This window comes from Fomitopsis serialis (assembly GCF_022376445.1).
Source record: "Fomitopsis serialis strain Sig1Antser10 chromosome Unknown B0H18scaffold_135, whole genome shotgun sequence".
Lineage (NCBI taxonomy): Eukaryota > Fungi > Basidiomycota > Agaricomycetes > Polyporales > Fomitopsidaceae > Fomitopsis > Fomitopsis serialis.
In genome coordinates this window covers 1-115,354 of record NW_025955095.1, presented here as the reverse complement: position 1 = coordinate 115,354, position 115,354 = coordinate 1, and the positions used below count along the sequence as shown (strand labels likewise).

The 115,354-nt window shown below is 56.8% G+C and overlaps 32 protein-coding genes across 32 annotated transcripts; 13 read left to right on the top strand and 19 right to left on the bottom strand.

Annotated features, from left to right (window-relative positions):
• On the top strand, positions 1-374 carry B0H18DRAFT_1041395 (uncharacterized protein; the record flags this gene model as incomplete). The annotated part of the gene is made up of 2 exons (XM_048030583.1): positions 1-132; positions 208-374. Coding segments are annotated over 2 exons (198 nt in total), but the record flags the coding sequence as incomplete, so codon positions are not given.
• Positions 375-3,008: 2,634 nt separating this feature from the next.
• Positions 3,009-3,320, bottom strand: B0H18DRAFT_836382 (uncharacterized protein; the record flags this gene model as incomplete). The annotated part of the gene is made up of 1 exon (XM_048039447.1): positions 3,009-3,320. A coding segment is annotated over one exon (312 nt), but the record flags the coding sequence as incomplete, so codon positions are not given.
• An 859-nt stretch (positions 3,321-4,179) lies between these two features.
• On the bottom strand, positions 4,180-4,971 carry B0H18DRAFT_885841 (uncharacterized protein; the record flags this gene model as incomplete). Its single annotated transcript, XM_048041087.1, has 1 exon — positions 4,180-4,971. A coding segment is annotated over one exon (792 nt), but the record flags the coding sequence as incomplete, so codon positions are not given.
• A 16,782-nt stretch (positions 4,972-21,753) lies between these two features.
• B0H18DRAFT_1041392 (uncharacterized protein) lies at positions 21,754-22,222 on the bottom strand (the record flags this gene model as incomplete). Its single annotated transcript, XM_048030582.1, has 3 exons — positions 21,754-21,879; positions 21,940-22,014; positions 22,124-22,222. 3 exons carry the CDS (start codon positions 22,220-22,222, stop codon positions 21,760-21,762), a joined length of 294 nt encoding a protein of 97 aa, XP_047887205.1. The 3' UTR covers positions 21,754-21,759.
• An 11,923-nt stretch (positions 22,223-34,145) lies between these two features.
• B0H18DRAFT_95566 (uncharacterized protein) lies at positions 34,146-34,743 on the top strand. Its single transcript, XM_048042375.1, has 2 exons — positions 34,146-34,540; positions 34,665-34,743. Exon 1 carries the CDS (start codon positions 34,285-34,287, stop codon positions 34,531-34,533), a length of 249 nt encoding a protein of 82 aa, XP_047887204.1. The 5' UTR covers positions 34,146-34,284; the 3' UTR covers positions 34,534-34,540; positions 34,665-34,743.
• Positions 34,744-36,046: 1,303 nt separating this feature from the next.
• Positions 36,047-37,110, top strand: B0H18DRAFT_95410 (uncharacterized protein). The gene is made up of 3 exons (XM_048042237.1): positions 36,047-36,097; positions 36,144-37,002; positions 37,054-37,110. Exons 2-3 carry the CDS (start codon positions 36,242-36,244, stop codon positions 37,064-37,066), a joined length of 774 nt encoding a protein of 257 aa, XP_047887203.1. The 5' UTR covers positions 36,047-36,097; positions 36,144-36,241; the 3' UTR covers positions 37,067-37,110.
• On the top strand, positions 37,111-37,968 carry B0H18DRAFT_95406 (uncharacterized protein). Its single transcript, XM_048042234.1, has 2 exons — positions 37,111-37,477; positions 37,534-37,968. The coding sequence occupies exons 1-2, from the start codon at positions 37,182-37,184 to the stop codon at positions 37,673-37,675; spliced, it is 438 nt and encodes a 145-aa protein (XP_047887202.1). The 5' UTR covers positions 37,111-37,181; the 3' UTR covers positions 37,676-37,968.
• Positions 37,969-42,889: 4,921 nt separating this feature from the next.
• Positions 42,890-44,735, top strand: B0H18DRAFT_1124863 (uncharacterized protein; the record flags this gene model as incomplete). The annotated part of the gene is made up of 2 exons (XM_048034917.1): positions 42,890-43,243; positions 43,311-44,735. The coding sequence occupies 2 exons, from the start codon at positions 42,890-42,892 to the stop codon at positions 44,733-44,735; spliced, it is 1,779 nt and encodes a 592-aa protein (XP_047887201.1).
• A 5,371-nt stretch (positions 44,736-50,106) lies between these two features.
• Positions 50,107-51,208, top strand: B0H18DRAFT_95230 (uncharacterized protein). The gene is made up of 2 exons (XM_048042088.1): positions 50,107-50,567; positions 50,627-51,208. Exons 1-2 carry the CDS (start codon positions 50,305-50,307, stop codon positions 50,898-50,900), a joined length of 537 nt encoding a protein of 178 aa, XP_047887200.1. The 5' UTR covers positions 50,107-50,304; the 3' UTR covers positions 50,901-51,208.
• Positions 51,209-51,645: 437 nt separating this feature from the next.
• Positions 51,646-53,639, top strand: B0H18DRAFT_1215487 (uncharacterized protein; the record flags this gene model as incomplete). Its single annotated transcript, XM_048036641.1, has 3 exons — positions 51,646-52,162; positions 52,216-52,803; positions 52,863-53,639. Exons 1-3 carry the CDS (start codon positions 51,806-51,808, stop codon positions 53,637-53,639), a joined length of 1,722 nt encoding a protein of 573 aa, XP_047887199.1. The 5' UTR covers positions 51,646-51,805.
• A 1,944-nt stretch (positions 53,640-55,583) lies between these two features.
• Positions 55,584-56,999, bottom strand: B0H18DRAFT_95175 (uncharacterized protein). Its single transcript, XM_048042038.1, has 4 exons — positions 56,993-56,999; positions 56,843-56,930; positions 56,340-56,784; positions 55,584-56,283 (listed from the first exon to the last, which is right to left on the bottom strand). The coding sequence occupies exons 2-4, from the start codon at positions 56,843-56,845 to the stop codon at positions 55,913-55,915; spliced, it is 819 nt and encodes a 272-aa protein (XP_047887198.1). The 5' UTR covers positions 56,846-56,930; positions 56,993-56,999; the 3' UTR covers positions 55,584-55,912.
• A 470-nt stretch (positions 57,000-57,469) lies between these two features.
• On the bottom strand, positions 57,470-59,348 carry B0H18DRAFT_1041330 (NADP-dependent oxidoreductase domain-containing protein). Its single transcript, XM_048030581.1, has 9 exons — positions 59,321-59,348; positions 59,045-59,251; positions 58,898-58,973; positions 58,708-58,823; positions 58,522-58,628; positions 58,378-58,434; positions 58,250-58,323; positions 57,972-58,028; positions 57,470-57,897 (listed from the first exon to the last, which is right to left on the bottom strand). The coding sequence occupies exons 1-9, from the start codon at positions 59,327-59,329 to the stop codon at positions 57,812-57,814; spliced, it is 789 nt and encodes a 262-aa protein (XP_047887197.1). The 5' UTR covers positions 59,330-59,348; the 3' UTR covers positions 57,470-57,811.
• Positions 59,349-60,384: 1,036 nt separating this feature from the next.
• Positions 60,385-62,393, bottom strand: B0H18DRAFT_1124858 (uncharacterized protein; the record flags this gene model as incomplete). The annotated part of the gene is made up of 5 exons (XM_048034916.1): positions 60,385-60,845; positions 60,900-61,095; positions 61,149-61,190; positions 61,246-61,984; positions 62,041-62,393. The coding sequence occupies 5 exons, from the start codon at positions 62,391-62,393 to the stop codon at positions 60,385-60,387; spliced, it is 1,791 nt and encodes a 596-aa protein (XP_047887196.1).
• A 1,007-nt stretch (positions 62,394-63,400) lies between these two features.
• B0H18DRAFT_1124857 (major facilitator superfamily domain-containing protein) lies at positions 63,401-65,563 on the bottom strand (the record flags this gene model as incomplete). Its single annotated transcript, XM_048034915.1, has 13 exons — positions 63,401-63,532; positions 63,585-63,607; positions 63,667-63,717; positions 63,773-63,850; positions 63,909-64,052; positions 64,102-64,217; positions 64,291-64,737; positions 64,799-64,835; positions 64,887-64,918; positions 64,971-65,160; positions 65,224-65,242; positions 65,290-65,405; positions 65,464-65,563. The coding sequence occupies 13 exons, from the start codon at positions 65,561-65,563 to the stop codon at positions 63,401-63,403; spliced, it is 1,485 nt and encodes a 494-aa protein (XP_047887195.1).
• Positions 65,564-67,904: 2,341 nt separating this feature from the next.
• On the top strand, positions 67,905-69,106 carry B0H18DRAFT_885862 (uncharacterized protein; the record flags this gene model as incomplete). Its single annotated transcript, XM_048041088.1, has 5 exons — positions 67,905-67,965; positions 68,022-68,305; positions 68,357-68,432; positions 68,483-68,811; positions 68,870-69,106. 5 exons carry the CDS (start codon positions 67,905-67,907, stop codon positions 69,104-69,106), a joined length of 987 nt encoding a protein of 328 aa, XP_047887194.1.
• Positions 69,053-70,629, bottom strand: B0H18DRAFT_1041295 (uncharacterized protein). The gene is made up of 6 exons (XM_048030580.1): positions 70,588-70,629; positions 70,310-70,567; positions 70,062-70,255; positions 69,401-69,996; positions 69,272-69,351; positions 69,053-69,222 (listed from the first exon to the last, which is right to left on the bottom strand). Exons 3-4 carry the CDS (start codon positions 70,189-70,191, stop codon positions 69,491-69,493), a joined length of 636 nt encoding a protein of 211 aa, XP_047887193.1. The 5' UTR covers positions 70,192-70,255; positions 70,310-70,567; positions 70,588-70,629; the 3' UTR covers positions 69,053-69,222; positions 69,272-69,351; positions 69,401-69,490.
• Positions 70,630-71,029: 400 nt separating this feature from the next.
• Positions 71,030-72,307, top strand: B0H18DRAFT_1041282 (uncharacterized protein). Its single transcript, XM_048030579.1, has 8 exons — positions 71,030-71,252; positions 71,312-71,362; positions 71,421-71,601; positions 71,657-71,735; positions 71,791-71,844; positions 71,905-71,994; positions 72,050-72,100; positions 72,157-72,307. Exons 1-8 carry the CDS (start codon positions 71,198-71,200, stop codon positions 72,265-72,267), a joined length of 672 nt encoding a protein of 223 aa, XP_047887192.1. The 5' UTR covers positions 71,030-71,197; the 3' UTR covers positions 72,268-72,307.
• A 355-nt stretch (positions 72,308-72,662) lies between these two features.
• Positions 72,663-73,688, top strand: B0H18DRAFT_1124853 (uncharacterized protein; the record flags this gene model as incomplete). The annotated part of the gene is made up of 4 exons (XM_048034914.1): positions 72,663-72,750; positions 72,800-73,179; positions 73,230-73,596; positions 73,657-73,688. The coding sequence occupies 4 exons, from the start codon at positions 72,663-72,665 to the stop codon at positions 73,686-73,688; spliced, it is 867 nt and encodes a 288-aa protein (XP_047887191.1).
• A 368-nt stretch (positions 73,689-74,056) lies between these two features.
• On the bottom strand, positions 74,057-74,778 carry B0H18DRAFT_94958 (uncharacterized protein). The gene is made up of 2 exons (XM_048041908.1): positions 74,589-74,778; positions 74,057-74,534 (listed from the first exon to the last, which is right to left on the bottom strand). The coding sequence occupies exons 1-2, from the start codon at positions 74,736-74,738 to the stop codon at positions 74,211-74,213; spliced, it is 474 nt and encodes a 157-aa protein (XP_047887190.1). The 5' UTR covers positions 74,739-74,778; the 3' UTR covers positions 74,057-74,210.
• Positions 74,779-76,630: 1,852 nt separating this feature from the next.
• B0H18DRAFT_1107947 (uncharacterized protein) lies at positions 76,631-78,335 on the bottom strand (the record flags this gene model as incomplete). The annotated part of the gene is made up of 4 exons (XM_048032734.1): positions 76,631-77,511; positions 77,565-77,648; positions 77,702-78,004; positions 78,186-78,335. The coding sequence occupies 4 exons, from the start codon at positions 78,333-78,335 to the stop codon at positions 76,714-76,716; spliced, it is 1,335 nt and encodes a 444-aa protein (XP_047887189.1). The 3' UTR covers positions 76,631-76,713.
• Positions 78,336-79,814: 1,479 nt separating this feature from the next.
• Positions 79,815-80,939, bottom strand: B0H18DRAFT_1041273 (uncharacterized protein; the record flags this gene model as incomplete). The annotated part of the gene is made up of 1 exon (XM_048030578.1): positions 79,815-80,939. A coding segment is annotated over one exon (1,125 nt), but the record flags the coding sequence as incomplete, so codon positions are not given.
• Positions 80,940-82,023: 1,084 nt separating this feature from the next.
• On the bottom strand, positions 82,024-84,097 carry B0H18DRAFT_1215475 (uncharacterized protein; the record flags this gene model as incomplete). Its single annotated transcript, XM_048036640.1, has 3 exons — positions 82,024-82,207; positions 82,272-83,678; positions 83,729-84,097. 2 exons carry the CDS (start codon positions 84,095-84,097, stop codon positions 82,329-82,331), a joined length of 1,719 nt encoding a protein of 572 aa, XP_047887187.1. The 3' UTR covers positions 82,024-82,207; positions 82,272-82,328.
• A 4,021-nt stretch (positions 84,098-88,118) lies between these two features.
• Positions 88,119-90,336, bottom strand: B0H18DRAFT_1215474 (uncharacterized protein). The gene is made up of 2 exons (XM_048036639.1): positions 89,814-90,336; positions 88,119-89,754 (listed from the first exon to the last, which is right to left on the bottom strand). Exons 1-2 carry the CDS (start codon positions 90,183-90,185, stop codon positions 88,333-88,335), a joined length of 1,794 nt encoding a protein of 597 aa, XP_047887186.1. The 5' UTR covers positions 90,186-90,336; the 3' UTR covers positions 88,119-88,332.
• Positions 90,337-92,960: 2,624 nt separating this feature from the next.
• On the bottom strand, positions 92,961-94,605 carry B0H18DRAFT_1215473 (uncharacterized protein; the record flags this gene model as incomplete). The annotated part of the gene is made up of 2 exons (XM_048036638.1): positions 92,961-93,064; positions 93,128-94,605. 2 exons carry the CDS (start codon positions 94,603-94,605, stop codon positions 92,986-92,988), a joined length of 1,557 nt encoding a protein of 518 aa, XP_047887185.1. The 3' UTR covers positions 92,961-92,985.
• Positions 94,606-95,073: 468 nt separating this feature from the next.
• Positions 95,074-96,028, bottom strand: B0H18DRAFT_1215472 (uncharacterized protein; the record flags this gene model as incomplete). Its single annotated transcript, XM_048036637.1, has 3 exons — positions 95,074-95,207; positions 95,259-95,671; positions 95,739-96,028. 2 exons carry the CDS (start codon positions 96,026-96,028, stop codon positions 95,356-95,358), a joined length of 606 nt encoding a protein of 201 aa, XP_047887184.1. The 3' UTR covers positions 95,074-95,207; positions 95,259-95,355.
• B0H18DRAFT_1215471 (uncharacterized protein) lies at positions 96,018-98,032 on the bottom strand. Its single transcript, XM_048036636.1, has 5 exons — positions 97,712-98,032; positions 97,097-97,651; positions 96,704-97,043; positions 96,261-96,638; positions 96,018-96,197 (listed from the first exon to the last, which is right to left on the bottom strand). Exons 1-5 carry the CDS (start codon positions 97,832-97,834, stop codon positions 96,193-96,195), a joined length of 1,401 nt encoding a protein of 466 aa, XP_047887183.1. The 5' UTR covers positions 97,835-98,032; the 3' UTR covers positions 96,018-96,192.
• Positions 98,033-98,248: 216 nt separating this feature from the next.
• B0H18DRAFT_1041253 (uncharacterized protein) lies at positions 98,249-98,736 on the top strand. Its single transcript, XM_048030577.1, has 2 exons — positions 98,249-98,568; positions 98,624-98,736. The coding sequence occupies exon 1, from the start codon at positions 98,265-98,267 to the stop codon at positions 98,439-98,441; it is 177 nt and encodes a 58-aa protein (XP_047887182.1). The 5' UTR covers positions 98,249-98,264; the 3' UTR covers positions 98,442-98,568; positions 98,624-98,736.
• Positions 98,737-99,856: 1,120 nt separating this feature from the next.
• On the bottom strand, positions 99,857-101,817 carry B0H18DRAFT_959281 (uncharacterized protein; the record flags this gene model as incomplete). The annotated part of the gene is made up of 4 exons (XM_048042799.1): positions 99,857-99,933; positions 99,980-101,399; positions 101,468-101,581; positions 101,704-101,817. The coding sequence occupies 4 exons, from the start codon at positions 101,815-101,817 to the stop codon at positions 99,857-99,859; spliced, it is 1,725 nt and encodes a 574-aa protein (XP_047887181.1).
• A 319-nt stretch (positions 101,818-102,136) lies between these two features.
• Positions 102,137-104,432, bottom strand: B0H18DRAFT_94473 (uncharacterized protein). The gene is made up of 3 exons (XM_048041895.1): positions 103,999-104,432; positions 102,507-103,941; positions 102,137-102,452 (listed from the first exon to the last, which is right to left on the bottom strand). Exons 1-2 carry the CDS (start codon positions 104,314-104,316, stop codon positions 102,508-102,510), a joined length of 1,752 nt encoding a protein of 583 aa, XP_047887180.1. The 5' UTR covers positions 104,317-104,432; the 3' UTR covers positions 102,137-102,452; position 102,507.
• Positions 104,433-104,962: 530 nt separating this feature from the next.
• On the bottom strand, positions 104,963-108,763 carry B0H18DRAFT_885825 (Phosphatidylinositolglycan class N-domain-containing protein; the record flags this gene model as incomplete). Its single annotated transcript, XM_048041086.1, has 19 exons — positions 104,963-105,108; positions 105,161-105,199; positions 105,248-105,362; positions 105,418-105,487; positions 105,537-105,551; positions 105,605-105,926; positions 105,977-106,085; positions 106,134-106,222; positions 106,274-106,481; positions 106,531-106,894; positions 106,953-107,142; positions 107,193-107,519; positions 107,585-107,729; positions 107,786-107,952; positions 108,009-108,153; positions 108,212-108,229; positions 108,282-108,316; positions 108,372-108,545; positions 108,595-108,763. 19 exons carry the CDS (start codon positions 108,761-108,763, stop codon positions 104,963-104,965), a joined length of 2,847 nt encoding a protein of 948 aa, XP_047887179.1.
• Positions 108,764-109,856: 1,093 nt separating this feature from the next.
• On the top strand, positions 109,857-112,470 carry B0H18DRAFT_939840 (Six-hairpin glycosidase-like protein). Its single transcript, XM_048041866.1, has 8 exons — positions 109,857-110,143; positions 110,205-110,579; positions 110,634-110,718; positions 110,767-110,833; positions 110,889-111,276; positions 111,319-111,636; positions 111,694-111,830; positions 111,894-112,470. Exons 1-8 carry the CDS (start codon positions 109,910-109,912, stop codon positions 112,282-112,284), a joined length of 1,995 nt encoding a protein of 664 aa, XP_047887178.1. The 5' UTR covers positions 109,857-109,909; the 3' UTR covers positions 112,285-112,470.
• B0H18DRAFT_1041229 (Six-hairpin glycosidase) lies at positions 112,471-115,354 on the top strand. Its single transcript, XM_048030576.1, has 9 exons — positions 112,471-113,036; positions 113,085-113,459; positions 113,511-113,595; positions 113,653-113,719; positions 113,777-113,790; positions 113,841-114,211; positions 114,273-114,590; positions 114,643-114,779; positions 114,837-115,354. Exons 1-9 carry the CDS (start codon positions 112,806-112,808, stop codon positions 115,222-115,224), a joined length of 1,986 nt encoding a protein of 661 aa, XP_047887177.1. The 5' UTR covers positions 112,471-112,805; the 3' UTR covers positions 115,225-115,354.

Here is a 115,354-nt window from a genome sequence, read left to right as displayed (position 1 = left end):
GTTAGGGTTACGTCGGAGACGCCAGCGCAGAAGCCATCACTGGAGGAGGAGAAAGGCAAGGAACGCGACGACAGACCGGGGCAGCAGCGTCATTTGCCGGCAATGAATCGCGGTCGAAAGATGGAGACGAGCCTGTTGTTCGCCGAAGCGAGCAGAAGGCACCGGGTCAGCGAGGGCAGGCAGCGATTCATAACAGCGCATGCTCACGAGTACGACCAAGCACTTACTCTGGGTGCTGCGTCAAGCGATCCCGGAGCTTGGCGCAGAGGTTGATAGAGTGGACGGAAGGACCTGACCGGGTTAGAGCAGGGGCGAGGGCGTTGTGGCGCGCGCGCGATCTCGATGCATGATCGCCGCGACTCTGGTTGGCATCCGTGCGTACAGAGCACACGAGCCACGTAGCTTAGACGACAGGGCATCTCGCCATTAGTGCGTCGCTCGGTCGACGTGAGGAAGGCGCATGCAGCCGTCGTAACAGCACGGCGGGCGAGCGCGCGCCGTAAGCGAGCAACGCGCTGCGCAAACGGGCGACCAACTCAATCTGCGTAGATCTGGACGCCGGGAATTGGCCGGGCGGTGTCTCACCGGTGAGTTGCCGGCGGGTCCTGTGGCGTGCGCCCATTTGCTTTCTATGACACTCTGCTGATGAGCGCGGCCTCGCTGGAGCTGGGCTGCGAATGCACCCGCCGGACCCTCGCTCGCAGTCGAACCTTGTCGTGCGCGTGCGACCCGGACCGGGTGCGCGTGAGGGCGACTGAGAACGGCAAATGAGCAGTCTTTTTTTTTTATTTTTTTTATTTTTTTTTTTATTCTCCATGTTTACCCTCCGTACGCTACGTACATGTGGAGCCATATATAGTCTAAGCCATACTTGTTCACCCGCCCTGTGGCGACGGAGTGAGGTACAGCGGGTTCCGTCGGGCATCGGGTCGGGCGCCAATCGCATTCATGCGATCGCGTGCCGCTCGCCGTTCCAACGTATCTTGTGACGCGTCTAACAACTGACTCGCCGAGTCTGCAACTAGTACAAGCTCGGGGTCTAGCAGCGCATCTAGATCCGGCGTGGGGATGCGTGGCAGGGCACGCATCCCGTGTCGGTCACCGGGAACATCACCGGCAAGGGAGAGCTCAAGCTCTTCCGAATCATCACGCAATAGACCACCCTCAGCGTTGAAGGCCTCCCACGTGTTGAATAACTCAAGCGCAAAACACTCGCATTTGGCATCGATGGTCTCAATGAAGTTTTCAACCTCTTTGTCTGATACGCTGACGTATTGCGGGGGTTTACCCATACGGTTCAGCACTTCTTTCCACTTCCGTTGTTTCCAAACGGTGTGGGCGTTGAGCCTGGCCCAAGCCATTGTGCGCTTGGAGCCGGCAGCGTGATCGTCCTTGCATTTCGCAAGAATTTCGGTCCATTCGAAGGACCCGACCCATGGGTTCAACTTCAAAAAGTCAAGAACATCAGACGGTTTCCAAGTCCGTTGGAACCGTGAGTAATAAGTGTCCTTCTTTGTTTGGTGCCACCCGAAGGGACCAATGAAGGACTATGAGAGTGCTTTTTGACGCGAAGCCAAAGAGGACACTCGAAGAGCATATGGTCACGGGTTTCCTTATGGCCACCCTGACCGCATATGCAATACGCGTTCCCATCTCCGAGGAGATTGAATCGCTCTTTGAACTCCCCGCAAGGGAAATGATTGGTGATAACACGACAGAAGCGAGCAGCATCTGCGTTGTTTCCCCATTCGGACAACCCCTTTTTGAAAATAAAGGTACGGTTGCGAACATTGTGGGCGTCAATTCCTTGTGCCACCAAATTTCTTGCCTAAATAGGCATTGGGTCGCGCAACAATGGATGGGTCTGGAATGCCCGCCACGTTGGCTCGCTGTACATGATCCGGATGCTTGTAAAGCTCCGCCCATGAGTGAAGCATTTCCTTCCGAATTTGTTGGAGTCGGAAGGCAAATGAGATGTGCGAGGATACAGGGATCCTCGCATTCCCCGTGATTTCCGAAGCCATTTGATCGACTTCTTCATTCCACATTATGCCCACATGAGATGGGCTCCACAAGAAGATGATCTTGCGACGCTTGGCCATCGCACATCCGCTTCAATGATAGGTTAGCCTTGATTCCGACCAATTGACTCGGTCCGTCTCCAGGCTTAATGATGCGCCGCAAGTTTGATATACTATCGCTTGCAAGCACAATGGTGTCGTCCTCATCCTTGAGCAAGGTTTCGAGAACTTCTAGCCCTTTTGCCGAGGCTATGACCTCGGCATCAAAGCTCGTTGAACGGCCTGCATTGAATGCACCCCTTCTACCTTCTGATTGGCGTGTGATAACATACGCCGATCCAGTCCGTACTCGGTCAAGATCACCGTCTTCTGTGACTGCAGACCCGTCGGTCCACACCACTACCGTGTTTGGATTGGCCTCAAGGCGATTAACCTTGGGCGTCCAGACATTTTTGACCCAGTCTTTGAAGGCCTGGGAAATTTTTCCGTCTTTGTCCTTTTTCTTTGGACCGACGTCAATGTCATCGCGATGCTTGTCTCTTTTGCCAAGCTGGAAGAACATATGGGTGATGCGATTCTCGTCGTCAATGTCGACAAGCCGATCCCCCGGCCTGGCTAGGTCGCTAAGGAGTGAAAACTCCTCATTCGATGCTAGCCCCATGTTGCCAAGAGCTCTCAATGGGGTCTTGGCAGATTTGCGCTTCCCTTCAGGGAAAGGGTGCTCGACGTTGGTGGTGTTGGTTATCCACTTATTCCAAGGATTGCCCTAGTAGGGTGTCCCTCGTGTAATTTCCTGAACCGGAGCGCGTAGCGTTCCATGTATCGGGTGATATTGACCATCACCGGCACTAGTCCGGCTAGAGTCTCCATTGCACCGATGGGCGTGGTGCGGAAGCATCCCGTGATCCATCGGGCAGCTCTGGACTGAGCGGTCTGCATTTCCTTGCCGATCCACTTAATCCCTTTCCACTTTGGTTTCCACCAAAGTTGGGCGCCGTAGCACATGAGAGGAATCACATGTGCAATGTACAGCTGGCGTTTCTGTGCAGGAGTGAACCCTCGCACAGAGTTGCCCAGCATCGATATCGAAGATACCGTGCTAGCAGCTTTGCTCGCATAAAATTTGACATGCGATCGGAACGACAACTTGGGATCCAACCAGAACCCAAGATACCGCATGTTGCCGGTCGGCACCAGGCTGACCGGCTGATCATTGATATGCACCACGAGGTCTGGACCAAAGGGTCGATCCACACGCCATGGTACACGTTTTTTCCAGAAGTGCATAAACTCCAATTTGTCCGCTTCCACGCCTAGGCCAAGCCTGACGAGATCGCGATGAAGTTGGTGGAACATGTTCCGCAAGTACTCGCAGTTTAGTTCCACCTGGCTCTTGCCCGAAACCGAAGAGTTCTTCGGCACAGCAACCATAAGCGCTCCGTCATCGACGAAGAATTGAATTGTCCCATTGCCCGGCAATAACTCGCCAACGGGATAGTGTTTGTGAAGTAAAGGTGCAATATACACCCCGACTTCACCGGTGAGAGCGCGGATCCCTGTCCCACTCCAAGGGGGTCAAGGTTGGCTCTGTAAGCTTCCCATTGAAGAGATATCGTGTGAATCTCCCGTCAAGGTAATCAGCAAAGAATTCACAAAGATCGTCCGCGAACCCTTGCTTCCTCAGCATCGCAATCATCATTGTGTGATTGATCGAAGGATAGAACTGAGACACATCCAGCAAAAGCAAAGATGGCGTCAGGTCCCTGGCCCAGGCTTCATGCACAAAGTGCGTCACCTGCATTCCCGCATCGACAGTACTGTGTTGTATAGTACCACCAAATTGGCATGGGTGTAAGATGCCGTATTTCTGGCCATCAAACTGCATGCGCTTGGCAAGGATCTTTTCAAAGAGCTTGCCAAAGACGCTGAGGAGGCATATCGGGCGATATGCCTTGGCTTTAGAGTAATCCGGCTTATTAGGCTTCGGGATCACTACAGTAATGGAGCGCTTGAACGCGCTCGGGAATTTGTGCATTTTAATGCACGCATTGTAGTATGCTTTGAAAAAAGCATACACTTTAGGGCCCCAATGAACAACATTAACGACATTGCCATTGCGGTCCCTGACCTCCTCAATCATGTGGAAAATGCGCTTAGCCCATTCCCAATTAACATGATCTTCACCCCCGACAGACGTGTTCGACGTGTCTGCCAAGTTCTCTGATATCTCCTCATTGGAGATATCCGGGAATGAGCGCTTCTCAAAGGACCGAAGTTCCTCCAGGATTGACTCATCAATTGCCTTCGGGACGGAAGGCGTAAATTGTTCACGGAACTCCTCTTGGAGTTCCGCTTGTGAATTGATCGGCGTGCCGTCAGCGCGCTTAATTTGCGCACCGGCGTCTAACCGTCTCGGTTTAGCCCAACTCACAAAATTGGAGATGAGCTGAGGGTGGGCCTTCGACAACACGTTGTCAAAGAAGGTGCGCTTCGCGCGGCGTGACGCCGCTCGAACCCATTTGAGCGTCTGCTTGAGGCGCTGTTGCACATGTTCGTGCCACTCATAATAGAGTCGGAATTGCTGGGATTGGTTCCCGAGCGTGTTCCGTGCATGGTGGACCATTGCACGTGAGATTTTGCACTGTTTGCGCACTTTTCTGACGGCCTTGCTTGCGTTACTGCATTCAAGGTTCCACCAAGATTTGGAGCGTCCGGTGCGATCAGGTTTGGCCGCCCCAGCTTTCCATTCTGCCGTGATGCCATTGAATAGGTCATCACCGGTGCGTTCGATATCATCAGCTGTTTCCCACGAGGTGGGCAGCCGTGATATCAATTTGGCAACATTCGTACAAAAGATGTGCGCCTTAACGCCCGTCCGTTGTATTGTCGCTTCAGGTTCCGGAGGAGAACCGGAAATAACCGCCCATGTGAGCGGCGAATGGTCGCTCATGTGTTTGGCTTGGGTCTGGACCTTGAAGTCCACTACCTCATGATCACCACGGTACCAAAGAAGATCCAAGGTACGCGCTGCGGTCATGACATTGTTGGATTGCCAAGTGGCAGGTCCATCCTCTGAATTGCCCAACAAGAGCTGGAGCTCCGTGGCCAAATCCCATAATTCCGCAACTTCGCGCCCATGCGGTGGGCGTTCGTTGTGGAGACGTGTCCGCTTGTCCCATGAAGGATGGCGGAGATTAAAGTCGCCGACCATCACAGAGACGGCTGGCAAAGCGTGAGTTACATTCAGCAGATGCTTCACCGCCGCATGCTTCTCGCTGTCATTATACACATTCAGGACCGAGAACGGCCCGTCCGGCGTGTTCATTTCTACAAGCAGCGTGTCAGGGTGCGACACGGTGCCTGTGATCATGTGGGGGCTAGCCCCCTTCCACTTCCGGTTAACATATGTTGCCACCCGGGATTTGTTTGACGCGCCGAAGCACGTGAAGTTACGATGTGCAACGGTATTTTCATACTCGTCGCCATCCTTGGACTTGCTAGACGGTACACTTTTAATGTGACCCCAGAAAATTTCTTGAACACAGACCACGTCATGGTCTCTGAACTTTTCTAAAAGCTGATGCGTATTCTCAGCGGACTTCTGTACGTTGGCAGAAACAAATTGTATACGGTATTGTACACGAGGGACTACAGGATCGTCAACGCGACTCATAGCAGCTACAGGGACAGCCAGTTGAGGGTCTGCCACTCGGTCCTCGAGGAACGCATCAAGCACCTCTTGGATATTCTCGATCGGGACGTTGAAGTCGCCGTCAGGGTCTGGGGGAAAAGAGCGAGCTGGCTCCCCCTGGTCAGCACGTGCGTCGGGTGTATTACACATTAGGCAACGTACAAATTTAAGAACGATCAACGGGCATGCCCGTGACCTCTTCAATGCGAGCCTCAAAGGTCTCGCCCGATCCAGAAGCAGCAGTATCAGCGGCAGCTTTCGCCACGCGCTTAGCCTTGGCTCTGAGGGCGCGAATCGCGTTATCGACGCGCTTCTGTTGGTCAACCACCTTTTCGATGCCCTTGACCGTGTTGTCGTACCAGGCCTTCTGCATGTTCCGTTTCCAGAACTTGCAGCGCCGGTCAGACAGACCGTGCCCACTGACTTGACAGTTGGGGCAGTACTTGTGTTCGTCAGGGCAGAGATCGGGGATCCCGCCCGTAGCGATACGGTGTTCGGCGCAACACAACGCAGAAGCATTGTGCTCGTCCTCGTAGTGTGACTCGCCGCAGCGCGGGCAGCAAGCACGGAAGGAGCACTGGGCGGCACCATGGCCCCAGCGCCAACACGTCGAGCACGGGGTTTTGCTGTTAAGCGGCGCCACGATCTCGACATTGTGCTTTGTAAACACGTCCCGTCCGTTTCCGTCGCGCTCAGCGAGAAGAACAGGGTACTTGGTGAGCGCGATAGCGCGTCTCCCACTGTGGGCGTCACGGACGGCACACACAACGTTGCCTCCTCCGTTCCTGCCTTCAAGCCGGGCGTTCGGCGAATTGTGGAACGGTATGCACGCCTCGACAAAGTCGCGGGTGTGCTTATCGCTCTTGGCGGCCTCATTCAACGCGTTCCAGAAGTAGTCTGAACCGCGATTCTGAATCTTGTTCTGGGCGTCCGTGTACCGCCATCTGCAGTTACGGATCGCCACCGACGTGAGCACCGTCTGATACTCGACCTGGATCCCGACGTCATCGTGCGGAATCAACGCGCGGAGCTTGTCAGTGACCGCTGCAGCGATCGCCTCAAACTCGTCATGGTCAGGGCGCGTCGCATAAGCGACGAACACATCCCGGTGGCCGGATTGCTTGATGTTAGCTCCGACGGCTTGGTTGATCTTTCCCTTGGCCTTGAGAGCCTGGGTGGACCAATTGACGAAGTCCTCAGCGCTAATGGGCGTGATGGACTCGGAGAGGGACCGAGTGAGACGAATGATGATCGTCTTCGCTCCGTCCTTGCTGTTGCCCTGGCGGATATGCGCAGGCGGGGGAGGCTTAGGCTTGGGCGCAGTGGCCTGAGCGGGAGCGGCGGGGGGCACGACCTTGGCGACCTGTTTCGAGGACGCTGACGCAGCCGGAACAAGCGCCTGGGAAGCAGCATCGAGCTGCGACAGGGGCTGGAAGGGGTCCGTGGCAGAGCCAGAACCGAAGAAAGACCGGAATCCCGTGCCAAGACGGTGAGCCTGATCGATGGTGAGGTCCGGGGCAAGCATACCCACGGTGGACGCGTTGTGGATGTCAATCCACTGTTCGCGAGTGGTCGGCACTGGGAAGGCGCTCGACACTTTGGGAGACGAGCCGCGCGCCTTCTTGGAAGACGGCTGCTTGATTTCTCCATCCTCGGCACCTGAGTCGGCACCGCTATCTTTAGCCGCCTTTGACGCAGTCCGCTTTCGCGGGTCCTTTGTCGGGGGGGCACGTCGTCGGCCCAGCTGACCTCCTTCTCCTTCCCCTTGCGGCTGGGAGCGGGTCCACTGGTCGTGGAAGCGTTGGACGCTGACGCGACCGAAAAGAACACAAAAGCCACACAAAAACCCAACCGTGAGGTCGAGCAGTGGTATGCGAGGCCTCTGCGTCTATGAGATGTACGGGGGACTGTACAGTGGTCTAGGTAAGAAGGAGGAGGACGGACAAGACTCCGAACGACGTGGGAGAGCTTCGAAGATGTCGAAGACTGTTCGAAGACGAGGGCTAAGCCTCGAAGGTAGGAGGGGGAGTTTCGACAGACGTGTCGAACGAGCGGCGACAAGGAAGGCGAGCGACGGCAGGAGAATAAGTGTAGAGCCTCTCGGGGCAACTACGAGCTGGCGAACGTACTGGCGAACTGACTGACTGACTTCGAACGTACTGACTGACCGGCGAATTTGCTGACTTCGAACGTACTGGCTGACTGACGAACCTCGCCGGTGCGAGGTGAGATTGAGAGGGTAAGGGGGTCTCTGAGATTCGAAGGGAACAAGTCCCAGAGTATATACAGGAAAATACGGTCCGAAGACCAAGAGAGCCAAGAGAAATACAAGAAATGATGAATGAAAGTGATAAGGAAAGTAGCCAATCGGAGAATGTTACAACGCTCGACCCGGACCTACTAACACATGAGAGCATCCAACTCGGCCTTCCGCAGGTTCCGCATAACGGGCGACCGCCCCCGAACGGCGAAGGTCATAACCGGAGCCGGTGACAGTCCTCGAAGATATGAGACAGCGGCAGGAGTTCGCCTGACTTACACGAACATGCCGCACCTCGACCCAACTTCCGAAGCGTATGCTGCCCGCTACTACCGCCTCCTAGAGGTCCTCAAGACCGAGGGACTTGTCGAGCCGCGATACGATGCCAACAGTCCCGGAGAGTGGCTGGCTTGGGCTCACGGAGTCCGTTGGATGATCGTACGTGCCTCCGAACTTAGACTATCGTTCGAACCATCGAACCGACCTTCGAACAGCGATTCTTGTTCGAGTCCCGCAGCCGGGCCATACTGCTGGCGAACGATACGCTTCCTGCTCCTAGGTCGTTCCCCGAGATCGACGAGTTGATGCGTTACCTCGACGAGGTCTTTCACCGCGATGGCAACCAGGGAGACATCCTAGGTTCGCCCTACCCTACGATCGCGTGGTCCGAGACCTTGGTACTGCTCGAACAAGTCAACCAGGCCGAGCGTCGTCCCCTCGCGAACCCGCAGTATCAGCGCGAGTCGTTGATCCTGTCCGACTTTCGCCAGCTGCCCGACAACCTCGAGTCCATGGGTCGAGCGATCCACAACATCGCAGTCGACCAGCGCCGCACGCACGGTACCCTCGTTGGGTTGCTCGAAAGCCTGCTCGAGCGCGTCAACACTGACCGTGGTTCCGACACCGGCCCGTCTGTTCGTAGGGGTAGGGGTGGTGGTCATGGGTGTGGAGGTCGAGGCCATAGATACGAGAGTTGCCGAGGTCGTCACTAGTTAGTTTGACGTAGCCATGTACTTGCCCCGGAGTCCTACCAATGTAGCGACGCTTCTAAACCGCTTGCCTCTGCCACTAAGGGTTCCGAACATTGACGCTTGAGCTTCGAACATTGGACGGTTCCCTCGAACGGACGGACAGTGCGTCGACCATACGGACTTAGTATACTGTCGTACCGACCGTAAATCGCGTTTTCGGTGGTAGGTGAGCTAAGGGCTCATCATCTCCCCCTTACTGAGATCCAGACCGTCCTCGGTCGGCTCGAACACGCCGGCGCTTGATTTGCGTCCGCGATCATCGAGATACTTCCGCGCCAGGCCGTCCGAAGGTCTTGTCCAATGGCGAGCACTTGAGAAGCGATTAGCGAACGGCAGGACGCGCTTCGATCACGTTGATCCGAAGAATTAATCCCATTGGACGGGAGGTGAGCGCTTCCTTCCCGTTTTGGACTGGTTCTGATGGGGATGATCCCCGTTGTTTCAGCGTCTCGAATGCGGTAGGTGGACCCACAAAGCTCGAGCACACATATAGCGGCGGGGTCTCCAGCCGAATTTCGCTTGATCCCCCGCTCCGCTCGCTCTTGACTTCGTCCGTCTCTCCATGTCCGCCTCGCCTGCCTCCGCTCCCGCGCCCGTCCCTGATCTCGCCGGCGCGCCTGCGTCGGACGCCGACTACACCGTGGATCCCAAAACCGGCTTCCCCGTTCCGCACGACCCGAAGAGCCCAATGGCTCCGCTCGCCAATTGGGTCGTGGCGCACCTCGTCCCAGAGAACCCTGAGGCGATCGAAGAGTGGATTGAGGGCGCCTTCGCTGCCATGGTAAGTCGTGTCCGTCTCGTTTAAGTCTTGTTAATTTAAGTGTTCGAAGAATCGGTACACTCGCGTGACTAAGGGCGCGGCCCTCGCTGCCCGTTACGCGAACGCGTTGGGACGGCTGCTCGTCCTCGCCACTCACGCCAATCCGGAGGCCGCGCGCCAATGCGCCGAGAACATGCAGTGGCCACTGCTCGACGCCGCTATCAATCACGCGCGCAAGGAGGCCGAGGACCGCCGTCGCTGGGAAGCGAACCAAGCCCAGCTGCGCAAGGAGGCCGAAGAGCGCGAGAGCCGCGAGCGACAGGAGGCCGCCGAGGCCGAGGAAAGCGCACGACGCGAGGCCGCCAAGGCCGAGGAACTCGAACGCCGCGAGGCCGCCGAGCTCGAGGAGGCCGCCGAGGCGCACAAGCGCGAGGCTGATCGCCAGCGTCGCGAGGAGAAGGCCTTGCCACGACGTGGCCGGTCGGGTGTCCGGGGAAAAGGTAAATTGCGTGCTCCGTCCCCCACCGCCTCCGATGCGTCGACCGTTCGCGCCGAGTCGCCCGAAGTCGAGGTGGTCCCGAGCCCAAAGGCTCGAAGAAGACCAAAAAGCGCAAGGCCCCCGCTGACGGCTCGGCCCCCGACGTTACGGACACCGCCGTCCGCAAGCTCATTGCTCGCGCGACTACAGTCCGTGACCGGACTATGTCGGTATGTGCCCTAACGTTTTTCTTCGTTTGATTCTGCTAACTGTTCGCGACTCAGTGCGATCGCTGCGCCGCCGGCTACGCTACCTCGAAGGAATGCGTCTTCGAGGCCGACGCGGTGGTGTGTAACCAGTGCCTGCACGACCAGCAGGGCTGCTACTGGGGCGCCGCCACTTTGTCTGGTACTCGCAAGGCTCGTCGTGCCGGTAAGTTCGCCTTAGTTCTTCGAAGATTTCGGTGCTGTTCGTAGCTGACATCTCCGTTTCGTAGGTAAGCGGGGCGACTCCGAGGAACCCGCTGCCCCCGCGCCCGCTCCTGTCACGGTCCCTGCCTCGGGCTCGGCAGGCTTCGTACCGTCGCGCACGCCCCTCCACCCCCGTGCCGCCGCGGCCCTGCACGCCGCACAGACGCAGGCCCCGCCGATCGACATATCGGCGATTCTCCAGTCTCAGGGCGCCCCCGTCCGCTCGCTCGCCGAGGCTCGCGCGGCACTCTCGGCGACCAACGAACGCATCGGCAACGTGGAGGCCTCGCTCAACCTCATGGGCCTCGAACTCGCAATGCTCGAAGGGCTGCAAGAGTACTACGGTCGTCGCGTCGACCAACTGTTCGTCGAGTCTACGGCCGTCGCGCGTGGGGCCTTCGATCCTCCTGCTGCCGGCCCATCGGCGGGACCTTCGAAGGGCAAGGGTTCGAAGTAGGTCGTATTCGTAGTACCGTCCGTTGTGTCTGTAGCTCCGTGTTTGCGTTCGGCGTCCCGTAAGCGTTAGTCTTGTATATCTGCTGGTGTAACGTCCCCCTCTCGTGTCTTGTATAATAGATATCTCGTTTCTAACCGCTGCCACGGTGTTCGAAGGATTGAAGTGAAAAAGCACGACGGTGTCCTTAAAGCATAAAGGGTATACTGCGCGAGTCTCTCGACAGACTCATTCTTCGTCTTCTGAACTTGACGATTCATCGTCTAGTTCGCCGGGTAAGCCGGACGCGTCTGGCTCGTCATCGCCCAGTGTGTCTGACTGTTCCATTTCACGCAAGCGTTCGAAGGGTACATCCAGGTGTTCGAGTGAAATCGTGATCGATCTTCGAGCAAGGTAGGGAATGACTCGAAAAGCGGCGATAGGTCTGTCGAGGACCGTGCCATCTAGTTCAGCAATGATGTAGGCACCTCCTCGGTTTCGAGATACGACGACCATAGGTCCTTGGTACCGCGGGCGCATCTTCCGGTTCAAGGCTTTCTCTATCGCTGTGTTTCGCACGAGGACTAAGTCCCCACGCTGGAAGTCAAAGTCTTCGATCGTGTACTGGTGCTCTCGTTCGAAGCGTCGGGCAGCCTCACGTCTCGCTTCATAGACCTTTGAATAGATCTTCGAAAGGTCCTCCGACCGTTTCTGAAGTGCTACGCGCGTCGTGCAATCAAGTCGGTAGTGTCGAGCGCTGTCTCAGGTGGTGGGACAAGGTACGTTGCTTCGATAACGTCGAGAGGCAGTATCGGGTGCGTGCCTGTCGCTGCAAAGTATGGCGAACATCCCATTCTTCGACGAGTTGTTACGCGTTCGGACCATAGTACTGAATGGAAGACCTGTGACCAGCGCGACTGATCTCCGTCTGCTGCCTTAAACAACGCTTGTCTCATGTCGAAGTGCGAACGTTCGACGATACCGTTCGCTCGCGAGTTGTAGCCGCTGATCCTGATATGGTTGATGTGATACTTCTTCGAGAGGTACTCGAGCGCCTTGACCCAGGGTGCGCCGTTGTCGGAGACTAGTTCAACAAGCGTGCCCCAGCGACAGACAATGTCTTGATATAGCCATTCGCCAAGGGTCTGAGCTGTCTCTCTTCGAAGCATTCGGGCTTCGGGTACGTGATCGAAGAACAGCGCGCTTGCGCTATGAGCTTGTAGCCTCCCGAACAGGCATGAACATCGTGTCGCAGAACGCCTTCATGAATAGTCCGGCTGGCATCGCGACCGTCGGTGGGATGAGGATCTGTCGTAACTGACGCTTCTGACATAGGTCGCACGTTCGAACATACCAGCCTACGTCGGACTTGTGATCGGGCCACCAGAAGCGTTCGGAGACTGCTACGATCGTTGCGTGGATTCCGCGGTGTCCGATCCTATCGTGGCTCTCGCGTAATGTTCGAAGCCTTCGCTCGGGTGGTAGGACAACTTATGCGCGCCTTGACCATTTCGTCTCCAGAGTCGATCCCCGGTGACGAAGAACTGCGTCGCGTACTTGTAGAACGCTTCGAACGCTCGTTGCGAAAGTCCGTCTGGCTTCGAAGAGTCATCAGGAAATGCTTGACTTGCTCGACACGTGCGTCTAGCTTTCGAGCTTTGTCCGAGCGTGGTACTATCGCGTAGTCGTCGTCATCCTCCCCTTACTGAAATCTTGACCGTCCTCGGTCAACACGAGCACCGCAACGTTCGAAGGGTGGGAGAGGGTGGGATAAGGCTGTATCATGTGCACGAACGAGTACATGTTGTCGATCCAGTCTTCGAACGCGTCGTCTTCGTCTACTGGGTCGTCGCCTGGTTGCGTCGTTCTTCGGGACAGTCCATCCGGTCCGTGCGAGGTCCCGGGACATGCACGAGAGTGAAGTGAAACGTGAGAATTGAGACAATCCAGCGATTAATGCTCGCGCTCGGTGCGATGTCAGGATTAGCGAGCATCCCTTGATGTAGCGAGCGTCGACTTCCACGATTAGGTTTCGAATCCCGATGACATACATTCGAAGCGCTCGAAGAGCGCGGAACAGTCCATAGATTTCAAGCTTTGGTTGCGAGAATCGACGTTCACGGTCGTTGAGCGTGATTGACCCGAATCGGCTGTAGTACCTGCGCTTGGCGTCTCCTCGTCGCACTGGCATAGGAGGAATCCGACTGCAATGAAGGACGTGTCGACGGCCAGAATAACAGGTGCCGTCGAGTCGTAATTGATCGAACGAAGTGCTGGGCTTTCGAGCAAGGCCTGCTTCAAGTCGTCCTGAGCCTGCTGTTGTGCGGGGCCCCATTCGAAGGGCATATCCTTCCTTGTTAGACGGACGAGCGCGTCGGCCCGGTGCGCGAAGTTCTTGATAAATATCCTGCACACTCCGATCGTGCCGAGAAACGCTCGAACATCGGACAAGGTCTGACAGGCGCCCCAGTTTCGGATGGTCGCAACTCGAGATTCGTCAGGCAGGCGCCCTTGAGGCGTACAACGGTGGCCAATGACCATGATTCTCGAGCTATCAGCACACTCTTACTCCCGAAAACGTTCCACCAGCGTAGCGCATTCGAGTGACGATCCGATTAAGGTTCTGGAATGTTCCCAGACGAACCTTCGAATACCAGGATTCTGCGGGATGACTTCGCCACCTAGTCGCTAGCCGGACCTTTGAGCGGAACGTCGTCGATGTAGGGTACAGTGTGTTCGGGAGTTTCGGGCTGAAGTATATAGGTTACGTCGTCGTGGAAGATGGGTACTGCATTTGTCCACCCCATAGGAAGCGTAGTAAGTCGCATGGCTCCATACGGTGTCTGGAACGTAGTGAGATCTCTCGAACTTTCGGCGATATAGCGTTCGTCGTAGCCGACATAGAGGTCTAGCATCCCTCCGCACGTTCGTCCTCCGAACTGTTCGGCGAGATGTTCGGGAGTCGGCGGGACACCAGAGTGTTGGATCGTGACTGCGTTGAGAGGCTCGAGACTGTGAACAATCCGCAAGGACTTGCCGTCCTTCTTAACAACACAAAACCATCGCGAACGGTACGACGAGTTCGAAGGTTCGTAGACTCCGGAGTCAATCTTGCGACGAATCATCGAGCAGACCTCCTTGTACAGACCAGGAGGGATAGGGATGTTCTTCTGGACCCAGGGCGTGTGCGGGATCACAGGAAAGTCTATGGTGGGAAATATTCGGACTTGAAGTTGCCACGTTCGTTGTCTGACCAAGCGAACGCGTCGTTGTTCGTAGCCATGAAGTGGTGAAGTAGATCGCGTTCGGCGGGTTGTAACAGATCATCGTCGTGCAGCTTATCCGAGACAGCTGCCCTTTCGGCCGTGTAGCGACCTTCGGGCTTGAAAGGAGGTGGGTTGGGGTTGAGTTCACGCATCGTAGAGAGCGGATCTCCCTTGATGTCGCGAACGATACGAAACTGTTCGGGGACGGACCCGAGAACAGGTCTCGTCTTGAGTGCGACCGGCTTGTACTTCTTCTTCGATTTTGCCTGTGCGAATGTGGACACATCAGGAGCATCCTCGGACGAGTCGATACTGTCGTGGGTATGGCCGGTGCGGGTATACGTAGGTAAGTCGGTCGAACGAGAGAATGTGTTCGGAGAAGTGGTCGAAGATGCATGCGTGTTCGAAGGTTTCGAAGCGTATGACGGGGTATGCTGAGTCGATCTCGTAGCCTCGGTGGCTGTCCTGACTTCATCGAAAACAAAACTGGAATAGGTATGTGGACGGAGAGATACGTAGCCGCGAGAACTGGGTCTTCGAGAGATGAATGTTGGCATAGGCAGAAATGGACGGGGTATCGTTTTCGAAGTCGATCACAAGCGCGACTTGCTCGTCATCGTCGGCTTGAACTACGTGTTCAAAAGTCCCGACTGCCTCTTCTGAAAAACCTCTTGGAACTTCGGACGTCCTCGAGGCATCGTAGGTACCGTGATCTGTTCGGACGTGTTCGGGCACAACAGGGTGATGGTCTGATTCTCATCGGCGAAGTTCTTCACCAGGCTCTCAGTGATGACGTCGAATGGTCGACCTAGCAGTACGTCGTACGACGCGCGCTTGATGACGTGGATCTGGAGATACAAGGTGATCGGGCCGACTTGACATGGTACGTTTCGAACAAGGCCGAGCGAGCGGTCGACTCCTCCGTTCGCGGATTGCATGCTGAGGACGATGGTCGGGTCGAACGATAAACCGAGATGATAGCACAGTGCTTCCGACATGCAGATGACCTGAGAACCGGGATCGAGAATGCAGGCTACCTTCTCCTTACGATCGATCGTGAGGTCGATCGTTCGAAGCGAATGGGACTCAGCCGCGACGGTGAGTTCGCTAGGTATCGCGCCTCGAGGCAACACCCTCAGGTATGTCTCGTACGAGTCTGGGATGATGGTGGCGTCTGGGTCGAGCTCGTTGTCGTGGCAGTCTACTAACGCGGGGTCGTGTGTCGGAAGTTCTTCGAACGCAGCCATGTTCGTCGAGGTCGGGTTCGAGTCATGCGTCACTCTTCGGGGCGTCACCGCTTCGCGATAGCGGTTGCGAAGCTCGGGCGAGATGCTCAGCAACTCCTCGATGGTCAGCGGGACCGTTGGCGTGCTCATGGAGCGCTTGAAGACGGACTCGGCCAGCTGGGCCTGAACTACAGGTGCAAGATTCGTATACGAGCCGTCCCGGTTCTTAAACTTCGTAGGCGCTGCTCCGAAGTTTCGGGTCGTCGGTGGTGCATAGGTCGCGTCTCGAACATTTGCGAAGGGATGGATCGGACTCTCCTTGTCGGGAACTGACTGCGCTGGCGGCGCCGAGGCTTGGACGCTCGGCCTAGACTCTGCAGGTGGCGTCGGAGCTCTCGGTGGCGGACCTGCACGCTCTGCACTCTTCGAACGCGTGGTTGGGGTCTCGATCGGTGCTGCTTGCTGGCTCGACACAGGCGGCGAAGCGAAGCGCACGGTACGCTCCTTCGAAGAGCCTCGGGAGTCCGGAGCTCGTGACTTATCGGTGGGCAAGTTCGCAGGACGGGCCGTGGAACGCTGCGGCCTCTTGTCAATCATGACGCCGTCGAACACGTGCTTCTTCCGCTGCTCTTGGGCGTAGACCTCCGTAATATGTGACAACTGGTCTCGCATACGTTCGAGGGTCTCACCAATGTCTAAGGCGTACGTCGCGGTCGGTGGGGTCTCGATCGCTTCGTAAGTAGCTGGGAGGTAGTCGAACCTTGGGTGGCACCGCCCGAACCGTTCGAAGTGTTCGCGTTAAGTCCGACCTTGCCGGTGCGGCGCGCGTACTCATAGATGGCGTCGCGGAGGGTCTCGCCCTCTCTCCTGCTCATGAATCGACCGTCGAACGACACGACCTTGCCGTCTGGGTTCCTCCGGCACAAGCCCTTCTTGGCGTCGTCTTCGAACATTTCGCAGTCGTTGATGCGACAGCCCGAACGCCGCAGTAGAAGCAGTGAGGGCCGTCTCTACCGCCTGGTGGTCCGGGGACCGACTCCTAAACTGCTGAGCCTCGAGAGTCTTGATCAGCGTCTGCAAGACTGGTAGGAGGTCTTCGTTCTTAACGCCGGACGAATTAGATGGTGCGACGTTCGAAGGACCTGAGGGGACGTTCGAAGATTGGACTATGACTTGCTGAAACGTCGAAGCGGGGGTAGGGCCGTCTAGGACCCATTGAGCGGCGATGTAGATCTGCGCGAAGGTCCATGGCTTGCGTCTCGAGTGGTCGGGGTTCTTCATGAACAAGCGTTGTTCGATCGGTCCCCAAAGCGCTGGGGGAAAGCCTTGCTGGAACCTTCGATCTTGTTCGAGCGTCGAGAGGGAACCCTGAGCGATGAGGTACTCGGAGATCATGTAGAAATCACGATAATAAGCGGCGAGGTCGAGCGCGTTGCTCAGGCCAAGCCTCTGACGTTCCTGGACCACCTTGTCGAGGTCGTCCGTCGAATACTTGTGTTGATCTCGGCACCTGGGTAGAGTGTTCGAAGAGCTGTCTTAAACTCGTCGTACGTCTTCGTAGCATCCTTGTACGTCGGCTGCATCGTCCACAGGTCCGAGACCCGTATCGGCGGGTACCGAACGGCCCATGACTTTTGTCCGCATTGGTGGTGATCCCGCATCGCGTGAAGTGGGTCTCGAGGTCCTGGAAGAAGCGGTTGAACGCGAAGGGCTCTGACTCATCAAAGACCGGCGCAGTCGAGTGACCGCGGGCAGGCATGGAAGCCGCCTTCGAAGCTTGTGCTGCTGCTTCGGACATGTTCGTATCGGTGTTCGGAGGGTTCGAAGGATTTGGTGGATCGTTCGAAGGGTTTTGGTTGTCGCTGGTCGAAGTCCTTCGCGGCTCGGACGACTCTGGTCCTGGAGGGGCTAACGACGCTCTGCGACGAGTGGGTAAAGGTAGACGTGAGGTGGTGGCTCCACTACGCGTCGTGATCGGCGTGGCTGAACTGAGGTCCTCTCCTTCGAGAGGTGGCGACGGCGTTAGGGACGGTAGAGGAGAGCCAAAGACTCGAGACTCTAGGTCGTCTGTGAGCGAGAGTCTTCGAGCACGTCCGGGATGGGATGGAGTAGTAGGTACTTGGTCTCGAGCGGAGCGTTCCTGATCGTCGTGATCGGGGACAAGCTCGACGTGTTCGGACGAAGAGGGGATAGTCGAAGGTCCTGGTAGAGGGTTGCTATGCCTGCGAAAGGCGGCGGCGGATCCGGGACCTAGACGACTGTCGATAGCGAGTGCGAGAAGAGGACTTTCGTAGTCTCGGTAGTCTTCAGGGTTGACGTCGAAGTTCCGACGCGGCGGAATCTTGCTCTATATCCCCCTCGCGGTGGGCTCCAAGATGACGCGACCGAAAAGAACACAAAAGCCACACAAAAACCCAACCGTGAGGTCGAGCAGTGGTATGCGAGGCCTCTGCGTCTATGAGATGTACGGGGGACTGTACAGTGGTCTAGGTAAGAAGGAGGAGGACGGACAAGACTCCGAACGACGTGGGAGAGCTTCGAAGATGTCGAAGACTGTTCGAAGACGAGGGCTAAGCCTCGAAGGTAGGAGGGGGAGTTTCGACAGACGTGTCGAACGAACGGTGACAAGGAAGGCGAGCGACGGCAGGAGAAGAAGTGTAGAGCCTCTCGGGGCAACTACGAGCTGGCGAACGTACTGGCGAACTGACTGACTGACTTCGAACGTACTGACTGACTGGCGAACTTGCTGACTTCGAACGTACTGGCTGACTGACGAACCTCGCCGGTGCGAGGTGAGATTGAGAGGGTAAGGGGGTCTCTAAGATTCGAAGGGAACAAGTCCCAGAGTATATACAGGAAAATACGGTCCGAAGACCAAGAGAGCCAAGAGAAATACAAGACATGATGAATGAAAGTGATAAGGAAAGCAGCCAATCGGAGAATGTCACAACACTCGACCCGGACCTACTAACACATGAGAGAATCCAACTCGGCCTTCCGCAGGTTCCGCATAACGGGCGACCGTCCCCGAACGGCGAAGGTCATAACCGGAGCCGGTGACAGTCCTCGTAGATATGAGACAGCTGCAGGAGTTCGCCTGACTTACGCGAACATGCCGCACCTCGACCCAACTTCCGAAGCGTATGCTGCCCGCTACTATCGCCTCCTAGAGGTCCTCAAGACCGAGGGACTTGTCGAGCCGCGATACGATGCCAACAGTCCCGGAGAGTGGCTGGCTTGGGCCCACGGAGTCCGTTGGATGATCGTACGTGCCTCCGAACTTAGACTATCGTTCGAACCATCGAACCAACCTTCGAACAGCGATTCTTGTTCGAGTCCCGCAGCCGGGCCATCCTGCTGGCGAACGATACGCTTCCTGCTCCTAGGTCATTCCCCGAGATCGACGAGTTGATGCGTTACCTCGACGAGGTCTTTCACCGCGATGGCAACCAGGGAGACATCCTAGGTTCGCCCTACCCTACGATCGCGTGGTCCGAGACCTTGGTACTGCTCGAACAAGTCAACCAGGCCGAGCGTCGTCCCCTCGCGAACCCGCAGTATCAGCGCGAGTCGTTGATCCTGTCCGACTTTCGCCAGCTGCCCGACAACCTCGAGTCCATGGGTCGAGCGATTCACAACATCGCAGTCGACCAGCGCCGCACGCACGGCACCCTCGTCGGGTTGCTCGAAAGCCTACTCGAGCGCGTCAACACTGATCGTGGCTCCGACACCGGTCCGTCTGTTCGTAGGGGTAGGGGTGGTGGTCATGGGTGTGGAGGTCGAGGACATAGATACGAGAGTTGCCGAGGCCGTCACTAGTTAGTTTGACGTAGCCATGTACTTGCCCCGGAGTCCTACCAATGTAGCGACACTTCTAAACCGCTTGCCTCTGCCACTAAGGGTTCCGAACATTGACGCTTGAGCTTCGAACATCGGGCGGTTCCCTCGAACGGACGGACAGTGCGTCGACCGTTCTGACTTAGTGTAACGTTGTATCGACCGTAAATGGCGTTTTCGGTGGGTAGGTGAGCTAAGGGCTCATCAGCGGAGCATATTACGTGACCCATATCTGGGCAACAAACATTTGTATTATATCGTACCATGTTCCGCCTCCGTGTATCTTAGGATTACTTAAGCAATACCCGCAATATCCTTGTGCGAAATATCGTCAGGATTCTTTAGCTAATCATCACATGCCCTCACCATATTCCTGCCCAGAACATCGCATTTTGCCCCCAGTGCTGCCTGCCTGCCCGTCTACGTCCACCTACTTACCTGCCTGCTTACGCGCCCGCTCTCGCCCATGCCCGTGGTCCGCCCGTTGGCTGCGTTCGCACGCAGGGCATTAGCCCTGCGTGCTCGCGGTCCACGCACGTATTGTGATGCGCGTCGCCGCGTCCTATGGCCACGGTCAGCGCGCTCGCTCGTACGCAATGGCACTCACCTCGATGCCGGTCCTTCGCTGACACACCAACTGTCCGTTCATGCTCGCTATCGTGGTACGCGCTGCGCTTTAGCGACGTCGGTCACCGACGCGCAGTGGTGGAGGTCGCAAACGACGGGTGGAACCGCTCGCCACTCGCTCGGCTCGTTGCGGGCAGGTTGCGGGCTTCCGGGCTTGGCCGAAACTGACGCCACGCAGCGGGCTGGGCGGCGGCGCAGGGGACCCGAGATCGTACCTGATCTCAGATGTGCTGACCCCGATGTACGTCCATATGGGGTAGCCTCGCATCGAGCGCCAGTGATACCACCCCACCGGGGACGAAGGGACCGGGCTGCCCCGGCGTAGCTGCCGTATCAGGTAACGACCGACGGCGCCTCGTTCATACATAACGGCGCCTCGCTCATACATGAGCGAGTGGCAGCTCATGTATGAAAACAGGGCCAGGTAAGTACAGGCATTTATGTATGATCCCTTTGTGCTAACTACTGGTGATTTATACAAAGATATGCCTATATGGCCTGGTAAACGAGGAGATCAGCGATATTGATGTTCATTCGAACCAGACCTCCACGTGATCTTGCGTTCTGCACGGTGCCGGTGGACGCTCATGTCACTGTCGTACAGGCCGTGCCAGTGGTACGCGGTAAGTTTGAGCCTATCCTACATAAGTACATCAACGCAGGCACTGCATCGAGCTTCAATGCTAATCGGTAGCTCGGCTGATAAATGGCGAATGGAAGGACGTGCGCACCTTTTCCTACGATGCCCCCGCTGAATGACTTGTCGCAGTCAAGGCGCACTCGTTGGCGCCTGCAGAGGCCATCCCAAGTGTCTGCAGAACACGGCTTCGCAGGTAAGGGAAATCCTTGGTCGGTTGATTTGGGTCGACATTCCGCGAGGAAGTTGGCGAGATGGAGTTCTCGCGGGATTGGATGCGTGTCCTTCCCTCGCCGGCTGGCTAAACGGAGCGACCTTGCCAGAGTATCGGTGAATGGAAGGACGTACGCACCGTCTCGTACAAGGCCTCTACCGACTGACCAGAAGCACAGCCCCATCACAACCACTTTTCGAACAAGGCCTACCACACCCACCGTCGGTCTTGCCTACACGAGAGGTGAAGGAGCCTCGCCGGCATTTGCGCGCCCGTCGTCACCGTCCCGCTGCTCGTTGGGTGAGTGCACGCGGGAGCTTCTGGTTCTACGTACCACGACGTCCGAGGCAGCCACACAACATCCACCATACAGGATGATCCACCGAGGACGAACGTTCTCCGACCAGCGCGCACGCACTCCCGAAGAACGGTGCATCTTGCTGCATCACGGTGTTCGCCCATCGGTGTCCGTCCGTGCAGCGTGCGTGCGTGTCCGATCTACCGACAGAGCTGCCATCCTCGTATTCGTGCGAGGTGTTCGAAAAGGCGACGGCGGCTGGTGGCGACTGCCAGCGCGCTGACGAGCACCCCGAGCCGGCGAAGCATGAAAGCAAGGGCTGGGGGGGGGGGGGCGACGAGGCCTCGGTAAGTCGCGCTGTTCATCGCGTCAGATGGTGGAGCACGAACCGCGTGTTGCAGACGGGCTCGGCTGCGACGTGCACAATATCAACGTCTTCGGCGTGAGCAGGTGAGGTTCCGTTCGGCTGACTTTGACCTTGGGATTGCTGATGTCGACTCGGAGGCTTGCTTACCAGGGATCTCCCTGGCCGCCCTGCCTTGCCGGGCTGCGTCGACAGTTGAGGAAAACGAGCGGCCTGCGATGCGGGCGTGGGTGAGAGAGCACACTTGACGCTTGCGTGTGCGGTCGCTGCGGGTGAGTGGAGACGAAGGCGTGGGCGTCGGTGTCGAATGTGTCATGTTAAGCGACCAATGTCCGTGCCAGACCTTGTGGGCGAGTGAGTATAGGCCCCGCAGACGGCCGCAGATGTGGGGCGGGGAGCGTCTGTAAGATCGTACGCGTTCGTCGATAGTCCTCTGCATAACACCGTCTGGCGTGTGTTTTGAAGTGACTTGAGCTCGGCGCACCTGTGTGGATGGGTTCCTATGCGTACTGCGAGGCGTGGAGAGCGCTGACGAGACCTTGCACGTTTGTGAATAGTCTGGTAGCACCGTCTGGCGGGCTGTCCGTCGTGCACTGCCAGTTGGGTCATACGTGGTTGTCTCGTATGCGATGCCGGACGTACTACGAGCCGCGCGGAATGCGGGATGTCTGATAAAACGTCTCAGGGTGAGATTTGAGAGTGCAGCGCAGCATGACGTGCGGAGTTTGGTGCTTCCGGGAGTTGGAATGAGTTGGAGCGAGGAGTGAGGATCACGGGTGCTTGTTTGGCAGCGTCGCTCGCATAGAACGTGACACAGAGCACTGCACTGCGCTAGGCATCGCTCCCAAAAAGTCGGAGAGGCACAGAAAAAATAGCCTGCGCACCGTTCGGTGCCGCTTTGGAAGGGTACGAATAGCAGAATGAGGACGGCGGAGGGCTGAGATGAGTGGGACGTGAGGAGACACGATTTCTTGATAGATGCGCGCGGTGGAAGCAAAAAAAAGGAGAACAGACCTCTGTCAAATAGAAATCTGTAGAAATTCTGGCGATGGGAGGACCGGCAGGCTTGTCTCGGTTGTGCGCATCGACCCATGGGCACAAGGGCAGGACAGGGGTGGACGGAAGCGACAGGAGAGGAGAGAGACAGCGGTCAACAAGGGAGACGCATACAGCAGAGAAAAAACAGCGCAGCAGCGGCCAGATAAGAGCAGGGCGAGGACAGGCAGAAAGAGATCGTCGAGCGTGTCGAGCGTTGGAGTACTAGTTGAGGCAACACGGCAATGAGACGTGTCGGCGACGCTGGATAGAGGTGGCGAAGGCCATTCGCGGGGGTATGTGGTCCGCGAGAAGGTGCAGGTGCGCTGCGAGAGAGCACAAGATACAGGAGTCCATGTATCTCAGAGCAACGCGCGACATGAATATGATCAGGTGACCGTGATTTTTACGGCGCTACGACCTCTCGTCGTGGTCGTCGTGACGGTGGTGTTGGACTTGGCCTCTGTCTCGTCCTTCTTGTCGCGTACGATCACTCTTCAATATCTGCAACCTCACTCAGGCTGCCTAGTGCTGTGTGTGCATTAAACTGGCGCGGTCCTTGGCTGCCAGGCATACACTGTCTCTTCGCCCTCAGCGCTCAGCCCTGACTCCACGGCCTACATCGGTTCAGCGCCGCATGTCCCCCTCTCCATGCAGTATTCCGCTCGAGCTAATGGACGAAATATGCGGACAACTTGCACCACAAATGGATCACCAACATCTCTACGTCAATGATGAACGGAATGGCCCTGCGAGGACTGCTCTGGCAAGGTGTGCACGGGTGTGTCGTGCGTTCCACACGTCGGCTGTGAGGGTTCTTTGGGGACGGCTGGAGCTGAGCACCATTTGCGAAGCTGTCTTACGAGACTTCAGCTCCGGCTTCGTCAAGTGGCCTACGAATGAAGAGGAATTCATGGGAGGACATGAATCAGACGACGAGGCTAACGAGGATATGGCCGTAGGCATTGATTCATATACCTACCGATATAACTACGTGAGTGATGTGCAAGCAGACTGCGACGACATATGTTCTGATCAGTGTCCCAGAAATACGTCTCAGGCCCCATTTCTGTGGAGGAATGGGCACGATTCAAGCACTATGCGCCTTTCGTACGCGTCCTCCGCTACGGAATAGGGGATACCATAGAACCATCCATTTTCCTTTTCCTTCAGCAGCATGCCCATGGTCAGCCGCTCTTCCCAAATCTGCGCGAACTCATATGGGAGCATGCCACACCGGAGATAATATCGATGACTTCCCCATCGATTCGTGTTCTGCGCCTTCCCGAAGACGTGAAAATGAGGGAGAACGGTCATCAGACGTACGAATACGGGTACCACATGCGGCGACATGCTTTCAAGCAAATGCTTCCTGCCGTGCTACAGGCGCTCCCCAACCTCGAAGAGCTCGAGCTCCGAAAATTGGCACACGAAGCATTCTGGTATCCGTTCTGGCAGTCGGTGCCTAACAGCCGTTTCGTCAGCCAAACAATCCGCACCCTCTGCATCTCTGAATCTCGCCGAGCCCTCAGGGCTGCCCTGGCTGCAATCTCGACCATCCATGGGCTCACTACGCTCGAGATCGATATGGACGAATGGGGCGGTGTAACGGGCCTATTCGGATGTCATCAAGACCTACCCGATATGGACTATCTTATCTATATGCTGTTTGCTTATGTTTGTACTCCCCTCATATGGCGCGCCAGCGCACTTCCTGTAGTCTCCAACTACCCTTTAATCACTGCCTAAACGATACACATAGTCTGTAGACTTCTCTTGAATAGAGATTGGATACAGCGTATCTGCGGGTGTGAACTGGGTCGTTACATATTTTTACGCTCCTCTGCTTTCTCAAACAGACTTCTACTCTGGAGAAATCTACTGGCAACAACTCGAAACTTCGAACTCAAACTCGAAATCTATGCATTGCATCACTCTCGTCGACCTGGCAGCCCTACACTATGTCTGAGTCGACAACAACCAACACTACCGAGACTTCGCGCAGCACTCGTGAATCTCGCCGCGAAAAGCGCCAGGCACTTCGCGCGAATGCCAGGCCTCGGTTAACGTTGGCCGAGATACGGGCCAAATACACTGCTCAAGCACTACCTGAAACTTGGGACCGCCGGACTGAGCTCTCCAACCCCGAGAACTCATCCGGAGTACTCGCGGAGCAGGCACTATCCGACCGCGAGGTTGAACAGGCATCGCGTGCTGAGCCGCCCAAGCCCAGCACCGAGACTGTTCCAACCGAGCCAATGCGAAGTAGCCGCGGGTCCAGAAGTGGAACCCGCAGCAAGAGGCTGAGGGCATTGTGCGCGGAAATCTTAGCTAAGCTCGCCGCGAGCCAAGAGCAGCCCATACAAGAATGGGCTGAGGCATCAGGCAAGGGGCTGCACAGCAACGAATGGTACGAAGACCTCGAGGCGCGAGTCGCAGACTGCGAACACGCCGAGAGAGCTGCCCGAAGGGCAGAAAGGGCTTTGTCTAAGAAGACAAAGACCTCGTCTCATCATCAAGAAGCTGCCTCTCGCACCGCGCAGTCCGCCCGGACTGAGTTCTCCGACCCAGAGAACTCAGTCAGAGCACTCGCGGAGCAATTGCCATCCAACCGCGAAGTTGAACCGACATCACGCACTGAGCCGCCCAAGCCCAGTGCCGAGACTGTTCCAACCCGGCCCATCGCACTGGAGGAGTCGCAGCGACTCCCGACATACCTGCCGGGTTCAGTCGACACTGCGTTGACTGAAGCCGGCAGCCGCACTCAATCTTCCAGCGAGAAGACCACTCGGACTGAGCTCTCCATCCCGGAGAACCCAGTCGGAGCCCACACGGAGCAGGCGCCGTCCGACAACGAAGTCGAACGTGCACCGCGCTCTGAGCAGCTCAAGCCCGTCGGCGAGCCAGCTCAGAGCCGCCAGGAGACTCCGTCTCCACCTGCTCCAGCCCAACCGAAAAGGCTCGGCACCACAGTCAAGAGTGGTGCACGCGCTGGGCTCGACGGCCCCGCCGTCGCCGAGCCCGCGCCCGAGCTCAGCGAGCGGAACACCGACCCGACTCGTATCTGCGCCCGGGAAGGGATAGGCACACTACCTATCCCCCGGCTCAGCGAGAACGAGCCGGAACTCGCAAGAAAACGCGTCGCGCGCTCAGAAATGAGCCGCGACACAAAAAATATATTGTCTACGTCGACCGACGCGCTCGACACGGTCACCGACGCGCTTGACGCAGCCGGTGACACGCTCGACGCGGCCGGCGACGCGCCCGACACCAGAGGTGTTGAGCGTCACGAGCCCGCGTCGACGGTGAGCGCTCGGAGCGCTAGCGCCCAGCGCCCAGCTCTCGACCGCCACCACCGTCTCCTCACCGGCCTCCTCACCTCTCACCTCGACTCGGGCACCCACCACGGCCGCCCTACCTCTCGTCAAGGCGCTCGCGCTGTCCCAACGGACAGGCGAGCTGAAGTCAGCGACTCCCTAGCTGAACTACCGCTAGTTCAGCTAGGAGCGCCCGACAACCCCTCTGCGCGCGGTACAAGACCGCCGTCTCCTTCCTCTCCCGGACCTCCAACTCCACCCGCGAGACCTACACTCGACCCTCTCACCTCCTCTCCTGGATCTGACGCCCTCAAACCGGATCTTCGCGGCCCAGGCGACACGCAACACAGCCGCGCGGCCCAGGACTCGCACAACGCTCGTGCAAGTCCAGCGCCCAGACGCAGAGCCGCGCAGAACACTGAGAACGCGACGCGAGGGAAGCAGAAGGGGGAAGAGAGGAAGGGGAGGAAGAGAGAGGAGGGGGAAGGGCGCGGGGCGAGGAGAAAAGACGAGCACGAAGGCTCGACAAGCGCAGGTACGCCCTCGATGGCCGTCCCCGCATCGCCGTCTCCGCTCCCAGTGCCCGCGCTAGCAGGCGTATCGACGAACGAGAAGTCCGTCGTGCGCTCTGCTGGCCACGAAGACGGCACGCCCGCCTCTTGGGACGACTGCTATGTCGTACCCACCGCCTCGGACGATACCACGGCGGACGCACAGAGCCGCGCGTCCGACGTGTCCGTCCCTTCGCATTTGGCCGCACCAGCAGATGTACAGACGAGCACGAAGCCCGCTGTACGCTCTGCTGGCCACAAGAGCGGTCTTTCCGCCTATCGGGACGACCTCCGCGTCGTACCTGCGGTTGCACACGGCAACACGGCGGACGCACAACGCTGCGCGTCTGACGTGTCCGTTCCATCGACACTGCCCGTGCCAGCAGGTGTACCAACGAGCAAGAAGCTCGTGGTGCACTCTGCCGGTCAAGAAGACGGCGCATCCGTCTTCCGGGACGACCTCATGGTCGTACCCGACGTTCTGCAGGGTAGCACGTCGGACGCACATCGATGCACGTCTGACGTGCCCCGCCTTTCTGCGACCCGCCGCACAGAGGGTACGTCGAGCTTATCGCTCGATGTACACGCTGTCGACGAGAGCAACGCCGCGCCTGGTGTACTGGCAAACGTACCCGGCGCGATCGTCGACCCCTCATATGCGAGCGACGGCCCCGAGGTATGCCCTGCAAAGGTGTACCCGGTACGCACGTCACCGGCTCTAGTGCCCGCGCCGGGAAGTTGCACGACGAACCACAAGGTCGTCGTGTACTTCTCTGACGTCGCAGACGGCGCACTGGACCTGAGCAGCAGCACGACGACTGTGTCTGCTGCCCCAAGCTCGCGAGACGGCGCGTCTGGAGAGCCTCCGAGCTCTACCAGGCCGCCTCGTACTATTCTTCCACCGCACGCTGCGGATACGTTGAGCCCCCCGCTTGATGTATCCGCCGTCGCTGTTTCTTCTCTGAACGCGCGCGATGTACGGCCATCCGTACTCGCCGCCATCCCGCACGCCCCTACTTGGTGTAGCGACGTACCCGGAGAACGTGCTAGTTCTACCGGGTCGTCCTCTTCTCTCTCTGTATCACCTCGCGCTATGCGTACGTCGAGCCCTCCGCCCGACGTACACGCAGCCGAGTCCTGGGACGCGCGCGACGCACCCTCAAGCCTGCTAGCCGCGGCCTCTCAAGCTTCCATGTCGACGTTTTCACGTCCGGTGCCCACACCAACGCATGGTACAACGAGTATCGAGCTCGCTGCACCCGGTGTTGGCGACCTCATGGAGCCACCGTATCCGTTCGACGCGCTGGCTAACGAGCTCAGTGCCGTCACAACACACGACGTGTTTGGCGTGCAACTAAGCACGGCCGACGCGTCTTCAATTTCTTATCCTTTCATCGCAACCTCCGCGCGTCACGAAGGGAGTACAACGAACTCGAGGCTCGATGTACCCACTGTCTGTGACCGTCGAACTCCCGTTTCGACGACTATGCGTCTGCTGCCCAAGCCAGTGGATGGTACCACGAGCGTTGAGCTCGCGGCACCATCCATTCGTGACCCTACATGGGTAGCAGTCCCTCGTAACGGCCTGGCTAGCGAACTCAGCGCCGTCACGATGCACGACGTGTCCGGCATGCCGCCAAGCACGACCGGCGCGTCTCATCCTTCAATTGCAACATCCACTCTTCGTGCGACGAGTATGTCGAGCTCCAGGTTCGATGTACTGGTCGCCGTCGAGTGTCGTAACGCGTGCGACGCGCTGGCTAACGAGCTCAGCGGCGTCACGACGCACGACGTGTTCGATGTGCAGACTAGCACGATCGACGCGTCTTCTTCATCTACTACAACGCTCGCTCTTCGCACAGAGAGCACGCCGAGCTCGAGGCTTGACGCGCTCACTGTCGATGAGCTCAGCAAATCGCGCAACGCACGCCCCGACGTGCTCGCCGCGTATCTCAAACCCCATGTACTGGGTACGTCGAGCAACAGCTCGCTTGATGTACACTGTATTATCCTTTTTCTTTTTCCAATTTTGGAGGAGGGGGAAGGGACCGCCCGCGGTTCAGTTCCCGAGCCAGCCATGACACGAGGGTCTCCGATCGACATGCAGAGAAGCATGTCGATCACCTCGTTGACACCAGTGACCTCAGATTCGTCAAGGTGCAAGGCGGACTCGGTCGACCCTACGCCAAGCGACGTGTTCGGTGTGCAATTGGGCACTACCGGCATGTCCTCGTCTACCTACAAGATCGGAGCTAGTGACCAGGTCGTCAACGACGTACTCAGAAGCACGTCGGCGACGTCCCCCTCGTCAACACGCATGTCCATCGCCAATGACATGCTCAGCGACGCAGTCGGTGTATGTTCACGCACAACCGACGCGTCTGCTTCCTCCGTCAAGACCTACGACATTGGCGGCACCTCCATCGACGCGCTCAGAAGCACGTCGATGGGTCCGTCCACGTCGAAGACTGTTGCTGTGTCGGCGACGCGCAAGACTACTAGTAGCTCGTCGACATCAACACATACTACGACGAGGCACAAGTCTGGCTCGGTCGACGCTACGCTAAGCGATGTGATCGGAGTGCGATCAAGCACTACCGGCGCATCCTCACCCATGTCACCGTCTGCTTTCACTATCCCGCAGCCGATGTGCTACACGACGAGCTCGTCGCTCGTCGTGGGTACTTCTCGCAGCAATGGCGACATGTCGGATGTATCCAAGAGCATACCGACCATGTCCATCGTCAACGCTATGCCGGGCTACGCAGCCGGAGTGCGATCAAGGCTCGGCGCGTCCACCTCCACAGCCAAGACGTACTCGTCGAACATGGCGAGCTCATCACTCGTCGTACACGGCGAGCTCAACGGCCGCGATGATGTCGCCATCGACGTACCCCTGAGCACGTCGATCGACTCATCCGCATCGATCTCTGCCACTGCCTCGACAGTGCGAAAGGCAGATTCGCCCACGCAGGCCGTCAAGACAGGTCCATCGAATACGCAGAGCTCGTCACTCAACGCACTCGGTGAGACCAATGGCCACAGCAATGCTTGTGGTGTACACCCTCACACGGTTTGCTCCGCTGTCGGGAAGTTATCGTCTGGTGCACCGAGTGCCTCGCTCGGCGTACCTGGCGAGATCAATACTCGTGACAAGGCCGTCATTGACATGCTCGGAAGCATGTCGACCGCGTTAGGTTCAACAACGCGCGAGGCCGGCGACAAGTCCAACCTCGACGAGCTTATGTCGAGCCTCTCCATGTCGGACACATGCAGCACGCACGAGGAATTGACCTCGCGCGTGCGCATGTCCGTCTCTACCGTTAAGACCAGAGACGACGCCGCGATCGACGCGCCCAAAGGTTCGTCGATCAGCTCGTCAAGACCCCTGCCCGCTACGACCTCAACAATGCGCAAGCCCGACACGGCGAACCAGCGCGAGTCTGCAGGCATGAAGAAGCCCAGTACATCCACTTGGTCGGATGTACTGGCATACTCGCCATCGCCAGCTTCGTCGAGGACTAGGCAGCAGAACAGGTCATCTGGCGCACGGACCCTCAAGGACTCGGCGCCCACTACAGGCCGCCTCGATGTCGAAGACACACGCCCACGCAGGTCCGATCTCGACGCGTCCGCATCGAGTCGCCATGCGTCGCGTACCCGCCGCACGTACGGGAACTCGACCTTGTGCGTGCGCAATACGCCAACCTCCATATTGGAGACCGCGCCCCGCGATGCGATCGGTGTGCACTCAAGCACGACCGGCGCATCCGATCCAATCACGAAGGCACGACCGTCGTCTACGCTGAGCTCCCCGCTCTGCGTACACGACAGGGACGAACCTTGCGACCAGGCCGTCGCCGACGTACTCAGAAGCACGTTGGCCACGCCTAGCTCGTCAAGGCACAAGCTCCTCTCGGTCAACGCCCCGTCAAGCGACGCCATCGGCATGCGATCGCACATGTCCGGCGCGTCCCCCTACGCTGTCAATACACCATCGTCGAGTACAGCGAGCCCTTTGCTCACTGTACACGGCGAGGTCAACACACGCAACGACGACGTGGTCGACGCGCTCAGAAGCACGTCGACCAGTTCATCGACATCACTGCCCGCATCCGCTTCGACAACACGCGAGGATCACGACGGGTCTGACAAGACAGACCAGTGCGATCCTGAAGGCGTGAAGACCTGGCCGCTGGGCTTGTCATATAGCACACGGACCCGCAAGGACTCTACGTCCCTTGCAGGCCGTGTCGATGACGAAGATGTGCGCGAGCACGAAGCACCGTTGATGGTCCCCCCGCCGGACCTTCTAGTACCTGGTGCACGGACCCGCAGGGACCCTACGTCCATTGCAGGCCGTGCCGATGGCGAGGACCTGCCCGAGCATGAAGCCCTGGACATGTTGTCTGACGCATGGACCACCAAGGTCTCGGCGTCCAGTACAAGCCGCTTCGATGGCGAAGAGCTGCGCAAACGCAAGCTTGACCTCAATGCACCTACGTCGAGTCGGTATACGTCGGGTACGTGCCGCACGTACGAGGATACGATCTCGTGCGTGCGCACTCCGTCAACCTCCACGTCGACTGGGCGAGTCGTCGAGCAGCCGACGAGGCACAGTACACCCAAATTACTGGATGTACTGACCTCGTTGTACTCGGCAACCAAGCCTGCGTCGACAACCTACACGTTGGACACCTCTTGTCCATCTCAACATCGCGGTGATATTCATCCCGCAATCAATGCCGACCGCCGTACGCACAGGGACGTGACCGTGCGCGTGCGCAACGTACTTTCGAGTACTGCGGGTGCATTTCAATCATCAAACGAACTCCGAGCATTGGGTACGTCGAGCAGTAGCTGGCTCGACGTGCGCAATGCTACGAAGAATTATACCTCTGCCGGTGTACTCTGGGAAGTACCCGGATTACCTACCTCTGCACCATTGCACGGGGCTATGGCGACCTCCTCGGTTACTATAGACCCTGCTGGTGTTAAAATCAAGATGGAGGAGGGGGAAGGGACCGGTACTGGTACTAGTACCGTTTTCGGGTTCCAAGGCTCGGAAACCCGGGACTCGCCATCGCCTGTGTCGTTGCCACCGCCGCGACTTGTACCGCCGCCGCCTGTCCTCTTGCCGCCGCCGCTACCTCCCTCGTCACCGTCATACAGCATGACGAGCTCGTTGCTCGTCGTCACCGCGGACCGCAGTGACAACTACATGTCGGACGCACCCGAGAGCCTGAGCGCGTCCAACATGTCAGTTGTTATTGCTATGGTCTGCGAGGTGCGGGTTCGCATGGTCAATGGGTATGTTATCACCATGACTATGTTCCTGCGAGTCGCTGCGACGCAGTCGGTGTGCGATCGGGCACGACTGGCGCGTCCATCTCGTCCACCATGGCTCGCTCGTCGAGTACATCGAGCACCTCGCTCAGTGTACACTGCGAGCCCATGTACCGAAGCACGCGCGACGTACGTCATGTCGTACCCGCGGCTTCACCTCTCGCGGCGACCGTGATCAATGCGCATGGATGCACGTTGATCGTGGTGTCTACCAACATGTGCTCGTTGAGTACCTTGAGTTTCGTTCTCGAATCTCAATGTACATGGCGAGACCATTTCCCACCACCCATCGTGTACACGAGGGTTCAACCTTGTGTGTGCGAGAGGATGTTGTGGATGTAGACCCCTCTCGTGGTCGTGCCATGTTCTTCTTTCTTCGAGACTACCTGTATTCCTGAACTTGTTGGATGTTCAGGTGCAGGCAAGTAGTATGCTGGCACGACATAGTATGTTTTCTCTTCTTGTATGTATTCTCATACCTGTTGCAGTATGTTCTACCATCGATGGTTGAACATACTCAACCCCGATGAGATCATGCTGTGTACATCCATTTGGGATGTTCACTACGTGGACTACTCTACTTTAGGTCCGTTTGGGATGTGGTCAATTCACGGAGACCCTGTGGATGCCACATGGATTACTGTGTTCCGAGACCCAGCCCACAGTCTATCCTACCTGGACCTGATGTGAGTACTCTGCTACAAGAAGACAAGCATAGTATGTTATCTTCATTGTCTTTCGCTGGGACTCGTGAGACGAGTCCAGTGGGGGAGAGTGTAACGGGCCTATTCGGATGTCATCAAGACCTACCCGATATGGACTATCTTATCTATATGCTGTTTGCTTATGTTTGTACTCCCCTCATATGGCGCGCCAGCGCACTTCCTGTAGTCTCCAACTACCCTTTAATCACTGCCTAAACGATACACATAGTCTGTAGACTTCTCTTGAATAGAGATTGGATACAGCGTATCTGCGGGTGTGAACTGGGTCGTTACAGGCGGCATGCATGACCCTCAGGCGGACAACAACGTGGACATTCCGCCCATTCGTCCCTTCGACCATCTGAAGCGCCTCTTCGTCAAAGGGAAGACGACCGGGGTGGCGGTGCTTGCCGATGCAATAGTTGCGCCTGGACTGGAGGACATGGAGATATGGTTCAAGTCTGCATGGTCTGCGGAGGAAGGGGGTCCCGATGTAGTGGCAGTCGCGCTCCACGCGATCTTCGACGCGCTGCGTCGCCGGAATGCTGGGTCTCTACGGAGGCTTTGTCTGATTGACCTAGTCTGCTCTCAATCTCTGTTTCCCGGTGGGTACACAGCTGGCACGCCTTTCCACGCGCTGGCTTCTCCACTGCTCGCACTCCAACGTCTCCAGGACGTCGTGATACAGGAGGAATTCCCCGATGATATCGATGTCCCTAGCATGGTGGCAGCATGGCCAGCGGTACGATCGCTCGAGTTGCCAAACCTATTCCTCACCCTCGGCTCGCTGCGTGACATCGCGCGTACATGTCTTCAGCTCGAGTGTCTAACAGTGTGCTCTCTATTAGACGAGGATGGCCCTCTAGATGACCTACGCTCCCAGGCCACCCAACAGCGCACTTCAAGTTCTTCCGACACGGACAGTGCCCCGGGTTCGGAGGCGACTGAGTGCGCGCTTCGAGAGCTACACGTCGACGAACCACTCTACATCGAGCACCGGTCTGACATCAATATCATCGCCCACTTTCTGGACTCGCTTTTCCCTCAACTTGACGTAGGGCGCTCTTCGCAGTTCGTCGTCTTTAATGGGGACGACCCGGAGGATGACGCTGCAATCATGAAGCAAGTGACGAGGTTGCAACTGGCCAGGAAACAGCATCTGTAATAATATCCAGATTCGTCTACGTATACCCTTGATCGAACCCACGAACATCATCTCACAAACTCTTCCTTACATCGCTTCTCCGGCCGTGACGCGAAAACGACACACAGGAAAACTCTGGACACGAACGTTCCTGTCCCACATCCATTGTACGATGGTAGTCAGCCTGAGGGGAGGAGAATCGAACACAAACCGAATTGATGCCGTAGCGGATGGCAGACATGTGAGTTTGTGACTCGTTTAACTGACTCGTTTGACGATGACTCGCGATGGCGTAGCTAGGTGGATCACACGGTTAAGCACGGTTGAAAGCACGCGGGCACTTGACAGGCGTGGTCATGTTTTTCGTCAAAGAGCCGATGCCGACATCTAACTGAATATTTGTGTAGTTCTCAGTGCCAGAATGAATATCACTTCGAAGTTGACACATCCCAGTTGCCTAGCTTACCAACAGCCAGTATTCGACGGCGAACACATTAGGTGACCGCGATATGGGCGGGCGCGTGGATAGTGTATTGAATGTACGTATTGCGGCCATGTTGACACAAACAGCCCTATGCCAGGTGTGCTTGTCTCCCTACGCAAAATCCAGCGCGTTAGCCTTGAACCAGGGCGAAGCGGGAAGAACATCAACGTTCTAGAGGTCCGAGAATTGCCTCCAGCTATAGGTCAGCGCTCAGCGCTCAGCGGTCAACCATCGTCACTGTTATCTTACCACAACATCCATGCTCGTATCTCTTGCGCGAACCAGCCTGTAGCGTTTACAGGGCTACACAGAGTCGCAACTGCTCCATTTCCTTTATAACATCATTGTAAGTCTTCACTCGACCCTCCTCCTCCAACATCTGGAATGGGCACTTTGGTCACCGCGATTTTACTTGTCACGAGACCACACTCGCCGTCTGTGTATGATGCATGCGCTAACTATGATGTCAGGGGGCGGACAAGAGGCTTGGAACCTACGCGTTCCGTTATTTACTATGTACCTTTCCGCATTGTTATCCCGCATCGACGTTCGTATCATGCCCAATGCCCGACCAGGCTATGCCGAATGCGGCGACAGGTCGTTCATGCATGTGCGACAGGTGATGTCGTTCTCATTCGCGTGGGCGGCCTCTGTGTAGAGCGTGTGGACCGACTGACCGAATACACGATAGTGCCGATGAGCGGTGGTCTCATGTTCCACGACTATGTCGGCGCTCGAGGCGATGAAGTAGCGCATGGTGGTGATAGGTATTGAGTAGGTATGCAGTGCACATACAACCCATCATGCAGTCTGGAAGAGGTGTCGTGTCGCGACCGGGTAGCGCAGGCTGAGTCGTAGCTCGTCTTTTGATGTGTAGGCGGCCGAATGAACTGATGCTGTGCATGTTAGACACGCGATACACAAGACCCTTTGCTGGTATTGGATTGAATGGGAACTGTCTCGTGCATTCCCTTCCTCTGTTTACCTTCCTCTATTCAGAACCCTGCGCAGCCTCGATTTCATGTCTGTGGTCTAGGTTCGACACAAACCCCGCACGTGAACGTGGACGGTCTTGCGGCGAGACTAGTCTGGGGTCCACCTAGATTATCAATCAATGTTCATTTAACAAGCTCAACGTTCGCGCAGACCTGCCTCACGCTTGCTCAGCCAATCAGGCGCGCTGCAATCGAGGAGACTCGGACCAGCTCCCTGTGTGCGTTTCTCGAGCACTCGGGGCCGACTGGGTGCAAGTAAATAATGTGAGTATTACTTCATACAAATTCATGTTAGAGGGCTATCCTGCCATTGCGATTGCGAAAGCCTTGACTCCACGGTGTCCACTTAAAGCAGAGAGCCGCTTCTAGGCCTAGCATCGTGTGTTTGTGTCCGACGCTTCTATACGCGCCGATGAGCTAGCGCTCTGTTGTATTGATGCATACTTATATGCATCGCTTATCGTTGCCTTCGCTGTCCCTGCGCTCTCCCTTCGTCTAGCTTCTCGTTTTTGCAGTGCACACCAAGAGTCATTGAAAGTCCTCGCGAGGTAAGTACGACTCCTCAATAACGGATACTCTTACCGATGTTCTGATTTTCTTCCAGTGTCGCGAGCTTCAACGGTCGTAAGCGACTGGCGAGCTGACAACCCGGACGACGGACTTGGCTTGTCTGATATTGACTTTGAACACCACACAAAACAGGTAACTCAATTTCGCATTCTGTTTGCCCTTCGCGAGCCGCCATCTGAGACATGTCGCCAGTAGCGCGTTCTTCGCCATCGAGGGCTCTGCGTGGTCGTCTCACATGTGCAGGAAGCTTTGGGACTTCCATCGGGACGACAACGCTGTCACGCCGCCGTTAAGTAGTGTGTACTCCATCCGGACAGAATGGACAGAGACGAGTTAATGTAAGTGTCTTGGTCAGAACGTGGACAAAATGATTTACACATGTAGGGTACAGTGCAGTTGTAGCGTCCGAGGGCTCCTCTCATGGACCTTCGATTTCACGGCTTCCTGTAGAGCTCTGTGAGCGAATCCTCGACCACCTAGCAATGGAATGGGATCTTCGGTTTGCGGACCCGAAGGGAGAACCCCGTATGACTACCCTCGCATGCTGCTCGCTGGTGTGCAGAACCTGGTACTACCTGACATGGTATCATCTCCGCCAATGCATCCATTTACGAGACCGGAAGGACGTCCTCTTATTGTCCAAGACACTTCGCGAGAGACCGCGTCTCCGTGAGGTCGTTCAACAAATCATCATATATCAGTCGATTCAGCATCTGGGGACGTTTGCGGCCATGCTCGTGGGCAAGATTCCGAACTTGTCGATGATCACCATCAGAGACCTCGAGTGGACCATTGGCTCGGTCCGAATTGAAGACTTCAGCTATCTCGCCGCCTTCTGCTCTGTCACTACTCTACACGTCTACAACATCACCCTGTCGAGCGTCGCTCCGCTAGCCCACCTTATTGCAGCTTTCCCGAGGCTTAGGCAGTTATGGTGCATCAATGTCATCTGCTCGCAGACCCAAGCCTCTCCGGTCTCACTCCCACTCAACTTCGCAAATCTGTTGGTCATCGATGTGCGATGGGTTGCACCGGCGGTTGAAGACCTCTTCGTGCGGATCAGCCAAGCTTCTCGGGCGCGCGCTCTCGTTCTCGGAGTGGCTGACGAGACGCATCCATCCCCTGCAACCAGCAGAAGTCAAACGTTGCTGGATGCAACTTCTGCATCTGTTGAGGTGGCTGTGTTGCATATTGATATCAGCTCTCCCGCGCACGATGTTACAATTGATGCCATAGTGGGGAAGTTTTCTTGGTTCTTTCGACAACCACTTGACTGACAGTTTTATGTCTACAGCACAACACTATAATCTCTTGCGTCACGAAAGTCTGCGGGGGTTGGACATCAGCCTGTACTACCCCTGCACAGCATTGACTTGGATTCCACACATATTATCTCACATTACTTCGAAGAACTTCGAGGTTATGTCAGTTGTGCTGGCGCTTCGGGCGGACCAAACAGCCCAAGACCTGGGCGAGATGCTGACAAAGATGGAGGAGGACGGCGTCTTGACACAGCTGGACAAAATACTGCAGGAGAAGCACTTGTCCGGCACTGTCGCACTGCGCGGCGTCTGTCTAGGCTTTGACGACGATGGCGTTGCTTGGCGCTTTGGCAAAACACCTGTCGGGACGGTTTCAACACTCGGAGAGCAATACGATCGTTGGGATGAACTTGTCAGGCGGAAGATGCCACACTCCAACCGGCGAGGTCTGTTGACGTATGTGATACTATTGATATGGTCAAATTCCGGAGGAAAGCTAACTTCCCTCATAGCACCGTCCATAATGCCCATGAACACATCATCTGGAGACGGAAAATGAAACGATACGATATCAAAGCAGTTGAACAGAAGAATGTTACTGGAGAGGAGGTCCAGGGTCAAGATGACGAGACTCATCAAGGCGGCATGGATTGACGTCCTTGCGACGCTGCATCCTGGCCGATACTATTGCATGCAGTGCCGTACAGAAGCGTCATCATTAACGCTGTTCTGCTCGCTCGCTCTGCGATGATAGTCAACCAGATGCAGGTATGAAGCACGCCCGTGACACGGGTTGAGAAAGTTGAGATATTACTGGCGGGCGGACAGCATTGCACTCACAATTACATGTAACACATGGTCATTGTTAGGAATTAGGGTTCACGAACGACGATTTTGATATGTTGTATCCGAAATCCATTGTTAGAGAGGGAGCCCCCAATTATGCAGAATGTTTTCAAAGTGTGTAATTTACGTGCCGTCGAGCACTGCGTACACATGTCTCGTAAACATCAATTCGCACGATTGTCGTTGACGAGGGTAGCGTTGTCGCAAGCAACCGAAGAGATGACGTACAGTCGAAGGGCGACGTGTGACACATAGGTCCACTATACTATCGTCAGGCTGGGCACTTGTGGATGCAATGCGCGTAGACTCACCTCCTGGTGTCCACTCAGTCAATTTATCAATCCCTGACCTCCTAGCTCAACTACAACGCGCGATCTCTGCTCGTGCGCAGTGTCTTGCTGCCGTCAGGTCGACACCGCCCACGCTTTGAACGTCTGGGCATGCCTGTGGATGGGACACGCATCAAATGGTTGGGCAGGATAATGCGTAAACGGTTGGACGGGACGTCGGCCGTCCTGTGTTGTCCGGACGCAGGCAGTGGTGCAATGGCGAGGATGGTCCGCGATGGCTGGCAGTGAAGACGGTCGCTGTTTTTTGCGAGGCGTATTGAGCAACGAAGACCGGCAATTGCTTGGGGTACATAGCACGCGTCGATTAGCCTCGTTATTGGAAAGTTGTGAGAGACACGCCTTTGGGTGTCCGTCAAATGCAGAACGATGCCGTGTTTGCTCTTGGCCAGGTTTTGTAGCTGGGAAGCTCAGTAGCGCGATCTTGGGCAGAGCCTCTGTCCGACTTGACGTACGGGTGGTGCGACGGGGGAGAGGTGAACGTGAGGCGTTCGCAATGTTTCCCAGAAGCTAACTCATAGCGACGACTTGGGAGCATGTGACACATAGGTGTTGCAAGGCAGGGATAGATAAAACAACGGACAAAAGAAAGTCTGTCTGAACATAGAAATTAGCGTTGTCAATAGAGCAGAAACAGAGATACTCACCTAGCGCGGCGCATCAAATGCAAGGGGTTGCTGCTGGCCTTACCGCCCCCCAGGGAAGACTGGGTGTTGCCCTTGAGCGCTGAGCCAGGAGGAGGCTGAGTGTCCTGGAATGTGTCTTACTCACGAAACCCATCCGGTCTTGCGTCTTGCTGCTCGTCGTGGCTGCGTCCAACGCAGTGGTGAATATTGAATATTGAATATTGAATCCCCGGCTCGACTTGGGCTCGACAGGGCTCGACGCGTCGTGCTCGGCGTCTACGCGATCGATCTGTCCCCGAACTCGATGGCTTCCACAGCCTGAGTGCCCCAAGACCAAGGGCGTGCTCGACCGCCTGTTTGTCTAGGTTCCTCCTCGCTATCTAGTGTTCGATTCAAATTCTCTTCGAAAGAGCTAGGAATGAGAGGAAAGGACCGCGACGAAGAGGGAAGAGAGTATTTGACTGCGCGTGTCAAGATATGTAGCGATCCGGTGTGTACTCGCTGTGCAATCCGACCAACAGTACCTCCCTCGCACGACGTCGTCCTTTACCGCCCCTCACAGCAGTCGCACGGCGCCTTGCGAGCACGTATTCTCATTCCAGGAAGCTCTATCTAAATTCATCTGCACGACTCGCATCACCAAATGCCCGCCGACCGCAGCTGCTCGTGCGAGCGCGTCCCAGCGGATGTACCTCGTAACGGGGAGTGGCAAGGTAGTCGACAGATAAGAAGGGATGCGAAGAGAGAAAGGCGAGGATGAGGCAGACCTGGAGAGGCGAGTATGAAGCAGGCTAGGAGAGACGGGGTGCGAGCGAACAATAGGACAGGCCATGGAGCATGAAGACGAGCGAGGAGAGGCATAGTATGAACTGGGAACAAATCGCCGTACGAGTCGGACATCCACAGTGCTAAGTTTTCAGCTGTGGAAAACCGGTGTACGGGTCGTCTTGGTTCTCGCGCTGCTGCCGCCCATCCTGCTGGCCGTGTGACGTCGAGCTGCTACTGGTGTTTTTGTTCCCATTGACAGCACCGTTCTCCGCAGTGCCGCCCGGTTCTTTCGTCGGTGCGCTTTTCTTTTTTTTATTGCTGGGCCTTGGAGGTCGGCTCATGACGGGCTTTTTGATGGGCGCCATCGGTGGCGGTGATTATCGGGTCAAAGACGGCACGGACTACGACAGTGAGCTCGCAGTGAAATCTGTGCGAGTGGGCGAGATGCGCACGTGAGGAGGAGGAGTTCCAGCCTGAGCTTCACCGTTACTGCGTTGCGACAAGTGGCACGGTGGGCTGTCGTCGCAGTCGAACGATGACGACGATCAGAATCAACTTGAATGTGTACGACGAGTTGCTCGGGACGAGGTACGCACTTTGCTAGATTGCACACTATGGGCTGGGAACAACTGACTGGGGGCCAATTGCCCAGGGACGGACGGACGCGCACGCTCAATTTAAGTACGTCCTGAAGCCGACCGCGCGCTACTGTCCGGCGTGCTTCCCTCCCCTACCAGTGGACGCAGAGTGGACACTGGACGCACCGGCACGCACGGCATCCGATAAGCAAGGTACACATCGCCTGAGTCGCTGGATGCGTTGCGCGACACTCCGCTTCGATGTCCAGCTCAGGCCTACCAGCCTACGAGTAACCAAGACCGGTGCACTTCTGGGCCTACGAGGGTCTGGCGGCGATACGGAGGGGGCTGATACATACACGGTGGTCGACAGCTCGTGCACAGGTTGACGCGTCTGCCGGGAATCGCGGGCCCAGGGCAGGTTCAGGGGGTCTCAGCGCTCAGGCCCAGATGCCGTGCGCAGGAGGAGCGCTGCAGACGATCTCGAATGCTAGTTAGGAGGACGACCCTGCGCAAGGATGTGATGAGAATGCAAAATCGGGGGTCTGGACGTCGGTTCACTTACATGTAGCCAGAGACGCTACGAGCGTACCATGGCACGGTGACAAACCTAGTATGTTATACGACTGTCCTACCCCCGTCGTAAGTATCTGTGGCTTACCTACTGGGTGACTATTAGTGAGTATGCACCTCCAAACCGCACGCGCAAAGACGCCCCCGCGCCTGCGCCTGCTCAGGCTTCCGAGCCTTCCCGATCCCAGAACATGTAATATGATATATACGTGGGATACCCACTCTATGTAGTGTGACATATGACAGTGTCTCAGTTCAGTACTTATCGTGGACGCTACGATTGGGTGATGCAGGACTTCACGAAGCGATGACGTATGCGCTAGAGTCGTCGTCGGTCGGAAAATCGAATTTTACCTATCCAGCCGTACATGCAGTGACATGCATGGTCGTATCAGACCGTCAGGATTCTGGCTGCGTTATGTGCATCGAAAACCCGATAGTATCCGGTACTTATCACCCCATATTCGCCTTACGACGGTCGCCTGCTCGCCTTGACAGGACGGACACTCAAGTACTCAAGGTAAAAGGATACTAGGACGTGTTACATACCTTCCGTGCTGAGGAAGGTTCACCGTTCTGAACGTTCAACGTCAACGTTCAACCATTGAAACGTTGACATGTAAGTAAGTCAATGGTATGTACGGCCCGGGCCTGACAGCAAACGCCATGCCGCGTCCCGACCGCGCGACGCGAATCAAGTGACCGTGATGTTCACGGCGCTACTACGACGTTGTCTCATCCCTCGTCCTCGTATTGTTGGCCTTCATCTTGTTCTCCTTGTCACTCACAATTACTCTTCAATATCCGCGACCTCAGCTTGAACAGACTCAGACTCCTTCCTCAGCCTCACCACACGTGAACCGCTCGGCCCGGGACTTCCGAACAAGGGCTCACGACTTGTGGTGAGGACTGGCACAAATGTACCTTATGTCAGCAAAGAAGCATCAGGCCGCTCGTGTGCCGGGTCCAGAGCGGCGTGTGCCAAGTGATGGCTCTGCCGAATTGAGCAAGCTTCGCGCGCCCCCGTCCCGACGCGACGCGCCCTACCATGTCTCGCTAACGGTGTCGACGTCGCGTACGCAGTCCTGGCGGATACTACCGGGATATTTTTATCTTGTTTTTATCTTGTCCTGCACCCATCTGTGCATGGTCGCACCCAACCGCCACAGTAATAACACGTCTCGGGGCACTTCATAGTCGATCTATTTAATTTGGTGTAGTCCTACAAGTCACTGGAGGTCATATAAAACACGGAAAAGGAGAAAGTGTTGAAGTTGTGGCGTAGCGGTTTAGCGTGGCCAGCCATTTTGGCGGTGCCCAGGTTCGAATCTTTTCCATGCCAATTGCTTTTTCATCGCTAACTGCCCACCGCCCACTGTCCGATGCCTTCCACTTCTGAAGTGCCACATCGCTCTTGCACCCCGTCTCGATGCACACGATGTTCGCGCTGTGTCACCTTCTGTAGAAGTACACGATAATAAATCTACCTGCTTGCGACGGCCGTGTAAAAAGAAATTGACGGAGAAGACTCGAACCCGCGCACCGTAAAAGAACCATTCACGCTAAACCACTATGCCACAACCTCAATATTTTGTACCTCTCCGTGTTTTATATGAGCTCCAATAACTTGTAAGACTACAAGAAATAGAAAAGATCTTCCTTGAAGTGCCCGAGACGTGTAATGGGCCCGGGCGCGGTGGTTGGGTGCGACCATGCACAGATGGGTGCAGGACAAGATAAAAACAAGATAAAAATATCCCGGTAGTATCCGCCAGGACTGCGTACGCGACGTCGACACCGTTAGCGAGACATGGTAGGGCGCGTCGCGTCGGGACGGGGGCGCGCGAAGCTTGCTCAATTCGGCAGAGCCATCACTTGGCACACGCCGCTCTGGACCCGGCACACGAGCGGCCTGATGCTTCTTTGCTGACATAAGGTACATTTGTGCCAGTCCTCACCACAAGTCGTGAGCCCTTGTTCGGAAGTCCCGGGCCGAGCGGTTCACGTGTGGTGAGGCTGAGGAAGGAGTCTGGAACAGACTCAGCGCACTGCTCAGTGCCAGTGTCCTGCTAGCGCAGCCTTTGCCTGCCAGGCGTACAAGGGCATGCGCATACACCGTTCCAGCGCCGGATGTCTCTTTATACCTGCAAGATTCCGCTCGAGCTAGTGGACGAGATATGCGGCCAACTTGCACCACAAACAAATTACTATCTCTACGTCAATGACGAACGGAATCGCCCTGCGAGAACTGCTCTGGCAAGGTGTGCACGGGTGTGTCGTGCGTTCCACACGTCGGCTGTGAGGGTTCTTTGGAGACGGCTGGAGCTGAGCACCATATGCGAGGCTGTCTTACGGAGCTTCAGTCTCGGCTCCGTCAAGTGGCCTACGAATGAAGAAGAATCTATGGGAGGACATGAATCAGATGACGAGGTCAACGAGGACATGGCTGTAGGCATTGATCCGTGTAGCTACGAATTCAACTATGTGAGTGATGTGCCAGCAGACTGCAATGCTATACGATCTTAAGACTCTTCACTGATGGGTGTACCAGAAATACGTCCCAGGCCCCATTTCTCCGGAGGAATGGGCTCGATTCAAGCACTATGCGCCTTTCATTCACGTCCTCCGCTACGGAACAGAGGATACAATAGAACCTTCCATCTTCCTTTTCCTTCAGCAGCACGCACATGGCCGGCCGCTCTTCCCAAATCTGCGCGAACTCATATGGGAGCATGCCACACCCGAAATAATATCGATGACTTCCCCGTCAATTCGTGTCCTGTGCCTTCCCGAAGACGAGGATATGAGGGAGAACGGTGGTCAGACGTACGAATACGCGTACCGCATGCGGCGACATGCTTTCAAGCAAATGCTTCCTGCTGTGCTGCAGGCTCTCCCCAACCTCGAAGAGCTCTACCTCCGAAAATTGGCGCACGAAGCCTTCTGGTACCCGTTATGGCGGTCGGTACCTAGCGGCTGTTTCGTTAGTCAGACAATCCGGACCCTCTGCATCTTCGAATCTCGTCGTGCCCTCACCCGGGCCGCCCTAGCTGCAATCTCCACCATCCATGGCCTCACTGCGCTCGAGATCGATATGGTCGAACGCGGCGGTACGCACGACTTTGAGGCGGACAACGAGGTGGACGTTCCGCCCATTCGTCCCTTTGAAAACCTGAGGCGTCTCCTGCTCAAAGGGAGCACGACGGGGATGGCGGTGCTCGCTCACGCGATAGCTGCGCCCGGACTGGAGGACATGGAGATGTGTTTTAGATGTTCTGACGACGATGATCCCAATGCAGCGGCAGTGGCGGTCGCGCTCCACGCGACCTTCGACGTGCTCGGTCGCCGGAATGCTGAGTCTCTACTGAGGCTTAGTGTGATCGACCCTAGCTTCTCTCAACCTCTATTCATCGGCGGGACGTCAGCTGGTACGCCTTTTCACCCGGTGGCTTGTCCGCTGCTCGCGCTTCAACGTCTCCGGGACGTCGAGATCCAGGAGGTCAACCCCGATGCATCCACATATACCAGTGTCCCTGGCTTGGTAGCGGCATGGCCCACGGTACGATCGATCGACTTGCCAGCTCTTGTTCTTACCATCGACCATCTGCGTGACATCGCGCATACATGTCCTGAGCTCGAGTGTCTGCGACTGTGGTCTCTAGACGACGTGACGGGCCTCGACCTACTCTCCCAGGCCTTCCAACAGCAGACTTCAAGTTACTCCGACACGGACAATGCGCCGGATCCGGAGGCGACAAAGTGTGCGCTTCGAGAGCTGCACGTCGACGAGCCTCTCTGCATCTCGCTCACGTCCGACATCAATATCGTTGCTCGCTTTCTCGACTCGCTATTCCCTCACCTTGACCTTGGGCGCTCTTCGCGGTTCGTTGTCTTTGACGGGGAAGGCTCGGAGGATGGCACCGAGGTCCTGAAGCAAATGACGAGGTTGCAACTCGCGCGACGGAACCATGCGTAGGGCCCGTTTGGCCATGGTGGCCGGTGTGCGCGGGTCGCGAGAGGGCCACGAACTTCATTAAGGGGACAAGTACTCGGTAGCAAGATGTGCACTTAAGTTTGCGCCTACGAAAGCATACTTGACGTACACCGCATCATACCTGTCGGGTAGATCCTTTATCATCGGCCAGTATACTGAGCAGCTTGCGTGTCGGACACTTGTCCAGCCCCTCATCATTTCGGTGCAATCGAACCAAAGATATCGATACTCACAACGATCTCTCCGCCTTGTTCAGCTAAACTCTGGATTGCAACGGTTGGCATTCTCTGATGATGTCATCTACTAGTACGGATTACGGACTACGTATATCCGAAAGCAAACTGCCCATACTTCTGGACATACGACGGGGAAGTCATTGGACTGCGACTTGTTGCGTAAGTCCGATTGTCTTGGTCCTGTTTCCGCCAACCTGCTGAATGTGAAGAGTTATTAGCCTGCGTCCTCCTCCTCTCGGAGGTCTACCATTACCAAGGTCGCAGCCTCTCAGATCATCGCGCGGACGCGTACGAGGTCTGGGACAATGCCATTATATCAGCACATCCGTACGGGCAGCCAGCGCTGTCATATAGGCGTACCGTCTTCATCCATGTTCATGGGGTCTATCAATCAGCTCGAGTCAGCAAACACGACAAGAACTATACGATAAGAATGACGAACCTGCGACTCGCTTCTCCGGGGTGACCACGGCCGCGGCGTGCGACATCGCGACGAGGAGGAGGACAGCAAGCGCAAAGAGGGAGGTGCGGGCCTGCATGGTGACGGCAGTGTACGATGTCGAACTCAGCGGGTGCGTCTGTTCGTACGAGTCCACGCGCGTCGAGGCTTACGCTTCTTATTCCAATTTCCCTCCGGCCGCACTGCGGCACACAACCATTTCGGCGCAGTCATGTGTTGCCGATAACCTCGCAGCATGACTTTCAGCTTCGCAGCGCCCGACGCCTGTCAGACTCGACGTTACCCCGATGCGCCCACACTAGTCCGCACTTCAGTCTTCCGTGCTACTTTAGTGAAGGAAGGAGGGCTTCCGGCATGCGTGCTTCCCTTTACCATGACAGCATCGCTCGCCAGAAGTCGGTTTGCCAGACTGGCGCGCCGCTGGCTCAGCCGAGTTCCCGCTATGGATCTCGGCGCAGTTATCGGTGGTACGACAGGCCTTCCCGGAGTAAACCGTGTTTCAAAAAGCCCGAATTGACACCGCACTGGCTTGTCAGACCTGTTGACTGGTAGGACGGGGCAGCATTGGCTCGTCTACAGCCGCTGCACGGCCGGTACATCCTGCTAGAGCCTACCGAGTTCCATCGAGATGCCGTGCTGCGTACTCGGCCACTCAAACAACACATACTTATGACCCCATCGTACACCTCATTTTGAACTGAAAGGAAGCGATGCCTCATACAAGCTATGTGGTCGTGTTCCTCCCATCCAACCATTGCCTATGGTCCTGCTGATTCCTTTCCACCGCATCATACACCGCACGGAAGTCGCGACACCGATACGTCCCCCTCCGGTCGACGTTCTCGGGGCTCCAAAAGTCCGCAAGGAACGTCTCGAGGTGCATGTCCCCGCGACACAGCACCATCTGGTGGATATAGTTCATGCAGTGCCGCGCACGCTCCATGTCGCGCTCCTCGAGCGGCACGCGGTACTACGCGCGGAGGACGTCGAGGCAGCGCAGCTGGTGGAACATCGAGAGCATGTACGGCTGCGGTTCGTGCCCGTCTGGGTCTGCGACGTAGACGAGGCCGTCATGGGGCACGAGTGCAGCCCACTGGAGCTCCGCGTCCAGCCCGTACCGCTGGTAGTGGTCGAACTGGAAGTGCACGGGCTTTCGCTCGACGTCCCATAGCGCGGACGTGAGTTCTGGGGGTGCTGTCAGGCGGATCTACGCGGCGATGGGGCAGGCAAGGCGTACCTTTGCGTGCGATACCGGGTTCTACGCCGGATGGGATGCGCTCGGCCCATCGCAAGTAGGTCAGTTTTCCGAGGAGGCTCGCGGCGAGCAGGGTGCACGCCGCTCAGATGGTCAGTCCCTCCAGGTTGCGCTTCATCGAGAATATCATGCCTCGCTAGGGCAATAGTATCCAGTATCCAGACAGCCTGTAAAAGGGGATGTCAACCCAGCTTACCACATGCATGACCTTTCAGGCACATTTACCCAAAGTAACAGACAGCGGATTCGTCAGACGAGGAGTGCAGAGGTTCACGGAGGACATTTGTATGATCATTTCGATTGGATGAACAATGGAGCTTTGTACTTAACTTACAAGCTTCTACACGGCTTTAATGCGTGCCTAGTCCCCGACTCCGACCGGAGGGGGCTTTGTCGACCATAAGTCGCTCGCAGCCGGCGATGCCGCTCCCTCCGTGAGAAAAACGTGACTTATAATTCCCATAAGCGGTATCGCAGCAATGCTCGAGTGTCTTACGAGGCAGCTCGAGGCAGTTGGATCCGACCGCGCATCTGGCTGCGTCTGGACGTCTGGATCTTTGACCACCAAATAACTCCTCCCGAAGGCAAGAGGGCCTCTATTATGTTGGGAGCCCTCGCATGCACTGTACTACTGTAGAATTTAATTCAATCCGGCGGTCACACGTCACAAGGCCCCTCGCCGCACCGGAAAACGGCCCTTGTCACAGGTCACGGAGGGCCCCGCCGGTCGTGACAAATGCATATATTCTTCGCCGCCTCCGGCGGCGGTCTCCAGCACGCATTTTGGCAGACTCCTTCCTCAGCCTCACCACACGTGAACCGCTCGGCCCGGGACTTCCGAACAAGGGCTCACGACTTGTGGTGAGGACTGGCACAAATGTACCTTATGTCAGCAAAGAAGCATCAGGCCGCTCGTGTGCCGGGTCCAGAGCGGCGTGTGCCAAGTGATGGCTCTGCCGAATTGAGCAAGCTTCGCGCGCCCCCGTCCCGACGCGACGCGCCCTACCATGTCTCGCTAACGGTGTCGACGTCGCGTACGCAGTCCTGGCGGATACTACCGGGATATTTTTATCTTGTTTTTATCTTGTCCTGCACCCATCTGTGCATGGTCGCACCCAACCACCGCGCCCGGGCCCATTACACGTCTCGGGCACTTCAAGGAAGATCTTTTCTATTTCTTGTAGTCTTACAAGTTATTGGAGCTCATATAAAACACGGAGAGGTACAAAATATTGAGGTTGTGGCATAGTGGTTTAGCGTGAATGGTTCTTTTACGGTGCGCGGGTTCGAGTCTTCTCCGTCAATTTCTTTTTACACGGCCGTCGCAAGCAGGTAGATTTATTATCGTGTACTTCTACAGAAGGTGACACAGCGCGAACATCGTGTGCATCGAGACGGGGTGCAAGAGCGATGTGGCACTTCAGAAGTGGAAGGCATCGGACAGTGGGCGGTGGGCAGTTAGCGATGAAAAAGCAATTGGCATGGAAAAGATTCGAACCTGGGCACCGCCAAAATGGCTGGCCACGCTAAACCGCTACGCCACAACTTCAACACTTTCTCCTTTTCCGTGTTTTATATGACCTCCAGTGACTTGTAGGACTACACCAAATTAAATAGATCGACTATGAAGTGCCCCGAGACGTGTTATTACTGTGGCGGTTGGGTGCGACCATGCACAGATGGGTGCAGGACAAGATAAAAACAAGATAAAAATATCCCGGTAGTATCCGCCAGGACTGCGTACGCGACGTCGACACCGTTAGCGAGACATGGTAGGGCGCGTCGCGTCGGGACGGGGGCGCGCGAAGCTTGCTCAATTCGGCAGAGCCATCACTTGGCACACGCCGCTCTGGACCCGGCACACGAGCGGCCTGATGCTTCTTTGCTGACATAAGGTACATTTGTGCCAGTCCTCACCACAAGTCGTGAGCCCTTGTTCGGAAGTCCCGGGCCGAGCGGTTCACGTGTGGTGAGGCTGAGGAAGGAGTCTGGCATTTTGGTGATGTTTTGAGCGCATTGACGCGCCGCCGCACCGTCTGCGCGCATGCGTCACACGTCACCATCGCCCGCGCCGCGCCGTCTTCAGGCGGCGCGGCCGTCACACGTCACAACCCGCGCCGGATTGAATTAAATTCTACAGTATATCGGGTCACGATCTCGGACAGTCTAGGTAGTCGGTCACTCGAGCCTCATTCAACAATCACCCCTTCTATAGCTATGAAATAAATTGTAGCATGTCTTAATGCATCCTTGTAATGCCTGTACAAAATTTGAGGCCAATACACTGAGATCTGTGTGCAGGAAAAATCACCCTTTGCAATGATACCTATTTCTGGTAAGCAGTGTGGCTCACCCTACTCTCGACCAGAACTTTAGCTACTGAGCTCGACTCAATGATTGTATATTTTTTCTCATATTTTTCTCGTATTTCTGAGGTCTCTTAACATACCTTCTCACAATAATTAAGGTCATTATGGCCCATACAGAGTGAGGAGGGCTTGTCGAATGCTAAGGTGGACGAGATCGTGACCCGATATAGTAGTACTTATGTATTACAGTACTTAAGTGAGTTCGCCGTGTAGCTCAGACTCGTGGAAGCCCGAGACGCCCGGGCGGCGAAGCCGCGGGCGTGAGGGCTTCCAATTATCATTGAGTCTCAATACCATTTCAATGGTACAATATCACAATACATAGTATACACTATGATGCTGCTGTGGCACGCTGAGCAGCTGTGTGCCATGCAGGAGTCGGGGATCGGCGCTTGCGCCGCTACGATAAGTACTAGATTCGGACGCAAAACACGATCACGTGCTGTTGCATTAGAGTAGCCACAACTTGGCCACACCCTTGACACGAGAACATCCGATCGACTGGGAGATACATTCCCGGAACGCGTTCCGGGAACGCGTCTGCGGAACGCCCCTCGGAACACTTGTCACAGTGACATAGGACCAAGTGTCTGTGAAAGCCACTGTGTTGAGAGGTATTCCCGCAACCAGTGGTCATTATAAGTCAACGGTAAATACAAGCTCTACAATGACCATGTAAGTTGTAGTGATGCTCAGTAATCGTTTTACACGAGATTGTATATGCTGATTCTGTCTCACAGCTATGGTAATGGTGGCCTGACGTCGGGGGTGGCACAAAATTGTGACTGCACCATCATAAAATCTCACTATTGATTCACAGAAAAGACAATTTATGCCCATGTGTAAGGGCATGCTTACTGCCACAGACAAACTGCAAGCTAGTACTAGTACTAGGGCTCAACGAGGCTCAACGTCTGCTCGACGTCCATAAGTACCTGTGGGGGCCATCACGTGATCCGATTGTGGCCATGAATTATTGCCTAATTGGGCAGATTTACCGTAAGGGACGTCACAGATTGTCACGGTGCGTGACGTTCCCCGTTCCCCGTTCCCCGTTCCCCGTTCCCCGTTCCCGGAACGTATCTCCCCGTGGATCCGACTTTCTGCTTGACGCGGACGTAGCAGTCTGGATTTGCTGCAGTCAATACCACCGTGACGATGCCACAACACATGATGCCCTCTTATCTTCCACTGGAGCTTGTGGACGAAATCTTCGAACAGCTGTCTATATATGCTCATGCTCAGGATCTCGATTTCGATGCTGTTGCCAGTCTCACCAGTCGCATTGCGCGTGCGGCTCTCGCTAGGTGTGCACCGGCGTCCCGTACCTTCCACGAGCAAGCAATTAGAATTCTCTGGAGGGAACAGCAGATGGGCCATGCTTGCGACGCTGTCCTGTCGAACTTTCATCTCGGCTCTGTCAAGTGGCCTGAGCAGGACACCTGGGGAGGACTCCGAGGACCAGAGTCTGATCTTGGCTGTCGCTTTACCTATGTGAGTGTTGTGTGATGTATCGTGGTACCATTGCTGCTCTGACCGAACGACGTGCAAAGAAATATGTCACAGGGCCCATCGCCACGGAGGAATGGTCGCGCTTCGAGTACTATGCTCAGTTCGTCACGGTCTGATAGCACCGTCTGGCGGGTTGTCCGTCGTGCGCTGCCAATTACCAGTGGGTCGTACGTAGTTGTCTCGCACGCAACGCCTGACGTACTGCGAGCCGCGCAGAACGCGGGATATCCTACAAAGCGCCTCAGGACGAGAAGTGAGCGTGTAGCGCAGCATGATGTGCGGAGGATGGTGCTTCCGAGAGTTGGAATGAGTTGAAGCGAGGAGCGACTCGGATCACGAGCGCTTTGGCAGCATCGCACAGAACGCGACACAGAGCACCGCGCTGCGCTAGGCATCGCTCCCAACAAGTCGAGGAGCACGATAGAATGCATGCGCATCGTTTGATTCCGCTTTGAAAGGGCCCGAACAGCGGAATGAGGATGGCGGCGGGCTGAGAGGAGTTGGCTGTGGGAGTTAGGGAACACGATTTCTCGATAGATGTGCGCGGTTGGACAAATAAAAGGAGAATGGACCTCTGTAAACTAAAAATCCGCAGAAAGCCTGGCGATGGGAGGACCGGCAGCCTTGTCTCGGCTGTGTGCATCGGCCCAGGGGCACGGAGGGCAGGACAGGGGTGGAAGGAAGCGACGGAGAGGGAGAGAGAAGGCGGGAACAAGGGAGGCCGCATACGGCAGAAAGAAGACAGCACAGCAGCGGCAGGATGAGAGCAGGGCGAGGACAGGCAGACAGGTCGTCGAGCGTGTCGAGCGTTGGAGTTGAGGCAACACGGCAGCCAATGAGACGTGTCGGCGACGCTGGATAGAGGTGCCGAAAGTCGCGGGTGTATGTGGTCCACGAGAAGGTGCAGCTGTGCTGCGAGAGACAAGATACAGGAGGCTAGCATATGCCAGTGTGTATCTCAGTGCAATGCGCGACATGAACACGATCAGGTGACCGTGATTTTTACGGCGCTACGACCTCCTCTCGTCATGGTCGTCGTGTTGGACTTGGACTCTGTCTTGTCCTTCTTGTCGCGTGCGATCACTCTTCAATATCTGCAACCTCACCTCAGGCTGCCTAGTGCTTGTGCGTTCAATTGGCGCGGTCCTTGACTGCCAGGCATACACTGTCTCTTCGGGCGCTCAGCCCTGACTCCACGGCCTACATCGTTTCAGCACCGCATGTCCTCCTCTCCATGCAATATTCCGCTCGAGCTAGTGGACGACATATGCGGACAACTTGCACCACAAACGGATCACCAACATCTCTACGTCAATGACGAACGGAATCGCCCTGCGAGGACTGCTCTGGCAAGGTGTGCACGGGTGTGTCGTGCGTTCCACACGTCGGCTGTGAGGGTTCTTTGGAGACGGCTGGAGCTGAGCACCATTTGCGAAGCTGTCTTACGAGACTTCAGTTCCGGCTTCGTCAAGTGGCCTACGAATGAAGAGGAATTCATGGGAGGACATGAATCAGACGACGAGGCTAACGAGGATATGGCAGTAGGCATTGATTCATATACCTACCGATATAACTACGTGAGTGATGTGCAAGCAGACTGCGACGACATATGTTCTGATCAGTGTCCCAGAAATACGTCTCAGGCCCCATTTCTGTGGAGGAATGGGCACGATTCAAGCACTATGCGCCTTTCGTACGCGTCCTCCGCTACGGAATAGGGGATACCATAGAACCATCCATTTTCCTTTTCCTTCAGCAGCATGCCCATGGCCAGCCGCTCTTTCCAAATCTGCGCGAACTTATATGGGAGCATGCCACGCCCGAAATCATATCGGTGACTTCCCCCTCGATTCGTGTCCTGCGCCTTCCCGAAGACTTGAATATGAGGGAGAACGGTCATCAGACGTACGAATACGGGTACCGCATGCGGCGACATGCTTTCAAGCAAATGCTTCCTGCCGTGCTACAGGCGCTCCCCAACCTCGAAGAGCTCGAGCTCCGAAAATTGGCACACGAAGCATTCTGGTTTCCCTTCTGGCAGTCGGTGCCTAGCGGTCGTTTCGTCAGCCAGACAATCCGGACCCTCTGCATCTCTGAATCCCGCCGAGCCCTCACCCGGGCCGCCCTAGCTGCAATCTCGACCATCCCTGGGCTCACTACGCTCGAGATCGATATGGACGAACGCGGCGGCATGCATGACCCTCAAGAGGACAACAACGTGGACATTCCGCCCATTCGTCCCTTCGACCATCTGAAGTGCCTCTTCGTCAAAGGGAGGACGGCGGGGTGGCGGTGCTTGCCGATGCAATAATTGCGCCCGGACTGGAGGACGTGGAAATATGGTTCAAGTCTCAATGGTCTACGGAGGAGGGGGGTCCCGATGTAGTGGCAGTCGCGCTCCACGCGATCTTCGACGCGCTGCGTCGCAGGAATGCTGGGTCTCTACGGAGGCTTTGTCTGATTGACCTAATCTGCTCTCAATCTCTGTTTGCCGGTGGGACAACAGCTGCTACGCCTTTCCACGCGGTGGCTTCTCCACTGCTCGCACTCCAACGTCTCCAGGACGTCGTGATCCAGGAGGAGTCCCCCAACGATATCGATGTCCCCGGCTTGGTGGCAGCATGGCCCACGGTACGATCGCTCGACTTGCCAAACCTATTCCTTACCCTCAACTCGCTGCGCGACATCGCGCGTACATGTCGTCAGCTCGAATGTCTAACAGTGTGGTCTCTGGGAGACGAGTATGGCCTTCAAGTTAACCAACTCTCCCAGGCCACTCAACAGCGCAAATCAAGTTCTTCCGACACGGACAGTGCCCCGGGTTCGGAGGCGACAGGGTGCGCGCTTCGAGAGCTGCACGTCGACGAACCACTCTTCATCGAGCACCGGTCTGACATCAATATCGTCGCTCGCTTTCTGGACTCGCTTTTCCCTCAACTTGACGTTGGGCGCTCTTCGCGGTTCGTCGTCTTCAACGGGGAAGACCCGAAGGATGACGCTGCGATCATGGAGCAAGTGACGAGGCTGCAACTGGCGCGGAAACAGCATGTGTAATCCCAGATTCGTCTACATATACCCTTGATCGAATCCACGAACATCTTCAAACCCTTCTTTCATCGCTTCTCCGGCCGTGACGCGAAAACGACACACAGGAAACCCTAGATACGAATGTTCTTGTACTGCACCCACCGTACGAGGACAATCAGCCTGAGGAGAGGAGAATTGAAACCAAACCGAATCGATGTCATAGCGGATGGCAGACATGTGTGAGTTGTGACCCGTTTGACTGACTCGTTTGACGACGACTCACGATGGTGTGGCTCTAGTGTGGATCACGCGGTCGAGCACGGCTACTGGTACAGTACGTGGGCCCCCGGCGGGCGTGCTCATGTCTCTTGTCGAGGAGCCAATGCCGACCACCAGGCGAATATGTATATGATTCCCATTGTCAGAATGCATGTCAGTTCGAAGCTGCTACATGCCGATTGCGCGTCGAACGTGGAGAAACTGAGTGCCGCACCCAACTCGCCTCGTGCTTGCCAGCAGCCAATAATCGCGATACGGGTGGGCGCGTGAATCGCACACACAATAAATGTACGTCCCGAGTCGTTCTCGGTAACATAGCTGTGTTGACCCCAAAGACTGCAGTCATCCACGTCCGTGCTTATCTTCCTACTCGCCCGTGCTCGCGCATTCTGCATAAATCTACGGCGCCGTTTTGTCCGTGACGGCAATGTCCTCGCCTGGAACTCGAACGCATCCGCGGCCAGCGAGGCGTGAGTACATACATAAGTCGAATCCGAATATCTAATTCTCCTTTACAAACAAACGCGAAGGAACATACATGCCTGTCGGACACTTGATCAAGGCTACGTCTGATTTCTACCACATGTACACCCCAGCACGAGTACTTTGGCCAGGACGCCAATCCCCGCACTATCTCCGAACCCGTCACTCGCCGTCACTCCGTGTATGCATGCGTTACTTACCGTCGAGCTGCCCCCGCGTCTTGGTTCTCGCGCTGCTGTCGCCCATCCTGCTGGCCGTACGACGTCGAGCTCCTATTGGTGGTGCTGTTCTCATTCACAGCACCCTTCCCAGCCTTGTCATGCTTTTCTTTCGCCGGTACGCTTTTCATTGCAATGTTACTGCCACTGCCACCGCCACTGCCACCGCCACCACCGCCCAGAGCGACCGTTGGACGGTCCAAGCGACCTTTTAGTCCGACCCTCATCTTAGGCCGCCCCATCGGCGGCGTCGACTATCGGGTTGAAGACGGCACGGACTACGACAGTGGGCTCGCGTTAAGATCTCTGCGGGTGGGCGTGAGGTGTCGATTCGACGTCCCAATTTCACTGCGGTCCAACAGGTGGCGACGGCGGGCTGCTATCGCAGTCCAACGATGACGACGATCAGAGTCAACTTGGATGTGTACGACGAGGCGCTCGGGACGAGGTACGCACTTTGCTAGATTGCACACTATGGGCTGGGAACAACTGACTGGGGGCCTGTTGACCAGGGACGGACGGACGATGGCATGTGGGTCGACGCACGCTCAATTTAAGTACGTCCTGAAGCCGACCGCGCGCTACTGTCCGGCGTGCTTCCCTCCCCTACCAGTGGACGCAAGAGTGGACACTGGACGCACCGGCACGCACGGCATCCGATAAGCAAGGTACACATCGCCTGAGTCGCTGGATGCGTTGCGCGACACTCCGCTTCGATGTCCAGCTCAGGCCTACCAGCCTCCGAGTAACCAAGACCGGTGCACTAAGCACTTCTGGGCCTACTAGGGTCTGGCGGCGATACGGAGTGGGCTGATGGATACATGGTGGTCAACAGCCAGCTCGCGCACAGGTTAACGCGTCTGCCGGGGACCGCGGGCCCAGGGCAGGGCTTGACTTTCAAGGGGGCTCAGCGCCCACTGGCAGGCCCAGGTTTCGTGCGCAGGAGGAGCGCTGCAGACGATCTCGAATGAGGACGACCCTGCGCAAGGACGTGATGAGAACGCAACACCGGCAGTCTGGACGTCGGTGTACTTATATGTAGCCAGAGACGCTACAAGAGTACCGTGGCACCGCGACCAACCTAATAGTACGTTATACGATTGTCCTCCCCCGTCAAAGAGGTCGGATCTGTGGCCTGCCTACTAGGTGACAATCAGTGCTGTATATGCGCCCGCACACGCGGTATCAGTCAAGCTTCCAAGCCTTCCCGATCCCAGAACATGCAATATGATATATACGTGGGATACCCACTCTAGTATGACACGAACATCGAAAGCACACGGGTGCAAAGTCAGAGGAGCGCGAACGAGCCGCTACAGATTACCTCCTACTTACTGTATATGCTACACTATATACACGCCACGCCGCAGTCCGTCTGTCGCCGAGTCGTCTCAGTCTATGAATATATGCGTGGCTACCACGACTCTCCTCCACTATCGCGTCCGAGCCGCTCGCAACCGAGGTGCAACTGGACCTCACACCCAGCTCCCGTGCACGAGCGCGTCGAACGCGCTCTTGCTCTGCAGCGTGCCGACGAGGCCGACGCGCGTCTTCGCGGAGCCGACCGCCTTGGTTGTGGGCGGCGCGGGGGACGTCGCGGGGGCGGGGACGGTCTCTGCGCGCTGCGAGGCGACGGGGACGGGGACAGGGAGCGGGACGGCTGCGGGCTCGGGGCTCGCGGGGACGGACGACTAGTGGGGCGGATCGTCAGTACCGATGGAAGGGAAGAGAGGAAAGGGGCACGCACGGATGGGGAGGACGAGGACGAGGGTGGGGACGGGACGCGGTGGTCGCGGTGGTGATGCGGGTGGGAGTGGTGGGCGGGCGTGGCGGTGCCGGAGGTGCCGCAGGCGGAGGGGGAGCGTGCGTAGGCGGGGCGTTTCTGCGGGGTCAGGGTCAGTGTGGGTGTCAGGGGACGGACGGGAAAGAAAGGCGGGGAAAGGCGGTGGCGCCACATGCACGGACGGTATGGTGGACAAAAGACGGGCGACGGGAGAACGAAACGAGGGTGCCACGACGACATGGGATGCATGAGGGCGAAGAAAGGAGACAAGATGTGTACCCCACGTGTTGGCAGGCGGCAGGCTTGGGCAGAGGAAGGGAAAGATACGCACGGGAGCGACGATGGAGCCCAGGGCGAGGCGGAGGTTGATGAGGTGAGCGTCGCGGTGCTCGTCGGGGACGGGGGCGGTCTGGGGGTCCAGCCAGTCAGCTCGGCATCGACGAACAAAGACGCTCCGTGAAACGCACCATCGTGTCAAGTCCTGTGTCTGACGGGTGGTCGTCGAGTGTGTGCGCAGCGCAACGTCCAACGGATCCGCTGAGATAGTCGCGGCACCTGGCAGTCGGCAGGCGTGTAGAGTTGGGTGGAGGGAGGAAGGAGGAGAGCAGGGGGCGCACCGGGAGGGCTAGTGCAAATTTAACCCCACGGGGGCTGGAGACGGGGAGAGATTAAGAGACAGATGGGCGACAAAAGAGTGGGCCAGTGGGAGGCGTGCAGATGACCGTGGTACCCATCCGGGCCATCCCTCCCTGGCCTCGCCCCGCCGCGGTGCTCGCAGATGACCGCGCGCGCGGACGACTCGGGAGGAGGACTGCGAGAATGGCCGACGGGGTGGGCGCACGGATAATCGTCGGGCCGTCTTTCCCCGCATCCTCGATCGGCGGTGCGGGGTAATTTTCTCAGGCGCCCACGCCCATTCCCGCACGCACAAACACCAAAAATATCCTGCTAGTTTTCTTCTTCTCCTATTGTGGTTTCCAGCAAACGAGCAATTCTGCGAGGAGCCTAAGTGTGCTTACACGGCTGCGATAATCCAGCGATTCCGTCGACTACGACTGGACCCGCTGCAATTCAAACAGACATTGCGACATTTAGGCCTCTCAGGTCTGTACCAAGCTCGATCGCTAATTCTCTGGTAGTGTAATAATGCAACTCAGCTTCAGGTACCCACCATGTGCGGCTACAAGATCCACCCAGCCTTACTTCAAGATGGACAGCCAGGCTGGAATGAACTCGCCACCCTCGCGCTTCACCCTCACTCTAATACAAGTTCTTTCACAGACGAACAAGCATACTACAATGATAACATGGGTACCGTTGAACCCTACCGACAGCCATTCCCACAATCAGGCACCTTTCTCACCGTACATCCTTCCGCTTCCTTCGCCATGCCCCCCGGCGTTGCGGGCCCCGAATGCGGTGGGAGCCTGAAAACATTAGACGTGCCCGATGATATTCATCGGGCGGTACGGTTCCTCGAGGTACTTGATCTCCTCCTCCGTAAGCTGGAGGTGCACGCCCTCTGCACGCAGAAACACGGGTCAGCACCTGCTCGTACCCGCATCAAGGACGCTATGACGTGGATTCAGATCTCACCTAGGATGTCCTTGAGGTTCGCAAGGCTCGTCGTGCCGACCACCGCTGCCGCGATGACTGCATCCCGACGTCATGTGCATCGTCGCGGCCATTCGATCAACCGCGGTTCACAGAGGTTCGATCGTCGCACAGCGCAGATCCCGGGGGAAAGACGAAGCCGGAGAAACCGCGCATGGCAAGGGTGCCCGTCGACCCGAAAGGCGACCAGGCGGAAGAAGGAGAGTAAAGGGTGTCCACGTCAATCGCCGCAAAACAGCCAGATAGGCAGCAGGACCCACCGTCCTTGGACAACGACCACGCGACCGCGACCTGCGCCATGCTCACGCCCCTCTTCTTCGCGACCTCCTCTACCCTGTCAGCACGCGCTCATCAGCCTCGTCCAAGCCTCGTTTCGTCGCTCACGCACCGATTAATGATCTCCTCGAGCCCCGACCCCGGCTCCTTCGTGTAATTCGCGAGGAACCTACGCATGGAGACGCAGTAAGTGACTGGAAGGCGCCGATCGAACGCAGGGCAGGGTGGGAGCAGGCAGTGGAAGATGCATGCTCACCAATCTCCCTCTCCGCGCTTCGTGCTCTTCGCCAGACTCTCCTTGAACGGCTTGCACAGCAGCCCCCGCGCGAGCGGGCTCCACGGGATCGCGGACACGCCGAGGAGCTACACAGGCACCACGGCGCCGACGTGCAGAACGCGTCAGTACGCAAACGGGCGAGTGAGCACCGGGGGAGGGACGCACCTTGAGCGCGGGGAACATCTCGCGCTCCTCCTCGCGGTAGATCAGGCTGTGGTGGTCCTGCATCGAGATGAAGGGTGTCAGCCCGCGGCTCAGCGCGTAGTTCTGCATCGCCTGGACTGCACGCCCATATCGCGGAAGACAGTCAGCGGGTCAGAGACGCGGCGAGCACAGTGTGTAGGTAATACCGCACATTTCCACGCCCAACACGAGCTGATCCCGATGTACCGCGCGTACCCTGCCTTGACGACGTCGTGGAGCGCCTCCATCTATGTACCAACCACCGCCCCGTCAACACACGCCCACAACCCAAGCCCTACATACCACGCGAGGCACGCACCGTCTCCTCAAACGGCGTCCCGCTCCCGACGCGGTGGATCTGCAGCACGTCGACGTACTCGAGCTGGAGGCGCGCGAGGCTCGCGCGGACCGCCGCGAAGATGTGCTTCCGCGACGCGCCCCACTGGTTCACCGTGCGCTGCTCGCGCTCCGCCTTGAGCGGGTCGAAGACCTTCTCGCCCGGGTCCGCGGTGACGACCCCGGAGAACTGCCGTGCGTGCGTCAGTGCGAGGGCATGCGTCGGTGCGAGGGGTGAGAGACGGGAGGGAGGGCGCACCTTGGTCATGACGACGATCTCCTCGCGGGGAGGCCCAGCTGCTTGATCGCCCTGCCGAGTATGACCTCCGACAGGCCGTTCGAGTACACCTGCATCCGAATCCACATACCCGCGTCAGCCTCCTCTCATCGTCTTCGTCCTGGACACACAGAGGGGAAGGGAGGGGACAAGACGCACGTTGGCCGTGTCGAACGCGTTGATGCCCGCGTCGTACGCGTACTTGATGTGCCGGATCGCCTCCTCCTCGGGGAGCAGCCAGCTCGCCCACTCGGGCGCGCCGTAGGTCATGCAACCCAAGATGACGCGCGAGACTTTGAGCCCGGACTTGCCGAGGCGCACTGCGGGCGCCCACTGAGCTGGTGAGTACATATAAAGTGGGGGACGGTGCTGACCGTAGGGAACGCGCTTCGAAGGGAGCTCGGGGACGTCTGTCGCCGTCACAGCGTTTGACATTGTTGCGCGGGTGAGTCGTTTACGGTATGCTCTGTGAAGGCTTATGGGGAATCAGGACTACTAACTCGGAGGCCTCTGTTGGTGCAGTTCTCCCACCGTGGCTGTCTTTATACCTTCATCACTATGGTCCCTCTCAGCTAGAGTCCGATAGAACCACCCACCTGTAGAGTCATTTATGCGAAGCTGAAGTCGCAAGCCAGCCAGCTCCGCGGCATCTTTCCGGTGATCAACTGCAGCTAGCCAACTTGGGAACCTCCTTGGCGGCGGGTCGGATTCCCCGGAAGCTTGAAGGGCGTCTGTGCGGAGGCAGAGGTGGATACTCGAATGCCTATAAGGATTCCTCGGTCAGGCCTTGGTCAGGCCGGACATTGGGCGAGCTAAGATCTGGATCTCGGGCGGTGTGCTGGACTACTTGAGAGGGTTTGGATCTCGGGCGGTATGAGGCTGTGCTGAACTAGGATTCTTGATGTGGGAGGAGATTGGCCCGCACAGCCTGCGTAGTCTCGACTCTGCATGTTATAGAAGAACGCACACCAGTGAGCTGAAAGTGTCCTGAAAGTAAAATACACATTATAATCGAGCAGTCTACGATGACAGAGCACTCCCCTTCCTCACTCTGCCTGCATCCGCTCTAACCATCCCTTCGCCCACTGCAACTCCTCCAGAACACGCGGGATATCCGTAGTGAACACAGGCGGGTATATCGCCAACGGCAGGAGCCTTGACACTACAGCGTACGAGACATACAACCCGCTGTGACTGATTGCGGCGCTCGTGTCTTCGCCTCGCAGTTCGTACTTCCCCCGATTGGAAAAGAGCTGCTCATCGGATTCGAACGAGCGCGACCGGTGCGTCGTATTGCGGGAGAAATAGTCGACTAGAATCTGGCAGTGCAGGATCCGCTTCTTCAGCGCGAACCGCCTCTCGACGTATTCGCCCGTGCCCCGGATCACCTCCGCCTGCGTGTACGCGAGCCTCCTATAGCGTTCGTAGACGTTGAGGTGCAGCTCCTGATTGAGAGCCATGGTACGCTCCATCAGATCGAAGACTTTGAACACGCCCAGCATGCCCGCTAGACAGAGCTGTAGCGTTAGACGCACACATCCACGACCTAGGAGGCACGTACTTTTGTCTACGCCCACTTCGACCGGAGGTTGTATGCGTCTGATCAAGGCTGGGATGTCCCAGTCTTGAGTATCGCCGGGTTCATCTGTGTGCGATTTACCCCGCTTGACCTCGAGTTGCTGTGGGGCATCTGCGTCGACATCGGCGAGCCTCCATAAGTCAGTGTCGCTCGCGATTGCGTAAGATGCACCGGATTTCTGTGGTATCAATTTCAAGATTGGACCTCAAGCCGGACTCAATTAAGCGGTACCTCGAGGATGTAATCCAGTACTGAATCGACGGGATCATAAGGCTGCAACAATCGTCATTTAGATTGTCGTCAGCAGCAATGCAGAGACGTGACTGACCTTTGTGGCTGGCGGCGTCTCGGTGATTTCAATGTCATCGTCATCGGGTACGTATAATTTGATTGGCTTTGCAGTTCTCGGGGCTCTTTGGTGATTCCAAATACTATGGTAAGGCGGAGGATCTCGTGGGATGAGCAAAGAATCATGCATATCGTCGTCTCGCAGGAGCCTCCGAGCTAGCCCTGACGGGAATGATTTATCGCTTGCATCGCTGTATTTAGGGGGTGATTGAGGCCGCGCTGCTGCTTCTATGATTTCGGGGGCGAGCAGAGGTCTTTTCTTGGATATGAAGTACCTCAGGAGCACGCATTGATCCTTGGGTCTGCCGTGATCCAAGCCTCGAGCCCCCTCGGCATCGCCTCGCTCGGAACCCGGAGGCCCTGAACGGGATTCGCCACCGTGGTCAGTAGCGTCGGAGAACGTCACGTCAAGATACGCAGACCCGACGGGGCCAACGCCACCCTGGATGTGGCAACGTTTGCTCTTCCCTTTTTCCCGAAACGCCGCGAGAGCCCAGTGAGTCGTTTTGACCCAACCCTTGACGAACATGATCCTGTTGTGTTGGAGGTCGACGCCTAGGGTTTGGGCGAATGCGACCCAGCTGTCGATGTTGGTCTTCATGTAGTCTGTCATGGCCTTCGTGTAGATGATTTCCTGGAGCTCCGCCGGTGAGCCGAGGACGAGGACTGCACCTTGACGGTCGGTGCATTCGAAAGACAGTTCAGCGGAGATGCCATGCCTGATGTCTCGCGAAGCTGAGTGAAGCGCTTGCGTTGACTCAAAAACGACACTCACCCTTGTCCGCCTGCCTCGATGTGGACGTCCTTCATGGTTCGACTGAGGAGGCGTCCAGATAAAGCATTAGAGAGGCGGAACAGCGGGTGAGTCAAAACGAGCTTCTCGAAACCGTCCGGAACGTTGGGCATGTTGTCGGGACGTTGATTGACCACATCGTCCGCGCCTCGCATGGCGTTGAAGAGGCGGACGAACGCCCCTCGGTGTAGGTACCCCACGTCACCCAGGTGAACCTTGCCAGCCTCACTTTCCTCCCGTGGCTCTGGATACCAGAGAGGATACCCCTTGCCAAGGGGAAAGAGCTGGCGTGCATAGACGTTTTCGATAGGTGTGAGCGACCTTATGTCGAGCATAGTGAGTCGTCAATTAGACCGTTGACAGCAGGATGCGAAATCGCGGATTCAGGGAACATCGTGGGTGCTCCATGTTATATAGAGCTTCGCGTACGGCACACCTATCTGACGGAACCCCAGATTGGTACAGAAGACAGAAGACAAGGGAAGACAACCAAAGGGTCCAATCAGGACTTGGTGCGCCGCAGTGTGTGGGCATCTGAGGTCTGTGGGATTCAGTAGTGTCTCATCGCACTCAATCGTGATCGATGGTACAGTACCGGGCCCGGGCGCTGGAGCAGCTACCCTAACAATTTGAGGCCGTCCAGATGTCAGTTGGACACACGAGAGGAAAACACGACCGACTGTTTGAAGGGCAACCGCGGAGACTCGGGTACTTAGCTGGCTTTTATGGGGTAGCTTCGCCTGTAACATGTAACTGCCGAGGTATGAATCCTGAAAACGAATTGCGGACTATCAGCCTCGTCATAACGGATGAGACTGCTGATACTCGAACAAGGAGCTACCTGAGTGCATAATCCCAGCTCTTTTCGCCACCACTGGTCATTCGCCAAGGCTGCTGACAGTCTATGCCATCTCAGGGTGCGATTGCATCGATGCTTGGCACAAAGGACGACGTCCAGGATGCAGAAGGAGAATGCGAATGCACGACAATGCGGGTATGCGACTGTAGGGCGTGAACTGAAACTGGTCTATAGCTACATAACCTGATCAAAGGAGCGACAAGTTCTACAACGTATGCACGTCACAGGGGGGCGAGAATAAAACAACAAAATAGGGGCGTCAGTCCGAATCGAAACAACTGGAGTGAAGGGGAATAAGTATACACGAGGCCCGCAAGCCTCAAGGGAAGGAATAATACGCGTAGTGTACGAGAAGGGCGCAATGGGGATAACGGGCGACGGTGGTGCGCTTCAGACACCAAGGCTAGCTTGGGCGGTGAGCGCGCCATTAAGGTTTGAGGGATTCGAGAATGTCCAGACGATGCAGTGAAAGGAGCCTCATGCTCATCTGCGGGCGCGGAGTCGGAGGATCGGCGTCTCGCCGACGAACAGCAGGACGAGGACGAGGGTGAGCGCGAGCACGCCGACGTCGATGTAGCAGAGGGCGTCCCAGCCGTTGCTCAAGTGGCCATAGACCTGCATACTTTGTCAGCGACAGTAAGAACTAGATGGTGCGGTGTGGATTTACCTGTCCGCCGACGACGGAGCCCGCTGCGAGGATACGTCAGTATGTTCTGAGGATGCGGCTCAGAGGCGAGGACGACACTTACCGGCGTTGGCGAGTCCGTAGACGATGTTGAAGGTGCCGTACGTGTGTGCGTCTGCAGATAGGATGCAGTGAGCTAAACAGTAGAGATGTGAGCCCATGAAACTTACAGCCTACACCCTCCATGCTACGCGTAACCGCCGCCAATTCCGTAGTGAGCGGCGAAGACGTCGCAGCGAGGAAGAAGTCTATCAAACCAAAGCCAAAATCAGCGCATATACCCACACGTCACACGCGGGGACGCACTCTCGACGGCGAACGCGACGATAAAAAACGCGAGCGAAAAGTCGAGCGTGAGCAGCCCGAACCACGGGATGCCGCACACGAAGAGGACCGTGGCGACCCACGCGGGGCCGAACTTGTCGCTCAGCTTGCCGGCGAGGGGGGATGCTACGGGCGGGTCAGCACGGGGGCAACCCGGAGAATCCAGAAGACGTACAAATGAGAGTGGGGATGAGCGAGGCGAGGTAGATGAGGCCGACCTTCGTCGAGTCGAGGTTCCAGATCGCCTGCACGCGGAGGGGCAGCGTCACGTCCAGAGCCGCGAACGCGAACCTGCCGCGCGAGAGCGGGGGCAAGGCAAGACCGTCAGCCCATGGATTCTCGCGGACGGCGCGCATTCACTCACGAGCCGGTGAACGTGCTGAAGAGCACGACGAGCGTGCGCGTCGAGGCCAGCAGCTTGTACGTGACCTGCATGAGCGAGAGCGCCTTCTTCTCCTTCGCCGCCCGCGCTTGCGCGGGGGCGGCGGGCATCTCGGACGCGCTGATCGCGACCGCCATCGCCGCCTCCGTGTCGAGCACCTTCCGCACCACATCTACTTTCTCCGCGGACTCGGAGAACATGGAATCCGGCGACATCGGCGACAGGGGCGACGTTACGGCGGGGGGCCCTGGCGCCTTCTCTGAGTCTGGCTGAGAGTGCGTCGTGGCTGTTGCGTCGGCGGGCGGCTTCTCGTGCACGAGCAGACGCGCGGTGAGGTCGAGGACGGTGAAGAGGATCGTGAAGATGAAGGGCGCGCGGTAGCCCCAGCGGGCGTAGAGCGCGCCGCCAACGGGTGGCGCGAGCAGCTGTCTGTTGTTGCGTTGACGACATGTCAGCGACGCCCCTTGCGCTGGGAAAGGAAACAACGCACCCTAAGGGAACGCCGACCATGACGAAACCCAGTTGTTCTACATGTCATGTCAGTTGTTACATCCGGCGCTTATTCATGAGGTACGTACGACCGACGTCCTTCTCCGGAGTAGCGTCGCATCTGCGAGGAATGGATTGGTGGCCAATATCATGGAGCAAACTTCGGTACGCACATGAGAGCAAAGCCCGCAACGATGATAACCGAGGATGCGAATCCCTCCAACAACCGGCCGATGCACATCATCCAGAACGCGGGCGACTCCATCAGCAGGACCTGCGACGCGACCAGGAGGAGCTGGCCGACGACGAGGACCATACGCCTCGATTGCAGGCGCTCAGAGACCATCGCTATCACCGGGGTGGCTGGGCACGGAACACTGTGAGAAGGGCGTTGATGCGTACGTAGGGCTGTCAGGGGAGACTTACCGACGACGAGGCCCGCTGACTACGTCGCATCAGTACAGGCACAGAGGGAGATTTCGGCAGACTCACGTATAAGAAGAGCAGCCATCCGACGAGCCCCGAGACATGGTTGTATTTGAGCTCCTCGAGCCTGAAAGGAAAGACGGTGATGACGATGTTGTAGTTCAGACAGTCCAGCGCAAGACCTGGTGAGTGGGCGGGCGTTAGCCATGCATTTGAGCATGCTGTAACAGAGCAACTTACCCAACGCGACCACTGCAGATGCCGTCGAACGGTGCGCACAGCCAGGCGTGTCAGTGAGACACCCATCAAGACCGCTGAATAGACTTGCCAAAAGTGACATACGCGGGCGAGGACCTCCAGCCCTGGGAGCGTACGAGGAGATCTGAGAAGGAGATCTTCATGCCAGTGGTTCTGCACGGCGCGGACGCCTTCCTGCTCGACGTCGATCGACAAACCTGGGGGCAGAGTTTGTTCTGTCGGCCGCTGGGAGGAAGATATGTGGCTCGAGGGAGCTTCTCTTGATAGAGTTGGGCCCAGTCGGGCGGGGAGGCGCAGCCGGCGCGATGGGCTGCAACAGATGGCCCCCGGCGTGGACCCTCGAGGTTCGCCGCCCTGCGCGAGGGCGATGCTTCGTCACATGCTCACGAGGCGAAGCACGCCAATGTATCAAACTTCCGGCCGTACGATGGAGCGAAGCACGCCGCAATCGCATGCACTGCGGGAAGAAGCACCTGGGGATGTCACCTTTCGCATGGTCGTCTTCTGTCCGGTACCCTGCTCTCAGGCTTACCTCTCCACGCACGGACAGCTCCGGTGCATGGGCAGACTGCTACCAGCGTATGAAGAGTGTCTGGAAAGGAGAAACAAAAACTAGCAACATACATACCAGTGGTATCGCGATACTTACATTACTCAGTAAAGCGGGCCAGCGGATCACAGAAGGAACAGAATGAAACCGTGTTCGGAACTCGGCCGGGTTGTTTAGTCAGTCAGTCCCCCGTAGTCTCACTGTTTGAGCTAGGTAGATGCAACAACCAAGAGTAGCTACAGTCTCTGTGGCTACCGTTCCGCGTACATATGTCCGCTTCAGATTGGTCGAGTAGGTGAAGGGAGAAGGGCAGGACAACAGGGGTGGCTGAGACTGGCCGAGAATCGAGATCCCGGCATAGCACGTGCACGCGTCCTTGTGGCGGCGTCGTGGCGGCGGCGGTATCGGTCGGTTCGGTCTCCTTTCGTTACCGTCACACTCAGGCCACACCATGCTGTGCCCCTGTGAGCCTGTGAGTCTGCTAAAGATCATTCTGAGGCGGCGGTGATTCTGATTTAGTAAGCAACATACGGTACGAAGTTTCTCTCACTCGATCCCATTCGAAGTTCGTTTTCACATCTCATACAACAGGCGGCGACCGCCGGTATGGAACGAACCATGCGCATTGCTCTCGCAGCGCGCCAATCCACGGACCCGTGTTCGAGCCCTAATTGACCGCCTCCACAGTGTGGGTAACTCAGCCACGAGTACTGCGTGCCAGGCTGGTTCCGTACTGGTTCAGGCTAGAAGTGGCACTCCCACAGGCGCAATTGCCGGGGGGTGTAGACATTCCCGCTATGGCACATTTGACATGAACTGACCGATCAGATACGCCGTATCTCCGCTGACAAGAGACCTGACGGGGCACTGACGAGGCCTGCTTACTGACAAGGTTCAAGACAGGTCGGTGCCAATCGCATTGCAATGGCAATTCATACAATGCATTGCCGGTCGGCCTCCCAGCATGGCGCCCAGAAGTCAGGTACATTCTGTCTGAACGACTGAATTGGAAGGCACGTACGATTACGCCGGTCAGTGGTGTGACTTTGCGTGAGCTGTCCGCCGAACTGATCAAGGAGGCCAATAACAGACCTCTTTCAGTTTCTAGGACGCGAAATCTTCCAGACGCGCCAAGCGGCCACCAACATCATGCTGGCTCAATCTTCGAAGTGTCCGTATGTTTTGGAACCAGCCACGCTGTTCGAGACAAGGTAGTGTCGCAGTCAAGCTCCAGCCGTTTCTTGAATGTCTGGCAGGCTTCTGTTGATATCTGGATGTTACGTCTGTCATCATCCCGCGTTGGTACGATCAGCCAAGATTTGACCTGGCCATAAGGTGCCTTGCGACGAACTCAGGACACTGGACAGACTACACCGGCCGTCAATGTATGTTTGTACATGACATGATCGCTGCGAAGATTTCTTCTCGTCTCGATCGCTATTTCGCGTTTTCTCTCCTCAGAGCTGCTCGGTAGCAGCGGGTTCAAGTTCAAGCTTAAATGAGCTATGATATATGACTTACCCACTGGCAGAAGCGCGGTCTGCCCGAGTCACCTCCAAGCCTCAGCATGACGGTGCTGTGTGCGATAACAAACCTGTCCATGTCAATGATCATGCCCTCGCCAGCTTTGATTGATGCGACGGAGATTCCTTGTTAGCGCGTCATCTGGCCTATCAACTTGACGTGGTGTGAGATGATCCCGGGTGAGAGCCGCCGGTGCATCTGCGCGTCTGCAGGCGCCTCGATGCTCCCGGACACGATCAAATAGGCGATCAGCCGCGAACGCGAGTCCCTCACCCCGAGCTCTCCTGCTTCTGCGTCTCTGGGACATCGTGCCGCTGACAGCGAACGCTCTGACTTCTCCTTGCACAAGATGTCTGCAGAGTTCCAGCACGGGTGGTACATTGGCAACATCGGGATCAGTATCCTCTACGGTGAGTCCAGCATCTCCGTGGTATGATCGCCAGCAGGATGATGAACGACGGTGCAGGGATCGAGCTCGTCATCTATGGCGCGTCCATGAAGGTGCTCTTCCGGCGCAAGCAGCAACAGAACAAGACGGACACGTTCTTCATGGTCTTCAGCACGGTCCTCCTACTGTGCTGCACCATCAACCTCGCGGCGAACTGTGTGTTCGGCGAGGAGTGGTGGATCGTCAACCAGAACTACCCGGGTGGATCCGAGCAGTGGTTCGCCGAGAACGCGGCGGTCTGGTACCAGACCTGGGCTTCTGCAGCGAATATACTCGTCCAACTCCTCGCAGACGCTCTCTTGGTAAGGGTCCCGCGCATGTCCAGAGGGCGGTTTCTGAAGTCATGCTGGTAGATTTATCGTTGTTTCGTCCTATGGAGTAACTTCTACATCATTGCTCTCCCCTGCCTCGTCTGGCTCGCCTCGCTCGGTGAGTGCTTCCCCAATACCTCATCCCCACCTCACTCATGCCGCACCCAGGCCTCGGGATCTCCACGCTCTACTACTCCGGTAGCCCGGGCGGGAACGACTACGCGGGGCTCGCGCAGACGACGAGCACGGCGTACCTCTCGTGCACGATGGCGATCAACATCTCGATGTCCGCGCTCATCTGCGGGCGGATCCTCTGGTTCGCGCGCACGACGGAGCGCGTGCTCATGAACGGCAGCACGCGCCAGTACTTCGGCATCGTCACGATCATCGTCGAGTCCGCGCTGCTCTACACCGTCTTCGGCATCATGTACCTCGTCACGTTCGCCGTCGGGAGCGACCTCGGCGCGCTCTTCATGAGCTTCTACGCGATGTTCACGGTGCGTGCGCTCACGTGGCTTTTGGGTCCTGCGGGTTCGCTGACGGTTTGTGGGGCAGGTCATCTCGCCACAGCTCATCATCCTCCGCGTCGTCAAGGGCTCGGCGTGGGGCCGCACGACGCACAATAACATGACGACGATCTCGTTCGCGGACCGCTCCATCAGCGGCAACGCGACCAATGGCAGCCGGACGATGAACAACAGCGACCACATCTCCATGTCTAAGACTTCGCTCCGCGACAACTCCATGCGCGAGTCAAAACTCGATTCACCGTCGGTGTACGAGGCGGTGTGAGCTTGCATCTATTGTGCTGACCCTTTGTGGAATCTTTGCCGGATCTTAAGCTGAAGAGGGACGAGACGCGTGGGGGAGGGTTGGGGGATGTAGTTGTGTACTAGTACCTCTAATTGCTGAAGCATGTCGTCAGCACGCTATTCCCATTTACTCTGATCATTATACCTTCTTTTAACCGTTGGTTCTGGGGGCGAGCTGTTGTAGTGATAGGTGTTGTGGATGTGATGCTGGATACCTGACTCCTGCTGTATGGTTTTGCTATGGAGCACGCCTTGCATATCTAATCTCACTTACCACGACGAGAGACCGGGTCTCATACCACCGACAGGAAGACAAGCGAGAATTCGAGTACACAGTGCAGACGGAGGGAAAACGACACCTTCGCTACTCATACAACGCCAAGCTAGGCATCTCCGCCGCCCTCCCCTCCCTCACCTCCTTCCACTCCACCCAATTCCTCCGCACCTCCGCCCTCACCATCTCCCAATCCACACACCGATGCTCGCCGGCCCACCGCGCCTCCGTCCAGTTCCGCGCGAGCACATCCGCAGGCTCGAGCGTCACGTCCGCGTCGCAGAGCACGTACTGGCGGATGTGGTTCAGGCAGTGCTCCGGGTGCTCTCGATGCTCGCCGTGCGCGGCGTGCGGCGCCTGCAGCGCGTCGAGGAGGTACTGCAGGCAGTGCTGCTGGTGGGTCATGCCGAGCCCGAAGATCCTCTGGCGCGGCCCGAGCCGCGGGTCGCCGTCGCCGACGGTCGAGATCCAGAGCCATTCCTCTGAGGCGTGCGGGCCGAGGAGGTCGTAGTGCGCGCTCTCCTCGACGGACATCCGTACAGCGCGCTTGGCGCCTTTGGCGGGGAAGAGGGGTGGGCGGTCGTCATCGAGGAAAGCTGAGAAAGTGTGATTAAAGAAGGCCTGTAAGAGATGGAGTGGAGTGCGAGGAGAGGCGACCTACAATATGTAGCGAGGGGACGTTCGCGACGTCTTGCTACCCGACGAGCTGCGCGCGAGAGGAGGACGTCGAGGTAGATGTTTGCGAGAGCCAGAACCACCAGGACGGTGAGCGCGAGCTGCTTGGGGGGCATTCCTGCATTCGCCTCTGTTCGGTCGAGCAGGTGCCGATATGAGCGGGGCTAGAGAACTGGCAGTCTTGTGCAATTGAACATCACATGGAACTCTTTCTGTCAGTTTCGGGCAGAATACCTGCTGGTACACTGATCTCCCGGAGGACTCGGAGAGAAACACTGTGCTTCGAACTCCGGATTGTTTCGAGAGCGTAGTGAGACCCAGGATGGCCGTGGTTCGAGAAGCGGAATAAGATTGGGAGCAGGACCCGGTCAGCCCGGATAAGGTTTTAGAACTGGCAATGTCCGCATTCGATTAACGTCCTCCATGCAGACGGGCAGCAGTTACCCCAAAGCTCGCAGTCCTCTGGCAGTGGCAGGAATGCGCATGTCTACCAATGTTATTATCTGAGCTGCTGGCCCCCCGCAAATGAGATGCCTAGTATGGTCGGCGCATTATTACGACACCGTCCGCTTCACGCGTATCGCGTCGAGATCAGGAAGCCGGGAAGTAGCACCGTGCCCATTAGCAATCCGTCATATATTCATAGCAATGGAGTTCTACTGCATACTTACGACAGTATTACGGCAGGTCGAAGCGAGCATCGCAGCGCTGCATTGCGAGCGTCGAAGTCGTCGGTCACCGTGAAGGAGTTAGGCAGGTCAGTCCATATAAGGTTACAATGTCAGGAAGCATCGCGGGACTTCTGGCTAGATCTGGGGGGAGGGATCGTGATCCAATCGGGCGGACCGGGAGAAGGCGCTCGGCGCTCATCTCGGGCGCTCCGGAGGACCGGCCGGTGATCTGTCCCGTGCCCGGGTCGTCTGTGCGGCGGCGCGCCCATATGTGGATGCTAGCTGTCTCCCTATACGATGCTATTCAACGCTTACTCGCTCTTCCACTCTGGTAGCACGTCTACCGTCTGCCGCTTCCCGACAGTCGTTCTTTCTACTACGCAGCTTCCAACGTTGGTCAACTGACGCGTCGTTCCCTGGCAACCCTCGTCACGGTCGAGCAGAAGAGAACATGACGGTGCTACTCCCGTCGAACGTCAAGATCTCGGAGGTCAAAGAACCGACCGGTCGGTGAAACCAGCGCAGCGGACGCGTCGGGGTATTTGCTGACCGACGGTTGTTGCAGAGGAGATGATCGACCAAGCGCTCAAGCTCACGAACGCGCTGCAGGAGGGAGGTGAGAGCGCGTGTGCACTCCGTCATGCGAGATGTTCACCACATGCTGTGAAATGCAGACCCGTCGTGCAAAGCGTGGACGGGCGGGAACCTCGAACTTCTACCGCTGCTCATGCGCGCGATCATCAAGGCGACTTGGCTGGGCGAGGGCGCGGGAGACACGTATGTCGCGACGGACGAGAATGGCACGCTCGTCGGGTACTCGCAGTGGATCCCATCAGGGCGGGACGTCTTCGACTCGTGAGCACCATGCGGCGCCTGTATGGTTGCGACTGCGTCTCATTGCGCGTGGTAGTGAGGACCAACGCCAGTATGGGTTCTACGAATTCATGGAGAAGATATCGGACGAGGGGAAGAAGTACTTCGAAGAGTCGGTGAGCTGTGCCCCCAGGTTCCCGGTGGACCGTCGCATGACGAACATCGCGATAGCTAGGCCGCGACTTTCCAAAATACCTCGAAAAGTCGTTCGGCGTCATCGCGCAGGTAAGCGTGCTCGCTGCCGTTATTGTTGCCTCTTTCCTGACTTCTCGTGACTGTTACTAGGATACTCACTTCTGCAACATGGTGATGGTGCAACCCGAATACCAGGGCAAGGGCATCGCGACGGCCATGTTCAAGATGGCGTACGAGAAGGTACTTTATCCCGCGAGAATCGTCTGATGTGCGGTGCTCATCGGGTTCTGAACAGGCGAAGCAGACGGGGGCAGTCGTAGCCCTCTCGACCGGGAACGAGAAGAATGTACGTCTTGACCGGCTCTCCTCCACCGCCTTCTGTCCGTCTCACGCTGGCCGCAGATCGTCGTGTACGAGCACATAGGAATGAAGTTGAAGGGCCACCAGGTGTTCCAGTCGCCCTGGGGCGAGTGGCCGAGCTGGGCGTTTGCATGGGAGACGAAGGAACAATGAGCTCGGCGGGCTGTGACGTGCATCCTTCGAGATCCGGTGTACGATATGTATACATATGAGACGCCCGTCCGTCCGACGCCCGGCCGGGCATCCCGGGAGAACCCCCTTCGGGAGACGATGCGGTCCGCGACCAGAAGCCAGCGCGGAAGAGCTCGCCGTCAGACTTCTCCCGGCGCCGGAGTGTCCATGCGTCCGAGGTCCTGCCGTGGTCTCCGAGTCCACGGACCACTGCGGGAGAATGAGGCGAGAAGCAATCTACCTCCCTCTTGCCATGATCATATCACAGAATCCGACGCTGGTGCTGAGCTGCCAGCGAAGACGAGCCTCATTCCGAGCTGAGACTGAGTAGCGAAGCGTTCAACGTTCAACGATCCAAGCTTTCGCCCGCTCGGACCATGCTTAAGCACAGTGACCGCGAGGAGCATGACGGGCTGCTCACCTCCAACGGCAGTTCGTTCGAGTTCGAGGACAATGAGTACAAAGGTGCGCGACGTTCATTGCAAGACATTGAGCAGCCTCTAACGATACATAGGTTCGTCCAAGGTGGCTGGGGCCTACAGGAGCTCCTCTAAGTTCGCGAGGCCAGTTTGGCAATACGTCCTCGCCTGCCTCCTCCTCGTCGCGCTCACCGACCTCGCCTTCCTCTCCTACATCGCGCGCATCTTCGCGACCGAGTACTTTGACGACGCCGACCTCCCGCTTGCGAACCCATACATCGGGCTGAAGGAGCTATATGACCTCGGCCGTGTCGAGCCCGACCGCCTCGACCCGCTTCTCAACAAGCCGCGCCTCGCGACGCAGGTGTTCCGCGACGAGCCGGACCGCGCGGGGACGAGGGGTGAGCATGAGGTGTGGAATGCTGCGATGGGGACGCTGTCCCCGTATGATAGACATTTGCTGGTCGACGACACGGTGCGCACAGAACTTTGTCTGTCTCAGACCCCAGGCTCATGGGAACTCAGACGCGCACAGTAGTGCAATTTCGCGCTATGGACTTTGGCATGGAGGAGTGTTCGCTCGTGCTCCGCCTACCCGGCCCCGGGGACCACTACGAGGGCAAGGACCGGCCCACAATCAGCAGCGACGCGCCCCAGCTGCAGATCTGCCCACTCGACGTCCCGCGCCTCCTCGATGTGAAGATCGTTACCTGGGACTCACGTCCCCAGTGCGCGGCGCCGCCGACGATGTTCACCGCAACGGTCGGCGCGGAGCTCGAGGTGCTCCCGCGCTTCCGGTGTGCGTGGGGGACGTATCAGTCGTTCGAGATCGCATGCGCGGACGAGAGCGCGTGCCTAGTGGACGTGTGGTCGAGCCACAACCAGACGTGGGGTACGTGCTCCTTCCGTCCGACGTCGTGCGTGTCGGATCGATGCTGATGCGGATTGACAGGAGTGTACATGTATCAGCACCAGACTATCTAGGGCATGCGAACCCGCACGCCCGGGCAGGAAGAACGGTGTGTGTGTGCGTGTGTGTACTGTACGTATACGCTATCTGTGTGATGCCTGGCAACAGCCCCGCGAGCAGTGGCGGTCACCTTCGGGCGTGCCAAGGCCCAAGCTGTGATGACAATTTTGCGAAGGAGGAAGGACCTGGGGCCGCGTGTGTGCGGTGTTATCGTTTTTGCAAGGGATAGTATACGGCGGGCACCAGGCGGGCACGAGACTCGCCTTCGATGCCTGCGCTCGGGGTGCGAGTGTGCGGTCTGGCTTTTCGAGATCGCGCTCGGGCACTGGACACGTTAACCTTCTCCACCCGGCGCGGCGTGGCACCGAAATGGAAGCTGGAAGACTGGCCGTGCTACCGATTGGCATTGAAGCTCGATGCAGTGCCTGCGTTGATGCATGCGGGATAGGCTCAAACTTACCGCGTACCGCGGCCTGTGCGACAGTGTCATGAGCGTCCACCGGCACCGCGCAGAGCGCAAGATCACATATCCAAGATTAGCCCGTTGGGCGTATCTGACCCGTAGCTGCGATAGCATCCGAGCTTCTCCTGCGCTGCGTTTCCGTACTGAGGTGTCGGCGCCCGTGCTCCTCGAGCCATCGGAAGGCTGCCAATGGAAGAACCTGTCCTATATGGAAGGTCTTCCAGAGACTTCTTGCGTTTGGGGCTCGCCCGAACTCGCTGCTCCGCATGTAAGTTACAGCACGCGTGATCCCGGCGGATACATCCCTGCGGTTTATAGTGGGTCGAAAGGGAGCGCCCAAGTGTGTCGGCTGGCCGCCACGAAGGCTGTCTGCGTCTTGCCACTCGATACTTTGGGTAAATGTGCCTGAAAGCTCGTGGGTGTGGTAAGCTGGGTTGACATCCGCTTTTACAGGCCGTCTGCGCACTATTGCCCTAGCGAGGCATGATGTTCTCGATGAAGCGCAACCTGGAGGCACTGACCATCTGGGCGGCGTGCACCCTGCTCGCCGCGAGCCTCCTCGGAAAACTGACCTACTTGCGCTGGGCGGAACGTATTCCATCCGGCGTAGAACCCGGTATCGCACGCAAAGGTACGCCTTGCCTGCCCCGTCGCCGCATAACCCCGCCTGACGGCATCCCCCAGAACTCACGTCCGCGCTATGGGACGTCGAGCGGAAGCCCGTGCACTTCCAGTTCGACCACTACCAGCGGTACGGGCTGGACGCGGAGCTCCAGTGGGCTGCACTCGTGCCCCATGACGGCCTCCTCTACGTCGCAGACCCAGACGGGCACGAACCGCAGCCGTACATGCTCTCGATGTTCCACCAGCTGCGCTGCCTCGACGTCCTCCGCGCGCAGTACCGCGTGCCGCTCGAGGAGCGCGACATGGAGCGTGCGCGGCACTGCATGAACTATATCCGCCAGATGGTGCTATGTCGCGGGGACATGCACCTCGAGACGTTCCTTGCGGACTTTTGGACCCCCGAGAACGTCGACCGGAGGGGGACGTATCGGTGTCGCGACTTCCGTGCGGTGTATGATGCAGTGGAGAGGAATCAGCAGGACCATAGGCAGCGGTCGGATGGGAGGAACACGACCACGCATCTCGTATGAGGCATCGCTTCCCTTCAGTTCAGATTGGGGTGTACAGTACGGTCATAAGTAGGTGTTGTTTGAGTGACCGACTACGCAGCACGGCATGTCGATGTTGGGCTCCAGCAGTACCGGCCGTGCAGCGATTGTTACAAGACGAGCTCATACAGTCCTATCAGTCAACAGGTCTGACAAGCCAGTGCGGTGCCAATTCGGGCTTTCTGAAACGAGGTGTACTTCGAGAAGGCCTGTCGTACCACCGATATCTGCGCCGAGATCCATAGCGGGAACTCGGCTGAGCCAGCGGCGCGCCAGTCTGGCAAATTAACTTCTGGCGAGCGATGCTGCCATGGTATGTAAAGGGAAGCACACATGCCGGAAGCCCTCCTTCCCTCACTAAAGTAGCACGGAAGTGCGGACTAGTGTGGGCGCACCGGGGTAACAGGCAGGCGTCGGGCGCTGCGAAGCTGAAAGTAGTCATGCTGCGAGGTTATCGGCGGTGCGACACATGACTGCGCCGAGATGGATGTGTGCCGCGGTACGGCCGGAGAGAATAAGAAGCGTAAGCCTCGACGCGCGTGGACCTGCACGAACAGACGCACCCGCCGAGTTCGACATCGTACACCGCCGTCATCATGCAGGCCCGCACCTCGCTCTTTGCGCTTGCTGTCCTCCTCTTCGTTGCACTGTCGCACGCTGCGGCCGTGGTCACCCCAGAGAAGCGAGTTGCAGGTCCGTCAGTCTTGTGCTACAGTTCTTAGTGCGTTCGCTGACTCGGGCTGATCGCTGATAGACCCCATGAACACGGATGAAGACGGTACGCCTGTGTAACAGCGCTGGTTGCCTGTACAGATGTGCTGATATATGTACTGGCATTGTCCCAGATCTCGTACGCGTCCGCGCGATGATCTGAGAGACTGCGACCTTGGTAATGGTAGACCTCCCAGTCGAGAACAGGAAGACGCAGGCTGACAAGCCTTCAGCTTCAGCTTCAGCAGGTTGGCGTAGACAAAGACAATCGGACTTACGCAACAAGCCGTAGTCCAATGGATTTCCCATCGACTGTCAAGAAACATGGGGGTTAGCTTTCGGATATACCTAGTCTGTAAACCGTAGATGTCCTCATCAGAGAATGCCAACCGTTGTAGTTCAGAGCAGAAGAATTTGCTGAACAACCGGAGAAGTCGTTGTGGGTACCTCTCGTCCGAGTGTGTTGAGATGAGGAGGACCTGGACAAGTGTCCGACATGCATGCTAGCGCTGCTAAGTACACTGACCGATGATGTAAGGATCTACCCGACAGGTAGGTCGTCAAATCAGTCATATAATGATTCTACGTCAGGTACTTATGCTTTCATAGACGCAAATGTACGTCTTGGTACAGTGGCGGATCCCCTTGGGCTCGTGCCCATCTCGCGAACCAGCCACCATGGCCAGACGAGCCCTACACTTGGTTCTGTCGTGCGTGTTGCAACCTCGTCACTTCCTTCATGATTGCAGCGCCGTCCTCCGGGTCGTCCCCATCAAAGACGACGGGCTGCGAAGAGCGCCCAACGTCAAGTTGAGGGAAAAGCGAGTCCAGAAAGCGAGCGATGATATTGATGTCAGACCGGTGCTCGATGTAGAGCGATCCGTCGACGTGCAACTCTCGAAGCGCACACCCTGTCGCCTCCGAATCCGGAGCACTGTCCGTGTCGGAACAACTTGAAGTGCGCTGCTGAGCGGCCTGGGAGCGTAGGTCATCTAGAGTGCCCTCCCCGTCCTCTAGAGCCCACACTTTCAGACACTCGAGCTGAGGACATGTACGCGCGATTTCACGCAGCGAGTCGAATGTAAGATATTGACATGGCAAGTCGAGAGACCGCACTGTGGGCCATGCTGCTACCAAGCCAGGGACATTGATATCAAAGGTGTCTTCCTCGATCGCGACGTCTTGGAGATGTTGAAGTGCGAGCAGCGGACCAGCAACCGGGTGGAACAGCGTAGCAGTTGTCGTCCTGCCGGTAAACAGAGGTTGAGAGAACCTGATGTCGACTAGACTAAGCTTCTGTAGAGACCCAGCATTTCGGCGACGCAGCGTGTCGAAGGTCGCGTGGAGCGCGACCGCCAATACATCGTTACCTCCTTCCTCCAGAAACCCTTTATACCATATCTCCACGTCCTCCAGTCCAGGCGCAACTATCGCGTCGGTGACCGCCGCCGCCCCCGTCGTCCACCCTTTGAGGAAGAGACGCTTCAGATTCTCCGAGGAACGAATGGGCGGAACGTCCATGACATTTCCCGCCTGAGGCATACCCAAGGCATACCCCCGCGTTCGACCATATTGATCTCGAGCGTAATTAGCGCCCATGGATGGTCGAGATTGCAGCCAGGGCGGCCCTGAGGACTCGGCGAGATTCAGAGATGCAGAGAGTCCGGATTGTCTGGCTGACGAAACGGCCGCTAGGCACCGACTGCCAGAACGGATACCAGAATGCTTCGTGCGCCAACTTTCGGAGTTCGAGCTCTTCGAGGCTGGGGAGGGCCTGCAGCACAGCAGGAAGCATTTGCTTGAAAGCGTGTCGCCGCACGCGGTACCCGTATTCGTACGTCTGTCGACCGTTCTCCATTCTATGCACGTCTTCGGGAAGGCGCAGGACACGAATTGACGGGGAAGTCACTGATAGTATCTCGGGTGTGGCATGCTCCCATATGAGCTCGTGCACATTTGAGAAGAGCGGTTGGCCATGAGCGTGCTGCTGAAGGAAAAGGAAGATGGAAGGTTCTATTGTGTCGTTTATTCCGTAGCAGAGGACGCGAACGAAAGGCGCATAGTGCTGGAATCGAGTCCATTCCTCCACAGAAATGGGGCCTGGGACGTATTTCTGGGACACTTTCAGACCATATATCATCACAGTCTGCTTCCACATCACTCACGTAGTTATATCTGTAGGTATATGGATCAATGCCTACGGCCATATCCTCGTTAACCTCGTCGTCCGATCCATAGCCTCCCATAGATTCTTCTTCATTCGTAGGCCACTTGACGGAGCCGAGACTGAAGTCTCGTAAGACAGCCTCACACATAGTGTTCAGTTCCTGCCGTCTCCACAGAACCCTCACAGCTGACGTGTGGAACGCGCGACACACCCGTGCGCACCTTGCCAGAGCAGTTCTCGCAGGGCGATCTCGTTCGGGGTAGTAAAGTTGGACTTCCGTTTGTGATGAACTTGAAAGTTGTCCGCATATTTCGTCCACTAGCTCGAGCGGAATCCTGCATGTATAAGGAGACATGCGGCGCTGAAACGGTGTACGCCCTCGTACGCTGGCAGGCAAGGGCTGCGCTACTTGAACGCAAGCAGAACACTGGGCAGTGCACTGAGTCTGTTCTTGAAGCTGAGGTCGCGGATATTGAAGAGGATAAGTATAGCTGCCAGAAAGCCTGGCAAAGCCAACACGATGAGTCTGGTCTCGAGTCTCGACGACGTCGTGGCACCGTGAAAGTTACGGTCACCTGACCGTATTCGTGTCGCGTGGAGGATGTCGTTCACCAGTGTACCATCTTCTTTGCAAGTCACTGCAACGTTCAACCACCCTCTCGGAACGTAACTATCGTTTCTTCTACCTTCAGTGTCCCTCCTGTCAAGCTTTGCGCAACTTAATCAGAGGTATATACTGCGATCGACGACGCTGATTAAGTACTTATGTCGAATGCAGAGCTCATTCTGCGGTCATGGCCGGGGAGGGCTTCATAAGTATATGGATAACGGTGCATCGTCTATCGAGTACATTGAATGTATTGTATTGACAAAAGCTACAGCCTGCGGATGCCAGTGTTCTGGATGACCGTGAAGCGGTCCTCGTACCCCGGGCCAAGCGGTCGTATTTTGAGCTCTGGAAGATACTCGTGCGCGTGAGCACTAATGACTACGGAGAAGTTGTTTGAACACGTGTCGTCGCATGCGGTACCCAAACCGTTCTCCTCTTCGCCATGGCCTTCAAAGCTTCAGGGAGGTGGAGAATGTGGATGGTCGGCGCGATGACGGACACTATACATATGATGACTCGGGCGTGGCGTACTCCCATATGAACTCACGCAGACTCGGGAAGAGCGGCCTTCCACAGGCGTGCTGCTGAAAGAAGAAGAAAACAGATGGGTCGAATATTGTCTCCTCGCCGTATCAGTCGTAAGTTAGGAAAACATGGTCGGTACTAGCAATCGGTACTTAGCGCCGCTGTGCTCGATCGGCCGGAGGACCTCAAGTTATTACTTATCCTCACCTACTCGTGTACTGTGCCCATCCGTCTCCCTACGACAAGTATGCATGGATATGTGGGTCATATGTGTGTAGCAACCTCCGTGAATAAGAACAGGCAGAACGGTACACACTCCATGAACGTGCTATCGACTATCGACTGGGAAGCTGTCGTACAGTACACAGCACCCGTGTCAAAAAACGGAGACGACGTGAATGGTAGACCATTACTATCCTTTTACGAATACGGCACCGTGTCCGCTTTGAGCAAACTACGAAGAGCAGGAGGCACAGATCAAGAATACTAGCATCACGTACGACTTGAAATCCTCACCACCTCCAGCAGAACGGGTATCCAATTTTCCTGATTCCTGAATACGTAGGTGTCCTGAGTCACACACAGCTCGAGGCGAAGTCGAGGGAAGAGCTCGTCCAGGAAGTATGCGATCTTCGTGATGTCCGCAGGATCATCTACTTTGGTGGCGTTGAAGAGGCGTAACTGACGAAGCCCATGTCCTGTAGACTCGGACACTGCGCGACGGGAACCGCCGAGCTGGTCAGACGCCGCCGGCAGCTTCAGGAAGTCATCCGACAGGCACTTGCCAATCAGACACTTCAGCTGAGGGCAAGCGTGCACGACCGCCCGAAGCGCGTCGGGTGTGAAGATGGCCACTTCCACGATGAGGGTCTCCAGCATTGGCCACGCCGCCAACATAGAAGGCAGAGGTACGTCTATGGGACCACGGTGTTCGCCAGGGTAGATGTAGATATTGAGCTCCCGGAGCTGATGAAGCTGGAGCAACGGCTTCGTCAGAGTGAGGAAGATCGGTTCCGTCTCCGGTGGGATTCCCCGATCCGGATACCACTTGGGTACGTAAAAGTATTGCAAGCCGAGGTACACCTTCCGCAGAGACGACGCGTTCCGGTTACACAGAGGCTCCAAGGCTTCCGGGAGCGAAAAGGGGTATTGGCAAGGATCACTCTCGGGATCACGCTTCACTTCGACATCCTTGAGATTGGGTGCGACGATAGCGTCGAGGATGACTGCAGACTGTCCCATGTTCGCCTCAATCTGCAAGCGCCGTAGTCTTGCAAATGTGCGGATACGCGTCTTGTCCCAGCCTTCAAGCGTCCCGTTGTCACCCGAACGGCTCGAGAGCACGACTTCAATCCTCAGCTCGGTAAGTGCCTGAATCGTCGACACAGCCGCAAGGGCACCTTTCATCAAAGCGCTATACGGCTCCGATATATGCAGCACGGAAATATTTTGAGCGACGAACTGGAATTCCGGACCTGGCGCGAATGTATGCCAGAAGCCCTCATGCCCGAGACGCCGTAGCTTCAGTGTATGCAAGTCTGGAAGACTGCGAAGGACGTCAGGGAGCTGCGCCTTGAACTCGGGGTGTTGCGTGCGATAATCAAGCACCTCTTCTCGCTGAGTGTCCTCCTCCTCCGGAAATAAGAGGACGCGAATGGTTGGCGAAATGACAGAGGCAAGGTCAGGGATAGCGTGGCACCATACGACTTTGCGTAGATTAGGAAAGAGCGGCTGGCCGCGCGTGTGCTGGTGGAGATGGAAGGAAGTGCTTGAATAGAGCTTCTCTTCACGCGTGTAATAGATAATGTGGATGAACCGCGCGTAGTACTGGAACCGCGACCACTCCTCTGACGAGATGGGACCTGGTAGATAGTGCTGCGCACGTCGCTCTGTAAGTTGCATCACTACCGTCAAAGGTGACTGCAGACTCACGTAAGTAGAGTTGGAGCCCTGGTTATTGTCCGAGGCAATACCTCCGCGCCGACTATTGTCAGCCTTAGCATCGCCACCACTGCCCATGCTTTCTCCATCCTTGTGGCCCCTGGCCTTGGTAAATCTCAGCAGGAGGCGATACACATCGGTCAGATACTGTTCTTTCCACAGAACCTCCAGCGCTGGCGTCTGAAAAGCACGGCATGCTTGGGCACATCTAGCAAGGGCTGCAGCCCGGGTGATAGCTATGAGCAAGTCCTCGTCGAGGCTGGAGGCTGAAGCAGATTTGTAGGGAGATAGCAGGTGAAATATCTCGGATACAACATCGAGAGGAAGAGTCGGAGCAGCTACGTTTAGTGCCATGTTGTGTCGTCGATAGATGCAAGCTGGGGAGGTGCGCTACTGGTGAAGTTCAAGTTGACCGCTACAATTTGAACGAGCACGTGGTTCAATTTACGTACGAGGCAGACGGTGACCTTGCGAAAACTACTCACAACAAATACACGACTAGCGATAGATCTAAGAAAACCGTTAACAGCATCAATGACTCTGAGTGTGGACCTCGCTAATTGCAGGAGTCCACGGTGCTGAGTATGGCGCGTCTGACTCTTGTGCACCGTCGCACAACACGGTCACCTGATCGCGTTATTGCCGGTGTCGCTGCAATGCTCAAGATGTGCTGCGACAATCGGCCCGGGAGTGTGCCAGCTGCATGCATTATTTTGATTCTGTGCCTCACCTGGCGAGTTGCAAACTGTTCAGCCTTGTACACGGATTCTACTCACATTGCCCGCGGTCTTGACAGCATCGGAAGCACCATACTAAGCAACTGGTGTAGATACGTGCTAGTACTTGGCCGCCCGACAAAGAAGTCACCACAATATCATTTACCGACTGCGTTGACGTACTAGCGCAACGCCTCGGACACTAGCACGCTACACGACCTGTCCATCCTATATGAAAGTGTCCTCTCAGCTGACCTTCGATAATGAACTTGACCGCTTTCGAAGTGCTCACCATGTGCCCAAGTCCACGGTGCCTCGTCCATTCCCATTGCTTGCTTTTCCAAGCAGTTCATCCGCCTCGGCCCGTTGGATCATATTTTACCAAATCTTCAGGCCGTCGAATGACAAGCTGCGGGAACAGCGTGTTCAGGAAGCGGATGATGTTGCCGGGCGTGTCAGGAAACCCGGCCTTAAGGGGTATATCGACGCACAACTCTCGAAGCGCAGGTCTCTCTAAGTCCGAGTGGGAGTCTGCAGTGATGGTGGGTTGAGATGAGTCGTCTACGACCAACCGGGAAGGGTTGTAGTGGAACTCGGGTGATAGGGCCTTCACCTTCAGCTGCTCCAGCCGAGGACATGTCCGTGCGATGGCTCGAAGCGCATTGGGGGAGACGATGACTTCTGGCAAGGCGAGGGCACGCAGCGCAGGCCACGCTGCTGCCAAGGCAGAGGCGCTCACGTTTAAAGCTCCGCGCCTGACACGTTGATCAATACAGACATCCTGGAGACGGCGAAGCTCGAGCAGTGGACGCGCGACGGTGGAGAAGGACGGATCGGTTGACACTTCGCTGGGGAACAGGGGTGCGCAGAGGCACCATATGCTGAGACGCAGTCTCCGCAGAGTTGCCGCATTCCGGAGGGGCAGGGTTTTGAAGATCGTGGACAGCTCAGCCTCCACCATGGAGGGATCACTGTCCTCTGGCCCTGTGAAGATTATAATTTCCACATCCTCCAGGTTCGGTGCAACAATCGCGTCGACGAGGGTTGCCACCCCAGTCGCTTCTCCCCAGATTTCTAGGTGTTTCAGATTCTCGAATGTTCGCACGTCCGAAAGGTCGTCATCCTCGAGATCGTACGTAGGACCCGATTCGACGAGGCGGATCCCGAGCTCGAGGAGTTCCTTCATTGTAGAGATGACAGTAAGGGCGGCTCGCATGACGGCACGACACGACTCGGAGATGTGGAGGACTCGGATGTTTCTATTGAAGAACCAGTCTCCGGGTGCTGGTTGGAGGGGAAACCAGAAGACCTCGTGTCCCATCGTTCGTAGCCGGAGTTCTTCAAGGTTCGGGGCACCTCGTAGAATGGTCGGCAGGAGTGCCTTCAAGGCGTGTCGCCGCGCGCGATACGAGAATTCGCGCATCTCGGCATAGGTGTAGTCGTCGTCGTTGCTTTCTGTAAGGTCCAGTAGGCGAATGGATGGTGAAATTACTGCCAAGACCTCGGGCGTCGCGTTACTCCATACAAGCTCGTGCAAGTTCGGAAATAGCGGCGTCCCCTGCGCATGCTGCTGCAGGAAAAAGAAAAGAGTCGGGTCGATGCTCTCCACAAATGGGGCATAGCGGAGGATGCGGACAAAGGCGGCATAGTGCGTGAATCGTGCCCATTCTTCAGCAGAGATAGGCCCAGGTAAGTATTTCTTGTATATCAGTCAGTCAGAGCATCGCGATCCACTGGTTCAGAGCTCACATAGCTGTACAAATACCTTTCCGGCTCAACGCCCACAGCTACGTCTTCATTATCCTCATCGTCCGAGGCATCTCCCCCTCCCCAGTCGTCCTGGTGCCTCTCAGGCCACTTGACGGCGCCATAATCGAGGCTCCGTAAGACGGCTTCGAGAAAGGCACCCAATTCCAAATCTTTCCAAAGAACCCTTACGGCCGATTCGTGGAACGCGCGACACACGTGTGCACATCTTGCCAGAGCAACACGATTCCAATGAGCTTCGTCTTTGTTAATTTTGTGGTGTTTGAAAAGATGGCGTGTTTGGGGTGGTAGCTTTTGAAATATTTCATCCACCAGCTCGAGGGGAATCCTGCAGGCTTGGGGCTGAGGCATATCGTACTCGTAACGCGTAATCCAGCGGTTTACAGCACCTGAGTATCATTCCAGGAATGTTTCAGAGGAAGCTGAAGCAAATTGATGATTGAAGTACTCACCGTGGTCTCTTCGAGTCGCATTGGAGGTAGCGGTAGTCACGGTGAGCGGACTTCAATGACTCATGAACAGAGTTTGTGGGCTTATTGACATGCGAGAATGCAGAGTTATATATGGACAGTGAGACGTCGCAGGTACTGCCAAGCTGGTCGTTGAAGCTTTGAAGCTAGCTTGAAGACCGCTAGGGCAACGCTGCACGCAGCATCGTGACCATCACATGATCGTGTTTCCGTTACGCGTTCCCCCTCCTCATACGACCGCCCTCCCCACTCAACAAGGTCGTGTTTAGGGTCTGCCTACGGGAGACTACCCCTCCTCGTCCTCGCGCGTTGCTTCGACTACGGTACGTACCTCTATGGATGTTCTCTCAGAGCGTATCTGCGCCTACATATCCCGCGAGTGGCCATTCGCCACCTCTATCGCGTCTCATTGGCTGCCGTGTCGTCTCAATTCCAACACTCGACCGCTCGACGACCTCTGTCTGCCTGTCCTCGCTCTGTTCTCGCCCGGCCGCTGCTATGCTGTCCCTTCCCTGCCGTATGCGTGCCCCTTGTCGTTCGCTGTCTCTCTTCTTCTCCCGTTCCTTCACTGGCAGTCTACCCCCGTCCTGCCCCCCGGTGCCCATGGGCCAATGTGCGCAGCCGAGAAACGTTTACCAGTCCTCCCAACGCCAGGCTTTCTACAGATTCTTTGGTTCACAGAGGTCCGTTTTCCTTTTGTTCCTTCCACCGCGCGCATCTATCGAGAAATCATGTCTCCTAACGTCCCACTCCTCTCAGCCCTCCGCCGTCCTCATTCCGCCATTCGTACCCTTCCAAAGCGGTATCAAATTTTGTCGTGCTCTCTGACTCGTTGGGAGTGATGCCTGGCGCAGCGCGATGCTCTCTGTCGTGTTCTGTGCGATCCTCGCTCCCCGCCTCAAACCCCAGAAGCAACCCCACTCCGCGCGTCATGCTGCGCTGCACGCTCGCCTCTCATCCTGAGACGTTTTTTCAGACATCCGGCGTTCCGCGCGGCTCGCGGTACGTCCGGCATCGCATGCGGGACAACCACGTACGGCCCAATTGACAGCACACAACGGACAGCCCCCCAGACGATGCTACAGACTACCACATACGTCGCAAGCGCTCTCCGTGCCTCGTAGTACACATAGGAACCCATCACCACAGGTGCGCCCAACTTCAGTCACTTGGAAACACACGCCAGATGGTGTTGCGCAGAAGATTCTCGACGAACGCGTACGATCTTACAGACGCTCTCCCAACCTGCAGCTGTCTGCAGGGCCTATACGCACTCGCCTACAACGTCTGGCGCGGACATTGGTCGCTGAACGTGACACATTCGACACCGACGCCCAACCCCATCGTCTCCCCTCACCCGCAGCGACCGCACACGCAAGCGTAAAGTGTGCTCTCCCGCACAAGCCCGCGTCGCAGGCCCAGTCGCTCGTTTCCCTCAACCGTCGACGCAGCCCGGCAAGGCAGGGCGGCCAGGAAGATCCCTGGTAAGCAAGTTTCGACACCAGCAGGCTCCAAGGTCAAAGTCAGCCGAACGGGACCTCGCCTGCTCACGCCGACGATGTTGGTGCACGTCGCACCCGAGCCCGTGTGCAAGACGCGGTAAGTGCTCCACCATCTATGTATGATCTGACGCGATGAAGAGCGCGACTCACCGATGCCTCGTCGCCCCCCCCCCCCCCCCCCCAGCCCTTGCTTTTATGCTTCGCCTGCTCGGTGTGCTCGTCAGCGCGAAGCCAGTCGCCCCCAGTCGCCGTCGCCTTTTCGAGCACCGCGCGCGAATACGAGGATGGCAGCTCTTGTCGGTATTTCAGACACAGACGCACGCACGCTGCACGGACGGACACCGATGGGGCACACACGGTGGCGCAGCAAGATGCATCGTTCTTCAAGTTCGGGAGTGCGTGCACGTTAATTGGAGAAGGTTCGTCTTCGGCGATTCATCCTGTATGGTGGACGTTACGCGGCTACCTCGGACGTCGTGCTACGTGGAACGAGGCTCCCGCGTACGCTCACCGAGCAGGGGGACGGTGACGACGCGCGATTGCCTGGCGAGGCTCCTTCAACTCTCATGTAGGCAAGGTCGACGGCGGATGTGGTACGCCTTGGACGAAAAGTAGTTGTGACGAGCTGTGCTTCTGGTCAGTCGGTAGAGGCCTTGTGCGAGAGGGTGCGTACGTCCTTCCATTCACCGATACTCTGACACGGTCGTCCCGTTTAGCCAACCGGCGAGGGAGGGACACGCATTCAATCACGCGAAAACTCCATCTCACCACCTACTTTGCGGAATGTCGACCCAAGCCAACCGACCCAGGAGTTGCCTTACCGACGAAGCCGTGTTCTGCACTCGGGATGGCCTCTGCAGGCTTCAAAGAGTACGCCTTGACCGTGACAAGTCATTTAATGGAGGCATCGTAAGGAAAAGTGCGCACGTCTTCCATTTGCCAATATTCTCACAAGTTCGTTCTAATAGATCAGCCGGCGAGGGAGGTACTCGCGTCCAATGCGCGCCACTGGCGTCTGCCTTGACAGCCGAGCTCTGGCCACCTTCCCCTGTTGAATGTCGAATCCTCCGGATGACCGCGCACACGGGGCTCCCTTGTCAGCGGAGCGCACTCGAAACGGTCTTCGTACAACGTCCCTGGATTGCGGTCGATGTCCAATGCTCAGGACGAGGACATACTGGGAGGTGAGTGCTCCCGCAACAAGCGTGGTACTGACGTTGCTGTGGATTTGTTCTTCTCGTCGAATGACTGAATGCGTGGCGAGGCTACGCGGGACGGTATAACCAGGACGCGAGCTAGGGCACCGGTAGTCTGGAGCGTGGAGCACCCGAACAGCTCTGCAGATCGGTAGCCTCCGACGGCACGTCGGGAGTTCGTGCTCGGGCGGGCGGGGACGCGGCGACGGTCTAGTCATGCCCCACTGTTTGCGTATCGGCGTGATACTTCTCGCAGCGTAGGCGACTGGTGCCGTGACGGAAGACGAGTGTGCTGCGCGCGTTGGACTGTCCCGTGTAGGTACAAAAACATATACATAACATCTCGAGCAATAGATATGTTCAGTCTTGTTCTACACCTGATATCTACATACGTGGAGTGCGAGGTATCGAAGAGCCCGTCGCAGGCTTCGCCTGCGATGTCTACACACACGCCAGATGGTCAAGTTTGCTATGAAATGGAAGATGAGGACGTGTACGGCCACGTCCAGACGACGCACACATCAACGTTCCAGCGAACCTTGCGAGGTCTTCACTTCAACCGGCCATGACCGCCGCCATCCGACAACGTGCGAACCGCTGGGAACATCATGTACGCCTCCCGTCGAGCTATCGAACCCGTTCGGCCTGAGAGTATCCGCAAATAATCAGTCCACCGGCACTTAACTAGCACGCAACAGCTCGCGTACCATGAGAGATGACGTACCTGCAGCTGCTGAGACTCGGCGACACTCGAGTGACCGCAAACTATGTATTGACGCGACTTTGAACCTCATTGAGCCGCGTTTCAGAAACTACATGGAAGGCTTGGGCATGGCATACATCCACGAGGAAGCCCTATTGTCGCGACAAGGTCAGAGAAGGAACCATGGGTGTTTCGCTCGACAATCGAACTGGGAAATGCGCCGACAAAGATTGGATCATCTCCACGACCGATCGTCGATTTAAACCTATTTAGGATGACATCGCACTGGCTTGGAATTGTCAAGGGTTAGCGGAGGGCGATATTGTACAGCCCAGAGGGAAGGTCTTCTCCAAGTATCGCACCGCCCACTCGCCCCGAACCTTGTACACACGCGTACAATAGTGCCCATGTAACTTGTCTTCGCCGAATGCGGGCCCGAATTATGGAGTGTTCAGTCAGGAGCATTGATGCTCGCCAGCATCGTGACTTGCGTTTTACCAGGAAAACGAAGTCCTGCAGGATATGTACCCCATCAGAGTTAAATCTGCCGTCCATTGAAGCATCTACACTACGGGTTGTCAAGGTAAGCACATATCTATGGTGTAGTATGTAGGAAAAAGAGCTACCTACGAACACTCATGGCGGCACTGAACAGCACTCATGCTGGATCAAAATATCGCGCTTAGCTCGACAGTTTGACAACACGCTAAGCGATCTACACACCATTCCGTCGTGCCAGCTGTAACTTTTCCACTTCATCCATGATGTTGAGCCAGCTTTTCTGACCTTCGAAAAGAGGGGTGTTCTTCCCGGAGCACCGCTCAGGGATGAGCTCGGGATAGAGCAAGTCCAGGAGGCGTGCAATACTGCTGATGGTATCAGGTTCCATGGTCTTCAAGGTCCACGGATGGGAAATGCGTAGCACTTGAAGCGCAGACCTGTTCGCGCCCCGGTTCACAGGACCCAGGTCGGAGGGACTGCTGTCTAGCAGTCCCGCGATGTCGGACGAGTGCCATATGATAGTCTTGACTGTCAGGCTTTCGAGCTTAGGGCACGTACGCGAGACGAGTTGCAGAGATTCGAGGTTGATGAGGACGTTCGGTAAGGCGAGGCTCCGTAACATGGGCCAAGCCGCCACTAAGGCAGGGACATTGACACGCGAGTACCCGACAGTCAGCTCGTACTGGTGTATCTGGAGGTCCTGGAGATGACGGAGCTCGAGCAATGGACTTGCAAGAACATTGAGAGGTGGCGTGTCAGGCGCTGTGTCTCCGAGAAAAAGGGGCTCGTCGAACTGACGCAGGGCAAGGTGGAGCTTTTGCAGGGACGCTGCGTTCCGGCGACGCAGTTGGCCGAAGATCGTGGACAGCGCGTTCTCCACCATGGGGATACGTCCTCTTTCTGGATCCGATTGCCAGCCCCCGCAAGTTAGCTCGATGACCTCTAGTCCAGGCGCGGCGATCGCAGCGAAGACGGCAGCTACTCCTGTCGTCCGCCCCTCGATCTGTAGGTGCTTCAGATTTGCAAACGCACGGACAGGAGGCATGCCCTTGTCATGGTCCGCCGCAGGATCGTGTACACCACCTCTTTCATCCAGGTCAATCTTGAGCTCGGCGAGTCCCTCAATCGTGGACAGCGCTGCGAGAGCCACTCTCATGAGGGCGCGACGCGACTCGCGTATACGGAGAGTGCGGAGCGTTTGAATGACGAAGCGACCATGTGGTGTCGATATGAATGGAAACCAGAAGGCTTCATGACCGAATGCCCGTAATTCGAGCTCTTCCAGTTCTGGAAGACGCTCGAGGATGCTGGGGAGAAGTTGTTTGAACGTGTGTCGTCGCATGCGGTACCCAAACTCGCGCAACTGAGAGCCGTTCTCCTCTTCGCCATGGTCTTCAGGGAGACGAAGGATGCTGATGGTCGGCGTGATGACGGACGCTACCTCAGGCGTGGCGTGTTCCCATACGAGCTCGCGCAGATTGAGGAAAAGCGGCTTGCCACGGGCATGCTGCTGGAGGTAAAAGAAGACAGAGGGGTCGATCGTCTCCTCGTTCAAGTAGCGGAGCACACGGACGAACTGGGCATAGTACTCGAAGCGCGACCATTCCTCCGTGGTGATGGGCCCTGAGACGTATTTCTTTGCACGTCGTTCGGTCAGAAGAGCAATATTACCAAAAGACATAACCCGAGACTCACATAGGTAAATGGATAGTCATAGGGATCGATCCCCACCGCCATATCATCGTTCGCCTCATCATCGGACTCTGGTCCTCCTCCCCAGGTGCCTTCGTCCTGCTCAGGCCACTTGACAGAGCCGAAATCAAAGTTCGACAGGACAGCGTCGCAGGCGTGGCCCATCTGCTGTTCCCTCCAGAGAATCCTGATCGCTTGCTCGTGGAAGCTACGGGACGCCCGTGCACACCTAGCGAGAGCCGTACGCGCAATGCGACTGTCTTCGAGACTGATGTCACCATCTTCCAGATCCTGAGCATGAGCGTGTGTCGCCAGCTGTTCAAGTATCACGCCCAAAAGCTCCAGCGGAAGCCGACTCGGAGCGGACGGTGGCATCGCGCGGTGTAAACAAGTTGTAGTCTGTGCGGTTCGTGGCCGAAGATAGTGAGCGACGAAGTTACAGAGCTGTTACAATGGACGAGACACGCGCTGCAGGGCTATCACTTGGTGTAGTCTCTTGGCAGTGTGCCAAGTATTGCCGTCCGTGTAGACAGCGAGGAGGAGACACGGTCAGTAGCGCCCGTGCCGTCCTCACCTGATTGTGTTTCGCGCGTCTTGCCACACTCAGCGTGCATGCTCTCTTGTGAGTCTTGTCCGACGTCCAGCACCGTCCACCCTCGCCGCCTCTGGCCGCCCTCTGGCCGTCCCTTGTCTCTCCTTGCCTCTACCTGTTCTCGTCCCTTCTGCCTCTCCCCGTCCCTTTAGCCTGCACATCCCGCCCCCGCCGCCTGATGCGCTTCACCGAGGCGAATCGTTCGACACCCCGAACGCCATGTTGTGTGCGGTCTTCCGGCTCAGAGGTCAGTCTTTCCTTTCCTTGTCTGATTGCTCCCATTTGTCTTCCTCACCCAACTCGCCTCCTCGCAGCCTCATTGCGCACGCGCCCTTGATAGCGTGCCTTCACGTCCCATACCGCTGCCAGTCACTGTCTCGCGCGGAACGGTGCGCTGCTTCCCGTTCTGCGTGACACCGCCTGGTGCGTGCTCCCCCTCGCTCTCCTCGCTACCCGCAGCCGTCACGCAGGCTATCCAACGTCTGAGAAGACATTGCCTACGGCATCTCATGCACGTCGCGGTGGACTTGGCCCACAGCCCTCGCTGGACGACGCCGCGCCCGCGCCTCACCCAAACACGGAGCGCGCCCGCAAGTCGACGTGACCACGTCTTCGGATAGTGCGTGTCTCGCGTTCGTACTACCCCGCGTCTGCGCTCACGGCGTAGACCGGATGATGAACCGTCATTTCGGCATCCCTACGTCCGACAATCCCGCCCAGGGGCGCTCCCCGCTCGCTCTCCTCGCTACCCGCAGCTTTCGCGCTGGGCTATGCAACGTCGGAGAAGATGTTGCTTACGACATCTCCCGCACGTCGCGCTGGACTTGGCCCACATCCCTCGCTGAAGGACGCTGCGCTCATGCCTCACTTCCGCCCACCCCGACACAGAGCGCGCCCGCAAGTCGAGGTGACCGCGTCTGCGAATGGTACGTGTCTCGCGTTCGTGCTGCTCCCCGTCGAGGTCAGATGATATTGTGCTGAACCGTTGTCTCGGCAGCACTACGTACGACAATTCACCATGTCTACACACTCCCCTGGCCACATCACTTAGTTACGGTTCGTCACGCCTCGCCCGAAACAAACGAACACAACCGGGGTACATCGCGGGCGGCGCGCTCGAAGATGCGTTCCATGTCATTATCTGTCTACAATTTCCCGCAAACCTCACCTCACGCAGTCTTCCCGCTGAGGTCTCTCGGCCGCGTACGTCCCTCGCAGCGCGCGTCGTCGTACAAACGCGACGCACGGGCGCAGCTGAGTCCATACCTGCTCGCATCGCGGCACCCAACCGAGTCTTCCCCGTGGAACAAGGCACGTCCGTGGAACGGCTCTCGCAGTCGTTCAAGACCTGCGGCGAGACACCCGTCGTCAGCGAGCTCAAGCACCGACATCAATAGGCGCTCACCGTCGCGCGTACCGACTCCACGCCGTGTCCGACCACTCGCGCACACGCCCTGGCCGAACAGAGGCGACGGGACGGCTGCGTCTTCGGCAAGACGGTTAGCACATCCTTGTCCGATGCGGCTCAGAAACGCGACTCACCGATGCCCCTCTACAGCCCCACATCTGTACCCACCCGCCGAGGCACTCGTCAGCGCGTCCAGTCGCCGTCGCTTCCGCGATGTGGTGATCACAGGTCGCGGACGGTTGTGTGTGCTGGCGGAGTTGTGGGGCGGCCCTCGGACGTTCGTTTGGCTCAGCACCTCCCGCTGCTGCGACTCTTCGGAGTAGGGCTCCAGTCGCAGGGGCCCCAGGCTGCACGTCTCACGACGGCCACACTGAGCGACCGACGCGGTACTTACGCACAGCGCGTCCCAGACGTCCCGGGTTGTCAGAAGTGCGATCGGACGGGCTGCAGCATCGTACGAGGTGGCGCAGACGTCCTTCCCCGACTCGTCAGATGCTGCCTGGCGGTACTCACAGGACCACCCCTGACCTGGTGCGCAAGCGAACGCCTTTGTCGCCGCCGTTTCCCTCCTCGCAGCAGACACTGCCATCAGCACTTGCCCCCAGCCCGCTCGTCGACAAGGCCGTCTCCCGCGCGCGTCCACAGCCGTGAGCGTCCCCGGCCGCGGGTGTCCAGTCGTGACGGGGCGGCGAGGTGAGTGCTGTCGCGCTGGTCGCGGTACTACTGTCTCTTTCTCTGGGCAGGGCTGTCGCGAAATCGTTGGGAACGGCGCGGGCAGGACGCGAGGCGGGTGCTGCGATTTGGGACGATGGTGGGGCGTATACACAAGAGGTGTGACCTCATGGGCCCGCATCCTCGCCGTCTGCCGCCGCGTGGGGGCTCCATCGAGCACGGTAGCATGGGCGGGAACGCGGCGCTGTCGGCGGCGGTACCTGCGTGCAGCGACCACGCAGATATGTGTGCCCGACGGCCCCGTGCAATGTAGGTACAGAGAGCATGTACATAGTCGCGATGGATAGATTTATCGGAGGTCTCTACTACACGCGTTTGGAACGCGAGAGAGCCTTCGGGATGCAGATACATCCCTGCCTGCATCCGGGCGTGGTGAGTACACGTCTGTCCGACAAGAACATATCATCTTCGATATTTCAAGCAGGAGTCTATACTACGAAATATTACACGGTACGGGGTACTAGGCTTGCGCGTGCAGAGCGGGGGGGGGGTCGGTAGTAGACTCCGAATCGATTAGCCTTGCTGCGAAACAAAATAGGTCAGCCCGACGGCGAGTCATTGGAGTCATCGGCGAATACAACATACCATTTCGCCGCGTGAGTTGCAGTTCCTTCAATTTCTCCGCTGCGGCATGGATGCCCCTCGTTCCCGACAGGGGGACGGTATACGCAAGCACGGCACCAGAAAGTGTTCAGCCTCGAGCTGGGGAAAGAGCGAATCGAAGAAGCAGGCGAGTCTGCTGATCCTGGTGGTGTCCTTGGCTCGGAGTAGTCTTTGACGTAGAATGCTCGAAGTGCTGGCCTTCCACTACTGGACTCTGCAGTGCCAATACCAGAGGAGGCTTCAGACGTCGACAGAGGGAGGCTTTCAACAAAGTCTCGTGACAATTGCCCCACAGTGAGACTTTCAACCTCGGGGCATGCGCGCGCGATGCATCGCAGTGTCTCAGGAAAGACCACGATTTGAGGCAAGACGAGCATTTGTAGCTCGGGCCACGCATCTATCAAGCCAATGATGTCTGAATTCGAATACTGACTGGCCTCCGGAAGGGCCTGGAGGATCATGACGTCTTGGAGGCGATGAAGGCCGAGTAATGGACTCCCGGGACCAGATACCTGCGCGTCAGTTGTCACTGGGTCTAAGAGGAGGGGCTCATCTGCATCCAAATGGGTGAAGTGAAGTCTCCGTAATGACACCGCGTTGCGGCGACGCAGTAGGTCAAAGATTACATAGAGCACATCCGAGGTCTCTCTTCGCATGTCGTTGCCTAGGGAGTCGGTGTCGTCGTCTAGGTCGATGTCGTTGTCTAGGTCGCCCTCGCATACTAGCTCCACATCCTCGAGTTCGGGGGCAACAATCGCGTTGACAAGGTTCCTCACCCCTATGAGTGGGCCACTGAGACGTAGGAGTCTCAGGTTCGCGAACGGGGGAACGGATGGCATTTCGCAGTTGCTGGCTGACTGAGGATGATAATCGTCCTCGTCAACATTCGGGATGGCGACGGATATCCTGAGCTCGAACAGCCCTTTGATTGTCGAGATGATTGGAAGCGCCGCGCTAGCGAGGGCGCGAGGAGTTTCTGTTATGTCGAGCGTGCGGATACCCTGGCATAGGAAGGAATTACTGGGTCCCGACTTTAGTGCGTTCCAAAAGGCTTCGTGCCCCAGCAATCGTAACTCGAGCTCTTTGAGGTCGGGGAGGTCCTGTAGTATGGTGGGAAGGAGTTGCTTGAGAGCATGTCGCCGCGTACGATACGCGTATTCATGGACTTGATGGCCATTCTCGTCCTCGTGGATGTCTTCAGGTAGGCGCAAGGTGCGAATCGACGGCGAGATTACTGACACCAACTCAGGTGTTGCATGTTCCCATATAAGCTCCCGAACGTTCGGAAAGAGCGGCATGTCTCGCGCGTGCCGCTGAAGGAACAGGAAGACGGTGGGGTCGATTGACCATTGACCTCTCGAGTATTCGAGCACCCGAACAAATGGCGCATAGCGCTCGAAGCGCGACCAATCCTTCGCGCAGATGGGTCCTGATACATATCGCTTTGCAGATTGGGACATGAGAATGATGGTACTTAGCACCATAGTCAGTTAGAAGAGAACTTACATAGGTGAACCGGTGCAGACGTGGATTGTGCACTATAGCCATATCTTCGTTTGTATCGTCATCGTCAAATCCTCCTCCAAGATAGCCGCCGTTGTCTTCGGGCTCCTTGACAGTGCCATGGCCGAGCTGCGTGTCCAACAGGACAGCATCAAGAAATTCGACGAGTTCGTGTTCTCTCCAAAGAACCCTCACCGCCGGCTCGTTGAACGTACGACAAACCCGCGCACATGCAGCAAGGGTACCCCGGTCAAATGCACTGTGAGCGCGGCGGTTTCGAATCAGAGTGTGCGAAGACAAGTACTGGAATACTTTCTCCAGTAACTCTGGTGGAAAGCAACGACTGGAGGATGCCATGTTTAAGTTACACTGGAGTGGAACACACGTGTCAAAGAGATCCTCCATAATCTGAGTGACTCACAAACCCAGGGAGAGCTCGAAATTGTCTCGAAAAACAAAGACTTGGGCAAGGTCGTGTGACGTGTGTAAGGCGAAAGGTGCGTCGTTACTCGTAGACGCGAGTTCTAGCGCCCAGCGGCGAAAACGTCGCAAGCATCACCTGATCGTGTTTAACGATACGCGCTTCAGTTTGTCACTGGCAGTAACTTACCTCGAATTTACCTGTGCAAGGTCGCACCAAGTATATATGTACCTTTGAATCTGAAAGCCGTGGTAGTCCTGTTCCAGATCTCGTTACCTCTGTCTTTCTAGTAACAGGCGAGATCATTGATGTGTTGGGATTCTAACTCGCAGAAGATGACACGAAGTATTCGCATGGAGGTCACATTCCTGCGACGCAGAATGTCGAAGGTTACGCTGAGAGCATCCACCTCTAACCTGACGTCGCCTGGGTCAGGACTACAGGTTAGTTCGATGTCCTCCAGCTCGGGTGCAACGATGGCGTTGACGAGGTTCGCCACGTCCGTCGCCCATCCATCGAGCCCCAAGCGTCTCAGCTTCATAAATGGGCGAATAGACGACATACACCAGTCATTGATCAGCTGAGGATCGTGCAGAGTTTCCCTATCAACGAGTCACATTGAGCTCCATTAGCTCCTCGATTGTCGGAAGGATAGGAAGGGCAGCTCACACGAGGGCGCGATGCGTCTCGGAGATATGCAGAGTGTGGATGTTACAGCTGAGGAAACAGCCGCCAGGCACCGACTTGAGCGGATGCCAAAAGGCCTCGTGTCCCAAGGACCGTAGCTCGAGCTCTTTCAGCTCAGAGAGATCGCACAGGACGGTGGGCAGCAATTGCTTGAAGGCGTGCCGCCGCATGCGATACCCGTACTCCTGCACCTTGTGACCTCCTGAGACGTCTTCACGGAGGCGAAGAATGCGGATAGACGAGAAATAACAGAGATGAGCTCGGTGGAGCATTACATATCTGTGGTGCTCGTGAACGACAACGACAACTGAAGGTGCGACTACTGGCGAGCGAACAGATCATACTGAGTAAATCCATGAGTTTTGTTTGCGAATGAATCCAAATGCTATGCGCGGCGAGTGTAAACACGCCTAGACACGAGCCCATGTCTGTTATCTCATACTGCAAAGCAATATATCATCGCACTGCGCGGCAGCAAAGCAATGAATCAGTAGTTGCTCGTACCATTCCATCGCGCTTGTTGCAACCGCGACACCTCCTTCAGCACGTCAGGAGACTCCGGTGTCGAAAACGTTCCGACTTCAAAACGAGTGCAGTCGGGGAAGCATTTCAGCGAACACTGCCCAGGTTCCAGTTGCGGAAACAGAGCGGCCAGGAAGCGCGCAACTCTGGTGATATCTGCGGCCAATATCGCGCAGGGAAGCGACGTGCGTAGCTGTCGAAGCGCAGACGTGCGCCGTGCGTCAGAGCCCGCACTCTCATCACGAGAGGCAGGTGGGAGGAGGTCGACAAAGTCTTTCAGCAGACGCTTCACCTCCAGACTCTCGAGCTGAGGGCATTCGCGCGCGATGAGCTGAAGGAAGTCGGGGGAGGCTTCGGTGCCTGGCAAGCCGAGTGACCGTAGTGCTGGCCAAGCCGCTACCAAGGCAGGAGGATTCACGTGCCACCCTGGCTGCCCTGGCATACAGTGATTCCATGGAGATGGCGAATCTCGAGCAGCGAGCGAGCGAGCGAGGGAAATGGCATGTCCGCAGCGGTTCCGCAGGGGAACACAGATACATTGAGATCGAGTATCAAGCTGAACACCCGCAGAGATGTTGCATTTCGGCGACGCAGCCGGTCAAAGACCGCAGAGAGCGCAGTCTCTGCCATGGCTCGATACTCGCGATCCGGAAGAAGGGAAACGTCCACGGTCCTCAGTGTTATGTCTTCCAGATCTGGTGCGGCAATTGCTTCGACGAGCGCTGCCCCGTTGCCGTACGACCGTTGAGCGATAGCCGCCTCAGCCTCGCGAAGGGGAAAGTAGATGGCGTGAACGTATAACTTTCCGATTGGTCTACGTAGGAATCATAGACGGCAATGTCAAGTTCACTGAGGTTCAGAATGGTCGAGACGGCGGCAAGGACCGCTTTCATGGTGGTCCGAGATGACTCGACTATATGCAGGATGCGGATGTTCTGGTTGACGAAGCAGCCGTTTGGTGTCGACGTGAACGGGAACCAGAAGAACTCGTGCCCAAGAGCTCGCAGCGAAAGCTCTTCAAGGTTAGGAAGACCCTGAAGTACGGCAGGAATGAGCTGCTTGAAGGCATGCCGCCGCATCCGGTACCCATACTCGCGTTGATGCGAGGCATTCTCCTCTTCAGCGGTATCATCAGGGAGGTGAAGGATGCGGATGGACGGTGATATGACCGACACCAGCTCCGGGGTAGCGTGTTCCCATATGAGTTCACGTAACCGAGGGAACAGCGGGTTGCCATGTGAATGCTGCTGCAGGAAAAGAAATACAGAGGAGTCCACTGTCTCCTCAGTTGGATAGCGGAGGACTTGAATGAACTTCGCGTAGTACACGAAGCGCGACCAATCCTCCGGAGAGATGGGACCTGGTAGATAATGCTGCATGTGCTGGTCAGCACGGCGAGAAACGGCAAACTCGTCAACTCACTAGCCACTCACATAAACATGGGGATACTCATTTAGATCCACGCCTACAGCCATATCTTCGTTTGCATCGTCGTCCGATTCACTACTGGCATCCTCCCAATATACCTCCTCCTCGGGCCACTTGACACAGCCCATAGCAAAGTTCGACAAGACTGCCTTGCAAACGCAGCTGAGATATTGTTCCTTCCAGAGGACAGTCAACGCTATTTTGTGGTAAGCGTGACACGTCCGCGCACATCTAGCAAGGGCCGTCCGCGCGACGCGGAAGTCGTCACTGTACGTGGGGCCGAGCGGAGAGAGTAGTTGGAATATCGCATCTATTAGCTCGAATGGGAGCAGATCCGAGGGGGTGATTCCGGCAAGTGGTGAAGCTTTGAAGACTGATGCTGCAGATTCGTCTGTAGGATTGTAGATTGTGAAGTCTAGCACTGGCAAGAAACGAGAAACGACTTGATATCGGCAACACGCCGCACTGTGCGCATTGGCCCGGAGTCACCTGATCGTGTTGATCCTCCTCGCCACAGTCGCGATCCCGGCTTCAGGTTGCTTCAAGTATCAACTACTAATGCTATGTATGGGCCTCCTCCGAGTTCTCTTCTGCATTGGCGACTCGACGACTGTGTATGTGCTTATGTCTCTCAATCTGCTCGCTCACATGTCAGTGTTCCACTGCATAGGTTTCATCGCCGCTATTGTCAATGGTGCTCGACCTCAAGATGCACTCGAACGCGTTGACCAATGACGACGACCGAATCACCATGATGAGCCTCCATGATCATGGATCACATTGCATCCGACTCTGGACCTTGGTGTGGGTCTGAGGTCTCGTCGCTCCGCCCCGATTACGAAGCTGCTGGAAGGGAAATTCGGTACGTGCGCTACTCACTTCTACACACGACCTCATCGACTTATCATCTCCAGTAGCTGTTGCGGGTGTGAGCCCTACGATCGATTTCTTAGATAGGTCATTCGTAAAAGACATTGCTGTAATGAACCCCTCGGCTGCCTTATGGATCTCTTGGACTTGCTGGTCGGACAGTCGTGGTGAGGGCGTCTGATGTCCATGACTCAGCCCGAGTCAAAAAGGCAAGCGCATGACAACCGTGTAGAAGGTCGTACAAAGCTCCATTGTTGATAACCCAATCACAACGATCATCCAAATGTCCTTCGTGAACCTCTGCACTCCTCGTCCAGCGAATCCGCCGTCTGCTATTGCCGAGACCGACCTGGACACCACGCTATATGGACCCTCTCCTTACGACATCAACTTTGCGTTCCCACTGCCTCCCACATCGCTTGAAGGCACACACATACGCCTCACTCCATTCATTCCTCGCGTACATGGCAGGGCGTACTGGGACACTGTCGAGCCCGTCTCCGGGGAGCTCTTCCGATACTTCGGTGTCGCATTCCCTACCATGGCGGACAACCTCGCGTACCTCGAGAAGTTCTACCGACAGAATCCGGAGTTTATGCTCTTCGCTATCATCGACAAGACTCGATCAGCAGGACGACCTTCAGGAGACATCGACGACGACACAACGAGCAGCGACTCTACGCCGGGCAGTCTTGCCGGTGTGATAGGCCTCCTCCGCGCCTCCCCCGACCAATTAAAAGCAGAAATCGGCTACGCGATCGTCTTCCCTGCATTCCAGCGAACCCACGTCGCCACGCACACTGTGGGTTTGCTTCTCCGATACTGCCTCGATCTTCCGAGTGCGTCGCCTCCTGGGCTCGGTCTGCGGCGCGTGCAATGGTCTTCGCATTCGGAGAACATCGCCTCGATACGACTCGCGGAAAAGATGGGGTTCAAGAGAGAAGGGCTTCTCAGGTGGATGTGGGCTATCAACGGGGAAGGACAGAGGTCCCGGGAAGGCGATCCGAAGGAAGACAAGAGAGGATGTCACACAGTAATTTTGGCGATGTGTTGGGACGATTGGGAGGAAGGCGGACGAGATCACGTACAAGCTAGATTAAGCACATAGCATCGCATCCTTGCTACCTACCATTGCTACCTACCATTACCCCTCGCGTCGCAAATTGGCGACTCAACCTGGCTTGAGTCAAAGAGCTGGACCTAATTAACTCTGTTAGCACTGCATGACTCGAGTCCCACCACACGGAGATACATACCAGTTCATTACGTGGAGGAGCCACTCACTTGACGATCTTCTGAAGACTTCTCGCCTCACCGACAGCCGCCTCCGTGACTCGTAGTTGCACCTGCATGAGCGCTGGTGGTGAGGACATTATAAGTGAAAGGATACGGAGGCGTCGCACCGCAACGCGAGGTCATGACGTACGACTGTGCCCCGAGCTGCAGCTCCGCCTGCAGGTTTGCCACTTCTTTCATTATCTTGATCCAGCACTCGCCGGACGACATACGCTCCCAAGGCCGGTAGGATCGCTCGGGGCAAAGCCGCGGGAACAGGTGGCTCAGGAAATGCGCAATCCTGTTGACGTCCACAGGATCTGGTATCTGGTTTGGGTCGCGGAGGTGTAACTCTTCGAGCCCGTGTTCTGTGATGTTCGAACGCGGTACATCACGAAGACGTGGACCGCCAGACGCGCTCGAGACCACCGGAGGCAGCTTCAAGTTGAGGAATTCCTCCGACAGGTGCAGTGCCTCCAGTGTCTTCAGGCGAGGATGGCTGTGTACCACGGCCTGGAGGGTCTCTGGGGTGAGTATCAGCTGCACCAGGGATAGTTTTTGAAGTGCTGGCCACGCCGCCAGCACAGTAGGTTCCAGAATGCTAGTGTCTGCGATGCCGGACGCGTCGATGCAGAGCTCCTCGAGGTCGTGTAGGAGTAGTAATGGTCTGATGGCATCGTTTAATGGCACGGATATCGCTTGGTCAGGACGGGCCGCGCGGCGTCGTCTTCCAAGATTTTGCACTCTAATCTGGACCGTCCGCAAGGATCCCGTGTTCCGTTTGCCCAATGTGTCCACGATAGAGCCAAATAGCCCCTCGTCCTGCGAAGATTCGGCATAAAATGTGCCACGCAACTTGAGGAGGCTCAGCTTGGGCGCGTTGATCACGTCGACAAGTGTCGTAACAGCACCCATAGGCCCGTCAATTCGTAGGTGACGCAGGCTTTCGAATTCAAGATCGCTCCCCCATATGTGGGGCTCGATTATATCATCCCGGTCGTGATGAGAGTCGATGCTGAGTTCTTGAAGCTGCGAGATCGTAGAGATGATAGGAAGGGCACCGTGAAAGAGGACGGGGAGGGTTTCCGATATGTGAAGGATTTGGATGTTCTGCGCGACGAACTGACCTGTGGATGGCGCCACAAACTGCTCCCAGAAGCCCACATGACGTAGCGACCGAAGCTCGAGTTTCCGTAGCTCTGGCATCCTGCGGAGGATGCCAGGGAGCACCGTCTTGAACGCATGCCGGCGCATGCGGTACCCCAACTCGTTCGGCCTGCAGTTGTTCTCCTCGGCTTCGTCGTTGTCCGAAAGCCGAAGAGTCCGTATGCTCGGCGATATGACTGAGACGAGTTCCGACACGGCATGGTCCCACTCGACCTTGAGAAGGTTTGGGAAGAGTGGCTGGCCTTGTGTGTGCTGATGAAGATAGAAGAAAACAGATGGGTCTAGTTTCTCGTCTATGGTGTACTGAAGGACGCGAATGAACTGCGCGTAGTACTTGAAGCGAGACCACTCCTCTGACGAAATCGGTCCGGGTAGATAGTTCTGCAGGGTAGGACAACGACGAATGCATTAGCGCAGCTCATAAATCGCGTGCTACTGGTTATACGCACGTAGGTGTATTTCCAGTCATCCGGGTCAAAATCCTCAGGAGGCCAATCTTGGTTACCATCCTCGTCATCCTCGTCATCCTCGTCGCCATCCCCTTCGTCTTCATCCCTAGGGCCCTTGACACAGGCGTAGGTGAACTCCCGTAGGATTGCACCACAGGCATTCGTTATGTTTTGCTTTCTCCAAAGGACCTCAGTGCAGGAGCCTGGAAGGCACGACACGCGCATGCGCATCGGACCAGGGTGGCCTCCTTGACGGCCCTGCCGCCGCCAAGGGGCACAAATGCCAGAGCTAAGTGTTGGAAGACCTCGTCGACCACGTCGAGTGGAAGGGAAGGGGCCGATGACAGCATGGTAAGTCAACTTGTGTGGACGACGCTGAGCAAAGGTCAACCAGAGGCGCCTACCTTCGCTACGGAGCACAGCATCAGCTCCTGTACTCAGACGTAGGTAGGCTAATAGCGCCCACTGCACCCGTCATTCTGCGAACACTGCACACCTCGAACACTGCTAGGACTATGAAGGACATAGCCATCGGTACTTCGTAAATATCCTATCGCGGATGACTCTACGGTGTCAATGTTCGCGCGACATGTACGCGCGTGGCGACAACCTCCAGCGAGAGTCACCTGACCGCGTCGATGCCAGACGACACTCGGGCTCAACTTGGACCTAGGGACCAATGTTGTCTGCACTCATACAATCATCTCCTTCGGTCCCTTCGATAACTCGTATTGGGGCTCATCAAGGGTCTGGCTGGAACTCCCGGGCCGTCGATGGGAATTGTATTCTTTGCGGCGTCAGGTTGGGCTGAAGCCGAGAGTTGGCAGAACCATCGGATGTACAGTCGAAGGTTTCTGCGTGCGTGGATCGCTGTATAATCAACCATCGACCTTGTATAGTACAGTCTTTTGGATCTACCAAATGTTTGTCGTACATCGATAACACCAGATGTAAATGCGGCATGGCGCATTCAGCATCTTCCTTCCTACAACATGACATGATATGAGCTCAGGATAGCTGACCAGCACAAGACACTCACTTCACGAGCACCTCATGTTCCGCTGTCGTGCGAGCTGCAACTTGGCCACTTCCCCCATGATGTCAGGCCAGCTCCCTGGGTCTTCGGACTTACCATCATCCCTCGGCGCCACACACCTATCTATGTCAAGCCTTGGAAAGAGCGAGTCCAGAAAGGAAGCGATTGCTCGGATGGGACCAGACTCCCGAACTTTGAAGGTACCGTCGATGCGTAGGCAGCGGAGCGCAGACGCGCCTGTGTTCAAGCCGGTACCAGCAGGGTCTACGCAATAGAAATGGCTAGCAGCGAGCTTCGCGGGATCGAGAAAGTCCCACGTTAATGTGAAGACCGTCAGACTCTCGATATGAGAGCATGTACGTGCGACCGCTTGGAGAAACCTGGGGGTCGCATACTGTCCTAGGAGGGAGAGGGTCCGCAACGTCGGCCAAGCTGATACGATAGCAGGGGCGTTCAGGGACACCTCCAGATGATCCCTCCGTTCTTGGGATATCTCAATGGCACGGAGGCGACGAAGCTCGAGTAATGGACTTGTCAAGGAGGGGAATGGTGCGTTAACCGCAAGCCCGGCAGTGGGAAGCAGAGGTAAGTCGAGGTGACGGAACGAAAGGTGGAGTTTCCAGATGGACGCTGCATTTCGGCGACGCAATAGATCAAAGGCCGTATGGAGCGACTCTCCTATACGGGTGTCGTGGCCTGCAATCGGCGTACACAAGCAGGAGAGTTCCATGATCTCAACGTGGGGGGCGTCGATCGCTTTGACCATGCTTGCCATCGTGTGCACGGTCAAGGCATCAATCCACAGATGCTTTAGTCGCGCAAAGGTATGGATGTATGATGTGTCCCAGCGATCGTACGCATACGCGTCAAAGTCAGATCCCGCGCTCACGTCAGTGAGTTTGATCCTGAGCTCCGTGAGCTCCGTCATTGTCGAAAGGGCCGGGAGAGCAGCTGTCAAGAGGTCACGACCCGACTCGCAGATATGGAGGGTGCGGATGCTCTGGCCGATGAAGCAGGGACTGCCGGGTGTCGATGTGAAAGAAGACCAAAAGGCCTCATGGGCGACTGGTGGAAGCTCGAGTTCCTGGAGTCCTGGGAGGCAATGCAGTACGTGAGGAAGGATTTGCTGGAATGCGCGCCGCGGCATGCGGCCCCCAGATGCTTCCAGATCACTCCTATGCGCTGGACCGTAGTCTTTCGGAAGGCGCAGAATGCAAACAGCAGGCGTGACTATGCACAGCAACTCGGGCGTCGCATGCAACCATTGTAACTCCCGGATATTGGGGAAGAGCGGCCTGCCTCGTGCTTGCTGCTGGAGGATAAAGAAGACAGAGGGATCGATCGTGTCCGTGGACAAGTAGTAAAGGACGCGGACAAATCGGGCGTAATGTTCGAATCGCGACCATTCGTGCGCAGTGAGGGGCCGCGTTAAGAATATCTTCGTACGATGATGAGCCAGAAATGCGATGAAGTCTGGTAGCAACATAAGACTTACGTAGCCAAAGGGACGATTATGCGAGCGAGCTCCTGTCGTTCCATGCGCACTGAGTTTATCGACATCGACCAATCCGCCAGGCCGTCCGACAGCACTGTCGTTCGACAGGATTGCACGAAGGACGTAATTCAGATGCTGTTGTCTCCAAAGGACTCTCGCAGCCGGCTCGTGTAGAGCGCGACACACGCGTGTGCATCTAGCAAGGGCCTTCTGGGAGGTCAAACTGTCCGGCTCTACAATCACTTTGGAGCATCTGTACGGCGAAAGCTGCTCAAATATGTTGTCCAATAGCTCCTGAGGAATGCTCGAGAGGGGCATATCTAAAGCTAGGCAATCGCATGCAGTGTGTTGGAAGATAGCTTTTTTCCAGACCTCGAGAGTGAGTGTAGGACTGAGTTAGAGAGACACGTAGCAGGCCGTGGAAACAGCGGTTGTCACTGCGACTGCAGGGCGCTGTGAGTCCGACAATGCGGTGAACGTGAACGCGATCAGGTGATGTAATCACTACATGTGCCGGGCTCGGTTCACGCGTTCGCAACTTCGCAAGTCGCAACCCCGAGGGGTGCGCGTAAGATCAGTAATACCCGTCAGTCGGCGAGCGATCTTCTTGCACACCACTAGTAGGTACCCCATTTTAAGCTTGCCAATCATAATGCACCCATGCTAACAGATAGTCGAGGAATGAATATGCTTTACGCAATCCACAATCACTAGTAAGTAGCTTGGGTGTCATACTGTAATCATGTCAGAGCGACTGCCGCGAACCATGTCGTAGGCAAAGTCTTGCGCTTGGGAGGTTACATGCAAGGTAAAGTGCGTCACCTTTCATACGCTCTGCTCAGATCCCTTCAGCCATCTTCTACAAGAGAGTGGACGCTATTACCCAAAGCAACTATAGTTGATTTTGAGAAAATTCTCCGCGGCACGCTCCGCACAAGTGCTCAGACAGAGAGAACGCTCGCGGTCAGTCTATCTTGCCCGTGGTCCGTTCGGAGTTATCGCTATCTGCCATGAGCAGCTCCCCCACCGCGCACGTACCCGCTGCCCAGACGAGCAGCAAGGAGCTGATGACGAAGAACGTGATAGACTGGCCGATCTCCAGCCACGAGCCTATGTACATCCCGGTCAGTGTGCTAGGCCACCGTAAGACTTTTGCACTCACCAGTGTCGGTGACGTTGAAGAAGAACGTCATCGTCATCACTACCATCGCGCGTCAGCCGGAAGTCAGCGAGACCGGAATGTCCTCACCATCTGTGAGCGTCAACGCAACCAAGAAAAGACTGAAAGGAGGCAGACGCAGGCGAGTGTTCAGCAGATGGAGACACATCGCTAAGATGATATACGGTGCGATGATCTTGTATATCTGGCGCCCGAATTTCAGCTTGAAGCCAACGAGATGGTTCGGTACGAGGACGTACCAGTAGAACGGCCATCAAGAACGGATTGAAGACCGGGACTAGGCGGTAAACAGGTTCAAGGTAGAAGGACCTGCAGAACCGGTCAGTCTCGTCCTCAGGCATCTGGCCATCGGGCTCACGATATCGACGCAACACTGGTAGGCCAATCAGCTCTCAACGCGCATGTCCATTCTGGTATACAACTCACTTTCCCGTGCCGAAGAACGCCACCTGTACGAAGAACAGGAAGAACACCGCTATCCTGAAGTCGTCCACCCGCGGCCTGTAAGCGGACAGCTTCACCGTGTGACCGTCATCATTACCATCGACCGCAACCTGAGTCGTCCGCACAGCAGCCTCCACCTCTACCCATAGGAGGAGCGTAGCCGAGAATGCGAAGTAAAAGAGGCCCTCGACGCTGATCGACAATATGACAAAGCAGACGGAAAACGCGAGGAAAAACATCATCAGCCGTGCGAGAGCAGGGAGACTTCGGAACCTGAAGAAAAAGGGGAACGCAGATGCGACCACTGTTCTTGATTAGTCAAAAGAAACATTACGACAAGATGGAGACACCGACGGAAGATCGCCCAGCCGAGCGTCTGGTTCAGTGGGGGCAGACCCGCCTTTGCGCGTAGGCTACGCGCAGAACTGATCGTGACCAGGAGGCTCGCAGCGATGAACAGGCACTGTGCCATTCATCAACATAAGACTAACGCAAGACGGATCTGGCGTACCTGAGTTGCAAGTGCGAATTTGAAGCGCAGTTCTTCTTTGGGGTCCACCCGCACTTTGAGTATAGCCACGACGCCAGCTGCGAGCATACCTATCGCCGCGGCGGTTCTGGAACGCATGTGTTACCTCACGTCCGAAGCACACATGAAATGGACTGACATGGCGCGCAGATCTTCTTGCTTATCCACGCTGAGCATGGGGAACACCGCCGTGGTCAAGCACGCAGCGGACCACCCAAACAGCAACACCGTATGCTTCGACCAGAGACCTTTTGGCGTGAAGAGCACAGGCCATAGCACACCAATTACGAGGAATCCGGCGCTCCAGACCTCGCGGCGAGTGTAGCCGATCTTCGATGACGGTCATTCACTGAGGAAAGCCAATAGGTATATGACTTACCACCATGCTCTGTAGCGCTAGAACGACGGCAAGTCCTCTGACCGACAGTCGGAGGACGTCCGAGACACAATTGTTCGAGTTTCTGAGGTACCGTCGGAGCGGGTCCTTCGCCCTAAACAACGCCTGGTGCCAGAAGTAGACCGGAAAGCAGATGTACAGGTAGAACGTCCAGGGAGAACGTTGCTTTGCGAACGCCGCCCAGAACGTCACCAAGGACGTCAACGCAGTCGCATCCAGGACAACAGATTGTCTTCGTGCCCCATTCGTTGATGTATCTGGAGTCAGGAATATGGACACTGCGCCGAAGGCGATCCAGCCGAGGTACGCAGCCAAAACGATGCCCCGGACGAGCGTGCGGTCGTACCTAGACACGACAGCGTAAGCGGGCTAGGTTGCAAAGTGGTAAACGAAGTAGTGCACACGTCTCGAGGTACCGCAGGCCGTCCAGCGTGGCTCGTATGAGCTCCTTCGCTATGGCTCTCGCGTCTGTGTATTTTCCTTGGTCGATCAGGAGCTCAATGCTTCTCAGGTGTTCGACTCCAGGATCGTCCGAAGGAGAGCTAGCGAAGTACGGAAACGGCTTATAGATCAGTGTATGCGCCTCCTCCAGCTCTAACACAGCATTGTCAACGAAACGACAAACAGGTTGACTAACCACCCACCATGCTTCACGCGATAATGCTCCAACACCACTCTCGCATTCACGAGCGCCGCCTCCGCCAACGTCCGCTCTCCCCCGTCGGGACTCAGGTATCCTGGACGCGCGGGGTCGACGTCCGGCAGGACACCAACAGAGTTCACAGGCCAGTGCACGCCAACGAGCGCAGCCATGAGCGCGGCCACGTCGGCCTGCTCGACGTCGCGCCGCAATAGGTGGCCTAGGCGCCACGGGGCGGAGTAGTCGTCGTGCGAGGAAGGCGAGCTGTCTGGAAGTGGCCCGCGTACGCCTTTGCCCCACGCGACGAGCGGGGTGCGGGTATTGTCAGGGTCTGAAAAGAGGGTCAAGGGTGAGTGAGCCTCGAAAGAGAAGAGGATGCAGCGTGAATGTACTCACGTCCATCGCCGTGATTCCCGATGGTGGACATGCCGTGGTCGGCGGTGAATACGAACGCGGTCTCGGAGTCTTTGTAGAAGTCGATGAAGAGTTGCTCCACTTGGTGCACGATCTCGTCGACTACTTGGATGTTAGCCATGTATTCCTGTGAACGATGGGTCAGTAGGTACTCGAGGGATATACATCACTGTGAGTTCTCACTGGAGAATGTGGTCGGTAGGAGTGACCGGTAGTGTCGAGGCCAAGCAGGTGGAGGAAGAACACGGTCTGGCCCTGATGGAGGGTGGCATCGAGGCTTGGATCCGCGGTAGCGTTGTGGAACAACGTCCGCAGGTGTTCGAGCACCCATACGTCTAGTGCTGTCGCATCTATAGTTTGTCTAGCTGAGGGCTCAATACCTTCATCGTGACCGAAAACAGCATACCTTTCGTGAAGTCCTCCTCATCCTCATCATAGCACCACATGTCTACCTTTCCTGGCGTCGCGCCCCGCGCAAACATGGGCAAGATGTCTGGAGACCCAAATGAGAACGTATGGCTCGATTGATTGAAGACAGAGTCGAAGTCAACCTGATGGACGTCCGTACTCTCAGAGCTGGCAGTGAGGGTGAAATGAAAGGTCGTTTACTGGATTTGTCTTCCATCCCTAGCGCACTGCTCAGTATGATGACGATATGCTAGTGAACATATTTCATTACTTTCGTTACCGCAGACACATCCTCGTACATGCCGCCTATACATCATCCTAAGCTTCCCCCAGCCTGTAATCTTCGAGCATGAAGTCCTACCGATCAATGCGACGTGTCCAGGCCGACTCTCCGTAGGGACATGCGTGTGCGAGATGCCGAACGCGCCTCTCGACTCGATGATGGAGCGAAGGTAAGGCGCAGCAAACTCTGGCGCAGATGGAATTGATGGAAAGGGATTCTGCGCTAAGGCAAGGTCTGCCCGCAGACCGTCCGCTAAAATCCAGTCAGAGCGGTGTCAACTAGTATCGATTAAGACACGCACCGACGATGAGTACCAACCGCTTGGCCTCCCCATGGTTGAGCTTGAACTTCCGCATACCATAGACGACTGGGCTCGTGAAATAACAGTCAAACACTGTACCGATGTATACCAGGTGGAACACCAGTCCAATGAGCAGCAGCCGGAATATAGGACGTTGTCGAGCAGCCATGGTTGAGAGAATAGGATTCGCCGGTACGTAGAAACAGCGGAGTCGGTGCTGCGCAAGAGAGCTACGTCTAGGCGAGTACTCGTGGAAGCTGTACGAGGTCGCCTGTGACTGGTTTGCGTACGTGTCGTAGCAGATGCTGTTCTTTACTGAAGGTGGAACAGTTTTGACAGTCCTTCCCGTTGTATCTGATGGTAGCGCGTCCGATGTCTCTTTGTCCGCAGTCGGGATGAGTGTGGTACTCGTCGAGTTCCCGGAGGAAATGGTGCGTTGAGTTCTAGACTGCTATGCTCGCGCTGAGTCTCGACGTTTTCACAGGCCGGCGGTATACAAGATGAACCCGTCGTGACGGGTTGTGCTTGGTTTGTCGCCAGGGTCGGGATGAGGTGCAATATGATAGAGAGGGTGTGCGGTACAGTGCATGCAGCGACGGGACTGGGAGTCGGAGGACTTGTTGGTGACATGGTGACACGCCGTTCAGGGCCAAACACCGCGTAGGCGCCCGTCTCAAGAGTCCTCCTACCATCACAACCTACCGCTGCAAAAGTTCGGCAGCACAAAACTGTATTGTGCGGTCCTGCATCCCGTGTGTAGCCACCCCGAGCATCCGAAACGTGCTGGAGCCCACACATAGTACCGTATCAACATGCACGTCAATCGAACGACCTGAACGACGCCGATGCTGCTCCTCCATGGAATCGACGTGGGCTACATAGCTTTGGAAGTCTGAGCTCAAGTGACCATGTTGTGCTTCAAGCGCAGGAGAGCTCACTCGTTGTGGGTTCAATCTTCGGGATAGTATGCCAATATCTGGTGAGTAGCATGCATGTCAATACGTGTTGATCGTCCGCTTGACATAACAACAAGCCTCCCTAGATACTTATTGTCCATGCGTTGATTCGCTCTCAAGAACCTTTGTCACCCCGGCGGTGTAATCCCGGTCCACAGGATCTTCAAAGCACATAAAATATAGCGCAATGTCCACCTTTACCTGCGACCGATCAGCGCACCCTACGGTCCGCGGACCCAGCCGCGTGATCCCCAACGCACGCCTCTGCGGAGACTTCCCGTTACTCTCAGGCTTCCCGCATTCTTACGAGCCGCGTATAAAACGGAGTGCGTATATCATCTCATGTACGCGATCCCAGAATGGCCGCCTCGTATGCTTTGGTGCTCTTGGTAGCGGGATTATGCGTCTCGGGCACTACGCCTAGTGGGCCGTGGGACGCGTTCAACCTTGCACCGGAGAGCAAGGCGGTATACGCGCGCACAGTATATGGTGTCACCGGTACTGTGGAAAACGCGGACAACCTTGCTAACAACACAGGCAGCGCTACTCTGGTGGGCGATGGATCGTACGTGACTCTGGACTTTGGCTACGAGGTGCGCAGGCTGTTCATCCTTAACATAACAAAGTTGTTACGTCTGACTAGTGCTTCTTCAGGTCGGAGGGATTGTGTCGTTGACTGTCGACAATGCGACTTCGTTGTCGTCACTGGCGCTCTCCTTCACCGAGTCCCCGTTGTACATCAGTCCCCTCACCTCTGATGATACTGCTGTCCAAGACGCTAGCATGTCATACGACGGCGTTCTTCCACTCACTGCACCACTCGAAACTGGGCTCTGGACGGCACCGGACTATCGTCTGAGGGGAGGCTTCCGCTACCTGACAGTCGTCTCAACCTCAAACGACCCTGTCACTATCTCTAACGTCTCTTGCGCGATCTCGTTCATGCCGCATTGGGAGGACCTGCGGAATTACACTGGGTACTTCTTCGCCTTAGACGCAGGATCAGATGACGAAGACTTGTTGACGAAGGTCGGTCGCATATGTCCTGCTTCGATTGGCCCCGACTCACGGCGCTCTTGGTAGGTCTGGTACTCGGGCGCTTATACCGTGCAGACGGCGACAATCGCAGCGGACACTGGACGCGTCGACCCTCCCTTGGGTTCACCTGGTAAGCCCAAACCTCAACATCCCCTTTGCAGAGATTGAATGCATGTAGGCTGGTATAACAACGCCACCGCTGGCATTGCCAGCCCCGTCATCATAGATGGGGCCAAACGCGGACGGTACGCACCCGCCCTCCCTCAGAAACCCATACCCCTCATCCTAGCTCATTTTTAGCGCGATCTGGCTCGGCGACATGGATATCGCCGTGCCTACCCAGTTCGTCTCCACGTACGACCTTCTCCCCGGTAGGAACTCCATCGCGACTATCTTCTCGCTCATGACCGCCGCGGGCGAGCTGCCGTACTCCGGGCCGCCGTTGAGCGAGCAGGGCAGTGATACGTACGCGGCGTGGACGCTCATTGGGACGTACAACTATTACTTGTACTCGGGCGACCTTGAGTTTATCGAGGAGCTGTGGGGAAATTACACGAAGGCTATGGAGTACCTGGCGGCGAAGGTGGACGAGACGGGGTTATTGTATGTGACGGGGACTGGGGACTGGGGGAGGCTGTGGATGGGAGGATATAACTCGGAGGCGAACGCGATTTACTACCAGGTGAGTGTCGAAGCCGTCTATTCTCGAGATGTGCTGAGCGGGTGACAGGCACTCTTGAACAGCGCGCAGCTCGCGACATGGCTCAACGACACTGACCTCGCGGACGCCTACTCCGCGAATGCAACGAAGCTGAAGGCGGGGTTCAACGACGCGTTCTGGGACGACGACGTCGGAATGTACCGTGACAACAAGACGTCCACACTATACCCGCAGGACGGCAACGCGGTTGCGGTGCTGTTCAACCTCACGACCTCCGCAGACCAGGCATCCAGGATCAGTGAAGGTCTTACGCAGTATTGGAACGAGTATGGCGCGGTTTCGCCTGAGCTTCCGGATAACGTAGCGCCGTTCATTGGTGGCTTCGAGGCGAGTGACTCGTAGGATCTGGTATAGCCACAAAGGAACGTGCTGACTTTCATGAAGGTCTCCGCCCACTTCGCGTCTGGCAACGACGAGCGCGCGCTTGATCTTATCCGACTGGAATGGGGATACATGCTCAGCACCAACATCAGCGTGCACTCCACGTTCCTCGAAGGGTACACGTCCAACGGATCCCTGTAGTGAGTCCCACACCCCACGCACATCCGCACCCACAGGACTGCTGTTGACCAATACGCTGATAGCTACCGGTCCTACGATGGCTACGCATACGACCCGACCTTCATCAGCCACTCGCACGGCTGGAGCACCGGCCCCACCTCCGCACTCACGTTCTACGTCCTCGGCCTGACCGTCACCTCGCCCTTGGGTCAGACGTGGTCCGTCGCGCCGCATACATCGGGACTGCCGTCGGCCCAGGGTGGGTATAGCACTACGCTTGGCTGGTTCGGCGTTGACTGGACCTCCGCCGCGAGTGGATTCAATATTACCATCTCGACGCCAGAAGGGACCAGCGGCACCGTGAAGCTGCCGATCACTGGGACGGTCTATGTGGATGGTGTCGAGGTTGGCGAAGATAGCTCGGAAGCCTTCGAGCTGCCTGGCGGAAATCACACTGTCGTGGTGGAGAGATGAAGCCTGAAGAATGGACATAGTATGTGACTCGCTGTCGCTATTGAACGCCGTGGTACGCAGGGCATGCACAAAAATGCTGCAGTGCATCGTGATACGTTCTGCATACTTCGCAAGATGCGCAGCCTCCATGGATTTCTTGCGGGTAGCGGTCTCTTGACCGCGTCTTTGCCCGTGACCATCAGCCATCAAAAACATGAAATATCCCGGAACCCACGCTGAGCAGCTGACCCCGATGAGGCTTTCCACGGCCAACAGTGCGTCAGCGGACATACACGTCCGTTACGACCACCTACAAGCACACATCTACCGTTCTTCACACTCGCGAACGTTACGGGAACTGCTGACCGGTCCTGCGCTCGAATGACCAAAAGCTAAAGGCTGGCGGGCCGTTGATTTTTTGCAGCGATCCGGGCCACCGCTTCGTCTCGATGTCATGGGTTGCATGACTTATGCAGGATGACGACGGCGAGCTATAAGGCTCAGGATGACGAGAGAGGTGGGGAACTCACTGCCGGTCCACGATGGCACTGGGACGAGTGCTGGGTCTGCTGCTGTTGACGGCACCTGCTCTGGGAACGGCACCGAGCGGTCCGTGGGACACGTTCAACTTCGCGCCGCCGTCTAGGACTGTCCACGCTCGTTATGTTCGCGAGACTGGTGGCAATATCACGGGAGCGGCTAACCTGTTGTCTGAGGGTAGCGCGACTTTGAGCGGGACTGCCTCTTATGTGACACTTGATTTCGGTTACGAGGTGAGTAGTGTATCTTGAGCGACCCACAATGCCTGAATGCCCTCTTAGGTCGGGGGATGGGTGTACCTCAACTTCGACGAAGTCTCCGATGGTTCCTCTATCACGCTCTCCTTCACAGAGTCGCCGCTCTTCATCAGTCCGTTCAACTCAGACGACTCGTCCTACCCATCCGCGAACATGTCCTACGACGGCGTCCTCCACGTCTCGGCGCCCCTCGAGACTGGCATATGGACACAGCCTGCTGCCCAGCTGAGGGGAGGCTACCGTTTCCTCACCATTGCGTCTACATCGGATAGTGCGGTGTCCATATCGAATGTCTCGTGCGAGATTTCGTTTATGCCTCATGTGGAGGACATGAGGAACTACTCTGGCTACTTCTTTGCTTCAGACCCAGACTATGTCGACCAGAACTTCCTCACCAGGGTTAGTTTGCTGTCATTCGAGTTCCGAGTGGCTACTGAAAACTGGTTACAGTTGTGGTACTCTGGTGCCTACACGGTGCAGACCGGCACAGTGCCATTGGACACAGGACGACAAGTCCCGATTGTCCCGTCGCCAGGTATGCTTGCTAGTATCTTGAGTGTGTGCGATTGAAAATTAAATTGAAGGCGACTAGGTTGGGCGAACAACGCCACGCTCGGTATAGCAGGTCCCATTATCGTAGATGGTGCCAAACGAGATCGGTGAGTAATATAATAGCTCGCACGTCCACTCCGAGTCTGTACTGACTACTTGCATAGCGCCGTCTGGCCAGGTGCAACTACCCCTTGGCGGTCTGCAGTGATATTACTAACTCGAGCACAGGTGATATGGGCATCGCCGTGCCCACCCAATTCGTTTCGACCAACGACCTCCTCCCGACGCGCAACGCGCTCTCCACTATGTTCGCCGCACTCAACCCCGAGACCGGCGCGTTGCCCGAGTCGGGCCCGCCGCTCAGCCAGCAGGGCAGCGACACGTACCACGGCTGGACGCTCATCGGGACGTACAACTATTTCCTCTACTCGGGCGACTACGAGTGGCTCGAGGATACGTGGAGCAACTACACCAAGGCGGTGGCGTACTTGACGAGCAAGGTGCAGAGCAATGGGCTGCTGAACGTCACCGGGCTGAGAGATTGGGGCAGGCAGGGGCAGGGTGGGTTCAACTCGGAGGCGAATGCGATTTATTACAAGGTGAGGGGTTGCCATGAGGGCTGATCTGAGTGCTGGGCAGCTTACGTGTGTTGCTGTGCAGGTCCTGACCGATAGCATCGACCTTGCAACCTGGCTGAACGACACTGTACTGGCGAACGTGTATGCTGCGAACGCTTCGGCCCTCAAGACTACGTTCAGTGACGCGTTCTGGTTGGAAGACGAGGGGATGTACCGCGACAACCTCACGTCGACGCTCTGCCCGCAGGATGCGAACTCACTTGCCATCTTCTTCAATATCACGGAGACGGCGGAGCAGGTCGCGTCCATTAGTGACGGGCTGACGAAGAACTGGGGCGTGTATGGGTCGATCGCCCCCGAGCTGCCCGACACTGTCGCACCATTCATCAGCGGATTCGAGGTGAGATGATCGGAGCCGAGTTAGCATATTGGGTACTCACCGCGTATGATAGCTGCAAGCACATTTTGTAGCGGGCAACGACGCACGGGCCATGGACCTGCTTCACCGGGAGTGGGGATACATGCTGTACACGCCCATCAGCGTGCAATCGACGCTGCTCGAGGGATACACCGGCAACGGGTCGCTCTAGTACGCCAGCATCAACTCTTCACAAGGAGCTCACATCCTCATGCGTGTGCGCCCCAGCTACCGCTCGTACCAAGGCTACAACTACGACCCCTCGTACACCAGCCATGCGCACGGATGGAGCTCCGGGCCTACATCAGCACTGACCTTCTACGTCCTCGGCCTGCAGGTCACTTCGCCGCAAGGCCAGACGTGGTCCGTCGCTCCGCACACGTCCGGACTGCCCTGCGCCGAGGGTGGGTTCGAAACGCCGCTTGGATGGTTCGGCGTTGACTGGGCGACGGAGGAGGGTAGGTTCAACATCACTATCGACACGCCGGAGGGGACGAGTGGGAGTCTTCGGCTGCCGTACTCTGGCCCTCTCGATGGCGCTGAGGCTGAAGTCGACTCGTCTGGGACCCTTAAACTGACTGGTGGAAGCCATACGGTAGCTGTGCGCGTGTCGTAGTGAACGCGTGCGAAAAATACTGATACTTCGTGTTCAGTTGTTCACATTTGCCTTTGTGAAGGAGTCTGGCCCAACAGAACCCTCTGTGTGTATTGGGGTTGTGAGACCGCTCAACACATTCTATTTTTCT

Bases quoted from the DNA above. Each gene is read 5' to 3' on its own strand.
- B0H18DRAFT_939840 (XM_048041866.1), top strand. From the start codon at position 109,910: ATGGCCGCCTCGTATGCTTTGGTGCTCTTGGTAGCGGGATTATGCGTC. The intron at 110,144-110,204 runs GTGCGCAGGCTG...GTGCTTCTTCAG, and splicing joins CTCTGGACTTTGGCTACGAG to GTCGGAGGGATTGTGTCGTT. The intron at 110,719-110,766 runs GTAAGCCCAAAC...GAATGCATGTAG, and splicing joins CCCTCCCTTGGGTTCACCTG to GCTGGTATAACAACGCCACC.
- B0H18DRAFT_1041282 (XM_048030579.1), top strand. From the start codon at position 71,198: ATGACGGTGCTACTCCCGTCGAACGTCAAGATCTCGGAGGTCAAAGAA. The intron at 71,363-71,420 runs GTGAGAGCGCGT...TGTGAAATGCAG, and splicing joins GAACGCGCTGCAGGAGGGAG to ACCCGTCGTGCAAAGCGTGG. The intron at 71,845-71,904 runs GTAAGCGTGCTC...GACTGTTACTAG, and splicing joins CGTTCGGCGTCATCGCGCAG to GATACTCACTTCTGCAACAT.
- B0H18DRAFT_1041229 (XM_048030576.1), top strand. From the start codon at position 112,806: ATGGCACTGGGACGAGTGCTGGGTCTGCTGCTGTTGACGGCACCTGCT. The intron at 113,037-113,084 runs GTGAGTAGTGTA...ATGCCCTCTTAG, and splicing joins CACTTGATTTCGGTTACGAG to GTCGGGGGATGGGTGTACCT. The intron at 114,591-114,642 runs GTGAGATGATCG...CGCGTATGATAG, and splicing joins CATTCATCAGCGGATTCGAG to CTGCAAGCACATTTTGTAGC.
- B0H18DRAFT_95406 (XM_048042234.1), top strand. From the start codon at position 37,182: ATGTCAGTTGTGCTGGCGCTTCGGGCGGACCAAACAGCCCAAGACCTG. The intron at 37,478-37,533 runs GTATGTGATACT...CTTCCCTCATAG, and splicing joins AACCGGCGAGGTCTGTTGAC to CACCGTCCATAATGCCCATG.
- B0H18DRAFT_95175 (XM_048042038.1), bottom strand. The intron at 56,284-56,339 runs GTGCGTGCCCCT...CCGCCCCACTAG, and splicing joins CGTCCTCGTCCTCCCCATCC to TCGTCCGTCCCCGCGAGCCC.
- B0H18DRAFT_1041295 (XM_048030580.1), bottom strand. From the start codon at position 70,191: ATGCCCCCCAAGCAGCTCGCGCTCACCGTCCTGGTGGTTCTGGCTCTC. The intron at 69,997-70,061 runs GTAGGTCGCCTC...ACACTTTCTCAG, and splicing joins ACGTCCCCTCGCTACATATT to CTTTCCTCGATGACGACCGC.
- B0H18DRAFT_1215471 (XM_048036636.1), bottom strand. From the start codon at position 97,834: ATGGGCTGTGTCAAGTGGCCCGAGGAGGAGGTATATTGGGAGGATGCC. The intron at 97,652-97,711 runs GTGAGTGGCTAG...CAGCACATGCAG, and splicing joins ATGAGTATCCCCATGTTTAT to CATTATCTACCAGGTCCCAT. The intron at 97,044-97,096 runs GTAGACCAATCG...CCCCTTCGCGAG, and splicing joins TTGCCGTCTATGATTCCTAC to GCTGAGGCGGCTATCGCTCA.
- B0H18DRAFT_95230 (XM_048042088.1), top strand. From the start codon at position 50,305: ATGCTCATGCTCAGGATCTCGATTTCGATGCTGTTGCCAGTCTCACCA. The intron at 50,568-50,626 runs GTGAGTGTTGTG...CGACGTGCAAAG, and splicing joins TTGGCTGTCGCTTTACCTAT to AAATATGTCACAGGGCCCAT.
- B0H18DRAFT_94473 (XM_048041895.1), bottom strand. From the start codon at position 104,316: ATGCCCCTCTCGAGCATTCCTCAGGAGCTATTGGACAACATATTTGAG. The intron at 103,942-103,998 runs GTAAGTCTTATG...CATCGTACGAAG, and splicing joins ATAATCGTCCCTTTGGCTAC to ATATTCTTAACGCGGCCCCT.
- B0H18DRAFT_95410 (XM_048042237.1), top strand. From the start codon at position 36,242: ATGGAATGGGATCTTCGGTTTGCGGACCCGAAGGGAGAACCCCGTATG.
- B0H18DRAFT_1215474 (XM_048036639.1), bottom strand. From the start codon at position 90,185: ATGCCACCGTCCGCTCCGAGTCGGCTTCCGCTGGAGCTTTTGGGCGTG. The intron at 89,755-89,813 runs GTGAGTCTCGGG...CGACGTGCAAAG, and splicing joins ATGACTATCCATTTACCTAT to AAATACGTCTCAGGGCCCAT.
- B0H18DRAFT_95566 (XM_048042375.1), top strand. From the start codon at position 34,285: ATGCCAGGTGTGCTTGTCTCCCTACGCAAAATCCAGCGCGTTAGCCTT.
- B0H18DRAFT_1041253 (XM_048030577.1), top strand. From the start codon at position 98,265: ATGCTATGTATGGGCCTCCTCCGAGTTCTCTTCTGCATTGGCGACTCG.
- B0H18DRAFT_1041330 (XM_048030581.1), bottom strand. The intron at 58,435-58,521 runs GTGAGCATGCAT...CTCCATGCGTAG, and splicing joins AAGCGCGGAGAGGGAGATTG to GTTCCTCGCGAATTACACGA. The intron at 58,324-58,377 runs GTGCGTGAGCGA...GCGTGCTGACAG, and splicing joins CTCGAGGAGATCATTAATCG to GGTAGAGGAGGTCGCGAAGA.
- B0H18DRAFT_94958 (XM_048041908.1), bottom strand. From the start codon at position 74,738: ATGGAATACGTTCCGCCCAGCGCAAGTAGGTCAGTTTTCCGAGGAGGC. The intron at 74,535-74,588 runs GTAAAAGCGGAT...TCAGGCACATTT, and splicing joins CAATAGTGCGCAGACGGCCT to ACCCAAAGTATCGAGTGGCA.